The sequence below is a fragment of the Homarus americanus genome, unplaced genomic scaffold (assembly GCF_018991925.1).
Source record: "Homarus americanus isolate GMGI-L3 unplaced genomic scaffold, GMGI_Hamer_2.0 scaffold2539, whole genome shotgun sequence".
Lineage (NCBI taxonomy): Eukaryota > Metazoa > Arthropoda > Malacostraca > Decapoda > Nephropidae > Homarus > Homarus americanus.
In genome coordinates, this window is record NW_024725489.1 from 6193109 (window position 1) to 6337287 (window position 144179).

The window sequence follows — 144179 nt, forward strand, 5'->3', positions numbered from 1 at the left end:
TTTGTTTTACATAATGAATTCAAGGACAAATGTAATGGAAATCAATCTTCATCTACTCACTTAGAATTAATTTGAAAATACAGTACATAACACAACACTAATCAGGGCACAGTATATAATTATACCATAAATACAGAATAATTCAGTTTATATACAAAGAAATATATTAAGGAACAATAATATTCATAAAATAGAGGACAAAAGCTTGAAATCCCATTTCACTGCTGAAAGAACTCAACCTTGCAAGATATACTACTGTACTGTACTGTACTGCTCAGTGCCCTCAGGCAGAGCGTGCCTTTGCCCAGGGAACATGCAGTGCCTAGTCATAGGAAAGCACTGTCAGTATGGACACTGATTGGCTGTAAACTGGATGCTTAACAAGCTTCACTCCCAGTTTAATCCATGAGGTACCTGGTCATAATATTCCAATACTTGGATTCACTACATTTTGAATCCAAACCCAGTCATACAGAATTCAGTACCCAATCACTCTTATTTTTCTATTAATTATGTGCTGTACTTCATTTTAAGAAGGAAGTAGGGAATTCAGTCACTTTATTCATCCCATGACCATCAAATGGAATCTGGTATTTCAATCATCCATTTATGGATGATGTCCTAAGAAGTGACCAAGTGATTTAAGCCAGCTCAAAGTAAAAGTTGATCATCATTATGTTCCAGATGAATTCCAAGCTAGAAAGCACAACAATGACACAAAAGAAAAACAAAATTAGACAACTGGATTGATCATTTTACCCAAGAGGTCTCCCTTGCTCCTTGAAACTGGAAAAGGTTTGGATGATCCTAACATGAACATGTTTATTGAATAAACTTAGATTAAGAGCTATTATCAGATGTAAATAAGGTTTTCTTAACTTAACTACCAGGAATAAGGATTAAAAGGCTCTTTCCAGGGGTATAAAGACTAATACAGTGGGGTATGCTATAACAAATCTAATTGGTTCTAGAACCTTGTTCGTTATAGCATTCGTTCATTATAGGATTAATCCGTTCCAGGCCCCCAAATACAACCACTTAACACTGAAAAATATAATATAAAATTGAAAAAAATTGTAAAAAAGTGCATAAATATGCATCTAAACCCCTGAAATAAAGAATATAATTAATACTTGTAATAAAAAAACAATAAAATATTAAAAAAACAAAAGAAAAAAAAATTTTGTTGTAGGAGTTTCGTTCGTTATAGCATTCTCAATTTTATAGGTAAAACCGTTCGTTATAGGAATATTCGTAATAGAATCCATTCGTTATAGCATACCCCACTGTATATAGGAATTAGGTAATGAATTATCATAGTATTGTACCATATTTAAGTACAGTACTGTACTTCTGATTTCTGTATTCTCCATTGTTTCAATGGGTTTTTGGGTATTGGTTCCAGCTCATTTCCTAAATTCAACAAAAATGGTAGAAAAGTTCACTTACTTTGAGGTGTGTATGTAGAAGGCTCCTGGATGATGATGATGATGATGGGATTTAGAATGGGGGTGGAGGAGAAGGAAGAAGAGAAGGCATTGGGGTGGAAGAGAAGTCACCCCATGGTGCCATTTCACCCATAAAATTTTAGCTCTCTGGTTTAATTCAAGATTATTTTCTTTAAATCAATGCTGCACTGCATTATATATTGTCAATATATAAAATATATTTCAAAATGACCAATAATTTGCTTGGAAACACAGACAAAAAGCATTTAGTTGAAGAGAGTCTCAAGCAAGATGTTACCTCCAGTGAAAACAGAGAGAGACTGACGCCTGTTTGCTGTGTTAAGAGGCTGGATGCCGCGCATTAAACTAGTCACTTTACCTTCAATTTCGTTCAATAATTGTTAAAATGACTAAAAAATTGAATATTAAACTTTTAAAATTATTGAATAGTATAAACTTCTTGATATTTACAAAAATAGTAAGGAATTTAAGCCCTAGAACCGATTAATGTATTGGCGGACTGATACTAAAGCTGGTTGCCCGGTCAGTGCAAGCGAAAACATGTTGAGGTCGGTTCGTAAGATTCGTTAAGCGAATTTTTTTTCGTTAACCGAATTGAAGATCCTTATGGAAGGCAGTTCGTTAATCAAATTACGTTAACCGAAAATCACTGTACTGTACTTCTGATTTCTGTATTCTCTTTTGATAATTCACAAAAAATAAAAACAATCTCTTCAAGTATTGAAAAACATTGGATCCAAAAAGGTTAATATATCCTCAAAATATTAATTTCATTCATAAAGTGTCCAGGAAACGAAATCTATATCCACTATAAATACAATGATCCACAACATGGAAAATGGCAGCAAAAAAAAAAAAAACCTTGTTCATGAATATTTAAAAAATAATATATGGACAACATTAATCATTGGACCTCAGAAAACCAGGCAATCAACATTCAGTCATAAGCTAGGAACCAAGTGATTTGACTGAGAATATCATATGGCTATGAAATGTGATTTAACAATGCTAGACCTAATGTCTTACTAGGTTTGAAATAACCACCAATTTGAATCTGAATATTATGGTGTAAGTGCACTCAGTGTCTAGCTTACTGTAATATTGTCCATACAGACAGTACCTTTCTGCTGTTATGAATTGAAAGCTCCCTGGGCAATGACCAGCTCTGTTTAGAAGGGGTCAGTAGTAATGATGTATATCTCAGGTCACTTGTAAGGCCACACAGGCCATAAATAATATAATAATGACATTAATGAGGTAGCATACAGTACACATTTAGCTTATTTGCATACAACTACAGGAATACCTCGCTATTTGGAACCCCACTTATCCGCAATTGATATTTTAACACCCCTCTTCGATATTTTCAAAGCATACCCCGATTCTTCGCAAATTAAAAATTACGATACCTTACATAAATATATCTAACAGGGCAAACTAGATGCAGCTCTCATATTCTGATGTAAGGCCCACTTCACACGAGTGATTTTATTTTATTTTTCAATGCGTATTGACCCGTGCAGTTTAGAAATTAACGATCAATGGGACCATTCACAGGGAGCTCGTGCCTGAAAATTCACATGCGGGAGACGCTTACCCTACACCTGTACTTCCAAACCGCGTAACTTTGAGTAGATACTGTACCTGTATATGTAGTTGTTTTTTTTTTTTTTTTACATGCACACAGTTCTTCATAAAGAATGTGCAAGAAAAAATAAAATTAAAAGAAATGACTATCGTTAGGTCAAAAATATAAAGAGAATAAACATTTCTTATGTCCACAGCAGTAAGTATGCTGATAATTATCAGCACAGAGAGGCAGAGTGGAGTGGGAGGGAGGTGTGGTGTCGGGGACCTGGCCCTCCCCCTACTGGATCAAACTGTTAGCGGTGTTATTGTTATTAATCAACTTGTAATTTAGGGTAGATATACGTATGCAATTTTCATATACTGTATATATATATTATTTTTTTTACTGTTACATGCATACACAATCGTTCATGTAGAATATGTAAAAAATAAAAGAAATAATTATCATAAGGTCAAAAACGTAAAGTGAATAAACAATAAACATTTCTTACATGCGCAGTAGTTAGCCCACAGATTGGGGGAGGAGGGATTACTGTTGGAGATCTCAGCCGCTCCCGTCCCCCGTGTGTAGTGAAACTATTGCTAACTGGCAATGCAGTATTTTTTATTTATTTATTTATTAGTATAATTTTAATTACTCCTCACATTTCCTGGTTCAGTACTACAGTATGCATGTGACCCTAGTCCTAATGGCCTCAGATATTGAGGAGTGTATATTGAAAAATGCAGTATGTGGCAAAAGTTGCCGTCTGGGAATGCATCTCCCCCCACCCCCATTTACAATAATTCTTATGGGGAAAAGTGCCCCGATATTCGCAGGGACTTCTAGGAACGCATCCCATGCGATAACTGGGGTATTCCTGTACACACACAAAATTGGCCCTAATGATTGCTTAGTTCCTTTAAAAATTCCTGAAATTCACATTGTACAAACTGCTGTAGGAATTTATTAACATTAAATACAATAGAAAACCCTGTTATACAGTACAAAAAATATATGAAAAGTCAACCTTCACATATCAAATACTGTAATATCAATATCATACGATTTCTGCTATAACTAATACCGTAGTGCTTTCAATCACAATAAAGTCTCTTATCTGAATAAATCAGGGGGCAGCCGATCTGGTTAAGGAAGACTTCTTAGTTAAAAACATTTTCTTAACCAGACAAAATAATATATTTTCTGGTTACTCTTGCAATTTTCCAATAAACCAATTGTATAACCATCAAAATATAAAATAAAATATAGGATAATGGAGACAGAAATGTGTAGAAGGAAATAAAGGACATTAAGTACAGGACAGTAAACCTCTCGTACTGTACTGTACTTTTTCATGTATTTTCAATGTAATCTTCCATACAGTGAAAGTGGAGTGGAAGATAAATACAACATAACAAAAGTTTGAAGTGGTCCATTAGCACTGCAATATCTGAATAGTGTTATGTCACTACTACACACCAGGTCACCACTAGTATCTTCATTATTTCAAGTTTTAGTTTCATTACCAATGGTTTTTCTCTTCTCTATCCTCCCCAAAGGTTTGGCTGTCACTTTAGGCATGGTTAAATATTTATCTCTTGCACATTTTATTAATAAATGAGGCAATGTCACCACATCACAAAATTTTGGCATCAGGACACAAAAGAACTGGGGGTTAGATGGGGAGAGAGGATCCAAGTCACAGTGAGAGGAGAGGAGCCAATCACAGCCTAGGGTCCTTGGAAGAGTCATATAACAGCCAATCAGCATTGTCATATGCCCTTGGGGAGAATCAAACCGTAAGAAAATCTGTGTAGCTTCCAAGATAAATTCAGACTTGGGGAGGGGGGGCAAGTATGACTGAAAATGCAGGAATGTTTGGAAAAAATGGACGGTTTCAAATGCAATCATTGTATATGTCCAGTTGACAGTGTCTGGTTCAGAGAGACTTTATCATGTAGAAAGACTATGAATTACAGAACAGTATATGAATTATATTAGGGCCATTCTCATTTTTCTGAATGAAATTCTGCCATCACCCGAGTAATTTTTGCTATAAGAATGTGCTGACTTTCTTCTGACAGAGTCCGAAGTGATGTTGCAATAAAGGTTCCAAAACTTTCAGCAACATCTCCTGGATCTTTCTCAAAGCTCTGTAAAACTTTAGCAGCCTTTTGTAAATCGTCAGAATTCATTAGTCTAGGATTTTTTGGCTTTCTCTGATTTGTTGGTGGTACACAGGGTTCAGTACTGGCAGGCACGTGCACAGGCTGAGAAGTTGATGTTGATCCGACTGACATATTGGAAGTAGAGGCAACTTGCTCAGGGACACTTTCCCATTCCCCACCAACTCTCACTTCTTCCCTCCAGTCCTGTTGCAGCCTGGTATTCTCCTCATTTACAGCTGTGCTAATATTCTGCCTTTCTTCTTTCAAGAATGAATACCTGTTTCCAACCTAAAATAAAAAAAATACAGATATAGCATAAAAAAATATAAATATATTTACTATCTGCAATGATGTTCACATTAAATATCTATAAATTTTAATTTTAATCTCATTCCTTAACAACAATATGTATTTATCAATGTAACAATTCACCTACAGTATCTAATGTATATCTAATTACTCGCTCCCTCGGCACATGCACGCGATCTATTAACCCTGATTAAATTAAGTTTTCCAATTTTTTTTGACTTTGTGACACCAAATACTAGTTGAGAAGTGATTGGCAGTCCGATTTATTCATGTAGAACCATTATTTGACTTCATTGCAGCTACATTTGGGTAATTAGTTGGACTCTTCCTAGGGGGGAAAAAAGTCCCCCAAACATAAAAAACATTATAAAACAATTTTTTGTGGGAAATAAGACTTCTAAGCATATGTATTAATCATTATAACATTAATAAAGAAGTACAGTATCAAGTTTATTTAATCCGTATTAGGTGGTCGGTGCTAAGGGTGATGGTGTGGCAGGTGGGGTTACTGGGTGAATGATGGTGGAATAGCTACCTCACCACCTCTGCAATTTATGAAAGGTTTTCAGGAATGTATCACTTTCATAAATTGAAGCACTCCTTCTGTTATACATTTGTGAAACATGTGAAGTGTAATACTTAGTTTACCTCATTGCTGGAAAAATCTGGTTGATTGGAATTGAGCTTGAGCTTCAAGGGAGTTAACAGGTACCGCAGTCTGTTGAAATGGACCCATTTGGAGGTATATTCATCATCTCCAGACTCACGTCGCTTCTCACTTGTTCGCTTCACTTCTCGTAGGAAGAAGTTCCGCATATTTCTATATTTTCTCCAAATATCTTCTGTAAGATGAGTACTGTAGCTAATATATTTAGGCAATAGTTAAGGATCTCTTTATAAATGATTACAATGGCCAAATTCCTTACTATATTATAAACAGAACCTCACTGAACAATGTGCATGACTGTAAGCTGTGTCTGTACTGCATAACAAATTTCACCACTTCCAACTCAAATGCTCATGATCTTAGCTAGGGTTACACTGGAGTTCTAATTACTAATTCATCATTAGTCTCAAAGCTCAAAATATTCTTTAAAAAAAAAAATCTGAAAAATTATCAGTTCGGTCATGCACCTATTTGGAAGTTGTTCAAAACACATCAAAAATATCAGAAAAATAAATTTTCAGCCTAACCTAACCTAACCTAAATTTAAAAACCTAAAATATTTCTCACCTGCCACTACCTGTGTTTACCTTTTCACCTCATCTGCATTATTGTGTGTGTCTCTACAGGTAAATCTGACACACTTGACCTTATACAAACCTCCAGTAAGAGTGAATTCCCCATTAGGTGCAGAATCTCTTTGAATAACAGCTGCAATATCATCAACCTTCCTCCTCTTGAGCATTGGCTTGGTGAAGTGTGGGTGCTTGGGGTCCCATAACAGGGGGTTGGCTTTCACAAAGTAAATCAGCATTTCTTCCATGCTAACTGTCCACACCGAGTTAATCTTTTGTCGACGTATTTCATCTGCAGCATTTCCAGCATTTCCAGCATTAACATCCTTACCATTAGGCCATACATGTCTCCCATAGTTAATGGTTTGCTGTGTTGAACTTACTGCCATCTTAATATAGGATTTTTTTTCAATTTACACAAGATTTTGCAGCCGAGGACCTGACACAGTGACATTTATTTTGGTCCCGTTTTCTATGCTACTGTACATAGACCAAGTTTATTTTACAAGTATAACTAAGGAATATAGTGGGCATAACTTTCTGTTCCCTAGAGGCCGTTTGGGGCAGTTGGTCACACCTCTATTAATTCATTTCTCTTGGTCCATACATTTCATATAAGTAAGATATAACAGAACAGCTTGTTAATAAAGCATAAAAGAACGTTTTTTACAGTTTATTAATGACCAAGGACTATCATAACGTAAGGAACTAAAACTCCCTTTATATTTTAAGACCCCTACACTGGCGATATCTATTGGACAAGCCAGAAATAATATAATTGGTCATTGGTGTCCTAGAGATTTTTTAACGATAACTATTATTTTCTGCTAATTTTACTTTCTCTGTTATTAGCAGTCATTCAATTATTGAATTGCCCAGTATTAGTACAAGGGGAAACTGGAGTGCCCGGAGAAACTTGTAATGTTTGGTATTGTCACACTGAATAACGCCCTGTTCACGTGTGTCTGGACAAAGCATTGGCACTTTGCCCCTCTAGAGTACTCTGTCCTGCTCCTTTAGAACAGAACACTGTCCTGCTCCTTTAGAACAGAACACTGTCCTGCCCCTCTCGAGTAGAGCACTGTCCTGCCCCTCTCGAGTAGAGCACTGTCCTGCCCCTCTAGAGTAGAGCACTGTCCTGCCCCTCTAGAGTAGAGCACTGTCCTGCCCCTCTAGAGTAGAGCACTGTCCTGCCCCTCTAGAGTAGAGCACTGCACTGCCCCTCTAAAAGTAGAGCAGTCCTGCCCCACTAGAGTAGAGCACAGTCCTGCCCCTCTAGAGTAGAGCACAGTCCTGCCCCTCTAGAGGACAGTCACTGCCTGCCTCTAGAGTAGAGCACTGACACTGCCTGCCCCTCTAAAGCAGTCCTGCCCTCTCAAAAGAGCACTGTCCTGCCCCTCTAGAGTGAGCACTGCACTGCCCCTCTAAGTAGAGCACTGTCCTGCCCTCTAGAGTGAGAGCACTGCACTGCCCTCTAAAAGTAGAGCAGTCCTGCCCTGCCCCTCTAGAGTAGAGCACTGCACTGCCCCTCTAGAGTAGAGCACTGCACTGCCCCTCTAGAGTAGAGCACTGCACTGCCCCTCTAAAAGTAGAGCAGTCCTGCCCCACTAGAGTAGAGCACTGTCCTGCCCCTCTAGAGTAGAGCACTGTCCTGCCCCTCTAAAAGTAGAGCAGTCCTGCCCCACTAGAGTAGAGCACAGTCCTGCCCCTCTAGAGTAGAGCACAGTCCTGCCCCTCTAGAGGACAGTCCTGCCCCTTTTGAGGACAGTCCTGCACCCTCTCCTAGAGAACTGTACTGCCCCCACTCCTAGAGCACTGTCCTGTCCCTCTAGAATATCACACTGACCCTCTGAACCACTGCCCTGCCCTTCAAAAGCACCCGATTGCCCCACAGTTACATAGCCCTGCTTCTTTGCTTGTACATACATGCGCAAATTTTCTACTTTTCTAGTTCATGTCCAAAATGAAGCAGATTGTCAAATTCATGTTATTAAAAGGTTGATTCATATTTCAAATTTCAAAATATTCATGAAAAAAATTGCTTCAGATTGACAAAAAAAAAGTGCCTATGGAAGACATATTAGATGCTTGTGGTGACTACATTGTCTCATCTAAATAATTTCTACCAGAAAATTGATCAGCAATGGAAAAAAATCAACGAATTAATATTCGAGTGGAAAAACTTACTGTATAAGGCAAAAGGGTAACCAAGCTACAACTGACAGGATCAGAAATGCAATTTTTAAGAAAATTGGTAAAAAGACGTGACTTTCAGAAAACTTTACAAGGAAATTGCAAAGGAATGTAGACAAACTAAATAAAAGAAATGCAAAGAGATAAATAATATGAAGAGGCAGCTACAGGGAAATGCACATAAAGATGAACTGTGAAAGATAAAAATAAGAAGACCTTACTAAAGGAAGAAGTATACCGAAATAATGACAGAGTGGAGGCAAGCAACAGATAGGAAGTAAACCTCAAGTTACCAGCAATTTCCTTGTAAAGTTTTCTGAAAGTCACGTCTTTTTACCAATTTTCTTAAAAATTGCATTTCTGATCCTGTCAGTTGTAGCTTGGTTACCCTTTTGCCTTATACAGTAAGTTTTTCCACTCTAATATTTATTCGTTGATTTTTTTCCATTGCTGATCAATTTTCTGGTAGAAATTATTTATACAGGGAACAATGTAGTCACCACAAGTAAACCTCAAGTTACCATTCTTGGAAACAAGATGAGACAGTTGACAGAAGTGAAAAAGGAAAAAAGATAATTCTTGTGGAGTTGATCACTTTCCAGCGCATTTTCTAAAACAAGTGGATAGGAATGGGATTAAATGATAGATTCCCAGTAAATATGTAACTTTATTAAAACAAAGGAAACCTAACATGTGCTATGAACTACAAAACCAAAAAATCTTTCAGTGTATCAAGTTTATGAAAAATAGATTTGTAATCTGTGTGTACAAAGTTTTATTAAATAATATCATAACCAATGTTTTACAGCCATTTTTCATGTCTGTGTTAGTTAACTATAACTAATTGTTTTCCCATTAACTAATCAAGAAGATATAATTTTCATATAACTCGTACTGTAGTACCTATAGCAACATTGGTCCACGTCATGATGAAGAGCTCGACACTGGTCTTAGTTCATGATGTTTAACTCCCAACTATTCATAACAGTCTCCATTCAGCAGCTGCCATATGCAGTTTGTCTGGTAGCCAACCTGTAAGATATGGGATAGTATTGAAGATTGTTATAAATCTACAAATATTAGTTGAAGCTCCCTCACCCCTGACATGGCACAACATTAGGCCTGCCATTTCATCTATATGTAGTACAGGTAGTTACTATGATTTTTATAGATAAATAACCACAAAAACAATTTGTACATCCAGGAAATAATGAAACACATACAAAAGACAATTTTATTTTTAAGACAATTAGGCACCAGGAACGATTAAAGATAAAGGGATAAAAGGCAGAGCTTACAGATAATATAGTCAAACTTATTCTGCTTGGTTAACCGTTTGTTGAGCTAAGTGCTTCTGCACCATATTCAACCACAGAAAAGTTATACACAGGGTCCTGCTACAAAGATTGGTGGGTATAGGGCTGAACTGGAAAAAGATCCTTTAAATAGCAAAATGATTAATATTACTGGAAAATAAATTACAGTGCTGCACTATTAAAAGTATTATTTTTTGTAGTGATATCACCATTACTGGTTGGAACAATTGGTGCAGAGTTTTTACAGGGATGAGAGATTTCCGGGTAATGAAGATTCTCTCAAACCCAGAAGAAATCCCCCATCTCTATAATTTTTCTGAGTACTCCTGTACAATATGTATGTGCTGGGGAGGCTAAAAAACCCTGAGCCTCACCCCCAAAACGTCCATGATGAGTGAGTGCGGAAAGAAGGAGGGGATTGAAGGCTGACATACAGTATAGGAATAGCAAACCCCTGCACAAGTCAGCAAACAAAGACCATGGCCCTGGCACCATAATATTGTAATATATACTGTACTCTCGCATACTAGTGTCTTAGCAGGTGAAAACTGACCAAGGATTACTTTATTCCCAGTATTCCATATTTACCAACGGTCTCGTCCAACTCCCTTTTGCCCACTCTTATATTCAAGTCTCTCACTGATAAATCTACTTATCATTCTGAAATTTTTAATGCAGTCATTCAAATCTTACTTAAATTTTTCCCTTCTTGCTTCACTCTCCAGCATATATACAATCCTTGTCTTATACCCACTTTCAACCAGAGTTAGACCATTTTGAGACTGATCTTACATTCCATCACATAACTCCAGAACCAAACTTTCTTTGACTCTTACTGTTGTAAACATACCATTCAATTACCTGGGATTTTACCCCTCGTTACCTACTGATAAATAAATCATGGACATGATGTAAAGATTCAATGAAAAACTACTCTACAATATAGTAAAAAATGTGGGGGATTCAATATACCTTTTTCTTGGAGATTCTGCAAGAAAGTTGGGAAAATCTTTTGAGCATGACGTTTAACTATTGTGAGGACTTCCATATCTGGTGCAGTGGTTGACAGTCCTTCAGCCACATACTCAGCAGACAATTGGGATCCCTATGATGAAGATAACAAAAGTTATAAATTTACATGTGTAGTTTATCAGTGGATATTAATTTATAGATTTACATTAGTAGCTAATCTATTAGCTAATTTTATTCCACAGATATACATTAGAAGCCTATCAGCTAATATTAATTTACAGATAAATTTGTGTAGTATATAATGAATATTAATTTTCACTGAAAGCGCCCTTGCACACACACACACACATAAAAAAAATTATACAATAATATTCTTTGTACAGTAGGCTCTCGCCAATAACGACTTCCACAATAACGGTAAGTTACAATAGATACTCATTTTCGATAATAACGTCTAGATTCTCTTGAATAACGGAAATTTCGCGGGAAGAGTCCGAGCGCATCAATGATAGCATTTGTTTGCCGCCATGTTGATGACGTAGTTGTCCACTCCGCCTCACTCTTACACACGCTCAGTGGAATACAGCGCTGCGCCCACGTGTGAGATTTTCACCACTATAACCAGTGGTTGTTAGGGTCGGTGATCAATAATGGCTTCCGCATTTTTGCCTGTGGGGGCTAGGGGAGGTGGTGGAGGGAGTGATTTGCCACCTGAATGACTGGGAACTTTTAAAGTGAGGAAATTGAACTGTCCTGAGTCTACAGTGCAAAGTATTAAGAGGAACTTAGAGGAGACCAAGAAGAGTATTGTGCTGGCTAAAAATATTTCGGGAGTGATGGAAATGCGAGGCGAGCTATGAATGATAAAGGCGATAGAAACAGGTTGTTAGTGATAACAGAGCATTTTCTTGTGAAATGGTTAGCTTGTAGAATGAAAGACAGTGCAAGTGTTAGCGGCCCTTTGATACGGAACAATCATCACACCAAGCACCTCAAAAACTAAGTGTTATATTACTCAAACTCTTTATTTTGATGACTGAATAGCAATTCTTTTTATTTCAGCTGACAAAAAGTGTTAGGAGGGCTTCAAGGGGAAAAAATGGGTGAAATTCTTGTGGCAGCGGCACCAATAAACCCTTTTTACATGTATTTTAATGTCACACAAATAACGTTTTCGCTAATAACGGTGTTTTTCAGGCACCTACTAAACGTTATTGGTGAGAGCCTACTGTATATAAGTATACTTAATCAGTAAAACTTTACAAATTTTCACAGCTACTGGTATTTCTGTACAAAGTGGCTATTACCTCTGAAATATGGTTGGAGTTAAGGACATATAAATATGCCATAAAAACTGCCTCAAGTTCTTCTTGTGCTGTAATCCCTGGTCGGTAAATTATGTAAATTTGTCTGCGTTTCAGGCTGGTACACAACTGGAAGGTCAAAACAGGCACATTGAATCCCAAAACAATTATCAGTAAACCAGAGTAAAAAATTATGCAGTATACTGTATTGCCTTTCCTGATACTGCAAGATCTAAGTACCTACCTGAACAGGGTACTGTATGTATTTAAGTCCAGGAATCTCGATCAGAATAATACCCCGGTACATGTTCTCAGACAAGAGGACTACAGTACATGGTGGCTGGACAGTTTGCTACTAGACATCTCATTCCCAGTTATTTTGTTACGGTCTTTTCATTATTAGGCTATTTTGCTACCTTTGACATTTATGCCATAATCCCTATTAAATGTCTTATTCACAATCATAAAATAAAATTATTTTGGCAATATTACAGTACTGTACAGGCTATTTCATTAGACAAACACTTCAGTTAAAGTAAAAATGAATGAAAGTACAAAAATTTTCTTAAATTTAAGGTTAATAGAGAAATATTCTTGTTGTAAAACAATTCATTCAAAATTAAAAGGTTTTTATGTTGTAAAATATTTTATTTTAAATGATGAAGGATTTGAACTTCTTAAAAATGATTCAGGCTGTGAGCAATTTCACAAAGTGGAGTTTATTTGCTGGTCATAAGCTTGTAGCAACCTCTTATACATTGATTTGTTTGTCTGTACAGGTACTGTACTATTTCTTTTTAGTAACAGTGACTCTATGGTTACAATGAGCCATTTTTGTCCTACTTTTCAGAATATTTATCAGGGTTGAAATGTTGGAATGGACATTTGTTACAAAACTTCGGAGTGCATTGTGAAACTCTTCAATGTTAGGATTTGTACTTGGCATACCATTTTTAGTCCTTGCATAGACATTCCAGGAACCAATGGGAAAAGTTGGTTCGATTCTTTTTCTCCGTTGACCATGACCTCACTCTCCTCCAGTATACAGTAATAGGTTTCCATGTAAGAAAATAATTCTCTTGGAAGATCATCATCATCAATGAGCTCTGTAAAGCCTTCCATGACATCATCAAGTGGGAGGAAAGCAAGTGCAGGGAAACATCTGAGTTTGAGGCTGAATTCATCATCTTGTGGTATCGTTGCTTCACACCTACAGTATTGTAGCATTGTGTAAAAGTACGGTATGTCCAAGAAACTAATGATGTCTGACTTTTCAAATTCCATCATCATTTTAGCAGCATCTGTGTTATGCAACATTTCTTTTAGTTTGGTAAAAAGTCAATTGTAACTGTCTTGAATCTTGTCAGGAAGCAAAGCAAACATTTGCGGAACACTGATGTTGTTGTCTTGAATGTGCAGGGTGTACAGTTTATAGTACTGTACAGTATGTCCTCGCTTAAAGTCGTGGTTCGGTTCCTGAAAATCGTGACGTTAACGGAATAAATTTTCCCCATAAGAAATAGATAAAATATGGGAGTTATGTTCCCCAGCCTCCCTTTGCCCCATGAAATACATTACATATACATAAATTCAAGGAATTTTTTGAAAAAAATAGTATATATTATACATCTAAAAAGATAAATAAACTAAATCACTTTGTATTGTACTCACTGATGGGCAGAGGTGGAGCGAGTGTGTGGTAGGTAGTGGAAAGGAGGAGGGTGGCAAGTCACTGAGACCCAGAGGGTGGCAAGTCACTGAGACCCAGAGGGTGGCTCTCCCTCCAGCTCTGACTGGGTGAGATAGGGTGATGCGCCGAAGTAACATTTACAGCCCAGCTCTTTGCCTTTTTAATGTCATCAAGACTTGTGTCTGTTGCAAATATTAAAATTCGTTTGGTATCATCCTCCCCGCTATCAGACTGTAGAAACTTAAAGCCACAGTCAAGCTTGCAATAATGATCAGGAATGGCATAACTGTGTTGTCCCTGGGGAACTATCTTCTACCAGTCTCCAAAGTCTGATCCTGCAACTCAAGAAAGAGATTCACGCTAATTCTGCCAATGCACAGTCATTCAAATTTGTTGCTTTGCTTCATGCAATAGTTCGAGGAAAATCTTTTGTGGAAACAGATTTCACTTTGATTTTACATAATGCTGATTTTGCCTTCATTTTGCAGATGTAGTAGGACTGTGATTCTGCTCACCAACATTTTAATGTTGTTGTGTTCTTCGCCGTCTGTATAAGTGTGTATCCGGGCCATACATGATTGATTTTCGCATATCCAACATTGCTTTGAACCATCTCCAGTCTGCTCTAATTGCCTTGAATAGTTGTCAAGCTATAATGAGTCATTTATGAGTCTGCCACTGTGTTTGTAGTTTGTATGTAAACAAACAAAATGGTCTTTGGCTTAAGATATAACATCTTTTGTTAATATTTTGTATTGTAATGTTTTACTGTTAACAATAAACAACATAATGTGAAACATTATGAGAAAATACATATACGAATGCAAACAAAACAAACAAGCATGTTACAGGTACTAACAATACAATAAAATCTTGGGCTAAAAATCTCAAGTAGCGTATTAACCTGGTAGCAAAATACCCTCATAATGAATATGTCTGGGAATGAAATGTTAAGTAATGAACTGTCCTAGAACCACAATTCACGAGTCCCTCGAATTAAAGAAGTACGGCATGAGAATAATCCAACTACCTGAAGGAAGATGTTTAAATCCCATGCGCAAAAAGTGAATGAATGAGAAAGATGAAAGGTTTCTTGTATTTCCAGAATAGAATAGAGTACAGTACTGTACAATAAATGAAGAATGGAGAAAATCTCTTCTCTGAAATTCATTACCCGGTACCTTTTCAATCAGAAAATTAAATCCATAGTTTGGGGAACCCTTTACCCATTCAGAAGAGCTGTGAATTTATCAATGGCAAAATAACCTTGGAAAAAGAATTAAGTGCTCTTTATGGTGATACTGTACACAGCAGTTTCACCATCATTATCATCAACATCATTTTATGGCCATTTTCCCTACTTGCTTGGGTTAGCTGTATTTACCTGATGTCAAGGTGTCCCTGTTGCCATCAGGCAAATTTGAAGTTAGTTTTATGGCTGTATGCCCTTTCACCAAACCACTTTTACAGAGAGGGAATTGGTCATTATACAGTACAGTACAGTACATGGAATTCTTCCAAGCACCCTCTTAGTTAGCAGAGCAGGGTCACTATTCCCCGAGATAATCAAAGATTACCAACTTAGAATAAACTTATATGTTGTTTTATTACACACAAGATTATATTCTTACCAAATCTAAACCCTGATAACCCTATGATTTGATATACCCGGTAACTCGGAATGACAGTAAAATAATCAACTGTAAATTATTTTTGAATTATTTTTTACATTGTTTCTTTACATAATGTACTGGGTACCGGTAACTCAAAATATTCCGAGATATGATGACGCAATATCGGAATGGCGTAACACGTGTGACCCAAACAGGATGTGTGGGAGGCTCTGCCAGCCCCCGGTGACTGCCCAGCTGAGTGGCTGAACTGTGTCACGTCGCCCAGAGGATGGTTTGTGTGTGGAAAGAGCTATTCTTTGTATACATAAAATAATATACTATACTGTGCCTGTACCAGTAAATGTGAGGAATACCGGGTAAATTAAAAAAAAATAATATATACCTGTACAGAATTTTGCAATGCCATTTGGTAATAGTGTCACAAATTAACTACAAAGGTCAAACAAGGTCAGCTGAGCCAATAAGAAACTACAGCACTTGATAATAATTCTAAGCTCTTGACCTCTAATATACAGTAGAAGATAAACAGTCCTTGAACCTACAAGGTAGTTTTCCTGTGTAAATGTATCCATCGTTGATGAGTAGAGAGTCATAACATCTTCATTACTTCTACAGCACTCCAGAGCCCAGTGAAATGAACAACCAAGCATTGTGCGGAAGCCATAAGGGAAATAATCTGGAACAAAATATCCAATGTCTATTCCAATGTCTATTGTGTATCTATAATTTAGAAAAAATTTCAAACAGTTTAGTAGCATAAAAGCAAATAACTTTCTTTTTTATTAAACATTTTGTATACATTACTCTGGTATGCTATTTATATACAATAGTATCATTATGGAATTACTGTACTATACTGTACTGTATCCATAGAATATAAAACTGATAAGATTTTCCAGTGAATGAGCTGTGATGGAATATTTTGGTAAGGTAATTATTGTTGATTCTTTCGATGGCTTTCTTCAGCACTGAACTGACGGGGCAAAATGTCACATATGATACAGTAATATAATTTCATGAAGGGTGCACATAGCTTACATAAATGGTTACCACCTGTTTATTGGTAAAGTAAGCATGTGAGAGGAAGAAGTACGTTGAAATAATGGAAATAATTGCTTCAAAGGAACAAAGGATACAGAGAGTATGAAACATGGAAATAAAAGGGAGATGTGGAAATGTAATGGGTGTCAGACAGAGGGTGAATCAAGATTTGTTAAAGTAGTAAGGCATATTAAGAGAATGAGAATGATGGAAGAGAGAGGAAGATAATCAAAAAGAATATGGAGGTAGGTATCACATCCAGGAAGCAATGGTGTGTGTGTGTGCATGATCAGAGAACATTATATTGGGTGGTATATGGATTTGGGAACACTGCTGTTGGATGCTGCTGCTTTGTATGAAGCTACTGTACATGGAAAAACCTGATGGAAATATTTGGGTTGTGTTGTGGAAGAAGAATATTCCAGCAGAACATGTCTGCTATACCTATTAGGGGAAAAGGAATGTTAGGAGGTTATGTGATATACAAGTACTCATGTTTCTGGTCATACTGCATCAAGCAAGAAAACACTTAAAAATTATGTGATGCAGTTTATGAGATTAACTCAGTCTACTAACTAGGAATAAATGCTGCTCCAAATAACAAAGGTTCAGAGAGATTTGTTTCTTCTATTCCTGGCACAGCAGCTCCAGTGAACCAATGGTGGAGGACATAAAGAAGACGAGGACGATTCAAGCTCTCCATTTTGACAGCTCGCACCGCCCAATAGTTGGCTAAAAGGTGGAACACGACACACAGGACGAAGGTCATCCATGTCAACCTGTAAGTAGTTCGTGTTTAGCTCTATAACTGGGTAGGAATTACAGAGACATTACCAGTACTGTACTGTATATGCAAGGCCTTTGCCTATTTTTCAGAACAAGTGTACTAGTACAGTGGTCAAAATCTTAAACTCAAATAAATAATGAAATGATCCCTGTCCCCAAATATCTAATCCTAAATTATAGGCCAAAATGCACATAAATACATAGTTCTTAACACTGAGGTTAGTGTACTTTATGGCTTGCCTGCTTTCAAAGCAACCACTGAGCTAAGGTTGGGTAGTTCGTTTTAAAACACAGTATTTAATTTGCACAAATAACTTCTCTGCAGCAATTTGCACTGATTCAACACATATGGCTCTGATACCTAATACAGTACTGTACTGGGATGCTCTAGTGAAGGAATCCTCTATTTCACTTGCTGAATAACATTAAGTCCATAAAATTTTGACTCTTAACATTAAATTTAAATACAGTATAGGTAATACTCACATAAAACTTGAAGTGATAATGGGTAGTATTGTGAGGGAGGTGAAGAGGGCAATGAGATTGACCACAGTCTCCTGGCTGCCATCCTTAGCTGACACATCTGCCATGTTATCTCGACGAGCCTGTCACAACATATACATCTCACTCTATATAGAATAATTTTTAGACTTGTGACCACAAAATGTGAAAAAATATAAATACAGTACGGTATATCAATGACTGATCCTGGGAGTCCCATTTTGTAATCGTCTAATTGAGAATAGGAGATTTGTAAATTTATTCATCTGGTCTACAGGCTTGCCTTTGACACCAAGGGGCCAGCTGTGATTAAACGATGAGTAAAACTCTCCCACTGCAACCCTAACTCTCAGAGAGAGGTCTAGGAGGTGGAGGTTTACCACTTGGTTGAAAGCTAAACAAGTTAAGTGCCACACCAGCTTGCACATGCAAATACAAACCTTCCCTTACTGTATCAACTTCTCAGCCAAATACAGTGAAAAAAATGATGAATTACATCATCAAGTTTTTCATGTCAACAAGTACAGTGGTAAATTCTGGTCTAAAACTAAGTCTCATTCTTTGATAAGACTTCATGACTGCCAATGGCTCTCCCAACTAAGAGAGATAGTCCAAGGTTCACAAATATAATACTTCCATGAGCAAGAATCTCTGAAACCCAGTTATCTGATGCCAATGTTAACCAGGCAAATATTTTAATGGATGTCAATTCCAGTTTTCCCCCAACCAGGTTTCCATTTCTCTAGGAACCTGAGAACAAGTTTTTAAATGACTTGCGAAGACAAATCTATGACAAAAGCCTCTAATGTGGTATAGGCTATTTATAAATAGCAGACATGTTATTATTCTTAAAATTGGGAATATGAATTTCCATCACCGAAGAAGCTGACAAATTCCATCCCAACAAAAATTTTTTTTGGGGGGGGGTGGGGGGGGGCCTCCCAAGATTGAATCATTCTGTTACTTCTTTACTTACAAGTACAGGTACTCGTAAGAATTGCTGTACGTACTTAGCTCTGTTATGAACCAAAGCTCTCCAGAAAATGAACAGCTTCTTAAGGGGAGATGGCTGGACTGAGACTGGCCCAAGAAATTCCAGTAGGTGATGACACCCAAGACAAGATGCATGCACAGTCTCGTTCAAGATTCTTCGAACACTGCTTGAGACAGCTGGCAACTCAAGGCCGTTTGTTTACTATAGTAAGTAGTAAAAATTATGAATGAATGTAAAAGTCCAACGAATAATTAAGCAACGGGGAACTAAGTAACCAATCACTGATCACTTTTACATTTATTCATAATTTTTACTACGTACTATAGTAAACAAACGGCCTTGAGTTGCCAGCTGTCTCCAGCAGTGCTCGAAGAATCTTGAACGAGACTGTACATGTTGCTCTAGTACCAAGACCCTCTCAACTGTTTGGGGGGTGTGATGCCAACTGAGACACTACCTGATGTGAAGTAAGAGCTGCTCGTGTTCCTCCACCAGCCACTCCTACAAGAGCCATCATCACTGCTGAGACACACATAACAGCCAAAAATGGCACTGGCAGCAGAGGACCCAGCAACTTTAAGAGATGCCCCAAATCATTGGCCACATCAGCAAAGAGACGCCATTGCTTGCTATTACAATCCAACTGTGATCTGCAACAAATAACAAATACTGTACTGTACTATATATTACCATAAACTTGCATTATAAAAACATACAGGAAATACTAACTTGGTAACTGTACTTGGATGGATAAGTGTGACAAGAGATATCTGAAGACAACATAGTTCACCTGCAGATACATTTACTTAAACGTGCGTCTTTTATCTGGGAGGTGACTACTGTACAAGACATCAGCTGGTTATTTACTAGTGGTTGTGGCTGTGTTTATGGTGGTGATTGTGGCTGTGTTTATGATGGTAGTGTTGTTGAAGTTGTTAGTAGTGCTGCTGGTGATATCGATAATATTGGTGTTGGTTGTTGTTGTGGTGGTGCTAATTGTTAGTGGTATTGGCAGTAGTGTTGGTAGTGGTGATGGTTGTTGTTGTGGACATTGGAAAGAAGAATTAAAATTCTTTTGTGCAACTAACCCTCTCCAGTGGGCAAAGGCAATAGAAGCCACCATCCCTGATCCATCCTTCAGCAGCCATGTGAGAGTTGCTGCCAGGGGTGTAGCAGCTTCTTCTCCCACCCCTAAACCAGTCAAGGTGGCCTGCAGGCTTAATGCCCCAGCAATGCTGCTGCAGTAGGCCTGAATAAATTTAAAAATTACTCTTCGGACAAGACACAATAGGGCAGATCTCATTAAGACATTCTAAATCTTGGAAGGGATGGGAAACTTTAATCCAGGCCATTTTTTTGTGATGTCATGCACCACCAACACAAGATGATAAAACTTCAAGCTCACCAAGATATCATGCAGAAGGAACATAAGGAAATACTCCTTTGCACAGAAGGTAAGAGATCGATGGAAGAGTCTATCAGCTCAAGTTGTGAAATTAAGAACAATGCTGTACTAGGCTTCAAAATAGCCAAGACAAGATCATCAAGAACAGTGGAGGGATCCTACACAGGCCACTGCCTTCCATTCCACAGCATGACCATATCTAGTTTGGGTGGCTATAAGGTAAATAAAATAGGGTGTATTATTGTCCCTCACATGACTGATACTTCCGGTTGAAGCTTTTTTTTTTTAGTTTACAAAAATATTTTTTTTAATGTGATTCATAACCAGGATAAGCATTTAAGATTACTATTCAATAGTTTCTAACAAAGGAGAACCTGTAGTTCGAGATATATTAGCTTTATTTATTGGTAATTTCTTTTGAGCTTTTTTGTGAATCTCTCTGCAAGTGGTCACTTTTCTGCAACCATCTCTAATCTTCCTTGGAAGTACCGTAATTAACTGGAGTGAAATGCTGGATAATGTCTTTAGATATTCCATTTCCAATAAGCATCTTTTATCACAATCTGTACAATTTCTTATGTGAGTGTGGGTTTTAGCAAAAGAGGAATAGGAAATTAAATCTTAAAAACTGACCTGTATTGTATCCCACATCTGGTACTGGAGGTAGTCAGGAGAAACAGACTCTGGGTACCCCCGGGGAAGGAATACATCTTTCAGCCACTCACCAATGTGATCTTTTATGCTTACAGTGTTCCTTCTAAAGAATGAAAATAGAAATCTATATTAAAAAATATATATTAACAATAATAAATCATCATCAGAGTTTTATAGCTTACTTCAGAAATTATCAAATCAGTGTTGCAGGGTTTCAGAAAACTGACACCTTTTAATTATATTACCAGTACATTAGATATTCATTCAGCAAAATAGTCATTTAGGGATTGAACATGGAGGAGATCTTTCTAAGAGTTTTCAACCCTTAACCTGATACCTCACTTGTTTTTTGTGAAAACTTCCAGTCTGGAATGACTGGGTGAGAAGGTTGCTTGTACAGTAATACAAAGTGTCCACATGGATACTGTGTCCTGTTGCTAAGTACAGCACATGTCATGGGGATATGTAGACCACACGAATTATATTTTATAAAAACCAATGGCTGTATTAATAGCATCTGTATATTTTCTGACCCTTTTTCATCCACAGTGACGGGGATGAATGTCTTAGCACTCTTCTGGTACACATAGGTTTTCTGACATGCTGTTGACCCCTTTCTCTCCTGATACAGGAGGGCTCCATCATTTGTCTTCATGAGGGACCTAGAAAGAGTGAGAGATAATTATATGTTAAAAAGTGGAAAATTAATATAAAATGTATCATCCATATAACAAGAGTGCTGCTAGACATTGCCAAACACTTTATGAGAAAACTGCAACAAATTAAACATGTTAAATATTTCTATGAAAATATTCCTTCACTGCTTAAGTTAGGACTGTACTCTGTACAGTACAATATGGTTAGATTAGGTTTGCAAGTGACTGAACTCAATACAGTATTCTAAGATAAGCGTCATGAGCCTCAATCAATCGGAATGAATACTAGACAAAGAGCGGAAGTAAGTAAAGGTCCGCAGTGAACAAGTTAATAATCTGATTCACCTACTGCAAGGATGGTGGCATTCTGTGCCTAAATGAGCTACAAGTCACCTTTTTAATGAGCATTAGTCCATAAAGTAACTTGGAAGGTTTTCTCGATAGGAAAGATTTTGATGATACAGTATAGACTTTACCACCGTGGTCTTGTATTTTAGGAGTAAAACAACTGACTCCCTAGAACTACCAATAAAGATTTGTTTTATGCCCATCCTGGGATAATATTACTAAAATAGCTTTTTCTAAGATAAATATGACCTTTATTTTGAGGCTCATGTTTATTTATGAAGATCTGACCCCTTTAACACTAGCAACTTTATTTTTTCAGCGCTCGTGAATTCTTTAGAACTGGCACTTTTGAGAAACAAAAGACCAGCTCTTATTATTAACTAACCTGTACAATGAATCCTTCCAAAGTGGGCATGGCATTGAATATGAGGGAAAATGTGGAGTTAAAACAAAACAAAATAACACCAATAGAACCTCTGATACCCTGACCTAACATTTCTTAACTCATCATATAACTTATTTCAACCCACCACATACACTGATACTGTGAACATGGTTTTGTATACAGTGAATCGTGTTTATGTTTAGTGGATGGATGTGATCTGGACACGACCAAGATACAACAATATTGATAGATTTTAAATTTGCTTTACTGTACTGTACAGGTTTTCAGAATACTGTATTACTGTATATTCAAATCTCTTTCACATGACCAATCAGAGGATAGTTGTATCTCTTGGGAGATTTACGCATGAGCAGAAATTAAATATGTCGGTATTCATTAGCACTATAGCTCCCTTGTGACCTGAACCCTCAAATTATGCACAAAACAAGAAGATAATCACCTTTTCCTCAGCCATTGATTAAATGAGTTAATTTTTTTTTACAGGATTAGGAATTTCCTAGGTTAGGAAAGTTTAAATCAGGTTTTCAAAGGTTTATTTTGAACCCGTTTCCCTATCTTCAAAGCTTTGCCCACTTTGTGCAACTCTTGATCATTTCTTATTAAATATGCATCACAGGTAGTCTAAAAAATAAAGGTCGTATTCTTTTAAATCACTATAAAAAATATTTTAATACGTAATCAAATCCCCGGGTTGGGCATTAAACAAATCACTGCTACTACTGTATAGTGTTTGGTCTACAAGATATTAAGGTTAAGTTAGCATAGGTTAGATAAGGTTAGGTTAGACTAAAGATATCTTTGTAGACCGTACGCTATAGTAGCACCAACAAATCTTTACCGAACTACTGTACCTCCTTATACAGGTACTGTACTCTATGGTATTATTCCGCACGCACCAACTTATGAGTCATGCCTATCCTCTTCCACAGTAGTTGATTACAATGACCAGGTTTGGTTAGGTTCTTTTTGTTACGTTTTTAACCGCACATTTTCTCTCTCTTTCATTGCTCTGTTCATACCTAACTCATATGCCGGTGTTTGCGGAATAATTACCATTTATATTGTACTTTATCAAATACAAATCTTTGGTAAAAGTGGACACCTGTGCCTATTATGTATGTCTACAGTACTGAACACTGCAAGATTTTTTAGGGTTTAGCCACAAGACTATAACCTCTTTCCCATTCTGTTAAATCAGCTTTACCATTATTGATTAATTTCCATGTAAGTATAAACGATGAGGCAAAAGTTAATATACTTCATATTTTGCTGTTGGTTTCTGTATTGAATTTAGCAACTTTATAACAAGTGCTGGAACGCTGGAAAGTTTTAAACGGAGGCTAGAGAGATTCATGGATGATAGAGTGGTAGTAACTCTCTCCAGGAGCTGCCATGCACAGACCAACCGGCCCTTTGGACTCTCATGTCTTGTTTTATCCCAAGTAATAAAGTGACACTTGTGACTTGTGCATTTGACGGCAGCATTCCTTCTTTTCACACTCAATGTAAATAACAATTACGTCTATATCTGAGCTTACACCACAGCTAGAACAACCGTCTCACCACAGCTGTCTCTCACCACAGCTGACACACGGAGGGTTTGTTTACATCACTTTACTAACAATCCTCCCTCATTTAAAACTTACCTTATAACACTATACAACTAATTTTTATTTAATTCTATTCATTGAAATTAAATATAAATATAAGATACTTAATTTTAGTCATAAATATAACGTTATTTTATATTCAGATTCAACAATAAACTGTATTCTGTGTCACGTTGTTCCAAGTCTCAGTGAGGGTTAATGAAGTGTCTCCCTGGGCGAGGGTGAACAGCCCTGGTACATCTCCTATAGTAAGTCATTTACTAGTTTTATATCAAGTGTATGTCATTTTCTTCCTTCTAGTGATGTGCCAAAGACTCGTTGTAGTATTTTAGTGTCAATATTGTATGGAGACACTGTGTTCTGACCTCTCTCTCCAACTGTTTGTACTTGTTAATCCGGGTGTGTTGTTTCCATAGAGTAGCATTGTTATGTATAGCTATCCTGCATAATGGTCATGGGTAACTTTATGATGTATAAGTATAGGAAATACACAAGTAATACAACTGTTCTTGGGATAAATATTCAAAACATGTGATCAAGGTGCCCTGGGCATTGAGTCTGTGAGAGTCAGCCAGTGTCTACAGTTTTGATGGTGCTTCTGTAAATAATATATACTGTGTATATTTATAATACTAAGAATACATTTTTATTGAAATGTTTTCATGCTAATTCACATAAACATATCAGTACTGCCTTCGGGACAACTTAAATGTTTACATTTAGATATTTTTTTTAATGATTTTTTTTAATATAATCAAGTCACAGCATTATTGTTGAATATGTACATGATAAAAGTGCCATTATAGTAACTGGTGGTAGGAGTTTTAAATGTTTTCATTAACATACACCTACTAGGAGTAAACTCAAAGTAAGTACGGTACTAACCTTATTATAAAAATGTGTGACATTAGATCTAAAAAAAGTGTATAGAAAAATTGGTGCTACTATAGCGTGCGATCTACAATTTATTTAGGTTAGGTCAGATCAGATCAGATCAGATCAGACCAGGTTAGATTAAGTCAAGTCAAGTTAGGTTAGGTTAGGTTAAGTCAGGTCAGGTCAGGTCAGGTCAGGTCAGGTTAGGTTAGGTTAAACTAATGGTATCGTTGCAGACCGCACGCTATAGTAGCACCGAGAAATGTTAGATTTAGCTATATTTCATCGTTAAATTATTGAACCATTTTAACTGGTTTGAATTATTTTCCCTCTATAAGTTTGTCATATTTTTCTGGCTAAACGTTATGAAATTTGGTAAAAGACTCTGAAGAACTTGCCTTACCTCTACGAAAATTAACTATATTCATATGGGCTTCTTTATGTACAGTATTTGCCTATTTTACTGTGGAGATTTATAAGTCAAGCGTTCAGAGGCAGTGATAGGAGTAGAGACAACCAGAAGTGTACCGTTCTTGGAATGAAAAAGTCCTGGAGGCTTTATCCTTTAAATTAATTACTCTATCATTTTTAAAGAGTTTATTTTTAAAGTAAAGTATTATTATATAGATGAATTTTTTTAGCTTGTACAGGTATAGGCCTACTTGGTGACTGAAGTAGTAATCATTTTAATCAGTTGATTGGTCAGTTTGCTTATTCCTTTGTGTCTAATAATTATAGATTTAATAGAAAACTACTGTAATATTAAATTAAATTTTACTAAGCAGATAGAATGTCTTCAAACTTACACATACAAGGATAATGCAAAGAAGTAAGTTTATTGGGTACATTTTCTTATAGGTTTACAAGTGGTAATTTTTAAGAGCAAATTGTTGTGGCCATCTACTTGAAATTTTCTGGAAAGATTGAATATCAGGTAAAGCTAATTTGATTTTTCTGTAATGAAATGTACTTTTGTCAATTGTTTATAGAGAGATTTATACAATGGAGAATATCTTACAATCACAGATACTCAAAAAGATTACCATTTGTTGAGAACATCATGGTAGTATATTACTGAAGTTTCTCTATGTGAAAAGCATAGTGATTGAGCTTAAAATATATCTTTGCCCAGAATATTATAAAGTTTGCCCTAGTTGTCAAAATGGGTAATAGTAAAGAAGAAAACTAATGGCCTCACATATTTTCAGGGATGTGTTTTAAAATATTTACCCCCTTGTGTGAGCCAGAATGAGTTGCCAAAAAATTGAAGGTATCTTATCCTGAGTGATTTTGTATTTGGATAATCTGTTCAGGATGAATCTTTAGTCTGTGAGTTTTATTTTTTTTTTTAGTTTAACAAATTTATTGACTAAGCTTGGAGTACAGTGCCTATTCTGAGTGATTCATCCAGGTCTTGACACTGAGGGTAGTGTTGGTATTGATATATTTACTCCTAGATGAAACGAGTTGTACTGTGTTGTAAATGGTGTACTGTACTTACGCCAGAGATATAGATAGACTGGTGCGTGCAAATAGGCTACATTCATTTAAGAAACAGACTTGAACTTGGTATTTCATTATACAGTAATTTGACTAGAGACAGAGAGAGTGTGTGTGTGTGTGTGAAGCAGATTTACTATATATTTTTTTAATCATAGTACTAATGGTAAATCTCTACCTGGGAAGGTTGTAAAATTTTATGAATATGCCTTGTGCTGTATAGCCCCTTTGTCCTTTTTTACTTGGAATAAAGTTATCGTTTTTCACTGGGTAAGAGGTTTTAGACCTGAATAGGCTGCATGTTGTTTACAAGTATACAGCAGATTTTAGTACAGTACCTACAGTATGTATACTGTAGTCTGATGTATCACCTTCAGTGTTCAGTGTTGAAGTTTCTTTGTACTGTACTGTATATCACAGCACCAAAGCCATTCTGTCACTTCATTTAGATTATTAATATGCTGCAGTAAGGAGGATAGTTTTTGTCTGCCAACAATCTAGCCAGGTCAGGTCAGGTCATGAAAGTGAAAGGAATATTTATCTCTTAATGTGTTGAGACAAATAAGAATTATATGTATAGACTACTGTATAATGAAAGGGATATATATATATATATATATATATATATATATATATATATATATATATATATATATATATATATTATATATATATTGTCTCTCATCACTAAGTGTGGTATGACAACCGAAGTATTTTATTTTTAATCCAGTATACCTGTACCAACTTATGGATTAGTGTTATCAAATACTTCAAATAATCTTATATATTAGATAAAGTGTCAAGATCTGAGCATAAGTACAATGCATTGCTGTATATACTTTTAACAGTTTTAATGTCATATACAAAAATTACTTACAAAGTTGCAGCCATTGACCGATGAAAGTTAATTACATGAGATGATATTCATATATACGGATTTAGAAGTGACAGAACCAATGATTCTGCAAATTATCGCACCGCTTATAAATTATATGTGTAGTTTTCATGGGAAACGCAGCATGACTGTGGGAGTCGAGGCGTGAGTACGTGTGTGTGTGTGAAGGGAGAGCGGGGTGGTGCGCGGTGTGTTGCTGCTGGCGGTGGTGGTGGCGACCGTGGTGACATCATGGTTATTTTTAGCGACCATGACGTCGCTCCACCTTGCTGGCCGTATGGCAACGCACGCTGCTCACACTTACCCCACACTCTCCTGATTATGTAGATAACAGGTCACATGGGGGCGTGGTTACCAACACCATTATCAGTGTTGTGGTGTTTGTTGTGGTCATGTGGGGTCCCCTTCCTCATTACGTCATATCTATCTTGAGCGGCCGTGGGTGGGGGCAAGGAGGTGAGGGGGAGGGGGTGTTGGCAGCCGTGGGGAGATGGTGTGACGGGGGAGGGGAGGGGTAGATGGGAATCTTGTTAGTGGGGAGGGAGTTAGGTATAATAAGGAAGTAAGCCAATCTTCATAGTGAAGAGGCGTGTGGTCATTGTGCGTCGGAAAAACAAGACAGGCAGTAGTAGGGAGGTGCTAAGCTTGATATTGACACACGGGAACCTGCTGGGCCGCCTGGGCAGGCCGGGGCCCTGGGGTCCCACGTACCCTCATGACTTGAAATATGGGTGATGTAATACTCTTGCCAGACAGGAAAAAATAAAAATTGATATAGAGGCCATGGTTTAAGAGAAACAAAAGTAAATATTTGAAGAGGCATGGAGAAGGGTCGCTGCTTTGGTGGGTGAGGGTGGAGAGCAAGTAGGTTTAGGTTAAAGTTGTAATCAGAACAGGGACTGGTGCTCAGCCGACGCTGCTGCCAGCTGTTGTCCATGATGCTTCTTGTTCGCTTTGTCCCACGCACCTCCCTCCCTCCTCCCTCCGCACTAGTGATGGTCCTGGCTTCCCATCTACCTCATATTTTGGTTTATCTGTTCCTCTATCATTAATCACCTATGGGACATGTACGCAGAGTCTGGTTTTGAACGTTTTTAAGCTTTTGTAGAGATTAGCTGATCATTTTAAGTTTATCTCTACAGGGTAGTCTAATTAAATCAGTGTTGCCCCCTTCCTCCTGTTCTCAATAGGAATTCAGTGGGCGTCTCGGTGTCTGCACATAAATTTATGCGACATATATAATACCTATCCCTTACTAGATAGAAACTTAATTGGGAGTTTTACTATTGATAATCTAATTTAAATGGTATTTTTAGTACTTCCCTTTTGATTGATTTTATCATTGCTTCGATGTAGGGTCAGTGTTTATTATTTTGAAATTGACGTTTAGTTATTATTATTATTATTATTATTATTATTATTATTATTATTATTATTATTATTATTATTACCGATTCGCTGACCGTATAAATTGTTTTCGTATGGGTATGGGAACTTACGTAATGTAAAAGCTGTACAGTAACTTCGAGAACACGTGAAGAAAACTAACCTGAGAACTACCGTGAATGTTTGAACGGCCGAAATAGCCAAAAGGCGAAATGGCCAGCAATCCCCAAAACAAAACAAAATAAGACAGGACAAGACAAGTGAATATTTACATAAGAGAAAGTCCTGTATTGCCTGACACTTCACATAGGCCTAACCGAAAGCGTGATGCTCCATCTGAACATACCGTAAATTCTTTTCGTGCCGGTCTCTTCCTTTCTAAGCTGCCTTCGTACGCAGTTCGCTATTAGTGTCAGTCAGTCGACCATCCACTCACTCTCAGCGATTTTCAGATTCAGTACAGTACACTGTAGTCGATCCACATCGCGAGGATGAAGTTGAACAACTCAACTATACTGTAGCAGTACTTTTGTTCATATTATTTGGTCATTTCTCTTTTGATATTATGTGGAAGATATTTATTTATGTACTTTTCTTTTAATGTTTTTATATAACTTTAATGGTCTTTCACACACCGCCGTAGCCACCAGTCTCTTCGTGTACATTATCCCAGTCCCACCTGCATTTCAGCCAAGTTACTGAATATGCATGACGTTTATTTCATAGTTGAACACTTTCACTTGTTAACTCTGTTTTTGAACCACTAAGGAATTATTTTACAGTTAACTTGTTCTTTTATCAACCGATTATAATTTAATAAATTTTGTCATTTTACTTTAGGTTATTTTCTTATATATATAACTTAAGTTTTGGTATGTATTCTGTAGTACGATATTACTGATACAATATTCAGATAATGTTTTTATTATAACCCCAACTGTCATATGTTTTAACTCCGAAAATATGTAGTATTGGCACTATGTATTGGCACTGTGGTCATGGAGTCATTTATCGTCAGGTACGGTATGTCTCAGTCATACACCCTAGAATTATGAAACTTATTTCCGAAACACCCTGTATATAAATAACTTTAATGGTCATTTTGATGTTTACTGTCATATATGTAACTACTGTGTGGCTTATATTGTTAATACACCTACGTCCAGAGTGCATATTGGTAGGCAACTGTTGTTCGGTCATATTTAGACTAATTAAGATTAAGGTGAAAGCTGGCACATACGTATCTTGCGAAAGTTGGCTTCTCTAGATATAAAAGAAAATTATTTGTAAACTCAGAATCTCTCACATTGAAATGCGCAGTGTCCTCGCCTTTGTCTCTGGAAGATAGCTTATACACAGTAGGCGGGTGTGTCCTGACGATATTCAGTGACGTTCGAGCTAGACTTGTCCTGTTCATTGGTATGGAGTCAACCCAGAGCTTCAGTCAGGTCGATCAGGCGTCATATACCACCCACAAGTTGTCAATTTCTTTCTTTGGTATAATAATTGTTGGTGAGGCAGGTAGGTTTTGCCACAATCTGGTGTTGGTTGGTATGGTTATATTATTAACACTGGCGCATACGGGATTATCAGTGTTACACATGGAGATATTCGGTAAATTGACACCAGATGCCGTTTTCCATCATCTGAGACTACAAGATGTCGCCTACCAATAGTTTTAACATCCACGGAACACTTTTTTGTGGAGAAAGAGAGGATGAAAGAAGATTAGAGGTGGAGGAAAGAAGTTATAGTTCGGAAATTGAGGAAATTTAGGAGGAGGTATAGGCGGCGGGCTGACCGCCTTGCCGTGGGTTAGCTAAGCTAATAGTGTGTTAGGTTGTGTCATGGGTTAGTTATTGTCTGGCGGATGCTGGTCTAGGGAGGTTGTCTATTGTCTGGTTGTATAGATCGGGGTGGTAATGGACCTTTTGAGATTTGGTAACTGTTTGGGAACCATGTGTGGTTGTTGTCTGGTGGGAGTTTTTGAAGGAGTTCTTGCTCTGATCGTTCTATCTTTTGCCAGACTCTGCTGGCCAGAGTGTGCAGCTGCTGGTTGATGGGTTTTATTCTCAGGTCTCTATGTATCTCGGCTGTGGTTCTGGTGAAGGGGTATCTTTCGCCAGTGACGAATCTTAGGGCTTCATTTTGGACCACCTGTAATTTTAATAATTGGGTGGTGCTCATAGTATGAAGAGGCACTGCTGGGTAGGTTAATGTGTGCCCGACCCAAAGTAAGGTGGAGGGGCATTTCGGGTCCGTTCGTGTCAAATTTGTTTTCAGCTTGATAACTTCCCATCGACTCGCGCCTTTTGTGAATTACGTCTGGTGCTTCTTGAGTTTTTTTTTAGGGTGTTGTTATTAAATCAGTTTGAGAGTTTTAGCCACCTGGACGGTCGGGAGATGCTCCATTAACAGTTGCTCTCGTTTCACTGCTGAGTTTTAGAGGTGACTGTGAAAGTTCCTTATTGTAACTTTTGTTTATTTTCAACAATGTTCTTTCATTTAACACGTTCTTTAGTTGCTGAGGTACAACTTGATGCTCTTCGTATACTGTAAACATGGCGCTCACTGTTAAGATTTGTTGTTTAACCATATTCATTAATTGTACACTAGTCTGCATGTATTTCACCCGGTGCTAAGGCACTTTAGGGCGGAGGTCGGCATGTTTCATTATACCTAGAATGAATTTTGTGTATGTCAAATAAAGACCACCCACTTATAAATTTGCTTAAATATCTTAGAGATGTCAAGGTTTTGTGTACTATACATGTAGGTATTAGTTGTCAGTGAGTAGGATTGAGGAGGGACCGGGGTAACTCCTTCACCACTATGGACGAAGTGTCAATACCCGAAGGCGTCTGTCTTCATGTCTTCAGACCACATCAAAACTTACACTTCTCAGTCTGATTCAGTTCATATTTTATCATCCATTGTTTTTGCTCAAGTGGCACCTTGCCTCGGGCAGTCAAACCTTACGCGATAAACAATCTTACTCTTAAAAACACCTGATATGTATACACAGTCATCCAGCGTGTTTAGAATGTTTGCATTTGCCTAGCTTTGAGAAGTATATAAGCACCTCAGGGGACATCACTTAGTTGAATGCTCATACCTGTAACTAGCGGATGCTCACCCCACTAGAGGTCACAACCCCAGGGTAAAGAAGCCACAAGTTCAGAAAATTGTCAGGGTCAACTTTTTGAGAGTGAGAATTGTGAACTCTTGGAACAATCTGCCAGAGTGTGTTGTGACGGTCCCCAGTGAGCTCATTCAAGACCGAGACTTGACCAATACTGGCGCAGGTTCAGATACATTCAGGAGCCAGTACTTGCCAACAGTGTGTAACAGAGATGTGACTAACTGCCCAAGTGGCAAACAAGTCGATCAATGGTGAAGAGGATAAAGTTACAAGTGAATGGTTTGTGGAAACACATGTACGTTTCCGGGAACCAGTTGTCTCGCTCTCCCCTCCCCCCACTCCTGCCCTCTTCCCCTCCTCCTGCCCTTCCTCCTCCAGCCCCCCTCCCCTCCTCCTCCAGCCCTCCCCTCCTCCTCCAGCCCCCCCTCCCCTCCTCCTCCAGCCCTCCCTCTCTCCTGCCCCTTCCTCCTCAGCCCTCCTCCTCCTCCCAGCCTCCCCTCCTCCTCCAGCCCCCCCCCTCCCTCCTCAGCCCTCCCTTCTCCTCCTGCCTTCCTCTCAGCCCTCCCCTCCTCTCCAGCCTCCCTTCTCTCCTGCCTTCCCTCCCTCCTCCAGCCCTCCCTCCTCCTGCCTTCCTTCCTCCTCCAGCCCCCCTCCCCTCCTCCTCCAGCCCCCCCTCCCTCCCATCCTCCAGCCCTCCCCTCCTCCTCCCAGCCCTCCCCTCCTCCTCGCAAGCCCCCTTCTCCTCCAGCCCCTTCTCCTCCTTCCCCTTCCTCCTCAGCCCCCTTCCTCCTCAGCCCCTTCCTCCTCAGCCTCCCTTCCTCCTCAGCCCTCCCTTCCTCCTCCTTCCTCCCTCCTCCTCCAGCCCTCCCTCCTCCTCGCCCCCCTTCACTCACCAGCCCTCCCCTTCCTCTCCAGCCCCTCCTCCTCCTCCAGCCACCCCTCCTCCTCAGCCTCCCCTCCTCCTCCAGCCCCTCCCCTTCCTCCTCAGCCCTCCCCTTCCTCCTCCAGCCCTTCCCCTCCTCCTCAACCCCTCCCCTCCTCCTCAGCCCCTCCCCTTCCTCCTCCAGCCCTTCCTCCTCCCTCCAGCCCTCCCCTCCTCCTGCCCTCCCCTCCTCCCTCCCAGCCCCCTTCTCCTCCTGCTCCCCTTCCCTCCTCAGCCCCCTTCCTCTTCAGCCCCACCCCTTCCTCCTCAGCCTCCCTTCCTCCTCCATGCCCCTCCTCTCTGTCCTCCCCTCCCTCCTCCTGCCTTCCTCCCCTCCCCTTCTCCTGCCAACTGCCCCACCCGCCGTACTTAAACCATGTCATGCCTTCCTTCCCACACTGTTAATAATAATAATAAGCAAAATTATAATACAGGTTTACTCTTTGATAAGCATGACTATAGACAGTGTGTGTATTGCCGAGACAGTGCAGGTAAACGACAGTGGTAGACAGGAAGATAGCTTGACCAAGGATCACCGAGAAAGCTGTCAGGTCCTTATTTCCTCGAGACTAACTACGTACGTCGCCTAAACCACAACCAGTATACAGTAACTTATATCTGGGATGAGTGATTTATATGCCACTCTTCCCCTCTCATCTCCTTTCTCTCCCCCACTCACCTCCTCTCTCTTTCTTCACTTACCTGTCGCATTGCCCCTCTCTCCTCTGTTCACTGAGTCTTTTCGCATTTCATTACATCTTCCTCCTTCACCATCTCTCGTTATGTATATTCTTCGTTCTCTACGCACACCTCCCTCTCTTCCCCAACCCCCTCTCTCTACCTCTGCCTCCCCCTCTATCCCCCCCCCCTCTCTACCTCCCTCTCTATCTTGCCTCTCCCTCTTAGACGTTAACAAGGTTGAGTTTGGCTTTAAACCCCCAGGTTTGCCTTTCACCTCCCACCCCCCTTACCACTATCACCCCCTCCCTTTGCCTTACCCCTCCTTCCCCTCTACCACCCCTCCTTACCCCTACCATACCTCCTTTACCCCTACCATACCCTCCCTTTACCCCTACCATACCTCCCTTCCCCTACCATGCCACCCTTTACCCCTACCACCCTCCCATACACCCTGCCTTTACCCCTACCATACCCATTCCCCAAATATGTAACTGTATATTTTCAGCCTTCTGGCTTAAGCTCTTCAATAAACCGTTAATTATTATTATTATTGTACCTCCTTGCCCCTACTATACCCTCCCCTTACCCCTACCATACCCTCCCTTTACCCCTACCATACCCTCCCTTTACCCCTACCATACCCTCCCCATACCCCTGCCATACCCTCTCCATACCCCTGCCACACTTTTTTTATTGGGCACTCCCCTACATCCTTGTGTAAGGTGAAGCGCAGAAGCGTTTACAGCGCCCAACAGGGAAGCATGCTAAGTTCATGCTTGCCTTATGTCTCATGAGTTAAGGGCGTAGGAGCCTGAAGAGTCAAGGGCGTAGAAGCCTGAAGAGTCAAGGGCGTAGAAGCCTGAAGAGTCAATGGTTTATGTCATCAAGTTATTGGAAGCTCCAACAACTTGTCCCTGAATACGAATTCGCAACTTTCGATTTACAGCAGGTACCAGGTACCTACTTTGCTGCTAGGTGAACAGGGACAAGGGAGGCTTTACCTTAACCCCTTATCCCTTTGCCTAACCCCTTGACCCTCCCCGTACCCTCTCCCCTCCCCTTAACCTTTGCCCCTTTGTTTCATTTACTCCCCTGTTCAATCCTTCCTTCCTTCCCTCCCCCCCTCTTATTTTTCCCTTTGTCGTCTCTTCCTTCTTCATCATTCCCCCTCTTTCCCTTTATCATCCTTCCCTTACTTCCCCTGACCCCTCCCGTTTTTCTCTCCTCCCTCTTTTCTCCTCCACCTCTCTGTCTCGCCTCCCCCCCCTCATCCCCCTCCCCCTTTCCCGTGCCTCCCCCCTCCTTCCTCTCTTCCCCCTACCGTCCTTTCCTCCCTTCTTCCTATCTTCTCCCCATCCCGTTGCCTCTCTTTCTTCCCCTCCATCTTTCCAACCTCCTTCCCCCATTCACTACCTCTCCCCCACTATCTCCCCTCTCTCTCTCCCCCCACTCTCCCCCACTATCTCCCCTCTCTCCCCCTATCTCCCCACTATCTCCCCCTCCTCGTAGTCTATATTCTGGGAGGCTGCTTAGCAAGTAGCGTCATCTTGGTACTGACACACTCTTCTGGGAGAATTTTTCCGAGGAGAGAGAGAGTGTGTGTGTGTGTGTGTGTGTGTGTGTGTGTGTGTGTGTGTGTGTGTGTGTGTGTGTGTGTGTGTGTGTGTGTGTCCCCCCCACTACCTCAGCTCCTTCCACACAGTCATGTAATGGAGGGTCTTGGAGAAGTATCACATATCAAGCGACTTACCAACACTGAATTATGTCAAGGAAGATGGACATTATCAACACTCACCATCAGTTAACAATATGGACCCCTGTTAGGTTAGGTTAGGTTAGGTTAGGTAAGGTTAGGTTAGGTTAGGTTAGGTTAGATTAGATGAGTCCTAGGTTAGGTTAAGGTGGTGTTTGGCTTACGGTAAATTAAGCTGGAGTGGCTAATCTTCAGGTTATCCGTTAAACTCAGTAAATATTAAAGCTTTTACCTTTATTAATCCCTGTATATTGAAAGCTTATGATAAATAGAGAAGAATTATTGTTTTTTTTAATGATATTGATTCATATATTCAGTTCTGTTGCAAAAAATCTTAAGAATAATTTTTCTCGCTAATTCTCAAGTCTGACTGTCATTTTGAAGTCAGTTTAGTCGCCAGCTTATTATCGTGACGTCAGCCAGTCACATGTGTTCTTGTAAAAAATAAATAACAATTTTTGAGATTCAGCTTCATGAGGTTGTTATACTTAGGTGTCGTAAGTTTGTTGGTCGAGGTGTTACGGTCGAGGTGTTACGGTCAAGGTGTTACGGTTGAGGTGTTACGGTTGAGGTGTTACGGTTGAGGTGTTACGGTCGAGGTGTTACGGTCGAGGTGTTACGGTCGAGGTGTTACGGTCGAGGTGTTACGGTCGAGGTGTTACGGTCGAGTGTTACGGTGTTACGGTCGAGGTGTTACGGTCGAGTGTTACGGTCGAGGTGTTACGGTCGAGGTGTTACGGTCGAGTGTTATGGTCGAGGTGTTACGGTCGAGGTGTTACGGTTGAGAGTTACGGTCGAGGTGTTACGGTCGAGGTGTTACGGTCGAGGTGTTACGGTTACTGTTTAATATCTAGTTAGTACCTTCAAAATGGCAAGGTCAGATCGGGTCACCAGTTAAAGAGTCATGTCACTGAATTCTGGGTCACTGCAGCACGATCATTGTGTCCAATACTGTACTTCCGAGACAGTGAAGAAAATGCAGTGTTAATGACTTTTCTGAAGGTTCTTATACAGTACTGCCAGAAATACGACAACTAGAAGTATACAGTGTAGTGTTTTTAAGATTCTAGTGTCTGTGTGAATTATTTAATGGCGTCCAAACTCTTCTAAGAGGCGTTTAATGATTGCTAAGGTGTGGTTTAGTATGTTTGTGGATACGTTTTTTTTTATACTTAGATGTTAAAGTTGAAGTAATTGTTTGTTTACGGTGCTTATATAATAGTTTAAACGGTGATTGTGGGGAACTGTGCAGTGATAAATGGGTAGTGTGTGTGTGTGTGTGTGTGTGTGTGTGTGTGTGTGTGTGTGTGTGTGTGTGTGTGTGTGTGTGTGTGTGTGTGTGTGTGTGTGTGTGTGTGTGTGTGTGTGTGTGTGTGTGTGTGTGTGTGTGTGTGTGTGTGTGTGTGTGTGTGTGTGTGTGTGTGTGTGTGTGTGTAAAATTCAGGTGTAAATAGGTTCCATAAGCATGACTCGCTGATGGGACAGTATGAATACAACACACTGCATACTAAGCCTTCGGTACACAAGGAGGCAGCCTGGCCGGTACTGCACTCGACCGCCTTCACTTCCTCAACTGTAGAATTAGATACCGTTTTATTGCTAGGTGGATTAGGAGTGCCCCGGGATCGAACCAGTGACTCTTTGAAACAGGTTGGCGAGTACTTTAATGAGAAATAATTTATATACTTTATAATAATGAGTTAAGGAATGTTTATATATTTAATGAGGTAAGGAATTTATATATTGTACAGGCCTTTTAATAAGTTTTTTATACATTTCATGAGTTAGGGAATTTTTTGTATTTTTAATAGGTTGACACAGTTTTATGGTGTTAATGAGGTAAGGTATTTATATGCAGTACGTAATAGGATATGGAAATTTTATATTTAACTCGGGATAAGGAATGTTTAAGGAAGTTTCATTAGGTAACAAGGAGAGATATGATGATGAAACTGTATTTTGGTACTTTTGATTCTGTTAGAACTTTCATGTTGTCGATATATAATGAAACTTTGTCATGGTAAACACTCTAATGATGAGGAAACTTTTATTTCACCATATATCACAAAAAAAGACAATCGGGACTTTTTTTTTCTTAGTTTCATCTTATAAAAAAAATCATTGGCCATTCGTTCAATTATTTAGCCAGTTACTTTTATCCCTTTGTGTTTACTGTTGTGGATTTTGGCTTTTTTAATAAGGTTTTTTATGTATTTTTTTGTCTTTTAATTCTCCACTACTTCAGGGTACATTATCCAGTATGTTGTGTTTATGTTATGTTTACGTTATGTAGAAGAAAAAATTGCACTGTCTTTTTTTGGCGCGTTCTTTGAAGACACGTGTATGGCATATGTTTAACTTAAGGCGTGGTGTGTGTGTGTGTGTGTGTGTGTGTGTGTGTGTGTGTGTGTGTGTGTGTGTGTGTGTGTGTGTGTGTGTGTGTGTGTGTGTGTGTGTGTGTGTGTGTGTGTGTGTGTGTGTGTGTGTGTGTGGATGGGTACAGAAGGATTTAAGTATCTGTCTATCTGTCTGTCTGTGATCGTGAGTCTGTCTGTCTGTCTGTGTGTCTGTCTGTCTGTGTGTCTGTTAACGTTTCCTTCTCCAGACCACAGCTGTCGACTGGCTACAAACGTTTAGATGAAGCTCGTTTAGGACTAAGTGTCGCCACCACAAGACACCACGCACAGGTCACCGGTATGTGTCAAAGGTCAGGGTTACCAGAAGGTCAAAGGTCAACGTCCTCCTTCCCCCAAGCATAACTCTGATACAGATATTTTAATGATAAGCTTAGTGTGTGTGTGTGTGTGGTGTGTGTGTGTGTGTGTGTGTGTGTGTGTGTGTGTGTGTGTGTGTGTGTGTGTGTGTGTGTGTGTGTGTGTGTGTGATTCCTAGTCTCTCCCTATCCACCTGCAGTCCCTCATCCCCCTTGTGTAGTCCCTCATCCCTCTCGTGTAGTCCCTCATCCCCCTTGTGTAGTCCCTCATCCCTCTTGTATGTAGTCCCTCGTCCCTCTCGTGTTGTCCTCCTTCCCCTCTCCCCTCTCTGTGTAGTCCCTCTCGTGTATCCCTCTCGTGTAGTCCCTCATCCTCTCGTGTAGTCCCTCATCCCTCTCGTGTAGTCCCTCATCCCTCTGTGTAGTCCCTCATCCCTCTCATGTCTTAGTCCCTCAGTCCCTCTCCTCATTCCTCATCCTCTTGTGTAGTCCCTCGTCCCTCTCGTCTTGTTGTCCCTCATCCCTCCTCTCGTGTAGTCCTCATCCTCGTGTGATCCCTCATCCCTCTGTGTAGTCCCTCATCCCTCTCGTGTAGTCCCTCATCCCCTCGTGTAGTCCCCCTCTCGTGTAGTTCCTCATCCCTCTCGTGTAGTCCCTCATCCCTCTCGTGTAGTCCCTCTCCCTCTCAGTCCCTCACCCCTCTCATGTAGTCCTCATCCCTCTCGTGTTCCTCATCCCTCGTGTAGTCCCCTCTCCCTCGTGTAGTCCCTCATCCCTCTAGTCCCTCATCCCTCTCGTGTAGTCCTCATCCCTCTCGTGTAGTCCCCTCATCCTCTCGTGTAGTCCCTCATCCCTCTCGTGTAGTCCTCTCATCCCTCTCGTGTAGTCCCTCTCGTGTAGTCCCTCGTGTAGTCCCTTATCCCTCTCGTGTAGTCCTCTCATCCCTCTCGTGTAGTCCCCTCATCCCTCTCGTGTAGTCCCTCATCCCTCTCGTGTAGTCCCTCATCCCTCTCGTGTAGTCCCTCATCCCTCTCGTGTAGTCCCTCATCCCTCTCGTGTAGTCCCTCATCCCTCTCGTTAGTCCCTCATCCCTCTCGTGTAGTCCCTCATCCCTCGTGTATCCCTCATCCCTCTCGTTAGGTCCTCATCCCTCTCGTGTAGTCCCTCATCCCTCTCGTGTAGTCCCTCATCCCTCTCGTGTAGTCCCTCATCCCTCTCGTGAGTCCCTCATCCCTCTCGTGTAGTCCCTCATCCCTCTCGTGTAGTCCCTCATCCCTCTCGTGTGGTCCTCATCCCTCTCGTGTAGTCCCTCATCCCTCTCGTGTAGTCCCTCATCCCTCTCGTGTAGTCCCTCATCCCTCTCGTGTAGTCCCTCATCCCTCTCGTGTAGTCCCTCATCCCTCTCGTGTAGTCCCTCATCCCTCTCGTGTAGTCCTCATCCCTCTCGTGTAGTCCCTCATCCCTCTCGTGTAGTCCCTCATCCTCTCGTGGTCCCTCATCCCTCTCGTGTAGTCCCTCATCCCTCTCGTGTAGTCCCTCATCCCTCTCGTGTAGTCCCTCATCCCTCTCGTGTAGTCCCTCATCCCTCTCGTGTAGTCCCTCATCCCTCGTGTAGTCCCTCATCCCTCTCGTGTAGTCCCCTCATCCTCTCGTGTAGTCCCTCATCCCTCTCGTGTAGTCCCTCATCCCTCGTGTAGTCCCTCATCCCTCTCGTGTAGTCCTCATCCCTCTCGTGTGATCCCTCATCCCTCTCGTGTAGTCCCTCATCCCTCTCGTGTAGTCCCTCATCCCTCTCGTGTAGTCCTCATCCCTCTCGTGTAGTCCCTCATCCTCTCGTGTAGTCCCTCATCCCTCTCGTGTAGTCCTCATCCTCTCGTGTAGTCCCTCATCCCTCTCGTGTAGTCCCTCATCCATCTCGTGTAGTCCCTCATCCTCTCGTGTAGTCCCTCATCCCTCTCGTGTAGTCCCTCATCCCTCTCGTGTAGTCCCTCATCCCTCGTGTAGTCCCTCATCCCTCTCGTGTAGTCCCTCATCCATCTCGTGTAGTCCCTCATCCCTCTCGTGTAGTCCTCATCCCTCTCGTGTAGTCCCTCATCCCTCTCGTGTAGTCCCTCATCCCTCTCGTGTAGTCCTCTATCCCTCTCGTGTAGTCCCCTCATCCCTCTCGTGTAGTCCCTCATCCCTCTCGTGTAGTCCTCATCCCTCTCGTGTAGTCCCTCATCCCTCTCGTGTAGTCCCTCATCCCTCTCGTGTAGTCCTTCATCCCTCTCGTGTAGTTCCTCATCCCTCTCGTGTAGTTCCTCATCCCTCGTGTAGTCCCTCATCCCTCTCGTGTAGTCCCTCATCCTCTCTTGTAGTCCCTCATCCCTCCTGTTAGTCCCTCATCCCTCTCGTGTAGTCCTTCATCCCTCTCGTGTAGTTCTCATCCCTCTCGTGTAGTTCCTCATCCCTCTGTGTAGTCCCTCATCCCCTCTCGTAGTCCCTCATCCCTCTCGTGTAGTCCCTCATCCCTCTCGTGTAGTCCCTCATCCCTCTCGTGTAGTCCCTCATCCCTCTCCTTCAATACACATTAAGTCTCCATATGCATCTTCCTCTCTTCTGTTTCTTCTCTGTCCATTCCTTGTTCTCCCTCAGTCACCCCTCCTCACCCTCTTCCCCTGGGCCAGTCACACCCTCCTCACCCTCTTCCCTGGGCCAGTCACACCCCCTCTCACCCCTCCCTGGGTCAGTCACACCCCTCCTCACCCTCTTCCCTGGGTCACCCTCCTCACCCTCTTCCCCTGGGTCAGTCACCCCTCCTCACCCTCTTCCCTGGGTCAGTCACACCCCTCCTCACCCCTCTTCCCTGGGTCAGTCACCCCTCCTCACCCTCTTCCCTGGGTCAGTCACACCCTCCTCACCCTCTTCCCTGGGTCAGTCACACCCCTCCTCACCCTCTTCCCCTGGGTCAGCCACACCCCTCCTCACCCTCTTCCCTGGGTCAGTCCACCCCTCCTCACCCTCTTCCCTGGGTCACACACCCTCCTCACCCCTCTTCCCTGGGTCAGTCCACCCCTCCTCACCCTCTTCCCTGGGTCAGTCACACCCCTCCTCACCCTCTTCCCTGGGTCAGTCACCCTCTCACCCTCTTCCCTGGGTCAGTCACACCCCCTCCTCACCCTCTTCCCCTGGGTCAGTCCACCCCTCCTCACCCCTCTTCCCTGGGTCAGTCACACCCCTCCTCACCCTCTTCCCCTGGGTCAGTCACACCCCTCCTCACCCTCTTCCCTGGGTCAGTCCACCCTCCTCACCCTCTTCCCCTGGGTCCAGTCACACCCTCCTCACCCTCTTCCCTGGGTCAGTCACACCCCTCCTCTCCTCCCCCTCTTCCCTGGGCCAGTCCACCCTCCTCACCCTCTTCCCTGGGTCAGTCACACCTCCTCACCCCTCTTCCCTGGGTCAGTCACACCCCTCCTCACCCTCTTCCCCTGGGCCAACCCACCCCTCCTCACCCTCTTCCCTGGGTCAGTCACCCCTCCTCACCCTCCCCTGGGTCAGTCACACCCCTCCTCACCCTCTTCCCTGGGTCAGTCCACCCTCCTCACCCTCTTCCCCTGGGCCACACACCCCTCCTCACCCTCTTCCCCTGGGTCAGTCCACACCCCTCCTCACCCTCTTCCCTGGGCCAGTCCACACCCTCCTCACCCTCTTCCCTGGGTCAGTCACACCCCTCCTCACCCCTCTTCCCTGGGTCAGTCCACCCCTCCTCACCCTCTTCCCTGGGCCAGCCACCTCACATGGGTCAGCCACTAGTCTGATCCGTGGTCATTCATATGCATGGCGCAACTTCATTACCCTTCTAACGTTTCAGTCACCCTCGCCTCCCCGCCCACGTGGTGGGTGTCAGGAGTCACTGACTGCCCTCCCCGCCCACGCCGTGGGTGGTACAGGAGATAAGGGACCTACTAGAGCCGAGTCAGTCATGAGGGGTGTTGAACGCTTATCGCAAAATATAACACATAAAGTAAGATTTATTTTGAGTATTATAGCTGTATGTGGGGGGGTCCTCAGTGGGTCAGTGTGGGCGAGGAATGTCTTTCTCCCAGCAGTTTGTGCCGACTTAACATCTTGGTCTCATTTATGAAGACTACGAGGAAAGTCAGTCTTTGTCCTTTGTCTGCCTGGCTCATTAGTAGACAGCTAATGTCGTGCTGTTAAGAATTATAAATTGACTCGAGTCGTAAAGTATATTCATAATTATTAGTTTTAGTTCTTGGTTCAATTTCAAGGGGTTGAAATACCACCAACCTTCTTACTAAAACAACCTAAAATTAAAAAGACCAAGATCAAAATTACGTCATCATCTGCCTGTTTGAAAAGCCAATTTGTTTTCTACTCGTTACGTCTCTCCTGAAGATTGGGAGTCTCCGCTTATTTCACCTGAGGATTAAACAACCTAACCTAACACCCCATTTTGCGTTAATTAAGGTAAATAAGCTGGGGTTCAAAATCTTTTAATGGGTAATTTAGGTCTAGATTAGTTCATGTCCTTAAACACCTCCGTATTTTATTATTTTTTTCTCTATTGGGTGAGAAGTCGTACATCGTCTTTGTTGTGTGAAAGAAAGTGGATTCAGTACACAAGGAAGGAACTGTACTCGATCGCGTTCAATTACCCAACTGTATATGCAGGCACCCATTTACCTCTAGTTGGAGTGGGAGTGACGCGGGATCGAACCAGTGACCCTTAAGACAGTAGGCGATCGTTGCATCCACTCGGCCACATCATTTTGCCCTGATTACTCCTTGTTGTGTCGTGTTGTGGGCGTGACGTTGCCGAGCTGTGTGTAGCTACGTAGGCTTTTAAACTGTTGTGCCTACTAATGTTTTTATTACCACAGATTGAATGTCTTTGCAATATAAACATTAAATACAGTATTATCATCAGACTAACCACACACACACACACAACACACACAACACACACACACACACACACAACACACACACACACACTCACTCACTCACTCTTACATAGGTGAGCAGTTTATTGTGAAGACCATCGACTATCTGTTGGTTGTGGACATTTTAGTTCTTATGATAATATAGATTCACGAGAGGGCGACACACTTAGGGGAACTGGCGATAGATGGTGTTGTAACTGTGAGGAAATTACTGACGTGGACTTGATCTTGTTGTAAATAGCAGTGTAGGTGATGTGGACTTGGTCTTGTTGTAAATAGCAGTGAAGGTTAGGTTAGGTTAGGTTAGGTTAGGTGATGTGGACTTGGTCTTGTTGTAAATAGCAGTGAAGGTTAGGTTAGGTTAGGTGATGTGGACTTGGTCTTGTTGTAAATAGCAATGGAGGTTAGGTTAGGTTAGGTGATGTGGACTTGGTCTTGTAAATAGAAGCGAAGGTTTACAATGACCCAGAGTGGAGGAGGAACCCTCTATTGTTCTCTCACTATTAAAAAAAATAATAAGTTTTTCATTCAAGGATGTTTTACTTATTGATTACAGGTGTTCAAGTAAAAAAAAAAGATATATCTACCTGTATATGTTAATGAGATCAGGTAGATTTTAGAGCAGGGTAAAAGTGATACAGGTACTCAACTTGTCCTGAATCATTTGCCTAATTAAGAAGCGTGAAAACTATGTATTATTTACAAATCTGGAAGCACAGGTATGGTACAGGGTGAGTCATTTAGTCGACAGGGTTAATAATAATAATAATAACAATAACAATAGTAATAATAATGAAATAATAATAATAACTAATAATAATAATGAAATAATAATAAAATAATAATAATAATAATAATAATAAAGAAATAATAATAATAATAATAATAATAATAATAATAATAATAATAATAATAACAACATTGAACAGGTGGCAGAGGTGTGACAAAGGTGTGAACCGTATTGATTTGTTCCGAGGCGATGAACCGTGTCTGTGTGGCGAAGTGTGGTAGTATCTTAAAGGGTTGTTTAATTAGAGTGGTAATCAGGTGTCGTATGGTAGTTAATGAAAGTATGTCATTATGTAACTATGTGTGTTTGTGTGTGTGTGTGTGTGAACTGTATGTTGTGGTTTGTTGTGTGTTAGTGAGCCATTTGTTGTGTGTTAGTATTTGTTGTGTTAGTGAGCTGTATGTTGCGTTTGTGAGCTGTATGTTGTGTTTGTGGGGTGTACGTGGCTGTCTGTTATTTGAAAAAAGAAGTAACCAACCACTTAACACTTACTCCCAGATAAGGGCGAATCTAGGCATTATTTTTTTCTGATGATACTATTAAAAAAAGACTATAATTTATTTACCTTTGACTGAAGTGATATATCGCTGTTTAGTTGAGCCCCGAATAAGGAGGGATTTGGTGGTACACGTCATCTATGAGAAGTATTTTATGATGACAAGGTATATTTCCTGTCAGGTGGGTGGTCAGGTGTGGGGGTGGGTGGTGGTGTGGTGTGACGTGTTTGGTGAGGGATAAAAGTTTACTATTTGATTTAGGATTATTATTTGCTACGTAATGTTGATGATGTGGACGTATATGGAAGGACCAAGATGGTGTGTGTGTGTGTGTGTGTGTGTGTGTGTGTGTGTGTGTGTGTGTGTGTGTGTGTGTGTGTGTGTGTGTTACCCTCATACCTATCCCGGCCATCTGCCTCTGAATACTACAGGATGTCTCATAAAAAAAAATTTATGCACACTATATTCCGAATTTAGATTGTCCTCACTTGTAGGTTAGGTTAGGTTAGGTTAGGTTAGAGCCAGATGGAGGGGACAGGTGAGAGCAGGTGTAAGGCAACGAGCTTACCTTGGCCCAGTCATAACTACAAATTTCCTACTTTACAAAGAAGTTTTTTTTTTTAAGTAACCTAACCTAACCTCAAATATTCTTAAGATGTTTATTAAAATGAAGAGCAAACGTACAATAATGTCATCAAAATTACACTAATTCGCGTAATTGTTGATTTAAGAATGAAAATAACTGAAAAAAAAATAACGAAGCACAAATTTAAACTAAAAAAAGATCCCATCATATGCACTTAACATCAAATTAACTTAAAACTCAAATTTAACATCTACAAAATACCATTAAATCTATCATTAATGAAAAATATACCAAACAATGGGATTTTTTTACTAACGTTAATTTTTTTGGAGGTGGAGGTAAGAGAATGTCTCCTTATATATAGGTTAGGTTAAATGTATGGTTGGAGGAGGGCGTGGGAGGTGTATGGTTGGAGGAGGGCGTGGGAGGTGTATGGTTGGAGGAGGGCGTGGGAGGTGTATGGTTGGAGGAGGGCGTGGGAGGTGTATGGTTGGAGGAGGGCGTGAAGGTAAGAGTTTCCCCCAGGTAGACTCAGCCTTAAGTTTTAGCGAAGCAGGTAATGAGTAAAAAAAACAAAATATGGTGGTAGCTGGAGGAGACGCCCGCGACATGAATATTTAATAGCCAATACTTGCTCGCTAGTTTCTTCTGTAACCTGTTTCTGGTGTGGGGTCAATGGTTGGTGGGATAAGGTGGCTCTCTAACCAAGTCTGGGCCACCAGTCTCAGGTTGGAAGGAGCAAGTACTGTACACACACACACACACACACACACACACACACACACACACACACACACACCTGTAATGTAGGTTTAAAGATAAGTATTGTGTGCTATTAACCAAAACACATGTACAGGTAAACAGACCGAAGCGAACGACAGGTATAGTGATCCATTACAAGGCGTGGCAATTATCACCTGTTCCTATACTTACTAAAACATCTCGTGGTCCCAATGTTAAATCATAGGTGGATATAATGTACAGTTAATTAAATCACCGTATTATTATAATTACCTGTACTGTACACCTTTATATAACAACCCATTCACGGAAGATGTTAGAGCAGCGATCCTGAGTCATTTTAGATAAGTGTTTTGGACGTCAGGGATTATCTCAGTGATTATCCTCTTAACCTGTCCTAGTTAGAGAGTTAAATCCGTGTGGTCGTGATGGGTTAACCTGGCTCGTGATAGGTCAGTCAAGTCAAGTGAGGCTGGATGGATTGATGGCTTTATATCTCAACAGTCGTCATAAAGGTCAGCCTGTCTGTGTGGTAATTGGGTTGGTTGGATGGTCTTGTTGACTCGTAGGGGCTCCAATTAGCCTTTAACGCGTAATGTGAGCAGTAATTACCTCGGGGTTAGTTTAGAGTGACTTGAGGAGAGTTGGGTCGTCTTGAGTGTGACTTGGGTCGTTCACCACCACCATTCATTATCTGTAGTTACCTCGCTCTACCACCATCCACTACCACCACTGTCACCACCTGCATTACCACTACCATTCTTTTTTTCTGATACCTACACCAACAACCACTACTACCATATTTATCCCTTCAACCACCCCTACCACCCTCAGCCACCCAATGCCACCCCACTCGGTATCACTTAAGCCCGCCCAATAATTCCACAGCCACCCACACTCATGGCCACCCAAGCTCACCCAACCCACAGCAACCCAATACCACCCTTGGCCACCGTACACACTGCCACCCAATACCACTCACCGCCGCCCAATACCATCTACGGAAACTCTAAGCCACCCACACACACCTCAGTACCCCCCCACCCCCCTCCGTTCTCCTCAGTAGGACACACAGAACGAATAAGTTGAACCGTAAACTTGAGTGTATGTATCACGGGGATGTATTACAGTATTGTATTAATGTATTGCTGTTGTATTAATGTATTACCTTTAGACGTAGAAGAAAAAAATATTTAAACGTTTACTAATTTTTTTTTATAAATGATAATGGTTGCCCCTTGTGTTCGAGACTGGCTGGACTCCTGGCCACCTCGGTGTGGAAGCTGTCGCCAACATTACAACCACTCCCTAAGTTAACGAGCTGTATGATTCATTGTCAAGGAAATAATCCCTTAAGACCGGACAACTTGCCAACTGCACTGGCTAACTATTACCCCGATTGCAACACTGCCAGCAAATCGAACCCGAAACCTGTTGCTTGTGAGGCGAGCATGCTAACCATTACACCACAGGCATATCGAATAACAGAAAACTAGAAACAGAAAACGGGAATATTTTGGCCACCTCTTTCTGACGTGTTCAAAAAAACGTAAATATTTATAATTGTTTATTACCGTTTCAGGGAAGACCACGTAGGAGTTAAGTTCATAGAAATCATAAGGTGTTTATTTATACAATGAGGGAATCTGCCGTTGTGTTGTGAGTGTGTGGCAGCCGTGGGCAACATGAGTGTATACAAGATATACCATAAATGATAATATAAATAATAAGTTAATAGCTTTTATAAACGAAACCTTTCATTTTACGGAAGTGTCTTTTGGTATAGCTTTGTCTTTCTGTTCGCCCGTCAGTCTGTCTGTCTTGTAACCAGGTCGAGGGCATCGTTCTTGTTTGTTTTTTGTTTTTGTTTTTGTCGGAATTGGACGTGAGTTTACCGTGATGCACACCGCCAGTTACCCCGGCATGGGTCTCAGGGACAGAGATCACCTGAACCCTAACAGGATTCTTCATGGACTGGTGAAGAGAAGGTTGGGACGGTATGTTGACCTTAGAGAGAAGGAATTATTTATTGTCATTTGGGGTAACAGGGTCGTAGGTCAAGGTCATTGTATCTAAAACTTGAAATTTGGCTTCGTAATAATGAGTGAACATGGTGGTAGAAAGATCGCTTAACACTAAGGAGAGGACTTTTCTATTGTGTTTTTCCATGAAGAAATAAACTCACCTGGTGTATATTTAGTACAAAAGATACCTGCTACCAGCACTAATACTCCAAAATGTGTTCAAGTGTAATCTGGTTTTTCCCCCTCCTGTGTTGACACTAACCTGGCTGTCATAAATTATATTTATCAGCGTCACCTGCCAGGTGGTCCATATACCCACACCACCTGTGTGTGCCCTTGTGAACAGTCACCGCTCCACGGACTTGTTTAATGAGATACTTAAGCTTAAAAATATATATGTGTTTTAAATTCTGTAATTTATTGAATGACTAAAGAAATGGTTGATGATTAAACAGAAGAAAACTTGAAATATAACTCTAAGAAAAAAAACCGCTCTTTTCGTTTATTACCAAGTGTTGTTCTGAGTGACAACCTTCTGTTTTATGGCCACGGCTTAAGGTCAAGGTCACTGTTGTCAGACCAGTGGCGGGAACCTCCACGAGGGTTACTGTTGTGTGTGTCGGGTGAGGTGTAAACATTCTGATATATCCACAGTAAATGATGTTCACACACACTATACCTTCACCACACTGTATGAGGGACTTGTTCTACACACACTATACCTTCACCACACTGTATGAGGGACTTGTTCTACACATACACTGTACCTTCACCATACTGTATGAGGGACTTGTTCTACACACACTATACCTTCACCACACTGTATGAGGGACTTGTTCTACACACACTATACCTTCACCACACTGTATGAGGGACTTGTTCTACACACACTATACCTTCACCACACTGTCTGAGGGACTTGTTCTACACATACACTATACCTTCACCACACTGTATGAGGGACTTGTTCTACACATACACTATACCTTCACCACACTGTATGAGGGACTTGTTCTACACACACACTATACCTTCACCACACTGTATGAGGGACTTGTTCTACACATACACTATACCTTCACCACACTGTATGAGGGACTTGTTCTACACACACACTATACCTTCACCACACTGTATGAGGGACTTGTTCTACACACACTATACCTTCACCACACTGTCTGAGGGACTTGTTCTACACACTATACCTTCACACACTGTATGAGGGACTTGTTCTACACACACTATACCTTCACACTGTATGAGGGACTTGTTCTACACACACTATACCTTCACCACACTGTATGAGGGACTTGTTCTACACACTATACCTTCACCATACTGTATGAGAGACTTGTTCTACACACACTATACCTTCACCACACTGTATGAGGGACTTGTTCTACACACACTATACCTTCACACACTATAAGGGTTACGCACAAGATCAGAGATGAAGATTAGACACCCCAGCTTAAATCACCTGAGGATTAACTACCCTAACGCTAACCTAACCTAACCTTTGTCCTATAGTGTCTACCGTCATAAAACTTGGTCACCCCCATATTATCACCCCTACCCCCATCCCCCCACCCCTACCCCATCACCGCTACCCCATCACCCCACCTCCCCTACCCCATCAACCTCATCTCCCTAACCCATCACCCCCACCTCCCCTACTACATCACCCCCACCCCTACCCCATCATCCCACCTCCCGTACCCCATCACCCCACCTCCCCCTACCCCATCACCCCCTACCCCATCATCCCCACCTCCCATGCCCCATCAACCTCATCTCCCCTACCCCATCACCCCCACCCCCTACCCCATCACCTCATCTCCCTACCCCATCACCTCACCCCCTACCCCATCACCTCACCCCTACCCCATCCACCTCACCCCCCCCTACCCCACTCCCCCACCTCCCCTACCCCCCATCACCTCACCCCCTACCCCATCTACCTGTCTCCCCTACCCCATCCCTCACCCACCCCCACCCCCATCTTACCTCCCTACCCCATCATCTTTCACCTCCATGCCCCATCACCTCACCTCCCCTACCCCATCACCTCACCCCCCACCCCATCAGAATTTGAGGCCCGGGTGAATGATCCTCGGTTTGTGTTATTAAGGAAACCTGGCGTATGTATATCGGTGGCTGTATCATGTGTCGTACTATTGCTGTCTAATGTATCAACAAATCGCCATGTATCTCTCTGAAGCCTTTATTAATGTCTCAACAAATCGTATGTATCACCGTGAAGCCTTTAATGTCTCAGCAAATCGTATGTATCACCATCAAAAGCCTTTATTAATGTATCAACAAATCGCCATGTATCTCTCTGAAGCCTTTATTAATGTCTCAACAAATCGTATGTATCACCGTGAAGCCTTTAATGTCTCAGCAAATCGTATGTATCACCGAGTTTTTGTTTCCGTACTCATGCTGTTTATGTATCTGGAAATCTTATGATGAAAAAATATATATTAAAAAAAGTATGACAAAAAAGTATTTATCCTTTTACTTATTTATCAACAGCTGTGAAAAAATATTCGAAAAGTTTGTTTACTAAGTGGGCGAGCGAAGGTCTCTGGGTCTCTTATAGTGTGTGTGTGTGTGTGTGTGTGTGTGTGTGTGTGTGTGTGTGTGTGCTGTGTGTGTGTGTGTGTGTGTGTGTGTGTCTGTGTGTGTGTGTGTGTGTGTGTGTGTCATCTGATGGTATAAAAATAGTGATGATCTGATCGAGGAAAAATAAAACTTTGAATTAATTTGAATACAGGCGAGTGTGGCCGGATGTACACACACACACACACACACACACACACACACACACACACACACACACACTTCATAGGGGTAATAATGTTTCTGTGTGACGTCATTAAAGAGTTACGGCGTCATTTACAAGACAAATGAGAGGCAGTTAACTTGTGGATATCCCGGAAGACTGAACTTAGTTATGGCTTGTGTGTGTGTGTGTGTGTGTGTGTTCTGCTTTTTATTTTTTTATTTTTCCGTTAAATTTTGCAAAATCCAAGAAAAACGTGAAATCATGTGAGGAGAAGAAACATCCATTCAGGGGTGTTGGCCTGAGCACCAGCTGAACACATGATGGGTGTTGGACCGCTGACAACATATTCCCAACGAACATTAAACAATTTATAACCAATCGTAGGAACTTGGACACAATCTTACGTTGACGTTGCTTCTCTGCTCACTGAAGTCATAATAAACAAGCTCTTTTTCGCTGCTGAGAAGTGGGTACACACATTTCAGAAAGTATCGTTACTGATGAGTACGATGAATTTCAGAATGAACACTAGGACGCCTGTTGTCACTTCGGAACAACACTGGTGGTAAAACTGCCAATATTGTCAGAAGCCCATCGACCACAGCCAAGATTATAAGAGTGAGGTGCAGTGTCTTGTGGTCCTCCACCAGTCGTGTCCTGGCTGGCGAAACAGTGATACTTACCCCTGGCGACACCCCAGCCTGTATAGTTCCTGGAGGGCAGTAGTCACCTTTGCAGGTGTGTTCATCCACCTACCATGACTAGTGTGTTCACCGCCAGAAGACACCATTAACCTGTGGGAGCGCAAGCAGCCGTGAGGTCATCCTCAGGCACTCAAAGACGGATACAAACGATTGCATAATTTACATTAGCATATGTGAGAGTCGCTGAGTGATGACACAGTTGACACGCCCACTGCCGGACCTCCCTCCTCCACGCAAACATTTTTACAAGGATACTATCATGACCGAGGCGTGGAGTGGGTAGTGGGGTGTACACAGCTGCTTCTGTGTACTCACAGGCGTGTACACTTAGGTACATTCACTCAAAAATTTATCTGTTCTGGGGGGGAATCGATGAATTTCAGAATGAACACTGACTCCTGTTGTCTCGGTAGGGTTGTCAAAATCTTTCGTCCGTTGTGTCGTATTATCTAAACACAAGTTTTTTATAGAAGGTTCTCAATTACTGCTGGGTAGATACAGGCAAATGGCATAAATAAACTTGACCATAGCTTCACCCTGTTCGGGATGTGTAACTGGGGCCACTCGCTAGCCAGGTGAGTATGCTGACCATTCCATCCGCCACCAACTGTAAACATGGTTCTCACTTACAGCTAGGCGAGCTGGGGTGTCTCGAGTGCAAACCAGCGACCCTTAGGACAGGAGACGAGAGCTGTATCCACTCGCCCACACTCGGCCATTGCACCCTATGCGAAGGTGCGATTACACCTGAGAATTCTTCCTCCCTCCCCCCCTCCCTCCGACACACACACACACACACACTATATATCATTAATTTAGCTGTCTGCACACCTGTGATGCACAGTGAATCAGAGTCACTTAATCACACCGTACACCTACGAGTGACTAAAATTGATTAGCAGCTAACCGTGACCATCTGATCCTTCGTAAATAAAAGGTTTCCAGTGAGTCATTTAGTTGTGTTATTTTTAGAACCGGGAATAACCAGACTTAAATCCTGTTCTGGGTCCGTTTGTAGAGTGAAAGTGTAAATACTGTGTTGATATATAGTGATGAGGCGTGTGTTCAGCGTTTGCCAGTGTTTATTTATGGTCAACATTCAAAGTATACGAATAATATCACCGTGTATATTTAACCACTGGAATGTTAACAGTGGTAGGGAGAGCGGCGGTCAGGTGTTAACAGTGGTAGGGAGAGCGGCGGTCAGGTGTTAACAGTGGTAGGGAGAGCGGCGGTCAGGTGTTAACAGTGGTAGGGAGAGCGGCGGTCAGGTGTTAACAGTGGTAGGGAGAGCGGGGGTCAGGTGTTAACAGTGGTAGGAAGAGCGGTGGTCAGGTGTTAACAGTGGTAGGAGGCGGCGGTCGGTGTAAACAGTGGTAGGAAGAGCGGCGGTCAGGTGTTAACAGTGGTAGGGAGAGCGGCGGTCAGGTGTTAACAGTGGTAGGAGAGCAGCGGTCAGGTGTTAACAGTGGTAGGAGCGGTCAGGTGTTAACAGTGGTAGGAGAGCGGCGGTCAGGTGTTAACAGTGGTAGGGAGAGCGGCGGTCAGGGTGTTAACAGTGGTAGGGAGAGCGGCGGTCGGGTGTTAACAGTGGTAGGGAGAGCGGCGGTCGGGTGTTAACAGTGGTAGGGAGCGGTCAGGTGTTAACAGTGGTAGGAGAGCGGCGGTCAGGTGTTAACAGTGGTAGGGAGAGCGGCGGTCGGGTGTTAACAGTGGTAGGGAGAGCGGCGGTCAGGTGTAAACAGTGGTAGGAAGAGCGGCGGTCAGGTGTTAACAGTGGTAGGAGAGCGGCGGTCGGTGTTAACAGTGGTAGGAGAGCAGCGGTCAGGTGTTAACAGTGGTAGGGAGGCGGCGGTCAGGTGTTAACAGTGGTAGGAAGCGGCGGTCGGGTGTTAACAGTGGTAGGAGCGGCGGTCGGGTGTTAACAGTGGTAGGGAGCGGCGGCGGTCAGGTGTTAACAGTGGTAGGGAGAGCGGCGGTCAGGTGTTAACAGTGGTAAGGCGGCGTCGGGTCGTGGTAGAGCGGCGGTCGGATGTTAACAGTGGTAGGAGAGCGGCGGTCGGGTGTTAACAGTGGTAGGAAGAGCGGCGGTCAGGTGTTAACAGTGGTGAGGAAGCGGCGGTCAGGTGTTAACAGTGGTAGGGAGAGCGGCGGTCAGGTGTTAACAGTGGTGGAAGAGCGGCGGTCAGGTGTTAACAGTGGTAGAGCGGGTCGTTAACAGTGGTAGGGAGAGCGGCGGTCAGGTGTTAACAGTGGTGGAGAGCGGCGGTCAGGTGTTAACAGTGGTAGGAAGAGCGGCGGTCGAACAGTGGTAGGAAGAGCGGCGGTCAGGTGTTAACAGTGGTAGGGAGAGCGGCGGTCAGGTGTTAACAGTGGTAGGGAGAGCGGCGGTCAGGTGTTAACAGTGGTAGGGAGAGCGGCGGTCAGGTGTTAACAGTGGTAGGAAGCGGTCGGGTGTTAACAGCGGTAGGGAGAGCGGCGGTCAGGTGTTAACAGTGGTGAGGAAGGCAGGTGTTAACAGTGGTAGGAAGCGGTCGGGTGTTAACAGTGGTAGGAGAGCGGCGGTCGGGTGTACAGTGGTAGGGAGAGCGGCGGTCAGGTGTTAACAGTGGTAGGGAGAGCGGCGGCCAGGTGTTAACAGTGGTAGGAAGAGCGGCGGTCAGGTGTTAACAGTGGTAGGGAGAGCGGCGGTCAGGTGTTAACAGTGGTAGGAAGAGCGGCGGTCAGGTGTTAACAGTGGTAGGGAGAGCGGCGGTCAGGTTGCTAATGGTAGGAAGAGCGGCGGTCAGGTGTTAACAGTGGTAGGAAGAGCGGCGGTCAGGTGTTAACAGTGGTAGGGAGAGCGGCGGTCAGGTGTTAACAGTGGTAGGGAGAGCGGCGGTCAGGTGTTAACAGTGGTAGGAAACGGCGGCGGTCAGGTGTTAACAGTGGTAGGAGAGCGGCGGTCAGGTGTTAACAGTGGTAGGGAAGGCGGCGGTCAGGTGTTAACAGTGGTAGGGAGAGCGGCGGCGGTCAGGTGTTAACAGTGGTAGGGAGAGCAGCGGTCAGGTGTATTAATTGAAATAATGTTATTAACCGGTCTCATTGTTGTCTTCATGAAGTATAAGAGAATAAATATTGTCACTTGTTCGTCATTTGTGGGGTAACTCTGGTTAGTTTTATTATAGGTTAGTTTGGTTTGGTTTGGTTAGTTTGGTTAGGTTAGTTTGGTTTGGTTTGTTAGTTTGGTTAGGTTGGTTTTGTTTTGTTTGGTTGGTTTGGTTTGGTTAGGTTAGGTTTGGTTTGGTTGGTTTGGTTAGTTTCGTTTGGTTAGGTTTGGTTTGGTTGGTTTGGTTTGGTTTGGTTAGGTTAGTTTGGTTAGGTTAGGTTTGGTTTGGTTTGGTTTGGTTAGTTTGGTTTGGTTGGTTTGGTTGGTTTGGTTGGGTTAGTTGGTTTGGTTTGGTTTGGTTTGGTTTGGTTGGTTTGGTTTGGTTAGTTTGGTTTGGTTGGTTTGTTTGGTTGGTTTGGTTTGGTTAGGTTGGTTTGGTTTGGTTGGGTTTGGTTTGGTTAGGTTTGGTTTGGTTAGGTTAGTTTGGTTTGGTTTGGTTAGGTTGGGTTTGGTTTGGTTAGTTTGGTTTGGTTAGGTGGTTAGGTTAGGTTAGGTTAGGTTAGGTTGGGTTTGGTTTGGTTTGGTTAGGTTGGTTGGTTGGGTTTGGTTAGGTTGTTTGGTTTGGTTGGTTTGGTTTGGTTTGGTTGGTTGGTTGGTTGGTTTGGTTTGGTTGGGTTAGGTTGGGTTGGTTTGGTTGGTTGGGTTGGGTTTGGTTTGGTTGGGTTAGGTTTGGTTGGGTTAGGTTAGGTTTGGTGAGGGTTAGATTAGATGAAGTTAAATGGGAGTTAACATTCATATTTTATTAAGACACAAGACACAGTATTTGATTGGACAGTGAAACGTATTTAACGGAGTCTGTGGAGAGGAAAGTCCGTTATATCGAGTGTCCGTTATATGTGAAAAACCCAATATAACGAACTATATAGATATGAAGTCGTTATATCGAGGGTCTGTTATAGAACCCAATATAACGAACTATAGATATGAAAGTCCGTTATATCGAGGGTCTGTTATATGTGAAAACCCAATATAACGAACTATATAGATATGAAAGTCCGTTATATCGAGGGTCTGTTATATGTGTGTTGTGTGAGACTTCATACTGTGTGTGTGTGTGTGTGTGTGTGTAGATTTTAGTCTTTACGTCTGCCATTAATATTTATACATACACACCAACAATATCCCGTAGTAAACATTAATGACAAGAAAGAACAATAATTAAAAACGAAAAGAGATAAAAATATTTGAAGGGAAAAATTAACCAAAACAATGAAGGAAAAAAAATGAAAAGTCTTATACGATTTTCCTCTTTTTTTTTTTAACCCGGAAAAATATAACAAAAACAAAAAATAAAAACAAAAACAATTGGTCTGGCAGTCGTTGTTTCTCTCTCCTCTCTCTCTCTCTCTCTCTCTCAAATGACGTCATAAGAAGTGTTTACACATTTTTACATTAATGGAAGATTATTATTTTTTTATTTATTTTTTAATGTTGGGCAAAATAAATATTGTTTCTTTATATACTTGTTTATTGGTGTTTAAGATGTGGGTGTTACGTATGAGCGACTTAGTGGTGTTACTTATGAGTGTTACTTATTGGTGTTAATGGTATTTTTTTATGGTTGTTACTTATGAGTGCTACTTCTGGGTGTTACTTAGTACACTATGCTTTTATCCTGGAAATGTTCAGTCCAGTATCGGCAACACAACGTACTCTTCATTAACATCTTGAGTACAATGACTTATTAACCCCCTTGAGTACGATGACTTAACCCCTTGAGTACGATGACTTAACCCCTTGAGTAGGATCATGTTACCTCACACACACACACACACGCGCGCTTTCCGATGAAGTATCACAAAATTATTTGTACTTCCCCACCTGTATATAACTTACTAACAAAACAACATTAATAATTCAAATTCAACGTGAGATCTCTGGACGAAGGTTGGGCGGCCGGGTCAAGGGTCATTTGAGGGATACATTTTTCTTCATGTACCTCAGAGGAAGTCACACACACACACACACACACACACACACACACACACACACACACACCTTTAGTTAGAGGAAATATTGAGTTACCGCAACGCCTCTATATTTGTCTTTCATTACTCACAAAGCGTAATAAATCCGCCTAATATGACCTTCTGATATTAAAGCCAACTACATATTATATCTTTAGCTATACATAACTCCATCACTCACTAAGGCCACATTGATTTAAATACTGAATAATGAGTGTTTGTACAATACACACCATACAGTGACGTGTGTATTACCAGTCAAACATAGGAGAGGTGATGGGGAGGGGAGGAGGGGTTGTTTCCTGGGAAATGTTGGGGAGGGGGGAGGAAAGTCTTGTGGTTGGAGGTAGGTGCAGGTGGGGAGGGGAGATATTCTAGTGGGAGGAGTAGGAGGGGTGTAGTGTGTGGGAGAGATATCCTAGGAGGGGGAGGAGGAGTGTAGGGATGGGGTGTGTAGGAGGGAAGATATTCTAGGAGGATGGGGAGGAAGAGGAAGGGGTGGAGTGTGTGGAAGGGGAGATATCCTAGGTGGGGGAGGAAGGGGTAGGGTGTTTTCCTGGAGGGGAGGGGAGTTGTGCCAGGTGGGACCAGCTGGGCGTTACATCACCAGTATTAACCGAGAGTGACACAACAGCGCCACCACAACACAAGCGGCTGCTCACCTAAACAAGCCACTCATTCACTCCTGAGGCAGTTAAAGGTATATTTATACTTACTTCAAATTATTAAATCAATTTACTTTTTATTAATGTATCCCTCCGACCCATTTTTTTTATTTACAATTTTGTTTTGTTTTATTTTTATACGTCAGTTCAATACGTGACGTGTGCATCCGTCCGTCCGTCCGTCCGTCCGTATATCCGCATGTCATCATTTTGGTTTCCGACCTAAAAATCTGGTGTCTGTGTACCCTTAACCTCTTCAGTATGATGACTTAAACCCCCTCAGTATAATGCCATTAGACTCGAGGATACAGGAAATGATATGCAAAAACAAACCTCTCGTACTCAAGAGGTTAAGTCATCGTACTAGAGGGCTTGAATCATCGTACTGAAGAGTAAATTTTTATTTATAAGAACCTTGTCACTAGAGAAAGGGGCAAAGTGGACTGGGGTCACAGGTCACAGCTTACAGGGAACAGCTTGCAGGTCACGGGGTACAGCTTACAGGTCACAGGTATTTAGAAATAAGGTCAAGCCTTCCGATTGTCTGAATGAGTTTGACGTCATATAGGTTCCTTGACCCAGAGAAGAGGAAGTTTCCTGTTGTGTTTCAGGACCAATGAGTTGAAGGCCACGAGGTACAAAAACATAATTCCAGGTGCGTTAGGTTTACTCCACCTTCCCGGGACTGGTGCGTGAGGCGGGTGTGTTGTTACTCCACCTTCCCGGGACTGGTGCGTGAGGCGGGTGCGTTAGGTTTACTCCACCTTCCCGGGACTGGTGCGTGAGGCGGGTGTGTTGTTACTCCACCTTCCCGGGACTGGTGCGTGAGGCGGGTGCGTTAGGTTTACTCCACCTTCCCGGGACTGGTGCGTGAGGCGGGTGTGTTGTTACTCCACCTTCCCGGGACTGGTGCGTGAGGCGGGTGTGTTGTTTTTGCTTTTCAATATATTGTGAATAAAGGATTTATTTGTAATAATAACAAGTTCTCAGTATATCTTTATTTTTTTTTATTAGAACAACACTAGTGGTAGTTAAGTCATTGTGAAAAAAAAGTGAAAGATGGTCCCATAGGCATGACTGACCGTTATAGGAACAGTGTGGACACAGCACACTGTATACTAAGCCTTCGGTACACAAGGAGGCAGCCTGGCCGATACTGATCTCGGCAACATTGACTTCCCCAAGTAATAAATTTAGGTATACCCATTTACAGCTGGGTGAACTGTGAGTGACTGGGGGTCGAACCATCGATCTATGAAACAAGGCGAGCGCTGTATCTACTAGACCACCGCACTCCTTGGTTAGTGTAAATAGTATATGAATCATTATTTTCTAAAACTAGTAATAATAGTGTTGGTAGTTGTAATAATAACTATAGTGTCTAGTCATGTTGGTAAAGGTCAAGTATGGCGCATTACGCAGTATTGACCCGTTTTGACCCAAGCTGATCCTTGACATTTGTCGCTATAACATGTGGTCCTATTACCCAATAAACTTACCCTCTCCCATACCATCCCGAAGTCTAATTTTACAGTGTGTGTGTGTGTGTGTGTGTGTGTGTGTGTGTGTGTGTGTGTGTGTGTGTGTGTGTGTGTGTGTGTGTGTGTGTGTGTGTGTGTCAGTCTACTTCATAAATCAGTTATCAATAATATATTTTTTTTTTACATGAGTGATATTTGAGTCATCACTTTAGCAGTAAAATCTGTCAGGTGACTCCAACACGTCGCATGATAGTCGTCGGCTGAGTCACGTCAATTTAATCGTCAGCTGTATCATGCCATTCTTCCTACGTCTCTTCGCTGTGTTGGTCTGGTGACAGCGGAAGTGACGTCACGGGTAATTTACACGTCGGAACTTGTCGCACTGCGGGACCTTCACGCCAAGGAGGGGATGGATTATATATGACGTTAGTGTTTAGTTCTAGGTGAGAAGTTGTTTACAGGTAGGTGAAAAGTCTCTGAATTTTAGGCAAACATCCAATTACTTCTAAACAACAACAACATGAACAGTCAGGGAAACTTTAAGGAAATTAATATATTTACTTAGAGGTGGGAAAAAAAACACGAGCTTGACCAAGAATTATCGCCTCTTGAGTCAGCTGAAATTTACCATGAGTCATTTATAATCTGGTATTGACTAGAAGTCTCTCTCTCTCTCTCTCTCTCTCTCTCTCTCTCACAGAAGCCTAATCAATTAAGCTGTTACATTATTCGCCTCTCATTCTCGCTTACGTTGATGATTTTATTTTAAGTGTAATATTTCACCATTATATTTAGACTTGCTTGACAAACTGATATACTACTACTACTACTACTACTACTACTACTACTAATAATAATAATAATAATAATAATAATAATAATAATAATAATAATAAATGTGCATGTAGTATATTGTCTATTACTTATTCCACCATTAACCATTGCTGTTACATCCTCGTAGTGTGTTGTTTGGTTGCCACTGTACCGTCGTCTTAGAAACTCCGCCTTTAAGAGACACACCATCTGCATACACCTCAGATTAGCAAATATATACAATTAGTTTAAATACAAAGGTTAATATTTCTCACAATGATCAGAGAGAAGTATGGAGTTCAAAATGACCCTAATAGTTCAATATAAACAAACACGAATACATCTTTAATTTGTAGTTACATTTAGGGCGGTATTCTCCCTGGTGGTGCTTTGTTCATCTATGTACTCCAGCAACTGGCTAGTGTGTGGGAACAGTTGAGGTGTATAAGTATAATTATCTTTTAAGAGGCCAAGTTAGATGTGTTGGAAAAAGCTCTTTCATCTGGGGTGGTGAGTCAAAAATGTATCTTGTTTCTACAGTATAGTCAAACAGGTATAATCTAACGTGCGCGTTTTGAAGACTCAAATTGTGTGTCCAATGTTTCAAAGTTTTAAGATCTGCTGGCCACTAGTGTGGAGAGCAACCTATTGACTGCCTTCTCTCCAACACACCTAATCCCTATTCGACAGCTGCCTTAAACAGTGTGTTGAAGATTTAGTACTCCGTGACGACATCGAGCTCAGTGTGATAAGAACGGACACGCCTCTTGCTGCAATTATGGAGGAATCCTGGAAGAGCGTCAGTTATTGAAACAAAAAGCTGTCGTAGTTTTTCTCTTAATAAAAGGAGACGTGTTGGTACCTCGAGCTGAGGAGTGGCCGTGACAGACTCACACCAGTGCTTTGATTGATGTATCGGTTTCTGTTTGAGTGAATCTCTTATAGATTTGGACAGGATACCCCACCCCACCTTCCCGTACAAGCCTTGGGAGAAAAGGTTGGTCAGCGGAAGTGTGAAGTCCTCGTGTAAGCTCACATTGCCACAGGTTGCTGTTGGCTCAGCAAAACGGAGAGTAAACACGCCATCAGCGCCCCTCCCGAGGAGCACCTCCACACATTTGGTGAAGTGGAGAAACAGATGAAGCGATGAACTACATGTGACTGTTTTATTCTTCAGTCTCCCGATAAACGTGTTAGTAAAAAAAATGGAATTTCGTCATTAATGAAAGTTGGTCACATAAGGGCAGTGCGGATACTGCACCCTGAGACTGAGGTGCAGGAGGAGGCAGCGAGGCCAGCCACATTTATATCCTAACACTGGTAGAGTTTAGTGTGGGCGAGTGTCTCTTTCTTTCGTTTGTAGTCGCTGCTTTGTCCATCCGTCCCACATTTCGTGTCGTCTCTATAATATTTGAACCGGAATAGTTTCTAGGTCCTTATCATGAAGAGGAAGGTCACTTACTGGGGCCATAGGTCAAATGTGGGTATATTTATATAAATCCTAAAAACAACATCCCAGAAAACAAATATAAATGTCAATACCGTGTCTCTCCTCCCACGTCACAGCCCTTCCTGATCTATCACAGCCACAGAAACTTCAAAATAACAACAATACACAAATACTACACAGGACATATATACGGTCCCCTTCACTAGTGCGTTTACAGGGGCTCGTCATATAAACATTCCACAAATCATTACATTGAGTTGTTTTAATATTGTTTTGCTTTGATTCCATAGTATGTTTACTAATGCGAGTTTCCTTCTGTCGAATGTAAATAAACACAGGGTTGCCACACTGCACAAAACCAGACGAGCCCCTGTAAACGCACAAGTGAAGGGGACTGTACTTTATATTTTGTTTTAGTTTATGGAAACAAAAAAAGTGACATTCGATTACTATTACAGGTACTGAAACTCGTTACAGTACTTCAGAAACAACTGTACAGGTGTGAATACAATCGCAGGTATATATGGTAATTAACTGAGTAGGCATAGTACAGGTATAGGTATGATTACAGTTACAGAAAAGCATTAATTGAGGAAGTAATGTGTAAATGCAAATGGCGGTACAGATTTAAAATACGAAATCGACGGTACAGGTACAAATATAGGTACAGTACAGAGTTGTATTAATAAAGAGACTGTAACAGGTATGGGTACAGTACAGATACAAGATAGTGATAGGTATATACAGTTACAGAGAGATATTTTAATGTAGGTACAGGTACACTCACCCCAAAAAGTACAGTATATTTATGGATTACCAAGTGTCCGGGGAATTATTGTCTCAGGTGTACGAATGTGAACCCAGTTAGAGATCTTTAAATTTCATAACACCAACACCGGTACATGTACAAGAACAGGTACAGAAACTTCAGATTGGTTAAAAAAATATATAAATAATGCCTCGCAGGGTCATTTTTTTTTTATATTACGTTGTCTCATTAACAAAGAAATAAAAACTTCCGGTCTGGATTCTTGAAGATTTGTACGTTTATTAATATACTGTATTCCCACAACGCGAGTGGTAAGAGTCGTATTATTATAGTAACGTCATCGTGGTCTCCATTTGTGTTGGGTAGTCCGAATAGAAAAGTTAATTTACTCATGTTCTCATAATATTTCTGGGTATGACCAAAAAAAAAAAAAAAAAAGTGGCCGAGAATTAGTCACAATTGCGCTCTTGGGTCACCAGAGTGGTCGTGTGACTAGCGGTGGCGAACAAGAGAACAGGTGGGGCGGACGGCGGACGGGGCGGCGGAACGTGGACGGACGGGCGGGACGGTGGGTGGGCGGAACGTGGGCGGGGTGACGGGTGGGGCGGACGGTGGGCGGAACGACGGGCGGACGGTGGGGCGGAACGGGGCGTGGCGGGACGGGACGGGCGGGGACGGGGAGGACGGACGGAAGTGCGGACGGGACGCAAAGGTGACTGGAGAATTGCTTGATGGGTGTGTTTAGGTCTAATTAGTTATTACTGCATTTTATACCTTAAGACGGATGAGGTGGAACCTAGGGGTGAGGGAGAGCCTGGGGGGTGAGGGAGAGCCTGGGGGGGGGATGAAGGGGTGGAGGGAGAGCTCTGGGGGGATGAAGGTGAGGGAGAGCCTGGGGGATGAAGGGTGAGGGAGAGCCTGTGGATGAAGGGTGAGGGAGGAGCCTGGGGGATGAAAGGAGGGAGAGCCTGGGAGATGAAGGGTGAGGAGAGCCTGGGAGATGAAGGGTGAGGGAGCCTGGGGATGAAGGTGAGGGAGAGCCTGGGGGATGAAGGCGCGGGGTGAGGGAGAGCCTAGGGATGAAGGAAGGAGGGAGAGCCTAGGGGGGGTGAATATTGTGAGGGAGAGTGTTCTGCACGTAACTGGAGAGTGAGGAGACTCCTGTATAGCTGAAATAAAAACAGTAGATTGCTGGTTAGGGCGGGGTTAGGGTTAGGGCCAGGTTAGGTCAGGTCAGGTCAGGTCAGGTGAGGTCAGGTCCACATTAGCGTATATTTTCTCGCCAACATGAAATCAACACCATCTTCTCTCCTTATCCTCACCCACCCCACTCCCATCCCTTCACCCAGCCCCCATCCCATCACCCAACCCCCATCCCATCACCCCACTCCCATTCCTTCACCCAGCCCCCCATCCTTCACCCAACCCCATCCCTTCACTCCAGCCCCCATCCCTTCACCCAACCCCCCCCACTCTTCACCCAACCCCCATCCTTCACCCAACCCCATCCTCTTCACCCAGCCCCCATCCCTTCACCCAACCCCCATCCTTCACCCAACCCCCCATCCCTTCACCCAGCCCCCATCCCATCACCCAACCCCCATCCCATCACCCCACACAACCTTATAGAGATAGATCCAAGCACACTGTGTATGCAATGTACTATATCTCTGAAGGCAAGATAGCTGATATACTAAGGCTCTATCCACACTTGGCATCTAATACCTAATCAGTCTTCTATGTACCGACCTAAACAATGTACTGGAAATACTCTGTAACATTCATCGCCATAATATCAAAATCGTTGGGGTCTGATAAACACCCTTGTTACCTCTACTATCCTTTTTTACGCTACCGCTTACAGGATGCGTTTGGGGTGCATAATAAACTAGCTCATGTCTGTGGCATAATTAAAAAAACATCTAAATTCACCCACCCCTTTCCCCTCACCCAACCCCCCTCATCCACTCCTATCCCCCTCACCTGTCTACCTCCCCGGGACTCACCTGTCTACCTCCCCGGGGCTCACCTGTCTACCTCCCCGGGACTCACCTGTCTACCTCCCCGGGGCTCACCTGTCTACCTCCCCGGAACTCATATCTAAAACAAAGTAAAATAACTTTATATCTTAATTAATTTTATTTACTACATATGACATATACTATATATAGGTCATGTCCTCGATGTGACCTTTACCGAGATGTATGGTCAAAGGTCATGAAGGGGGAGGGGGGACTATGTAAATATTTATTCTCGTACAGAGTAACATAATGTAACACGCTATATATATACACTACGTCACTCACTTCCAGCACACAGTGGAAGTGATGTGCATGTTTCCTGTCCTCACTTCCTTTACAGTACTGCTTTTATTTGTTTTCCCTCAGTTTACACACACACACACACACACACACTGGAAAGTTTTCGTAATAACTAACCAAAGTGACTCATTTAGGTGACGTGTGGGCTAGTGGTATATATTATTTTCCTAAAGAAATATTCTTCACTTAACTCATGATTATATAAAACTTAATAATTTGACCAGTAATAGCACTCCCTTAACCACGGCTCGTTCATTCTTAACCACGGCTCGTTCATTCTTAACCACGGCTCGTTCATCCTTAACCACGGCTCGTTCATCCTTAACCACGGCTCGTTCATTCTTAACCACGGCTCGTTCATCCTTAACCACGGCTCGTTCATTCTTAACCACGGCTCGTTCATCTTTAACCACGGCCTGTTCATTCTAACCACGGCTCGTTCATCCTTAACCACGGTCGTCTATCCTTAACCACGGCTCGTTCATTCTTAACCACGGCTCGTTCATTCTTAACCACGGCTCGTTCATCCTTAACCACGGCTCGTTCATTCTTAACCACGGCTCGTTCATTCTTAACCACGGCTCGTTCATTCTTAACCACGGCTCGTTCATTCTTAACCACGGCTCGTTCATCCTTTACCACGGCTCGTTCATCCTTAACCACGGCTCGTTCATCCTCCAAACTCAACACCACATACATTCATTCACCTTTAGGCGTTCATATATATTTACTTGTGTGTTGCCCTGATAATGGGATAGATAGATAGATGTATGGAGAGAGATGGATGAAAATAGACGGATAGATAAGATGGATGGAAATGGATTAGTTGGATGGATGGGTGGATAGATAGATCAAACTATTTATTATAAACATTATAATCTCTCCATTCCTCTGTCTCTTATCGTCTACCACTCCATCATGTTCGTTCACTGCCGACGCTTGTATTGAACGCTATCACTATTACACTATCTATAAACATCATTCTTGGAAGTATTGATCTAGTGTGACAAATCTGGTATTTATATACGTTTACGGACAACAAAACACTCTAGTGGTGGTTTTAAGAGGTGATAATATGTATTGGCTGTATAAAGCGAATGACCATTGTTCTCCTTCCCTTCCCGCCTACACCAGTGCTGCCATATGGTGTCTTGAGTTTTGCAGTTGGTAACTTAATATTAACCTAACTTAATTCTGCTTGTTTGTCTGTTGATGTTACCGTTATTTGGTTTTTTTTTCTGTTTATACGTAGTTGTTTTATATGTCTGTATCGGTTTTAGCCCGTGGTGATTGGAGTAAATGACAGTCAAAGGTTACACACACGGTTGAAACAAAAGACAAGTCAACATTTACACACGAATGAGAGAGGTACTTTTTACCCTCATCTCGTGGTATACATGAAACACGGTTGAAACATAAGATAGTTAACATTTACACTTTATTGACATTATCCAGAACTGTTTATTATTATTATTATTTTACTGTTGTTTCCTCGGTTAGATTTTCGATATTATATAAGTTATGTTAATCTTGAATGAGTTGTTACTACTTTAGAATATCGACTTGGATTTTGTAATATTTATATATTTTTTTTTAATAATTAGGTTTTTAATATTTATAGTTTTTAATGTTTGTTCTTTTAGCTTTGTTTTTATATTTATAGATGAGTTTTATTATATTTGTCCTTACGCCATCCGTCCGTCATCCATCTATCATCCGTGTGCCATCCGTCCGTCATCCGTACATCATCCACCCGTCGTCCGTACACCATCCACCTATCGTCCATATGCCATTCGTCCGTCATCCGTACATCATCCACCCCTCGTCTTTACACCATCCATCCGTCATCCGTACGTCAACCATCCGTCGAAAATCAACCGACCCTTCGCTAAGTACAACAAACTATTGAAAAAAAAAAAAGCAATTGGTCGGTGAGAATAACCATCATTGATTCTGGCTAACTGGCGGTGATTGGCATATGACTGTGGACAAGCCATCGTTACCTTGTTAGTTGTGGGCCTCCTCCTCCTCCTCCTCCTTCATTAAAACACTATATCATTCTATCTAACTCGCTATTTGATCCCATTGAGACAGCAGACTCACACACACAACTAGCAACACTGGACACACACAGCTAGCAACACAGGACACACATACACTAAGGAACCGTCAATCTCTGTCAGATATACCAGGAAGGACCAGAATATTAACTCAGGCTCCAGGTACACTCCACCACACACACAATCGTAGGTCAATGTCTCTGTTGTGTTTCTCATCCACTCCTATCCATCTCTATCCATCTCTATCCATCTCTATATATCTCATTTTATATACATTACTAGTCTTTAGCCTCGCTGACTGACTGTGAACTGACTGATTGACTAACAGACTGACTGACTGACTGACTGTTTGGCTAACAAACTGACTGACTGACTGGTGAACTGTTTGACTTACTGACTGGTGAACTGTTTGACTGAGTAACTGACTAGCTGACTGACTTACTGCCTGATGAACTGTTTGATTAACTGGCTGACTGTTTGACTAACTGGTTGATATACTGACTGGTGGACTGTTTGACTTACTGACTGGTGAACTGTTAGAGTAACTGGCTGACTAACTGGTTGATATACTGACTGGTGGACTGTTTGACTGACTAATAGCCGACTTACTGACTGGAGGACTATTTGACTGACTTACTGATTGGTTGATTAATTGACTAACATACTGACACATTGACTAGTGAACTCTTTGACTGACTAACCGGTTGACTGACTCCTTGACTCATTGACTGACTGACCGACTAAATCCACCGAACTTTATAACAAACTAAATTGATTTATTCTTTTACGCTGATGGAGTCTGTCACTCATTCCGTTTTCTTTAACTTCATTTTTCTCGTGTGTGTTCGTCTCTGTTTCATTGGTTCTTCTTCTTCTTCTTCTTCTTCTTCTTCTTCTTCTTCTTCTTTGTTCCAATTTGTTACTTTTTCACCTTTTTATGTATTTGATATGTTGGTTAATTTTCTCTTCCTTAACTTTGATTATTCTGTTTTCTTCTCCATATTATTCGTAATCTATTTATAATTCATCTAATTTTTTCTATATATTTTGACAAAATTTTTATCACTTCAGTTTTTGTATTATTGTTTTAAATTTTCTTGTCTTGTATCACTTTTCTTTACTTTTCTTCTTTCTTGTTATAATCGTATATTTTCTTGTTATTCTTTTCGTTGTGTTTCTCTTCTTCATCAATTCTTGTTCGATTTTTACTTTTTCTGTTTTTGTCACATTCCGGCTATTATCTTGTTCTAATCTTCACGTGAAATAACCCTGTGTCCAATCTTCACGTGAAATAACCCTGGGTGTCCAATCTTCACGTGAAATAACCCTGGGTGTCCAATCTTCACGTGAAATAACCCGGGGTGTCCAATCTTCACGTGTTCCTTAGATCCATTTCAATACCTAATCTTGGTTTAAGACGCTACATTTTTTTTCTATATTAGTCATTAAATCACCAGCTTACGGTTTAATCCAGGTTAAGGCGAGGGATTAGGATTCTGTCACCGTGTTAGGATTTTGTCTTATCTGTAATGTTGATGTTTCAGATTAAAACTTCATTTTGATATTGACACCACGGATTTAATTAAGGGGATTTTATTTATTTACTTATTTTTATTTATTTATTTATTTATTTTTTTTAATATTAGGTCTTGGTGGTTCTCTTGGTACTCAGGGACGAAAATGGTGTTCTCTTTCTTGGTGAAGTTCCTATAGGTTGATTTTAGTATATTTTGGTGATTCTTAACTACTCAGGAAGGAAAATAGTGTCCCCCACCTCTCTTGGTGAAGTTCCTAGGAAGTCACCAACTAGTATGACTTTCCCTCGTGTCTTGGTGAAAATCCTAAAAAAAAAAAGTCACCAATTAAAAAAAAAGTGTCTTGGTGAACTGTCTTAAGAATGAGGAAGAACTTGAGATGATTTCCTGTATGTGTGTGTGTGTGTGTGTGTGTGTGTGTGTGTGACCATAGTAATAAAGACCAGACGTGTGTTTTTATTGGTGCATGGTCTTGGTGAAGGTCGTAGAAAGTGTGTGTTTGTGTGTACCAGGAGCCGGGTTGGGTTGACAAGGACAATCTTAATGGGATAATTAGAGGGCAGGGTAGTAAAGGTGCTTATTACGGTAAAAACGCTCTGCTTAATGACCCTTCCCTAGGTCTGGATACTACACGCACTGACCTCCCTCCCTCATATCCTTCCCTCTCCCTCCCTCCATCGCTCCCTCCCACTTTCCTTCCTATCCTTCCTTCATTTCTTCCCCCTCTCTCCCTCCTTCTTTTCTTCCCCTTTCTCCCTCCTTCTTCTTTTCTCCCCCCTCATTTTCTTCCCACTCCCTCCTCCTCCTTCGTTGACAGAAGGAAAAAAAGAGAGAGAGAATGCTTGGCTTCTATTTCGTTTTTCACCTTTTACTACTGTTCCATTGTGTTTATCGTGTTGACTTGCCCGGTCTGGCTGCTGTTCCTGTGTCAACTTAGTGTTATAGTTTACTCTGTTCTGGTGTCATAGCTGAGTGATGCTTTGACATGAGTTTTAATTAGATGCAGTTAATTAAGTAAAAGTAAATAGATTCTACTAACTCACTTCCAGAGATGATGGTGGAATGCTGTTATTACTGTTGGTGTTTCTGTTGTTTTTGACGTTGATATTCTGTTGTTTTTGGGGGCGTTTATACTCTGGTGTGAATATTACCCGTTGCTGTAACTAACTGCTGCATAATCTGTCCTGTTCCAGTTCTCAACGCTACGTTGTTACCATAAAACCAAAGTATCCTAATTGTTTTCGTACGAGCCGTGCAAGCAATGTGTGTGGTCTGTGGTGTGTTGATACGTTGCTCCTGCCTATGCTTCTAGATTGCCATATTAAGACTAGTTATCTTTTATTTATTTATTTATTAGTGTTCAAAAGGTCGCTCACTTGAATGCACTTGAGAAGAGAGATATTAAGTGGCAATGTGAGATATTAAGTGTTAAGTGACAATGAGAACTTTTACTCAATTAGCTCAACAACAATATAAACTACAACAAACAACAACAGAAACAACTACAACAAACAATAACAATAACAATAAACAACAACAATAACAACAACAATAACAACTACAACAAACAACAACAGAAACAACTACAACAAACAATAACAATAACAATAAACAACAACAATAACAACAACAAACAACAACAACAATAAACAACAACAATAACAATAAACAACAAACAATAACAATAAACAACAACAATAACAACAACAAACAACAACAACAATAAACAACAACAATAACAATAAACAACAACAACAACAACTACAAAAAACAACAACAATAAACAACAAACAATAACAATAAACAAAAACAATAACTATAACAAACAACAACAATAACAACTACAAACAAACAATACCCAATAACTACAAACAACAACAATAATATTAACAAGGACACTTTAAAGGCACCTCATGAATACTATAGCGTAATATAGATACAAAATATATAGTTAATTAAGGTTTATTTTATTTAATATTTCTTCACTTCTTACTTAAGGTATTTTATTTTGTCACTTTTATCTCTTTTTATCTCTTTTTTCTTTTGGTTTGTTTGTTTTTAAATTTTGTTGTTGTTACTTTTGTGTCTTTGTCTATTTTTTTATTTTATCTTAGTTTATTTGTTTGTTTCTTTGTTTTCGAATTTTTCTTTGTTGTGACTTTCATCTCTATTTTTCTTATTCTCTTGATTTGTTTGTTTATTTGTTTTTGAGGTTTTTCTGTTGTTACTTTTATCTCCTTTTTATCTCTTTCTTTTTTTGTTTTGTTTGTTGTTCTTTGTAAAGTTAATGGCCGGGTGTTAAATATTACTGATTTGTTCTTGTTTCTTCCTTCATTCTTCTTCTTCTTCTTATTCTTCTTATTAATCTTCTTCTTTTTCTTCTTTTTTTCTTATTCTTCTTATTATTCTTATGATCACTTCTTGTTCTTGTTCTTGTTCTTCTTCTTCTTCTATAATCACTTACTCTTCTTATTCTTCCTTCTTCCTCCTCCTGTCCATGGGCACTCACTCTCTTTATCATCTTCTTCCCTCTTTTACCCATGGTCACCCTCTTTCACTTCTTCTTCCTCTTTCTCTTCTACTTTTCCCCTTTCTCGCATCTTTCTTCATCCCTTTCTCCTCACTCCTCTTTCCTCTTTGTCCTCTACTACCTCCTCTTCTTTCTTCCACCTCTTTCTTATTCTCCCTCCTCTCCCACATCTTCTTCTTTCTCTTCCTCTTTCTCCTCCTTCTTCTTTCTTTCTCATCCTCCCCTTCCTTTTTCTCCTTCTTCCTCCATCCCCTTTCTTCCCCTCTTACTCCTCACTACAATCATCCTCCCTTCACTCTTCCCCCAATACACAACTCTTCACGCCCAACACGTGTTAGGAAGACGTCCACTCCCGGGTTGTTGTTGTTGTTGTTGATGTTGTTATTGCTATTGTTATTGTTGTTGTTGTTGTTGTTGTGGTTGTTCTTTTATTACTACTACTATTAAGTAATTAAGCGGGTTCTTGGGTACAGAGGTGGGTTCTTGGGTACGGAGGTGGGTTCTTGGGTATGGAGGTGGGTTCTTGGGTATGGAGGTGGGTTCTTGGGTATGGAGGTGGGTTCTTGGGTATGGAGGTGGGTTCTTGGGTATGGAGGTGGGTTCTTGGAGGTGGGTTGTTGGGCATGGAAGTGGGTTCTTGTATGGAGGTGGGTTCTTGGGCATGGAGGTGGGTTCTTGGGCATGGAGGTGGGTTCTGGGCATGGTGGTGGGTTCTTAGGCATGGAGGTGGGTCTGGGTATGGAGGTGGGTTCTTGGGTATGGAGGTGGGTTCTTAGGTATGGAGGTGGGTTCTTGGCATGGAGGTGGGTTCTGGGCATGGAGGTGGTTCTGGATATGGAGGTGGGTTCTTGATATGGAGGTGGGTTCTTGGGTATGGAGGTGGGTTCTTGGGTATGGAGGTGGGTTCTGGGTATGGGGGTGGGTTCTGGTACGGAAATGGGTTCTTGGGTACGGAGGTGGGTTCTGCATGGAGGTGGGTTCTTAGGTGTGGAGGTGGGTTCTGGGCATGAGGTGGGTTCTAGGTATGGAGGTGGGTTTTGGGCATGGAGGTGGGTTCTTGGGCATGGAGGTGGGTTCTTAGGCATGTAGGTGGGTTCTGCATGGAAGTGGGTTCTTGGGTATGAAAGTGGGTTCTGGGTACGAAATGGTTCTTGGGTATGGAGGTGGGTTCTGGGTATGGAGGTGGGTTCTTGGGTAGGAGGTGGGTTCTGAGTATGAGGTGGGTTCTGGGTATGGAGGTGGGTTCTTGGGTGTGGAGGTGGGTTCTTGGGTATGGAGGTGGTTTCTAGGTATGGAGGTGGGTTGTTGGGTATGGAGGTGGGTTGTTGGCAGGAATGGGTTTCTTGGGTATGGAGGTGGGTTCTTAGGTATGGAGGTGGGTTCTTGGGTATGTTGGTGGGTTCTTAGGTATGGAGGTGGGTTCGTGGGTATGGAGGTGGGTTCTGGGCATGGAGGTGGGTTCTTAGGTATGGAGGTGGTTCTTGGGTATGGAGGTGGGTTCTGGGTATGGAGGTGGGTTCTTGGATATGGAGGTGGGTTCTTGGATGGAGGTGGGTTTTGGCATGGAGGTGGTTCTGGGTATGGAGGTGGGTTCTTGCATGGGGGTGGGTTCTGGGCACGGAAATGGGTTCTTGGGTACGGAGGTGGGTTCTGGGTATGGAGGTGGGTTTCTTAGGTGTGGAGGTGGGTTCTTGGGTATGGAGGTGGGTTCTTGGGTATGGAGGTGGGTTCTTAGGTATGGGTGGGTTTTGGGCATGGAGGTGGGCCTGCATGGGGTGGGTTCTTAGGTATGTAGGTGGGTTCTTGGGTATGGAAGTGGTTCTTGGGCACGAAAATGGGTTCTTGGGTATGGAGGTGGGTTCTTGGGTATGGAGGTGGGTTCTGGGTATGGAGGTGGGTTCTTGAGTATGGAGGTGGGTTCTTGGGTACGGAAATGGGTTCTTGGGTATGGAGGTGGTTTCTGGGTATGAGGTGGTCCTAGGGTATGGAAGTGGGTTCTTGGCATGGAGGTGGGTTCTTGGATATGGAGGTGGGTTCTGTGGATGGAGGTGGGTTCTTGGGTATGGAGGTGGGTTCTTGGATATGGAGGTGGGTTCTTGGATACGGAGGTGGGTTCTTGGGTATGGAGGTGGGTTCTTAGGTGTGAGGTGGGTTCTTGGGTATGGAGGTGGTCTTGGGTATGGAGGTGGGTTTAGGTATGGAGGTGGGTTCTTGGCATGGAGGTGGGTTCTTGGGCACGAAAATGGGTTCTTGGGTATGGAAGTGGGTTCTGGGTACGGAGGTGGGTTCTTGGGTATGGACGTGGGTTTATGGACACAGGAGATATTGGAAATTAGGTCCATGGGTACGGAGAACCAGTCTGACGTTTACACAGACAATCGCAAAAAAATATTAAGTCTTCGGCGCCATAGTTTTGTGTTGCATAATATAGAGACCACGTGAAGATTACACACCTCAGCTTATTTAACCTAATCATTAAATGCCCTAATTCTTAACCTAACTTAATCTGATCTAACCTGACCTGATGTAACTTAACCTAACCTAACCTTACGTAACTTAACCTAACCTAACCAAAGCAAACACCTGCAGCCTTCAGGTAGCTCTACAAGGTGTGTGTGTGTGTGTGTGTGTGTGAGCCCTCCTGTGCAAGACTAAATTCCCTCCCTCCTCCCTCCCTCCTCCCTCTCCCTCCCTCCTCCTCCCTCCCTCTCCCTCCCTCCCTCCCTCCCCTCCCCTCCTCTCCTCCCTCCCTCCCTCCCTCCCCTCTCCCTCCCTCCCTCCTCTCCCCTCCCTCCCTCCCTCCCTCCCTCCCTCCTCCCTCCCTCCCTCCCTCCCTCCCTCTCCCTCCCTCCCTCCCTCCCTCTCTTTACACCACACATCAAGAGGCGCTCTGTAGTACACTGACCCTCTCAACTCTGATCATCACCATGACCTCATCTATCCGTTTGGGAGGGAGCTACTGCACCATCCGCGCTACCATTAAATACTACCATGATCCCTACCATACTCGTACTGATCGCTACAACAACAACAGCCTCACTCAACCATTGTAAATATCATCATCAACTCGTAGGTAATTAGTGTGTTCGTTCTTTACATTTCCACCTTTGTACTGTAACTGTTCTCAAATTACTTGCTAAATGACTCCTCTGTCCCTTGTTGTTATTATTACTGTATGTTATTATATATTTTTTTTAAGTTTTATGGCTTCTGTAATTGTCAGTAAACCGTTATTATTATTATTATTATTATTATTATTATTATTATTAATATTATTATTATTATTATTATTATTTTATTATTATTATTATTATTATTATTATTATTATTATTATTATTATTATTATTATTATTATTATTTTATTTATTTATTATTATTATTATTATTATTATTATGTGTAGGATCACGTGTGTAGGATCACGTGTGTAGAGTATAGTCACCTGTTTGAGTCATCCAAGTCAGGTGTTTGGGACCACATCCTTTTGGTCACGTGTTTAGGGCCACATCCCTTGGTCACGTGTTTGGGGCCATCCTCTTGGTCACGTGTTTTTGGGGCCACATCCTCTTGGTCACGTGTTTGGGGGCCACACTCTTGGTCACGTGTTTGGGGCCACATCCCTGGTCACGTGTTTGGGGCCACATCTCTGGTCACATGTTTGGGGGCCCACATCCTCTTGGTCATGCATTGGGGGCCACATCCTTGGTCACGTGTGTTTGGGGCCATCCTCTTGGTCACGTGTTTGGGGCCACAGCCTCTTGGTCACGTGCGTTTGGGGCCACATCCTCTTGGTCACGTGTTTGGGGCCACATCCTCTTGGTCACGTGTTTGGGGCCACATCCTCTTGGTCACGTGTTTGGGCATCACGTGGGTATGGGGTGGGGTATAGAATGAGACAGCACCATGACTCAGCAGTATGAAGGGGTCATGGGTGATTTCTCCTCCCTCCCTCCCTCTCCCTCCCTCCCTCCCTCCCTCTCTCTCTCTCACCCTCCGTGCCCCACCTCTCTCCTGTCCTCACCCCTCACCTCTCTACCCCTCGCTCCTCCCTACCCCTCCTTCTTCTACCCCTCTCTCTCTCCCTGTTCCTCCTGTTCCTTCTCCCTGCCCCTCTCCCTGCCCCTCTGTCTCCCCTGCCCCTTCTCCTGCCCTCCTTTCCTGTCCCCTCTCTTCCTACTCCTCCCTTCCCGCCTCTTTCTCCCGCCCTTCTTCCTCCTTCCTGCCCCTCCCCCTTCCTGCCCCACCTCTCTCTCTCTCTTTTCGCCCCTCCCTACCAGCTCTCTTCCCATTCCCTGACCTTTTCCCTATCCAGGTATTACAGTGAGCGTTTGTCATCGTCTTAAAAAAGGTTCTTGACTAATTTGACAGCCAAGGTGTATTAATTAATTTATTTATTTATTCATTTTTTTTAAGTGGGTTTATTTAGGCAGTGGTTTGGAAAAGTCTACATTTAGGGAATTTATTTTGGGGTTTACAGAGACATATTTAAAGGATTCGTGGTCCATGAAATTGTATTTTAAGTCTCTAAAGGTGAAATAAACTGGGGTGTCTAATCTCCAGGTGATTCGACAGTACGTATCCCAACATGTTATAAAAAGGGTAGGTAATAAATATGGGTGGGGTTTATCTCTCCCCCTCCCTCCTCCCGGGCGAAACACCTTTAATCAAGACACATTTGGACTCGACACCTGCAGGCTGGGGTAAAGACCAGAATTCTTTTTGTTTTTGCCTCAACATCTCCTGAGGGGCTGAGATGGGCGAGTGGTCTGGGAGGACAATGTGGGATTAATATATTCTATGGGGATACGTAATGAAGGATAGATAGATAGATAGATAGATAGATAGATGGATAGATAGATAAATGGATAGATAGATAGGCCGTTTGGTTGATGTTTATTCAAATCGTCATATAAGTTTACATTGATTAAATTTTTATATAAACAGTTTAGATATACAAACAAGGTGACATAGACAATGTAGGTATACAAACAATAATAAATACTGAATTATATCGACCGAGAATTTAATAAAACCAATTTAATGTTAATGTACAATGACCTTTTATTTCGAGGCATAAAGGAGATGAAGGATTAGTTATTTGATAAGATAAAAGGTTATTGGATTTCTAATTTACTGTTGACAAAAATTGGTAAAGAAAATATAATGTGTTAGGTTATTAGTTACGAGGTTGTAGTTTGAAAGGTTAAGGTGAAACGTGAGAGTTGTTGTTGTTGTTTGTTATAATGTTTGTAAAGATAGTGGTGGTTGTTGTTGTAGGTGATTGATAATGTATTAGTGGGGGGGGGGTTTAGGTGGTAGTGGTGTGGTACAGGGTAGTGGTGGGGTATGTGGTGGTGGTGGGGGTATGTGGTAGTGGTGTAGTATTGGGTGGTGGTGGGGAATATGTGGTGGTGGTGGGGTGATAGTAGTGGTGTGGTATTGGGTAGTGGTGGGGTATGTGGTGGTGTTGGTGGGGTATGTGGTAGTGGTGTGTGGTATTGGGTAGTGGTGGGAGTATGTGGTGGTGGTGGGGTATGTGGTAGTGGTGTGGTATTGGGTAGTGGTGGGGTATATGTGGTGGTGTGGTATTGGGTAGTGGTGGGGTATGTGGTGGTATGGTATTGGGTAGTGGTGGGGTATGTGGTGGTGGTGGTGGTGTATGTGGTAGTGGTGTGGTACAGGGTAGTGGTGGGGTATGTGGTGGTGGTGGTAGCGGCCTTGAGTTATGGTCTTCCCTGAGGCGACACTTGACCGGCACGAGACCTGCACTACAGGACCAGCAGACGCCCACGCCTCTGCCACACCACACCACACCCCTCCCTCTCCACCTCCTACTACTACCACGGTGGCCCAGGGGAGGAGGAGGACGAAGAGGAGGAGGACGAAGAGGAGGAGGAGGAGAAAGACGAGGAGGAGGAGAAAGACGAGGAGGAGGAGAACAAATTTATATGAGATGTATTAAAAAAATGCTTTTGTATGTGTATAAATATAGTAAAATATTATTATCCGATTACTTTCAGGATTAAAGATAATTAGGATATAATTTAAACGGTTATTTTTAGGTAATAATAACTACAGTTGGCTGTGAGAAAGATAATTGAAATCATCAAAACAAAATAACATCCACCAGCCAGTAGAAGTCGCTGGGGTCGGGACACTTGTACATATTACCCGACCTGACACATCCCGACATAAACTCTCGTTGAGGGGAAGTGACAATGAGACTGGGCCCCTCGTTACTGTTACTAGACCTAATGGGTGTTATCTTAACCAGCACACTTGAGGCATCACGTTACAAGTGGTGGTGAAGAAACAAGTGTTGAGACTCTTCCGCCGTTGTGTTTACTGTATTGGCTCTGTTGTTTACTAGAGGGGGGGATGATAGTGCTAATGAGTGTTATTTTTATTGGTGTACTTAAGGGTTATAACGTAAAGGTGTATATAATGAGTGTACGTATTATATAGATGAGGCAGGTATGTAAACAATATGTAAACCGTGCAGGTATATAAACAATGGTGAACAGTGCAGGTATACATACAATGGTGAACAGTGCAGGTATACAATGGTAGACAGTACAGGTATATAAACAATGGTAAACCGTGCGAGTATATAAACAATGGTGAACAGTGCAGGTATTATACATACAATGGTGAACAGTGCAGGTATACAATGGTGAACAGTACTGGTATACAATGGTGAACAGTGCAGGTAATAACCAAAGCAATATGTAAACCGTGCGGAATTATATAAGTAATGGTGAACAGTGCAGGTATACATACAATGGTGAACAGTGCGGGTATACAATGGTGAAGAACAATTGCGGGTATACTGTTGGTGAACAATTTTGGTATGTAAACCAAATATATAAACCGTGCAGGTATATAAACAATAGTGAACAGTGCAGGCCTCTCATACAATGGTGAACAGTGCAGGTATACAATAGTGAACAGGTGGAGTATGTAAACAATATGTAAACCGTGCAGGTATATAAACAATGGTGAACAGTGCAGGTATACATACAATGGTGAACAGTGCAGGTATACAATGGTAGACAGTACAGGTATATAAACAATGGTAAACAATAAGTTGGTTCGTGTTGTGTTAAAAATAGCACCTCTGTCTTCACTATTTATACTTTTATTATTTTTCTCTTATTGTCTTCTGGAGTTTATTTATTTATTTTATTTTTCTCTTGTTTATATTTATTTTTCAGCGACTTTTTGTTATGCACTTTTCGCCGGTTGTTTGTGTTTCTGCTTTTGTTCGACACTTTTGTTTGCCTTTTTATTACTGTTTTCACTTTCATATTCGTAACTCTCTCTCTCTCTCTCTCTCTCTCTCTCTCTCTCTCTCTCTCTCTCTCTCTCTCTCTCCTCTCTCTCTCTCTCTCCTTCACCCCTCACCTCTCTCTCTCTCTCTCTCTCTCCTATACCATCTTTGGGGGGTGCGGGTTTTCCCTGCTGACCTCCAGGGCAATGAATTTGTATCCTCCCCTCCTACCTTCCCTTCCTTCTCCTCCCCCTGTCTCCCCTCCCTCCCCCCCCCCCCTTCCTTCCCTTCCCAATCCCTCCCCGACCACCTTCGTCAAACCGGATTGTGTGTGTGTGTGTGTGTGTGTGTGTGTGTGTGTGTGTGTCTTTACATGGACTGATCACCTGGTGTTGTGTGCGCATGTGAACTGCCATCTCTTGTGATTTGGTTATTGAAAGAATTGTTTTACATCACTTGAAAGATTATTCCCCCCTTCTAATTTTTATTTGGTGATTAACCTCCCTAACTCTACCTGTGGAAGAATGGATGGAGAGTTAGGTTAGGTTAAGTTAATTGGGTTAGGTTATGTTTGGTGATGATTGGTTAAGGTAGGGTAGGTTAGGTTAGGTTAAGTTAGTGTAGGTTAGAGTTATATTTGGTGATGATTGGTTAAGGTAGGGTAGGTTTGGTTAGGTTATAATAGGGTAGGGTAGGTTACAGTTAGAGTAGGGTAAATTAGGTTAGGGTAGGTGAGATTACCAAAGGTGTTTATGTTAGGTTGTAAAAACTCACCTGTGATTGCTGTATATTTTCTTAAGTCCAGGTTAGATAAACAATGGACCTGGGTTAACACTTATCGTGGTTATCTTTGTTCTGTTTGACTTGTATTTAATGTTTCTTTTGGCTGTTTGACTTTATTGTTATTAGTAGTACAGTAGTTGTAATGGTGTTGTTGATGTTATTGGTGTTGTTGATGTTATTGTTGTTATTTATTGCGTCTTTTTGACCATTCAAGTTGTTGTTGTTATTCATATTCACATGTGGAAGTTGATGGTACAAGTTTCACCTTTATTCATCCTTATTAACGTGAGAGCACCAGGCAGTAGTGATTCAACACCTGGGCTGATTTCTACACTGAAACTTACACGTGAACACACAAACAATGTCTCGTCAAGCTCCAGGTGTTAATGGTAGCTAATTAACACTGCTCAACACCTGATATATTTTAGCCACATCTTCGGGTACATCAGCTTCAGTACTTAGCTGTGAGATGGTCTGAGCCTCAAGGAATACTTTTTAATGTTTTTTTTTTCAATTTTATTATCCAAATATGTGGTCAGTTGTGTCATATCCTGTCAAAAAGAGTGACCTTTGAACTCTTTGTTTGGCCCAGCACGACAAACATCACCTGTAACTTAATTATATAATGATCGTGTGTAAAAATATAATTCCCCTTTAGAATATTAACTCATATTAACTCGGAATTTCAATACATCGGATCACTTGCCATAAATCACACATAAACCAGAATTATATAAACCGACTTTCATAAACCTGAGGACCCCATCTACTTAAACCTTCAGTACACAAGGTGACAGTGTGGCCGGTACAACACTCGACCGTTTTCACTTCCGTCTGATGAAGTAAGGTCAATAAGGTCCTTATTTACAACTTGGAATACTGGGATCGAACCATAGAACCCTTAGGACGGGTGACGAGTGTTTTATTCACTCAGCCACCGCACTTGCCCTTTTATATACAGTAAGTAGGAAAATATTAATTTTTATACCGAATCAACCATCATAACACACTATAACCATACATACCATAACCATACACCATAACCAACACACACACACCATAATCACCCTATGCAGTACTTAACGTCGATATTCCATTGATATTACCCAAAACCTCACCCTTATATGATGACCAGTTTTTATAGCCATTAAACACAATATTCCTTACAATTTATTCACCTAAAAGATACTGAGCTAATAATGGAATCAAGCTGCCATATTTACATTATTGAGCCTTGTTATGAGAGTGCTGAGGGCTGCTTATTACAGAGCTTTACTCGTTTATGCCCTTATATGGTGTAGAATAATATGATAAGAGGCAGGAGGATACATACATACATACATACATACATACATACATACATATTAGATAGAATTATGTTAGGTCAGGACAGGTTAAGTTAGGCTAGGTTAAGTTTTTTAGGTTAATATAGGTCAGATTAGGATAGGTCAGGTTACGATAAATTAAGTTAGGTCAAGTTAGGTTAGGTCAGGTTAGGATAAATTAAGTTAGGTCAAGTTAGGTTAGAATGGGATAGATAAGGTTAGGTTAAGCTTGGTTATGTGAGGTTAGGTTAGGTTACGTTACGTTACGTTACGTTACGTTACGTTAAGTTTTCTTTGTCTCACTAAGTCATACCACTTAGCTACCATGATATAAACCGCTCTACGATACAGGTTCTCACAATTACAGTATTTCGAGACTGCTCCATGCGTCTTACAACCGGCCAAGGTAATGTGAACAAGAGTCATACAAATGCGTAACATCACCTGACGATGTGTGGTGTAAACAAACCATGACCTTGGGGGCAAAGGTCAAGGTCAGAGGTGAAAAAAAGATGCGATAATTAGCTCTTTGTTGTATGTTTACGTTCTGGGCGTGTGTGGTTTGGTTTAAGGGGGAGGGAAAGAGTTAAGGGGTGTGGGAGGGGATAAGGTGTGTGGGGAGGGGTTAAGGGGTGTGGGGAGGGGTTTAGGGATGTGGGGATGGGGTTAAAGGATGGGAGGTAGGGGTGTGGGGAAGATGGTTAGAGGTGTGGGGACAGGGGTTAAGGGGTGGGGAGATGGTTAAGAGAGGAGAAGAGGGGCTAAGGGGTGTGGGTAGGGGTTAAGGTGTGGGTAGGGGTTTTGGGGATGGGGAAAATAGGTAAAGGGTGTGGGGAAAGTCTCTCTCTCTCTCTCTCTCTCTCTCTCTCTCTCTCTCTCTCTCTCTCTCTCTCTCTCTCTCTCTCTCTCTCTCTCTCTCTCTCTCTCTCTCTCTCTCTCCTTCGTTCGTTCGTTCGTAAGTACCAATGGACGTTAACGTTGGGTCGTAGATATTATTCTTCGTGTTATTTCTCTAAGGATAACCTCTAACCTGTGACCAATCTCAGCGCCTTGTCGAGTTACTCTGAGCTGTAACTTGAAGGTTAGGTTAAGTTAGGTTAGGTGGGTGAGATGTGAGGGGCCATGGGTGTCAGATCCTTCATACAAGTGTCAGATCCTCCATACAGGTGTCAGATCCTTCATACAAGTGTCAGATCCCCTTTCCACGTGCCAGATTCCCCATAAACGTGCCAGATCCTCCACACAGGTGTCAGATCCCCATACAGATGCCAAATCTTCATACAGGTATCAAATCCCCCATACAGGTGTAAGATAAACCATAGTCAGATCCTACAAACAGGTGTCAGAATCCTCACACAGGTGTCGAAATCCTCATACAGGTGCCAAATTCCCCTTGCATTTGTCAGATCCTACATACAGTGGGGTTCCCCAGGGGTCAGTACTAAGCCCACTCTTGTTTATAATCTACATAAACGATCTAGATACTGGGATCAGCAGTGACATAAGCAAGTTTGCGGATGACACCAAAATAGGGCGGCAGATTAATTCAGGGCAGGATGCAAATGCACTACAGGAGGATTTAAATAAACTGCAGGAGTGGTCTGAAAAATGGCAAATGAAATTCAACACCAGCAAGTGCAGCGTACTTAATATTGGAAGAACAAATACTGATAATGTATACAGCCTTAACAACATCAACCTAGAGAAGTCGACTTGTGAAAGAGACCTAGGAGTACTTGTAAGCCCGGACCTACGGCCTAGAAAACAATGCGTTAATGTTCGAAATAAGGCAAACAGAGTATTCGGTTTTATATCTACAAGTGTAAGTAATAAGAGTGCAGAGGTCTTATTGCAACTATATCTTGCGCTAGTCAGGCCGCACCTCGATTATGCGGTTCAGTTCTGGTGCCCTTAATATAGAATGGATATCAATTCACTAGAGTCGGTGCAGCGAAGAATGACAAAAATGATTCCGGGACTTAGAAACCTTCCATATCAGGATAGGTTAAAGAAACTTAACTTGCATTCCCTAGAAAGACGAAGAGTGCGGGGAGATATGATAGAAGTATTTAAGTGGGTGAAAGGAATCAATAAAGGGGATATAGATAAAGTTCTTATAATATCCGAGCAGGATAGGACTCGGAGCAACGGGTTTAAGTTGGATAAGTTTAGGTTTAGGAGGGAGATAGGAAGAAACTGGTTCACAAATAGGGTGGTAGACGAGTGGAACAAGCTTAGCAACTTTGTAGTAAGTGCGGGAACTCTGGAAAGTTTCAAAAGGAGGCTAGATAGATTCATGGATAGAGAGTGGTAGTAACTCTCGACAGGAGCTGCCATGCACAGGCCAACCCGCCTATTGCAGACTCCTTATTTTCTTATGTTCTTCTTATACAGGTGCCATATCCCCCATATAAGTGTCATATCCTGTCAGTGTATCGCGTCTGTTACATTGCCTGCCCAGTGTTATCTTAATTAAGGACAGGTGGACCTCGTTTGCCATGTAGGTGGTGTGTGTGTGTGTGTGTGTGTGTGTGTGTGTGTGTGTGTGTGTGTGTCGTGCACGTGGAGGAGTTTGTGCTTGTGTAGGTTGTGTGGAGTATAATTATGGAGTTTTGGTGGTGTGGATGTTGCGTGGGTGGTGTGTAGATTCTGTGGCTGGTGTGGAGGGTAGATGGGCGGTATGGAAGGTGTAGATGGTATGGAAAGTGTATGAGTGGTGAAAGGTAGGTGTGTGTGTGTGTGTGTGTGTGTGTACAGGGGTCGCCTCGGGGGGCAGGTGTTTGAGCTATACAGTCATCAAGAACAAACGAAAACTGGCAGGTATGTGTTGGCGTCTTGGTTAATTACTGGGTAGTGTTGGACGAGGTCACAGGTGTTGTCAGGTAGCCTGTGTGGATGTGTTAAGGTGGTCTGGGTGTTAATTTAGTGCCAGTAGTGTGAATGGGTATTGATACACCTGGTGGTTGTGAGGGTCATGTTATTTAATACGTTATTGATCTTGAGTAAGTGAGGGTGAGTGCCACAGGTAGATTAATAATGTGCTCTTATGCCGCAGGTGTTGTCGTCCCCGGGCGGCGGCAGAGGTAGTGAGGGAGGCCCCGCCCACCAGCAACCAGCAAGGAGATGGGCGGTGGGCGTGACGGGACGAGGTAGGGGGCGGGCAGTATCCGGGGGAAACATCCGGGGGTCGGCTTGGCCACCACCACTGAATGAAGACGCTCCCTCGAGGCTACCACGACCCGCTCTGGCGCACGCTCCACACTCACCACCACCTGCTGCTCCTCCACCACACCACCTGCTGCCATCGTCTCCACGGCACCACCACCTGGTAACCCGCCACTGTGGGCAGCGACCTGTTCCTCCCACTGGCTCTCACTTCTGGAGCGCTACTTTTACCACGCACCTGTTCCCTTGTGACGCTAGTTGCCCTCCCTGCTGGTGCTACACCTGTGTCACTGAACACTCAGCAGAGAGCAAAATGGTTTAAAATATCAGAGACAAAGCAAGAAATATTGAGAAGAAGAGAGAACAGGTTGGAGGAGGAGGAGGTGGAGGTGGTCGCGTCAGTAGCTGGTGTGGGGGCGGCCGCTCACACCATCTGCCTGGCACACTCACACACCCACCCACCCCTGGCTATTATTAAGCCTATGGGTGTCTCTCCGCGCTGGGGCTGACGCTGGCGGCCTACCACTACACACTCCCTGCCACCACCACTACCACCCGCCGCCACCACTATTCACAACCCGCCGCCACCACCATCCACAACTCGCTACTACCACCATTGACTACTCTTCAACACCAATCACAACACACCACCACCACATTCTCTGCCCCTCCCCCATCACCTCCCACATACTCCCCCGCCCTGCCTCCACCACCACTACACCCACACTCACGCTCTGCTCTTCCCCTGGGAACTCGCGCTATGTAAACAAAAACATTATAATCAACGTTTGTGAAATCTCTTGTGTGGCGTAACTTTGAGGTCACTGATGCGGGTGTATAGTGAAGCTGTGTGTGGTGGGTGACGAAGGAAGGAAACGCTATGATGGTGACGTAATAAGAGGCAGATGTGTGTGAAGTGACAATAAACAGGAGTTAATTCTCGCGTGAGACATGTGGCCACCAGGGCGGGATTAGTAGTGTGGTCTGGGCGGCTGAGCTCACCCCAGAGGCCCGGTAAATGGGATGCTGCCATGCCTTCTCCTCCTCCACCACCTTCGTCACAGATGGTGCAGCCCACCAGCCTCCAGCACCACCTGTAACGTGCTTGGTGCTATCCAGGCGTGCTCTTCACTGTGTGTATGAATTAAGACTAAGTTGATGATGATGATGATGATGATGATGATGATGATGATCTGTGTCTCCAGTAAGTGAGATTATGTTAAGTACCTGAGGACTTGTAACACTTGGTGCCTTGAGAGGTGGTGATGTATGAGGGAGATGGTGCCATGGTTCAGTGAGATGGTGCCATGGTGAGGGAGATAGTGCCATGGTAAGTGAGATGGTGCCATGGTTCAGGGAGAAGGTGCCATGGATCAGGGAGATGGTGCCATGGTGAGGGAGATAGTGCCATGGTTCAGGGAGAAGGTGCCATGGTTCAGGGAGATGGTGCCATGGTTCAGGGAGATGGTGCCATGGTTCAGGGAGATGGTGCTTTGGATGTTTGAACACTCTTGGACCATCGAGCGTCGTCACAATGCATTGCCAAGGAGCGATTACAATGTTGTGTTGTAGTGATCTTCGGATTCACCAGTCTGCAAGATGGTGCTGTTGGGTCATCAGGTGTAGTGTTACTGTTCAAATCACCAGCAGGGAGGATGGCACGACGACTGTGTGACCGTGACTGACTGGGAGGCAGCTTGGTAACTCACATCTCGAGCGTGGTGACCTTGAGTGTGTGTGTGTGTGTGTGTGTATGTGTGTGTGTGTGTATTTGGTGCGCCGCTCACGTGCCTTTTGTTGACAGATACTTTTTGAAATTTAACAAAAAACTTGATGGTGACACAAACCCGGCAGCTTATTGTGAGTGTTAAATGGTCTGATAATTTTGTTTTATAACTTATTTATAAACACATTCAAAGGAAACTAGATCTGTTAGCTCCTTCACTTGTGTTGTAAAGAGAGATTTTCATATTTTGTCTAAGAGGAACTTATTCCTCATCTAGTTGGTGACATCAGGAGACATTGTAGTAAACAGTATGGGGTAATTTGTGGTGTTTGGAAACGGAAAATAAATAAGATAATTTTGGATCTTTTAGTGATTACGAAACACCGTGTGAGATGAAGGCAGGTGGTACACACTGTTTATAGTAACGCCCCGAGAATACTACACTTGTACTCGGAGCAACGCCCTGCCACGCCCAACTACCCCCACGCCTCAGCTACCCACGCCCACACTACCCACGCTTGGCCCACGTGCCCAGCGTCAGCCCACGCCCGCACCTGTGCCAAGTTCCTCGTTTTGCTTGTGCCCCGTTAACTAGTTGAGGATTCCGCCCACAGCCGCCCACTTTCGACCAGAGGCACCGGTTTAACTTACGCCCGCCCACACATACACCTGACCGTCCGTCCACGCATATCCGCCCACACACCCGCCCGCCCGCATACCTGGACGTACCACGCGTCCGCTCGCATATCTGGACCCATCTCACCCGCATACTTTGCCACACAACGCCTGCCCACCCGCACGCCCGCACATGGCCGCCGCGGAGTGAAAGCAGGTTCTGTGGGCCGCCCGTGAAGGATGTCTCTGCTGGTATATGGCGACGTGACGAGGTAAATAGTAGACGAGGGGATCACCTGAAGATTAACCACCCAAACCTGACCTGACCTGACTTAACATAACCATGATCTGACCTAACCGACCATGACCTAACCTAACCTAAAGTAACCCAACCTACCATGACCTAACATAACCTACCATGACCTAACCTAACCTAACCTAAAGTAACCCAACCTACCATGACCTAACCCAACCTACCATGACCTAACCTAACCTACCATGACCTAACCTAACCTAACCTAAAGTAACCCAACCTACCATGACCTAACCTAACCCGACCCATGGTAGCGTTAGGGTGTTTACATTTTATACCCCTGATTATTTTTGTGTTTTTTATTCACTGTTGTCTGTTGGTGTCTTCTCCAGGTGGGTAATGCCTTATGACTTTACCTGTGTCATCTACTGTCCAGTTAATAATAATAATAATAATAATAATAATAATAATAATAATAATAATAATGATGAAGATGAAAATACTTGAACAAATACTGTGACTACTCCTCCTATTACTACTACTACTACTAATACTACTACTACTACTACTACTACTACTACTACTACTACTAATAATAATAATAATAATAATAATAATAATAATAAGAGATGAAACAGTAATTATTAACAATGTGATATGTTGAATTTACTCTCTGATTATATAAAGTTAATCCTATATTTCTGTTCCTTATATCAATGGCTGTGTATATCAACATGTAATTAGTGGTTGTTAGTGTAGTGATACCAGCAAGTAGTTAGACATTGGTACTGGGCCTTACAATTGTCATGGTCCATATTATAGTTAGCGTGAAGCAATTAAGGGTACAGGCAGTTACAGTTGGCCTCAGTTACTAGACATACTGTACAGTTAATATCAGTTACAGCATTGATGCATTACAGTTACAGTTATTGACCGAGAGTTACAAGACATACAAAATTATCTCGTCAGTTATCATCACACACGCCTTACAACTCTCCCACCAGGAGGTCGGTGTGTGTGTGTGGGTGGGTGGGTGTGGGGTGGGTGGGTGGGTGGGTGTTCGTTCACCATAACTCACTGTTGTATGACGTCAGCTGTTGTACTAGAGCTGATCCAGGGACTTCCTTTGGAGGCCATACAGAAGAGTGACGTCATGAGGTCAATGGTCAAACTCTCAGGGTCAAATTGTTATGAGCAGAGTGATGGCGTAGCGGCTGGTGAGTGTTGTTATGTCATAGGGGTTTTATATCTCAATGTTCCTTACGTCATAAGATTGAAATTTAGATACGTTGGCGTCTTAAAGAGTTGAATACACAGGTCGCCATGTACGTCACCATCACGATCAGGAACTGTTAGATCATAGTTAACGACGCCCTAAGGTCAAGCTGTGTGTGTGTGGTGAGGGGTTGACAGTTACAGTGATGGAGAGTGATAGTGACAGCGAGGGACACTCAGGGTATTATATAAACAATTACAAGTCAGGTACACATCATCATCACTGTCACACACACACACACACACACACGTTATCAATCTCTCACAGTGTATCGTCTGTAACAACACATCATGTGACCTTAAATGACAGACAGTATTGTTTAGGTTTATCACACATGGACGAGATAAGTTGTAATGGAAACAGTTAACTAAGCCTTAATACTACACAGTAAACAGCTACACCAATATTGACTTGCCTGAGTCTATTGTATGCTGAAGGTCCAAGACACACTCACACTTTACAGACACGAATGGTTAATTTATAATAAAATAATGTGTCTGAGTGTGTGTGTCTTTTCCAGCCATAGCTTCAAAAAGAAAATAGTTAGAGACTTGAAACTTTACACACACACACATTACAAGGGTCAAAAGGTTGTGCTCCTTGTTATTATTATTGACCACGAACCGCTGAGTTGTCCGGGCAAGAACCAAAAATATTCCCCGACTGAGATATTGGCACAACGGGTTGTGGTAGGTGGTTACTCGCGTCAGGGAGGACAAACTATGACTGCCAATGTTATAACAGTACTTTATATACCTTACCTGGGCGGAGCCGAGTAATTTTACTACTACTAATAATGCTTGTTATTATTATTCAGTAAAACCATCATACGAGGTTACAGTTGTTTTGCATGTACTGTATATAGGCACTGGAGGGATACAAAAATGGCAAACAGTGAGGCAATTTGACCAAGGATGCTTCCAATATAGGGTCCAGCTGGCTACAGTTTTTGACGGTTAATTACACTCAAGTTAACCAGTCAGTTAATGAGTCACAGCCAAGGTTCAGACTCACAGCCAGTCAGTAAGTCATGAAATATTAGTCGAGGTCACATATTAACCTTTTGGCTGTGGGAGGTTACCTTAGGGTGAATAGAATCGTCTGGTGATGGCTAGAATAAAATGGCAAGTGTGGGAAACGCAGTGAAAGGGATAAAAGCTTCCGTCATAGGAAAAGTTATACACAGAAAACAGTCAACAACAACCAAGTCATAACCACAGTCACAGCTAAGTCACAACCAGGCACAACCACAGTTCTAAACAGTCACAGCTAAGTTACAACCATGGTTCTAAACAGTCACAGCTAAGTCACAACCATGGTTCTAAACAGTCACAGCTAAGTCACAACCATAGTCCCAAACAGTCACAATTAAGTCTCAACCAGTCACTGAAGTCAAATGTACGAGCTCAGAGAACGGTTAGACTCACAACCACAAAGAAGAGTTACAACCACAGCCAGCACCACAACCACAACCAGTACCACAACCACAACAAGTACCACAACCACAAAGTGACAATTTGGGACTATGTGGAGGTGCGCCACGTGACTAACAACGTCTTAATTATCCTACTGGTAATGGTAGTGGTGGTGATAGTAGTGGTGATGATGGTGATAGTGGTTATGGGGTTGCTGGTAGTGGTGGTAGTAGTAGTGGTGGTGCTAGTGATGGTGGTACTAGTGAAGGTAGATTTAGTATTGGTGGTGATGTTAGTGACTGTAGTGCTAGTACAGGTGGTGGTAGTTGTAGTGGTGGTGGTAGTAGTTGTAGTATGATAGTTGCAGTGATGGTTGTAGTGATGATGATGATGGTATTAGTATTGGATGTTGGTATTGGAGACGATGATGATGGTAGTAGTGGTAGTGATGGTGGTTCTCAGGATAATATTAGCGTTGACTCACACTGCCACACACATATATACACCCTAGGGTAGCCAGGGAGTGGAAGTAGACAACCTCCCCCCTCTCCACCTCTCCCCTCTCCCTTCCCCTCCCTCCACCCCGTTCTTTAAGAGTTCTTCCCCTCCCCCCCACTTCTAAATTGAACCCTCTGATGTCTTTGAGGTAAGTTGATCTTTTGTGGTCTTTGAGTCAAGCTTATCCTGTTGTGGTCTTTGAGTTAAGCTTATATTTGGCGTCTTTGAGTGTGAGGGTAGGTGTTGGTGGGGGGTGAGGGTAGGTGTTGGGGGAGGGGGGGTAGGTGTTGGTGGTGGGTGAGGGTAGGTGTTGGTGGGGGTGAGGAAAGGTGTTGTTGGGTGGTGAGGGTAGGTGTTGGTGGGGGGTGAGGAGTGGGTGTTGGTGGGGGTGAGGTGGGTGTTGGTGGGGGGTGAGGTAGGTGTTGGGTGGGGTGAGGGTGTTGGAGTGTTGGGGAGGGGGTAGGTGTTGTTAGAGGTTGGTGTTGTTGGTGGGGGTGAGGGTAGGTGTTGATGGGGGTGAGGGTGAGGTGGTGGGGGGGTGAGGGTAGGTGTTGATGGGGGGTGAGGGGTGGTAGGTGTTGGTGGGGGTGAGGGGTAGGTGTTGGGGAGGGGGTAGGTGTTGGTGAGGGTAGGTGTTGGTGTGGGTGAGGGTAGGTGTTGGGGGAGGGGGTAGGTGTTGGTGGGGTAGGGTAGGTGTTGTTGGGGAGGGAGTGATGGGAGTGTTGGGGAGGGTTGGTGTTGTTGGGGAGGGTAGGTGTTGGTGGGGGTGGTGCAGGTGTTGGGGGAGGGTTGGTGTTGGTGGGGGTGAGGTGAGGTGTGGGAGGTGAGGTGTGGGGAGGTTGGTGAGGTGGGGGTGAGGTGGGTGTTGTTGGGAGGTGAGGGTAGGTGTTGGTGGGGAGGTGTTGGTGGGGTGAGGGTAGGTGTTGGGGAGGGTGGGTGTTGGGGAGGGTAGGTGTTGGGGTAGGAGGTGTTGGAGAGGGGGAGGTGTGGGGAGGGGGTAGGTGTTGGTGGGGGGTGAGGGTAGGTGTTGGGGGAGGGGGTGGGTGTTGTTGGGAGGTGAGGGTAGGTGTTGGGGAGGGTGCAGGTGTTGGTGGGGGTGAGGTGGGGTGTTGGGGGTAGGTGTTGGGGGTAGGTGTTGGTGGGGGGTGAGGGTGTTGGTGGGGAGGGAGGGTGTTGTGGGGAGGTGAGGTAGGTGTTGGGGGTAGGTGTTGTTGGGGGGTGAGGGGTGGTGTTGGGGGAGGTAGGTGTTGGGGAGGGGGTGGGTGTTGGTGGGGGTGAGGTAGGTGTGTTGGGAGGGGTGAGGTGTTGGGGGAGGGTTGGTGTTGGTGGGGGTGAGGGTAGGTGTTGTTGGGAGGTGAGGGGTAGGTGTTGAGGGAGGGTAGGTGTTGGTGGGGGTGAGGTCAGGTGTTGGGGAGGGAGTGGGGTGTTGGGGGGAGGGGTTGGTGTTGGTGGGGGGTGAGGTAGGTGTTGGTGGGGGGTGAGGTAGGTGTTGGGAGGGTGTGTTGGGGAGGGGGGTGTTGGTGGGGTGAGGTAGGGGGTGTAGGGAGGGTAGGTGTTGTGGGGAGGGTAGGTGTTGGTGGGGGGTGAGGGAGTAGGTGTGGGGGAGGGGGTGGGGTGTTGGGGGAGGGGGTAGGTGTTGTGGTGAGGGTGAGGGTGGTGTTGAGGGGGTAGGTGTTGGGGGTGTTGGGGGTGAGGGGCTGGGTGTTGGGGGGGAGGGGTAGGTGTTGGGGAGGGGGTGGTAGGTGTTGGTGGGGTGAGGGTAGGTGTTGGGGAGGGTAGGGGTGTTGGGGAGGGTAGGTGTTGTGGGGGGTGAGGGTAGGTGTTTTGGGGAGGGGGTGGGTGTTGGGGAGGGTAGGTGTTGGTGGGGGTGAGGGTGGGGTGTTGGGGGGTAGGTGTTGGGGAGGGGAGGTGTGGTGTTGGGGGAGGGGGGTTGGTGTTGGTGGGGGTGAGGTGATGGGTGTTGGTGGGGGTGAGGGTGAGGTGTTGGGGAGGGTAGGTGTTGTTGGGGAGGTGAGGAGTGAGGTGTTGGGGGGAGGGGTAGGTGTTGGTGGGGTGAGGGTAGGTGTTGGGGGAGGTAGGTGTTGGGGGGAGGGTTGGTGTTGGTGGGGGGTGAGGGTGTTGGTGGGGTGAGGGTAGGTGTTGGAGGAGGGTGGGGTGTTGTTGGGAGGTGAGGGTAGGTGTTGGGGGAGGGTGGTGTGGTGGGGGTGAGGGGGTGTTGTTGGGGGAGGGTAGGTGTTGGGGAGGGGGTGGGTGTTGGTGGGGTGAGGGTAGGTGTTGGGGAGGGGTAGGGTGTTGGGGAAGGGGTTGGTGTTGGTGGGGGGTGAGGGTAGGTGTTGAGGGAGGGAGGGTAGGTGTTGGGGAGGGGGGGTAGGTGTTGGGGGAGGGTTGGTGTTGTGAGGGTGGGGGTGAGGTAGGTGTTGAGGAGGGAGGTTAGGTGGGGAGGGTTGGTGTTGGTGGGGGTGAGGGTGTAGGTGTTGGTGGGGGTGAGGTAGGTGTTGTTGGGGAGATGAGGGTAGGTGTTGGGGGGAGGGGTAGGTGTTGGGGGTAGGTGTTGGGGGAGGGGTAGGTGTTGGTGGGGGTAGGTGTTGGGGAGGGTAGGTGTTGTTGGGAGGTGGGAGGGTAGGTGTTGGGGAGGGTAGGTGTTGGGGAGGAGTAGGTGTTGGTGGGGGTGAGAGTGTTGGTGGGGGTGAGGGGTAGGTGTTGGGAGGGAGGAGAGGTGTTGGTGGGGGTGAGGTGTTGGTGGGGGTGAGGGTAGGTGGTGTTGAGGGTAGTGTTGGTGGAGGGGTTAAGTGTTGAGGGGGGTGGGTGAGGGTTGGTGTAGATGTCACTCCTTTCAATCCACCATTTCTTCCTCTCCACAACTCTTATTTACCTCTTCCTCCTCCCTTCTCCCCACCTCCTCTTCTTCCTCATACTCCCTTTTATTCTTCTCCTTCCCTCCTCCTACTCTTCCACACTCCCCTCGTCCTTCTCCCCACCCTTCACCATCCACACCTCTTCCTTCTCCTCCCCACCCCCCCTCCTCCCACCCCTCCTACCCTTCACCTCCTGATCTCGACCCCCTCTAATCCCCCCGTGCGAACCCTCCCCCCCACCACACCGATCAACCCCTCCCTCCTCCACACCTCTTCCGCCGCCGAGTTGTAAACAAACACGTCTTGAAGGTGGGGTGTGTGTGCTGTACCTGGGCTCTCGCACCTGACCTCTCGACAAGACCAAGGATGGCTGTATGTTTTTATCGGTTCCGGGTGAGCACCTTTCGGCTCTTGGAATTCTTCGCTTGAGTAAGAGAGGTGTGTCACTTTTTTTTTTAACAACCAGACAAGTTTCTATATATATAAACCTTAAAATCGACTTCCGGTTAAGTCATATAGATCCTGCCTTTGCTTTCTGTGTTTTATATTTTTGTTTATGTATCCGAGACAAAGTTACAAGTTAGTGAATTTATTCTTATCGAGTGGAGGTAAAGAATTAAGGTGGGTACGTGTGGCTGGATGATAAAGGTGAGTTTATTAGTGGAGAGAAGGTGTTGCTTGTATAATGAGAGGCGCGGACAGGTGTGGATAATTTACAAACACCTGAACAACAAGATGCTAATACAACATTTGATTTACATGAGTCGCCGGTGTCATCGTTTGTGGTGATGGAGGCAGGGGGGGGGGGGGTTGAGGGGGGAGATGTAGTGGAAGGAAAATGAGAGAAAGGAATTTAATAATAGGAAAAAAAATTAGAAATGATTGTTCTAGGTCTGAGGGTTATTGTTGTTGTTTGAGTTGCTATCATTATCGTCACTATTATTATTATTGTTGTAATTATTGTTGGCATTGCTATTATTATTATAACTACACCTGCAACTCTTTACTCTGTAGTTCACACCTGCAATCACTGGCGGCAAATTTCTCTTGATTCTTGACGGAGAAAAAAAAATTCATTCACTCGGAAACATAGAGGTGGCAGATGTCTGAGAGAGAGAGAGAGAGAGAGAGAGAGAGAGAGAGAGAGAGAGAGAGAGAGAGAGAGAGAGAGAGGAATAGTGAATGGAAACGCTCGGAATTTGCTGTAGACAGAAGTAAATAGACGTGAAGCATTCCACTCTTATCTTTGTCCTTCTCATTATTCACTTTGTCACGTTTAACATAGTTGAGACCAAGTGTGACTGTTGGGGAGGTGTGGTGGTGTTCATGGTTCACTGTTCGGGGGGGAGGAAGGGGAGAGGGGGAGGAAGGGAACAGGGGGGAAGGTGGAGAAAAAGTAATACCTTGTACATTAATTTCACGAACTGTTGTAAAAATAAATATATATTTTATTTTAGGGAAACCTGATTTTTTTGGTGACTTTAGGGGGAGATGATAAGCATTAAAAACTTGTTCTCATTAATTTTGTCTTATTATTTGTATCGTTCTAGTGTAAATACAGAGTGACTGTGTGTATGTTAGTTTTATACACTAGGTAATTAATACAGTACACTTAGTTCATTAGATATTTACATTTTTGTCTTTTAGTATATATATAAAACACCTCAGATATATTCAAATTTGGTTTTAAAATTCAAGGAAGTAAAAATGAGCGTCACATAATAATGAATGTTGTAATGAATGTTGTATGTGGATAGAATAACGTTTTGGAGGTGATAATTCCCCCTAAGTCAAGATGTAAGAATGTGTATATTAAGTAGTTGACGTAAACAAAAGCAAACAGTATCTAGAAATAGTATAAACAATGTACTGAGACTTTACTTTAGTTACATAGGTTCAGTTAAGTATTACCTGTTACATAATTGATATACTGAATTTATAAGGAAAACAATATTATTACTCTCGTATTTCCCTTCCATAACAAAGCTCTAAATTTAGTATATTTATGTCACCCATTCCAGTGTCACCCATCCTAGTATCACCCATCCCAGTATCACCCATCCCAGTGTCACCCATCCCAATATCACCCATCCCAGTATCACCCATCCCAATATCACCCATCCCAATATCACCCATCCCAGTATCACCCATCCCAGTATCACCCATCCCAGTATCACCCATCCCAATATCACCCATCCCAATATCACCCATCCCAATATCACCCATCCCAATATCACCCATCCCAGTATCACCTCTTACTGTCGTTCCGTCTCTACCTCTTTCTGTCTCTCCCTGTTACTGTCTCTCTCTGTCTACCTCTTACTGTCTTTCTTCCCTGTTACTCTGTGGTTTAGTTTATCACTGTGTTGACATATCCACTCTACGCTATCTAAAACACTGCATTTCCTTCATTTAAACTTCCATTTATTTATCTCCGTCATTCTTTCACAGTTTTATATTTATTTTTATCACTTCTCATACACTTTGTCATCAGTTCTCTGTTGATTCTTATCTCTTATCATACACTTTGTCTATGATTTAAGTGACATTTTGAGATAATTTAAGTGAATGAGCTAGTTTAACATTAGGTTTGGGATGATTTAAGTAACAGTGGGATGATTTAAGGAACAGTTTGGGATGATTTAAGTGACAGTTTGGGATGATTTAAGGAACAGTTTGGGATGATTTAAGTAACAGTTTGAGATGATTTAAGTAACAGTTTGGGATGATTTAAGTAACAGTTTGGGATGATTTAAGTAACAGTGGGATGATTTAAGTAACAGTGGGATGATTTAAGTAACAGTGGGATGATTTAAGTAACAGTTTGGGATGATTTAAGTAACTGGGATGATTTAAGTAACAGTTTGGGATGATTTAAGTAACAGTTTGGGATGATTTAAGTAACAGTGGGATGATTTAAGTAACAGTTTGGGATGATTTAAGTAACAGTGGGATGATTTAAGTAACAGTTTGGGATGATTTAAGTAACAGTGGGATGATTTAAGTAACAGTTTGGGATAATTTAAGTAAAAGTTATGATGTTAGGATAGTCTTGCGATCTGTTTACACTTTCTGTTGAGGAGGAAATATTATCACTGTTGAGATTCTTACTCGATATGGTGACGGACAGTGAAAGTCAAGGTGATGGTGATGTCACTGTTAAGTTTAGCCTCTTTGTTTCTCCTGATGGTGAATGTGATGAGGGAACTTGGTGATGGTATGGTGAAGATACTTGATGGTGATGATGGGTGAAGGTATTTGGTGATAGTGATTGTTATGGTGAAGTTTAGGATGAGTGATGGTGATAGTGAAGGTATTTGGTCATATTGATGGTGATAGTGAACGTACTTTGTCTTAGTGTTGGTGATAGTGAACGTACTTGGTCATAGTGATAGTGAGGTACTTGGTGATAGTGAAGGTACTTGGTCTTAGTGATGGTGATAGTGAAATTTAGGATGAGTTGTGGTGTTAGTTATGGTGAAGATACTTGATGATAGTGATGTCATTGCTCAGCTTAACATTATTGATGGTGACATATGTTGATGGTGTTATTAACTTTGAAACATGAGTGATGGTGAATATTACAATAAAAAAAATAGTGATGTCATAGTGTTTATTATCACCGAATAATTTAAATGATAGTGACGTTATTATTATCACCATGGATCATTGTCCTTGATGGTGTTTTGATATAGTGAAAGATGTAAGGATGATAGTGTGTGTGTGTGTGTGTGTGTGTGTGTGTGTGTGTGTGTGTGTGTGTGTGTGTGTGTGATGAAAATAATGTTGATGTCATATTTCGTGTTGTCATGTTTTGTGGCGAGTAGCGGAAGCCAACGTGGGTGTCATTGTTAAGTTTAGGATTTATGTAGCTACCCTTGTTACTCACTTGTTACTTACTTGTTTGTTACTTGTCATTCGGTTGTTACTCAATTGTTACTTGTCATTCGCTTCTTACTTGTTTGTTACGTTTTATTTGTTACTTGTTTGTTGTTTTTTTTACTTGTTACTCGCTTCTTACTTGATTGTTACTTGTCATTTACTTGTTACCCGTTTGTCATGGTGTTGGTATAGTGAAGGGTCAAAGTTATGGTGGTCTTACACAACTAATGGTGATGCCTTTGTTAACTTTAGTGTAATAACGAGCTTAACAGTGTGGGATCATGGTGTCACTATCCCAATGATGGTGAATAGTACAGTGAACGTTTAAGGTGATAGTGGTGTCATTATCACCTTTGGGTATATGGGCCCTTGTTGCTCGTGAATATTGTGTTGTTTAAATATTGTGAAAGTCCTTTGGTAATGAAGTTGATATCATTTTCCGATGGTGATGTCATTTTTAGGTAGAGCCTCTATGTGTGTGTGTGCGTGTGTGTGTGTGTGTGTGTGTGTGTGTGTGTGTGTGTGTGTGTGTGTGTGTGGTAGATACAGTGAAAGTGGTGGTTGACTGTAGTGGCGCGGTGATGTCAGAAATAATCATCTAATAATTCGGGTATTGAAATAATCTTATAATAAATCAAGTATTACCAATAAAAAATATGTCAAATTACAGGTAGATAATTTATACAGGTAGATAATTTATACAGGTAGATAATTTACACAGGTAGATAATTTACACAGGTAACATCAATACTATTCATGACGAGTGTGTGTTATTACGTCATTTTTTTATGTTGTATACATAACCAATAAGACACAAAGTTATTCCTATCGCGTCGTAGTTACACACTCTTGAATAAGCTTGGCAGGGTGTGGGTGTGTCGAGGTAGGTGGGTGGGTGGGTGTGTAGATGGGTGGGGGTGTTGTTATAGCGGGGTTGAGAGGTGTAGTAGGGTGTTGTTATAGCGGTGGTGAGAGGTGTAGTAGGGTGTTGTTATAGCGGTGGTGAGAAGTGTAGTAGGGTGGGGGGGGTTTGTTATAGCGGTGGTGAGAGGTGTAGTAGGGTGTTGTTATAGTGGTGGTGAGAGGTGTAGTAGGGTGTTGTTATAGCGGTGGTAGAGGTGCTGGTAGGGTGTTGTTATAGTGGTGGTGAGAGGTGTAGTAGGGTGTTGTTATAGTGGTGGTGAGAGGTGTAGTAGGGTGTTGTTATAGCGGTGGTGAGGTGTAGTAGGGTGTTGTTAGCGGTGGTGAGAGGTGTAGTAGGGTGTTGTTATAGCGGTGGTGAGAGGTGTAGCAAGGTGAGGGAAGATGTGGAGACAGGAGGGGATACTCAGGTGTGTGTGTGTGTGTGTGGGTGTTTGTTTACTACTCAGGTGTGGTCCCAAGAGACAGGTAACACCCACACAGTCATTAGATATACCTAATTACCTCATCAGTATTATGTGTATATTTCTCAACCCACTTATGAAGCTCAGGTGTTAATTATTATTTTTTTTAATCTACTACTCACAAATTTAAGATCACCTGACAAATTTCCACCCCAGCTTGTTTCACCAAAAGATTAACCACCCGAACGCTAACCTAACCTAACCTAATCTTTTTTGCTCCTCGTTTACAACAGTTTTACAGCCAGACAAGAAACATCCTCATTACTGCCTATACACACACACACACACACACACACACTGGGGCTGAGTAGTGAATGTCCAACTTGGTTCCTTTTAACGACACGAAAACAAAGCACGTAATATTATTCAACAGCCGTGACTTTGCACAGATCAACACTAATTCTCACAACACCATCACCTCATCATCACACGGCATTGGGATAGAAGCACGTCCTTACCTTCAAGTATACCATAAGAAACTCTCTCAGATCTCTGGCCAAGACTGTTTAAACGAAGCTTACACTCGTTTACTCTTAGACAGACTATTTTACTGAAGAACAGATGGCACCCATTTGTATACGGTGTGTTTACTACCTTATGGAATACTGTTAGTTATCTACTGGTGTTGGGGCACTGAGAGGTAGATTCAGTACAAAAATTATATCTATCAAATATTCATCAATAATAACCTAACCAAAAAACTAACAGTACTATACATTCAGAGAGATATGACTTAACCCAATTTATAATTACCTTCACAGTCACTTGTTCAGGCTAGACACTTGATAATGATACCACGAGCCATCATCAGACAGCGAGAGCATCTGAGAGGAGCTGAGGTTGTCTCTTAATATTCCACCTTGCAGAACCCCTTAACTCCTGCCTACCAAAACTCATTTATACCCCGGACGAGCATTGTTTGAGACTCCTTACCACAACCCCAAGACATCCTGTTTCAGAGGTTTTCAATTTTTTGGCAAGGGGACGCCACGGTAAATAGATTTGATAGTGATAGTTGCTTTTCTCTGTCCTCGGGTAAAGGTATTTTATGAAGCATGTCGTTGATATGTGTATGGCTGTAAGGAAGAGGTCGTTGATGTATAGGTTAAAGTGTTGTTCGTGCAGCTATATTTACCAACTGTCAACAGAATACAACGTTTGTCAGACCTTTTCATTTACTCTCGTCTGTGTTCGTCATTTCTCTTAGTCACCTCTTTCAGGCTCCAGTATATGTGTGTATTCGAGGAGCTGACTATAGTGCTTCTATTTTATGTCTCTCTGTTGTATGTGTAAGAAATTAATTAACATTGTGTTGTGTTGTAGGTCGCTGAGAGAGGAGGTGAGGAAGGTGGCGGGTCCCAACACTAACATTATCACCTCCAACCTTCTGCCCCACATCCTGGGTAACATGGGCCTCTTCCCCTCCAAGGCTCAAGGTAAGTCTTCTTTAATTAACCTTGTTCCATCCCTAGACTTTAAAGGTAAGTAAATATCCATGTCGTTCCTTTTAAATCTAAGGACATGATTTTATCTCATTCGTGACGATGAATATTTAGTAAATGAAGATCGTAAAAATTCACCCAACTAATTGACTTTAAATATCCAAAAATTACATCCAAATTGGTATTATTACTGAGACTCTACCTTAACTACATACCTTCATCTAATACCAGTTTAAGGATGAGATTAATGATTAGAATCAGTTCCAAAAGCACCTGTACCTTATTTATTTTCTCCTGGTGCTAAGGGAAGGTATCTAATTAAGGTAGAGTCTCAGTATAGATTTGATACCATTTTCGATGTTATTTTTGTAGTTTAGGAGATTATTAATAAGAGTGTGTTAGGTGCGTTAAGGTCAACCTCCACCAGGAATTGGGGGGGGGGGGTGTAGTGTTGAAAATTACCTGTAGGTGTCGCTATAGGGGTCAAATATGGTGTTTATTACCTCTACTTAACGTTATTTACCCTAGACAATTCCTCCAGTGACCATATATAGCTGTGTTGAACCTCTCAGTGACCTCTTGGTAAACCGTATAAATTATCTCGTTTTTCCTCTTCCATAATTCAGGGTCATTGTGTTAACTTAGTTTTTTTTTTTCTTCCTCTCCGGCCTTCACAGTTCAAGGTTATTGCCCTTACTGGGGGTCGCGTGGTAATGATTTAAGCAAGGTAAAGGTGATTAAGTTAGTGGGTCTCTCTCTCTCTCTCTCTCTCTCTCTCTCTCTCTCTCTACAGATTTCTATGATTTATTTTTATATATTTTTAAGTCCTTGTGCATATTATCTTATATGGTATTGAATATTACACACACACACACACACACACACACACACACACACACACACACACACTCGCGCGCGCATGTGTACAGTATGTGTCAAAGATAAAAGATAGTGACTATATTTATATCCTCTATGTACACCTTTGGAAACACTTCTTAACTTACGTCTGCCCGTCTGTCTGTCCGCCTGATAACTTGGTAATAAAGATATCACATTCTGTATGAAGTCCAATTTGATAACACGTTGGTTAGTGAAAGTGCGATATCTTGGGGTTAGATCACTGTAGGGTTATGTCAGGTCACTGTAGGGTCACACCTTAAGTGTTGTGGCCAGCTGTGTGTACACGCTGCTCCTCCAACACCTAATACTTGAGGAATAAATTACCAACTGTGAAGGTCAACGAACAAGGTCAAGTCAGAGGGTGTGGCTCAACACGTGGGTTATGAAACAATGAACATTTTTACTTAATGTTTTTTACACTATTTTTTTTTGTGTGTGTGTGACCTTTTTACTGTTGGTTCACTCCAGTTTTGGTTCCTTTTTTGTTAATTTTTAGTGTTTTGCAAACTTAAACTTTTCCATGTTTTGTGAACTCTACTGATTTATCTCTGTCACTTGATATTATGTGTTTTAATGTTCGGTAACTTAATGTGGACAAAATATGAATCTGTAACATTCTTCCTTATGGGTTTGTGAATTAGATCATCTGTAGATTAGACACCCTGGTTTATTTTCATGAAGATTAGACACCCCGGCTCATTTTATTTGAAGGTATGCCAAGTTAATGCTACCTGGGAGGAGGGAGACTAAAATGAAATTAGGTTAAGGTGGTTAATCTTCAAGCAAAATAATCTGGGACAATTAATCTTTAGGTAAAATAAACAGGGGTGTCTAATGGTCAGCTGAGCCCAAGGATTTACTGTAAATTTTACCAACTGGTCGTCCTTGATCTCAGAAAAAAAAATCAATTTAACATGAATTTAACTACTGTGGCGGAGCATCAGAGTACAGAGCTTAGAGTGTCATGCTAGGTCAGGTCAGGTCAGGTTAGGTCAGGTCAGGTTAGGTTAGGTTAGGTTAGATAAGGGGAAATAAACTGGTGTGTCTAATCTTCAAGTGATCCTTTCCTTACTGTCAGGATACATACACTATGATAGCCCCCCCTCCACACACACACACACACACACACACACACACACTCTTACTCTTGCTATAGTCTGAGAGAGGGAAGCAAGAGCTGGGGGGTTATGCAGTGCTACACTCTTACATTATTATTATATTCACGAGAGCAGTATGATAATAGAGGAGACAGTTAGAGAGATGAACAGAATAATAAAGTGTCGTGTGGGTTGGGCGTGGTGGTGGTGTTGAACTGACTCACCTAACCCCCACCCTACCCTACCTCAACCCCACCCCTCCCCTACCCTACTTCAACCCCACCCCTCCCCTACCCCACCTCACCCCTCACCCCACCCCTATTCCCTGTGTGTGTAGATCTGTCATCTTGCTTGCCACTTCCATACATCACCACCTACGTCCTTAAACTTCTTTTTTCTCCACCACTGCACGTCTCCCACAACTACTGTATACACCTCCTACACCACTACACGTCACCCACAACTACTGTATACACCTCCTACACCACTACACGTCACCCACAACTACTGTATACACCTCCTACACCACTACACGTCACCCACAACTACTGTATACACCTCCTACACCACACGTCGTCATTTGTCTACCCCTAGAAGTATCTGGTCAGGTTCCAACACTAAATCATAGACGTGTGTTTCTAAACTATTCGTGAAAGTGTTTGTAAAATGGGTGATAGTATTTGTGATTATAGATGGGTTATGATTGGTCACAAGTCAGCTGTTTGGGTTATGATTGGTCACAAGTCAGCTGTTTGGGTTATGATTGGTCACAAGTCAGCTGTTTGGGTTATGATTGGTCACAAGTCAGCTGTTTGGGTTATGATTGGTCACAAGTCAGCTGTTTGGGTTATGATTGGTCTGAAGTCAGCTGTTTAGATTTATGATTAGTCTAAGTCAGTTGTTTGGGTTATATTGGTCACAGAATCAGCTGTTTGGGGTTATGATTGGTCACAAGTCCAGCTGTTTGGGTTATGATTGGTCTAAAGTCAGCTGTTGGGTTATGATTGGTCACAAGTCCAGCTGTTTGGGTTATATTGGTCTAAGTCAACTGTTTAGTATGATTAGTCAAGTCAGCTGTTTGGGTTATGATTGGTCACAAGTCAGCTGTTTGGGTTATGATTGGTCACAAGTCAGCTGTTTGGGTTATGATTGGTCACAAGTCAGCTGTTTGGGTTATGATTGGTCACAAGTCAGCTGTTTGGTTGTGTGTGGCTGTGGGGATGTTTTAACTTGTATCTGTAGGAATGTTTAACTTACAAGCCTCGCTTATGTTAATTTCACGACTAAAAGGTGTGAGTTTGGCAAGTAACCATTCCCAGCTGGGTGAACTTGGGGGGGGGGAGGGGGGGTACCCTGGATGCGAACCAGAGATTCTAAAAGACAAGATGTGAGTTGTATCCACTCAGCCACCGCACCTATATTCTGACATAGACTGAGGTATATTGATTTGCTCCATTGTAAACATAAGTTCGTCTGTCTGTCCGTGTGTATAATATCTCATGGACCACAGGTGATTCTGTGTATTTCTCTCCTTACCTGTTAAAAATCCATCCGAGTTTCCTACTCTATATGAGATGACCGTGCTAGTTTATTGTGCACCACCATACATTAGCACCAGAAGGAAATTGTGGGTGATTATTTACCTGATTAGAATTTAGTTGATGAAGGTGTAATTACCTAAGAGGTTTGTTTACATTGACTACGGTGTGAATGGTAATGACTAATGGCACATGTTTGTTTATACCCGATGCATTTTAGAGAGGTCAAAGGTCAAGGTCACGAGGTTATGTGTACTAAAATACTACTGAATGTTTTTTTTTTCTATATATTCTTAAATAACCGGAGTAAATGATCTAACTATTTAATTGTTTGGCGCATTTTTTTCTTTGTTTTTTCGGGAGTTTGACATTTTGACCGCCAGATGGAGTGTAGGAGTCGTACCAGCACGAATCTATTAACGGTGCAACAGTGGTCAGTAGAATGAGTCTATTAACGGTGCAACAGTGGTCAGTAGAACGAGTCTATTAACGGTGCAACAGTGGTCAGTAGAACGAGTCTATTAGCGGTGCAACAGTGGTCAGTAGAACGAGTCTATTAACGGTGCAACAGTGATCAGTAGAACGAGTCTATTAACGGTGCAACAGTGATCAGTAGAACGAGTCTATTAACGGTGCAACAGTGGTCAGTAGAACGAGTCTATTAACGGTGCAACAGTGATCAGTAGAACGAGTCTATTAACGGTGCAACAGTGGTCAGTAGAACGAGTCTATTAACGGTGCAACAGTGGTCAGTAGAACGAGTCTATTAACGGTGCAACAGTGATCAGTAGAACGAGTCTATTAACGGTGCAACAGTGGTCAGGAAACGAGCTCATTAACGGTGCAACAGTGGTCAGTAGAACGAGTCTATTAACGGTGCAAATGAGTGGGTCAGTAGAACGAGCTCCACAACGGTGCAACAGTGGCTTAGAACGAATCTATTAACGGTGCAAGGTGGTCAGTAGAACGAGTCTATTAACGGTGCAACAGTGGCCGTAGAACGAGTCTATTAACGGTGCAACAACAGGGTCAGTAGAACGAGTCTATTAACGGTGCAACAACAGTGGTCAAAGAACGAGTCTATTAACGGTGCAACAGTGGTCAGTAGAACGAGTCTATTAACGGTGCAACAGTGGTCAGTAGAACGAATCTATTAACGGTGCAACAGTGGTCAGTAGAACGAGTCTATTAACGGTGCAACAGTGGTCAGTAGAATGGGTCTATTAACGGTGCAACAGTGATCAGTAGAACGAGTCTATTAACGGTGCAACAGTGGTCAGTAGAACGAGTCTATTAACGGTGCAACAGTGGTCAGTAGAACGAGTCTATTAACGGTGCAACAGTGGTCAGTAGAACGAGTCTATTAACGGTGCAACAGTGATCTTTACCATCACTGTGCCGTTGCTTAGCTTGAGCCAGTATGCTGTTTCCTGACATCATGATCCCAAAGTTCTGAATGTCGTCGTCGTGTGTGTGTGTGTGTGTGTGTGTGTGTGTGTGTGTCTGTGTGTGTGTGTGTGTACAATACCGTCCAAAAACTAAGCTTGACTATCGTTTCGTGTTTGTTTGTGTGTCCAGCGCCATAGATACAACCTTGGTTAATTAGTTCACCTTGTTACCTTTATTAATTCTACCTGTGTGTTTGGTTTTGTTAATGTATGTTTTGTTTTTTTTAAGTGTTGTGTTTTGTTGAGTGAATCCTGGTGTTTTTTTTTTGTGAATATTTTGTGTATTTGTCTTAAGTGATGTTTTATTGTGTGTGTGTTGTTGTTGGAAGTGTATGGATGTTGTTTGTTTACTTGTTTGTTTTTGTTGTTTTATATTATGATTTTGAAATTATTAAAGTGTTTGCCGGTTATGTTTTAGGTAGTCTCTCTCTCTCAAGAAATATTTGAATTTGAGAACAGCACTATAGGAAAAACTTCTCAACACTGTTCTATTTTAAGTTTGGACGTGTTAGCTTTAAGTGCATTTAAGGCCTGGTATATTTAGGTGTGTATTAGGCTTTAAAGGGCGACTGTTTTTAAGGCATTTTAAGTCTTCTTTTTGTTTTAAAGTCTTACCATTGGCTAGGTTAGGTTAGGTTAGCGTTAGGTTAGGTTAGGTTAGGGGTTAGGTTAGGGTTAGGGCATAGGGTTAGCGTTTGGTTAGCGTTTTCTGGGTTAGATGCAGGGAGTGTAGGTTAGATTAGCGTTAGGTTAGGTTAGGTTAGCGTTAGGTTAGGTTAGGTTAGGTTAGCGTTAGGTTAGGGTTTGGTTAGATTAGGATAGTGTAGGTTAGATTAGTGTTAGGTTAAATTAATGCAGGTTAGGTTAGATTAATTAAGGGTAGGTTAGGTTAGGTTAGGTTGATTCAAGTTAGGTTAATTGAGGTTAGGTTAGTTAAATTCGAGTTAGTGTAGTTTAGGTTAAGTTAGTTTAGTTAATTTAAGTTAAGTTAGTTTCTAAAAATCCATATATCATGTTTGGGAATGTTTAAGTGTGTTTTACCGATGTTTATGTGTTTATAGCAGTGTTTTACGAGTCTTATATGTCTGGTGTATGAATTCTGATGTCTGTTTTATATTGTGTTTTATTGACCATTATCAGAACGTGTTCCTCTGTGCGTTTTGTTTATTTATGTTTTAGTAAAATTTGTTTTTTTTTGTGTTTGTTTTTTCTGGAATTTGTGTTTTTTCTGGAGTTTGTGTTCTATTGGTAGTTGTCTTGAGTATTTGTGTAATAATAATAAATAATAATTAACGGTTTATTGAAAGAGCTTGGCTGCCAGAAGGCTGAAAATATACAGTTACATAATTGGGGAATGGGTTACGAATTACAAATAATATACAAGTAACATAAGTGATATAAATAAGATATATAATAACTAGATGGGGAAAAGCTCAGACCACAGGGCATTTCAACATAGTGACAGTGCAGGAAGTAGTGTTTACTGGGAGTGAATACACTGGTTTATTACAAGTTATTGATAATTTTTACAATGGTTGGGACTGGGCTGTTCTTATAGCGATCAGTTCGTGCACGTATGGGCTGGATGCGGTTGTGGTGTCGAACAGCAATTCTCGGACTAGGGATCTCAGGTGGTAGTAGGAGCCGGTGTGTGTGTGTGTGTATGTGTATTTGTTTGTGTGTGTGTACGGCAACCGGTATTATTTTATTTGTGTGTGTGTGTGTGTAAGTAACTAATTTTAATAAGATTCCAGCGTTTAGTATCAGTGTATATTTAATTATTAATAAGCGTTGGTGTGTATGTTGTATTTTTAGGTTGTATAAATCAGTGTATTTTTTAAGGTCGTTGGTATTCTTGTGTATGATTGTCCTGTTTGTTGTCTGTATGTTGAGTCAGGTCTTTGTTGAGTCAGGTCTTTGTTGAGTCAGGTCTTTGTTGAGTCAGGTCTTTGAGGATTGTATGCCCAGTTTTAAATATGTGTGTGTGTGTGTGTGTGTGGTAATGTCTGTGTTTAGAAATTTGTCATATATGTGTGTGTATGTGTGTGTTGTAATGCCTGTGTTTAGAAATTTTATTGTGTGTGTGTGTGTGTGTGTGTGTGTTGTAATGTTTGTGTTTGGAAATTTTGTCATGTGGGTGTGTGTGTGTTTAATTCTAGTGTTTTATAAGTCATATGTATAAACATATGTACGTATGTATGTATGTATGTATGTATATATATATGTATGTATGTATGTGAAGTGTAGTAGTTTCTGTTTTTGGAACTTTCAGGTATTATATCATTGTATTTTTTTAGAATATCTTTTATAGGATGTGAGTAGTAGTAGTAGTAGTAGTAGTAGTAGTAGTAGTAGTAGTAGTAGCAGCAGTAGTTCTTCTCGTGTGTTTGTAAGTTACATATAGTAAGTGTGTTAATGGTGGCCGGTCTTTAAAGAGAACAGCCGGTGGTAGAGTGGAGTGGGTGGGTGGTGAGGGGTGATAGTGGTGCCAGCCCTCATACTCTCCCTGAACACCGTGGGCGCTGGAACTCGGCTGTGGGCGCTGCCACGCACCTGTGGGCGTCCTAACCTGGTTCTCCAAGACAGGTGAGGACCCACACTTGTTGCTATCACCTCATCCACGGGAGACGCTGCGTCAGACTGCCTCACGCGTCTACCACAGCTAGTCAGCCGCTGACAGCCGTCTCAGCTCGCTACACAGCCGCTGACAGTCACATCTAGAAACATTGTAACCAGGTGGTGAGGTAAGGTAGGTAGATGAGGGATGTGTTCACTGTAAGGTAAACAGGGAGGTGAGGACAGGTAGCCGGAGTGTTCCCACACCTTGGCACTGGCGAGTTGCGTCACACTCACCTGCCTGAGCCTCGTGAACAGTATTTTGTTTTTTATTATATCTCTACATCCAGAAACATAAACACAAGTACAGGTTCTTGTACAGATACATTTACAATAACTTTGGTTTTGTGGGTTAATAAAGGTAATAGTTTTAATTAGATGTGATATAAAGGTAGCTATAGGGCTGTTATGATGATACAGCACTTGAGGTATCCCGCGAGGGTGAGGGGGGCCAGGTAGGGGTAACCATAGGTCCAACAGCACGACACAGGGAAAGGTTTATCATCTTACCAGAGTTAGAGACAGTCACGTTTCATTAACCCTTCCACTACAGGACGCCAGTTTAAATATTTTACCTGACTAATACCTGGCGATTTTATTCATCACAGAAAGACTCCCGTACACAAGTGGTTAAAGTTACCTCCTTAGCACACAACAAGCTCAGTTTGGTTACAAGTATCAAGACTTTTTTTTTTTACCTTTTTCAATCATTTGTTAACGTGTCGGTCCAAAAATAAAACATGTAATTATCAGACCTTTTTTTCTTATAAATTCCACGTCATTGTCTCTCACCCAACCTAACACATGGCTAATGTTTCTATTAACCTAGAATTCGTGTTTAAAACCATAGTTCTTAAAGTACAGTAAGTCAACGATATAATCAACATCTCTGAAAAAGTAGCGTTTAATAAGATTATCTAGGGAGTGGTATGGGATGCAGCGGCCGAGAGAATACACCACTCATCTCCCATCCTAAGGGTCGTTAGTTCGATCCCGGGTTCTCCTCGTTCAATTGAGCTGTAATTGGGTATATAACTATTCAAATTAGGGAAGTGAAGGCGGTTGAGTACACTGTCGAACAATTTGCTTCTTTGTGTACCGAAGGTTTAGTATACAGTGCATCTTTAACAGTTGGTGATGCCCCTGGAACTCATCCTTAATTTACACAGGATATTACACCTCCATTATTATCCATGCTTCTCACCACATTACTGGATTGAATCTTTTAAGTGTACTCTGCCAAATAGTATGCCGTCCCGTGCCTTAGATCTGTACTGCTTAAGCTTGTGGGGTGTACTCGGCAGGAGAGAGAGAGAGAGCATCCTACATTATACCACAGTTGTCCAATACCACATCACACCTTCCTCACCTGGCAGTGTTATACCTGTAACTTTACGAGTCTTATAAAACTCCTCTCAACACGTTCCATTAAAGGCTTCCTCTTCCCTAATGATCTGGGGAATATTTCAGTCAACGTTGTTATTGATACTAAGAACTGTGTATAGTACTGCACCCTGCTGGCTCACTCACGACTGACCTAACCTAACTTGATCTTCTTCCTGGTGGCGGATTTAGCACAGGATGAGAGGAGGGTTTAGGGGGCAGGTCCTCCCTTACCCCCTTACCCCCCAGTTTGGATGGTTTAAAAAAATAATTTGTTTTTCTTTTAAATTAATAAATGCTTGAAATCCCCAAATATCATCACTTTAGGATTCATAGTTTAACCAGTTATTTGTACACAGTTATGTTTGCTCTCTCTCTCTCTCTCCTACCCTCTCTCTCTCTCTCTCTCTCTCCCTCTCTCTCTCTCTCTCTCTCTCTCTCTCTCTCTCTTGCTGCTTTCCTTTCTCTTTCGTTTGCTATCTCCACTTCTTCCTTTATTTCCCACTTTCACCGTCACCAGTACGATCACCTCCTCCTCCATCTCATCCCTCTCATTTTCTCCCTCTCCACTCTTTCTCCTCCTACCCCTCTCTTTTTTCTCCTCCTCCACCTTTCTCCTCTTCCTCCTACCCCTCTCTCTTTCTCCCTCTCCACCCTTTCTCCTCTTCATCTCCATCCCATACCTCTCACTGTCCCTCTCCTCTTCCTTCACTCTGACAGCCGGGTAGACAGTAGTGAGCAGAGGTAGGGGGGGTGGTGGTGTCGGGTGTCAGTAAGTGGCTGACTGACCTAGGATTCCGCCCGTGTCGAGTGTCGGATCAGTGTCACTCCTGGTGTCAACAAATGGGCTGTCCCTAGGGTGTCATTTGTGCTGTTTGTCTTCTATTGTGTGTGTGTGTGTGTGTGTGTGTGTGTGTGGTCTTTTCTCGCCCCCTTGTGTGTGTCACGCTGATATATCACGTGTTTAGTTACGGCGTGTATCACTGTCACAGTCCCTGTCACCGACACGGCGTCCTTGATACAGACAACGCTTCTGTCACTCTGACGGCGCCTCTTTTGTCATTACCCTGTCTCTTCTGTCACGGTGATCAAGCTACCGTCGCAGCTTTGTCTGCCTCTGTCTCAGCTCATGTGTTGTCACGGTGACAGTCATTGCTCCTGTCTAAGAAATCTGTGTAAGTCTTACCGTGGCCCCACAGCGTTATCTGCCGCCAGCACAGCAGTGTAGTCTGTGCCACACGTCCTCCACAGCAGTGTAGTCTGTGCCACACGTCCTCCTGGCGGGACACTTTAACAATGTGTCACTAGAGTCGAGGCGGGCGTGTTGTAGCACTGTCTTGCCTCATTAACCTCAAGGGTGTTTGTTATCCCGTGTGAGGTGGACGACCAGCTTGTTGTATCAGTTACGTGGTCGAGACCCTGATATCGTCTGGGTCATGGCGGCGAGCCTAAAGTGTCAGGGATATGTCACTTAACACCAACTACTACACTCGGAGATACGAAAGATAGAGGAAAAAACTTAAATATATTAATGTCATGAAATATTACGAGAGGAAATGGATTAATAAGCATGGAGTGCGTGGATCTCCAGGGTGTGTGTGGGGGGTAGGGGTTTGTTTATAAACACGGGTGACGTCACGACCCGCCCGTACGTTGGTGCCAAGTGGACGGGGCTGTGCAGTGTTGCCAGATGTAATATCGCAGTGCAAGGTCGCCCCAGGCGCTAGAGCCAATAGCCAGGGGGAGGGTGGAGTAGGTGAGTGTTGTACGAGGGTGGAGTAGGTGGGTGTTGTACGAGGGTGGAGTAGGTGGGTGTTGTACGAGGGGAAAGTAGGTGGGTGTTGTACGAGGGTGGAGTAGGTGGGATTTTCTGTGAGTGGAGTAGGTGGGTGTTGGCCTGAGGTGGAGTAGGTGGAGTGTTGTACGAGGGGTGGAGTAGGTGGGTGTTGTACGAGGGAGGGTAGGTGGGTGTATACGAGGGTGGAGTAGGTGGGTGTTGTACGAGGGTGGAAGTAGGTGGGTATTATACGAGGGTGGAGTAGGTGGAGTGTTGTACGAGGGTGGAGTAGGTGGAGTGTGCAGTGGAGTAGGTGGGTGTTGTACGAGGTGGGTAGGTGGGTGTGTACGAGGGTGGAGTAGGTGGGTATTAATTATACGAGGAGATTAGGTGGGTGTTATGCAGGGTGGAGTAGGTGGAGTGCGAGGTGGGTAGGTGGGTGTTGTACGAGGGGAAAGTGATGGGTGCTGGGTGGGGCCACAGCACAAGACAGGAGCCACGGTATAAGGCAAGGGTGAGGTAGGATCCGGAGTAGGTAGAAGGGTCCGTCACGAACTCCCACTGTTGACGTCACACACCTGAGGCCTCCAACACCTGGTGCTTTGTGTGTGTTATTCTTGGCGTAGCTCAAGCTGTATATGGTGCCTCAATACCTGTTTAAGGCCTTTTTTGTGAGGTGGGTGTGTGTGGGGAGGGTCGTAGTGTGGGTTTTATATCGTCTAATCAAAGTGTGTGTTTGAGGAGAAGACATATAAGATGCTTGTGGTGGCCGTGTGTTTGTTTGGTGTTTGGAACGTGAGTGTTGTTGGTCAAATTGTAGTTCATTTGTTTTCTTGATATGGCTGATGATACGTGATGATGATGGTGATGATGATATGATGGTATTGATGATTTGATGGTGGAGGAATGTACTGAAATTTGTTGGTTTATTTTTTTGGGGAATTCTTTGGGTATATTTAGGTCGTAATGTTAACTGAAACCAAAAGGTAACCATGGTATTTTTAGTTGTCACTTGGGGGTCATAAATGTCTTACCTGGAGGTCACACGTTTGCCTCACCTGGAGGTCACACGTTGCCTTATGTCACCTGGAGGTCACACGTTTCACCTGGAGGTCATTTATGTCATCTGGGAGGTTACCAATATCACCTGCCTGTCGCTTGGAGGTTACCGTTGTCAGCTTCTGGAGGTCTTTATTGCCTCCCTGAGATCATGTGTCAACACCTATGTTTGTTTGTGTGTGTTAGTGCTTATGTTTTTATGTACGTGTGTGTGTGTGTGTGTGTGTGTGTGTGTGTGTGTGTGTGTGTGTGTGTGTGTGTTGTGATGACCGTGCGTGGTATATGAACATTGTACCACAGATAACCCACGTCGTCTACTCCCTCCCACTCTGGCCTCCGGTATACAATGTTAAATATATCTACAAGTGTATATTTACCAACATATACAGTTCAAAGTGTGTTCACGTCTGGCCTTTTTGCTGTTATATTATTAATGCTCAAAGTATTTATTGGTGTTTGTGGATTTTGAGTATTTATATATTTAGGTTTTTTTTTTTTGCGCCAAGGTTTGTGAGTAAGACCTCTCTATGTCGAGGAGGGCGGAAGTGACGTCAGTGAAGGAAACCTCTGTTTGTTTACGTGTACTTGAAGCAGGCATTCAGCGTCGCACTGGTGAGGTATTTAAGTTACCCGTCCGTGTGTCCGTCCAGTGTCCGCCCGTCCGTCCGTGTGTCCGTCCAATTATCCGCCCGTCCGTCCGTATTTTGTGTTTCGTATTTTAATCGGTCTGACCAATTCGAATTGTGGTATATAATTTTAGTTAAGTTTAATATTCAGGTTGATGTAGTCAGCTGAGTTAAAGACCTTCAACACTATAAAGAGACTAACTTCATAAACACACCCCAACACCCACCACCACACACACCCACACAACACTACCACCACACACACCCACACCACAACTCATTACTAGAAACACCCGCTTACCACCACACACCCACAACACTGCCACCACACACCCACACCACAACACTCATTACAAAACACCCAACACCACACACCCACCACCACACACCACCGACCACAGCACCACCACACCCCAAAACACCACACTCTCCCAGCACCACCACACCCCCACCACCACCCACAACACTCATTACTAGATATACCACAACACCGCACATACCCACACCACCACCACACGCCTCTACATACCACCACACACCCCACACACCACCACACACCCACCACCACCACACCCACAACACTCTCATTACTAAACACCCACAACACCACCACACCTCCCCACCACCACATACCCTTGCATTAGACACTGCTCTGCCAACACAGTACAAGATAAAGATTTTAGGAATGTGGAAATATACTTTTACACAGGAGACCTACTGAGAACTACAGGTTGACAAAACACGGTACTGCCATTCACATATATACTTATTAATATATAGGCAGAGTATCGTGTTTATTGAATGTATGGAAAGTTGATTTTGATGGTTTGAAGTGAATATGTATTCATACGGACGAATGGTGCGCTACATGTGTTGTGATATTTTTGGACATATATTTTCTATACCATCTGAATAAAGACTCACTGTGATCGCAGAAGAATAATACCCATTTTGTCACCTATGGAGTTAGAGGCCTCCAAAACCTAACCTAACCAGATCTAACCTATGCTAACCTATCCTATCCTCACCAAAAATAACCTAACCTATCCCTATTCTGTTACTATCCTTGCAAATCTAGCCTAACCTCCTCACTAACCTAACTTACAAATTTGGAGATTCATCAAGTTATCCCTCGATACAGGCGTCCCGTCATCTATCGTTGTACTATAGTGGAGTGTTATGTGGTATTCCTTTAAGTTATACCTTGAGACTGTGTGTAAGTTGCACCAAATTGCCACTCCCCACCACCTCCTCTCCCTTACATACCTTTGCCTCTCCTCACCCCACCTCCTCCTCCCCCACCTCCACACAGCCGAATGCTACTGCTCAAGAAGGCACCGAGGAGCAAAAAGCTCATTCATCGCCCCACAGTGGCAGTGTTGATTTCTTGTTTTTGTGTTTCCTGAAATTGTTGTTTTAAAGTCCACCGCTGCCTGCAACACTCACCTCACGCGCCAGAAACACAATGACAGTATCTCTTAACATGATGGCTGGTGTTATTGCCTTGTTATGGACAAATTTGATGTTTACTATAAGGGTATTGTTTGTTTTTACTAGATCGTTAAGGTGTAACTGGGTTCAAGTACCATCCCTGAGCTAAAACTGGAGGGCGGGTGTGTATGACTTCATTATTAAACAGAGTCCCACTGGATACACATTACAGTACCTGATAAGACTGCTTACCATTGGTGAAATAATTTAAACCTTGATTACGATTATTTTGTACACTTGGGTACGATAATTTGCTTACAATGACAACACCATACTTGAATACGATGGTTAACCCACGTTACAATGACACCTTGAATACATTGATTTAACCCCACAGGTGCAATGACAACACCTTGGTGCGATGATTTAACTTACGAGGTGCAATGACAACACCTTGGTACGATGATTTAAGTTTTTCATTTATTGACCTCACTCACTTTGTGATGGTTTCTAGAAGGTATGGCGACACTACACAACATTTTTCCTTTAACTAATTGGGTACGGGAGGCGTAGGGGAGGGCTGTGTAGGGAATGGAGGGCAGATGGGAGTATTAAGAGGATGAGGGCTGTAGGAGGGAGTATTAGAGGATGGAGGGCTGTAGGAGGAGTATTAAGAGGATGGAGGGAGGGGCACAACAGGAGGTGGAGACTTGTAGGAGGGCTGTAAGAGATGGGCTGTAGGAGAGGGAGTATTAAGAGGGTGGAGAGGCTGTGGAGGTAGAGGATGGAGGGCTGTAGGAGGAGTATTAAGAGGATGGAGGGGCTGTAGGAGGGAGTAGTAAGAGGGATGGAGGGGCTGGGGAGTGTCTGGAGGGTGGAGGGCTGTGGGAGGGAGTATTAGGATGGGCTGTGGAGGGTATTAAAAGAGGATGGAGGGCTGTAGGAGGTAGAGAATGCAGGAGGGAGTATTACTAGAGGATGGGAGGAGGTATTAAGAGATGGAGGAGGGCTGTAGGAGGGAGTAGTAGAGAGGATGGAGGGCTGTGGAGGGAGTATTAAGAAGGATGGGGCTGCAGGAGGGAGGTATTAAGAGGATGGAGGGCTGTAGGAGGTATTAAGAGGATGGAGGGCTGTGGAGGAGTATTAGGATGGAGGGCTGTAGGAGGGGAGTGGGTGGAGGGCTGTAGGAGGTAACAGAAGATGGAGGGCATGGGAGGGAGTATTAAGAGATGGAGGGAGACAGCAGGAGGGTATTAAGAATGGAGGCTGGGAGGGAGTATTAGAGATGGAGGGCTGTAGGAGGGAGTGTACCAGAGATACAGAGGCTGTGGAGGTATTAGAGATGGAGGGCTGGGGAGGTGAGGCTGTAGATGGGAGTATGAAGAGGATGGAGGGGCTGTAGGAGGGGTATGAAGGATGGAGGGCTGTAGGAGGAGTATTAGAGGATGGAGGGCTGTGGAGGGAGTATTAGAGGATGGAGGGCTGTGGAGAGTATTAAGAGATGGAGGCTGTGGAGGGGAGGTATTAAGAAGGATGGAGGGCTGTAGATGGGCGTATTAAGAATGGAGGGCTGTGGAGGAGTATTAAGAGGATGGAGGGCTGTAGGAGGGTATTAAGAGGATGGAGGCTGTAGGAGGGTAATAGAGGATGGAGGCTGTAGGAGGGAGGGAGTATTAAGAGGATGGAGGGCTGTAGGAGGGAGTATTAAGAGGATGGAGGGCTGTAGGAGGGAGTATTAAGAGGATGGAGGGCTGTGGAGGGAGTATTAAGAGGATGGAGGGCTGTGGAGGGAGTATTTTGTGTGTGTGTGTGTAAATGACAATTTTTCCTATGCCTCACATGTATATCAACACATAGAGGATATTATGGAGGGTTAAGTGTGTTACTATGTGCTGGGTAGGAGGCCACACACTGTTATCTAGGACACCTATTGTCTCTTCCCTGCTTCTTTGACTATTTTCAAGGTCTCGTAGTGTAAAGTCGTAAAAGCCAAGGGAAGTTTAACCTTGGCTCTAGTCGCCAAATGACTCAAGTCTTCGATGTTTAAACCCTGGCCCAATTGTCCTTTATATTTCACTGAGAAGAATTTATATTTCTAATTAAAAACAAAAACAACACAAAAACACCTACAAACAAACATATTTCATTCTTTATATTTTACTTCATTTTGTTTTTAGATATATACACTAAATTATAAATAGCCCAAATAGCTAACTAAGGAATGTGGTAAAGGTATTTGGTATAAATGTTCGCGCTTGCAATTTGTGACAAGTGAGCATCAGGGTTGTAGCCAAACTCTACTAAGCTGGAGACTAACGTTGGTCTCAAGCCTCGCCTAAAGTGGATTAGTTGTGTTACTTGTATTGTGTAGTGTTGTGTTTTATATTTGCTGGTACATGTGTAGTAAATGATAATAACTTCGCGTGTGTAATGATCAAAAGTAAGAGAGAGAGAGAGAGAGAGAGAGAGAGAGAGACGTTGTGATTGGTAAAGATTTAATAATAATAATAATAATAACCAGTAAACCCCAATCCTGTAATCCTCCCTCACCCCCCCATAATCCTCCCTCACCCCCCATAATCCTCCCTCACCCCCATAATCCTCCCTCACCCCCCATTATCCTCCCTCACCCCCACACTAACAGAAACACCTACATTGACAAACAAAATACGGTACCGTTCCCTCCCAGACTGAAGCAGTATCGACCCCCGAATGAGATAAAAGAACTGAACCGCACAAGACAACAGCTCGAAGACTCATTCCTGTGACTCAGTCTAACCACAAGGGGGAGGGGAGAGCTTTTGTTCACGTCTCTACATCACCTTTTAGCCTTTTTGTTAGTATGTTGTTTAGCTTTTATATTGCAATTTAGACTCGAGAATTTGGATCACGTGAAAAATAGATACCCCAGCTTATTTCACCTATCCTAACAACTTAAACTAACATAACATAAGCTAACCTAATCTAAACTAAACCCAACCCACTCTTTACCTTACCCACCCTACCCTACCCTACTCCCACCACTCCTACCCTACTCCTAGCTCCCATCCTACCCAACCCAACCCAACCTAACCCAACCAACCCTACCCTACCCATCCCAACCCAACCCAACCCAACCCAACCCAACCCGACTCCAACCCAACCCTAAACCCAACCCAACCCAACCCTAAACCCAACCCAACCCAACCCAACCCTAAACCCAACCCAACCCAACCCCAACCCAACCCAACCCAACCCGACCCAACCCAACCTGACCCAACCCAACCCAACCCAACCCAACCCAACCCTACCCAACCCTAAACTACCCAACCACGTAACATAAGGGTATATAATCATCAGGTTAAATAACACACAAACACCACATTGTATCCTTCGCTGTGAGGTATACAGTCATAGTCTTACGTGAACCCCTGCTGTCTCCCCCTCAAGTACAGGATGCCAACAAAGATTTAACATTAACACTACCAAGTTAACATTTTTAAACGGTTAAGGCGAATGTATAGTGGTTTAAATGGTTTCTGGTGAGGGTGCCAATTGATTGAGAATTGTTAAGGATAAAGTTAATGTTAGCCTTTGTTAATGTTAATAGTACAAGGGTTAAAATTTGTAGTAATTGTGGGGTTAGTTAAGAATAGTTAAGGATTGTCTGATCAAGTTAACGTTAGCCAGGGTTATTATTAAATTAGTACGAGGGTTAAAAAAACTTAAAGTGTGGTGATGCGCAATTAAAAAAAAAGAGATACAAAATTAGTTAAATTTGAATTAACATCAGTAAGGTTAATGATGGTATTAACTTAACAATTCTTAGTTAATCTTATATTTTTAAATTTTCTCTCTATATTTGAATTTAACTTCACAGGGTTAAAAACAAAACTTAATATAACATTGGAAGGTTATTGGGAACACACACACACACACACACACACACACACACACACACACACACACACACACACACACACACACACACACACACACACACACACACACACACACACACACACACACACACACACACACACACACACACACACACACAGCTCTAGGAAAACAACAAACTCCTTAAGGAAGAGATCAATTTTCGGGCAGTACCGGTGATCTCACTGCTGGCCGAGCGAGAGTTAGTGAGGCAACCAGTCACTTGTCAGAACTGTGTTTACGTGGCCTGCTGTAGTGCCCCCCTCTCTCTCTCTCTCTCTCTCTCTCTCTCTCTCTCTCTCTCAATTACAAAACAAACACATATACACACACAACACAAACACATACACACACAGCACAAATACAAAGAAAAACACAACAAATACACACACACACACACACACACACACACACACACCAACCAAATATGGCCTCCCCCCACATACCGTACACTGTTTACTAGAATGCGGAAATGATTTTGGAGTAATTAAGGTTCGTTCACTAAAGTTCTTGGAAATGTTCGTGTACACTGAGTATTGCCATGTACCCAGTAAGTGTGAGTGTGTGTGGTAAGAGGATGCGTCGCTGAGTGGTGTAAGTGCGTGAGAGAGAGAGAGAGAGAGAGAGAGAGACGTATGGATGAACGATACTGCAGTAGGTCTATTGGTCCACACAAGACAACCCTGTTTACACCCAGCCTTAATCCTAAACCTGTTCAGCCTATAGTATATTTGAAGCTTCCTAACGTGTTCGAGTTAACGATGATGTGTGTTAACCTGTTCCACTACTCTATAACCAAACCGGTATTTTCTTAATTCTCACCTCACTATAAATATCTGTAATTAAAACCATAACTAAGTGTTCGCCCTCCATAGTTTAAGTATCTTAGTTATATCGCCTTTATTTAACCCCAAACTTCCATTTATACACTTTGGTCATATCGCCCCTTAACTTATTGTCTCTTAACTCATTGTCTATTAAAAGAATGCAAATTATGTTTTCTTTATCTGTCTCTCTACTTAAGGCTCCTCATGCCCGGGGTTAGTCTTGTCATCCTTCCCTGAATACTTTCTATGGAACCAAAACTGAACCGCATAATCTAAGTACATTGTATTGTCACACATAAACGAGATATACAGTACAGTCTAAGATAAGATAGCCCTCCTGTTATTAACGCTGCTAGATATCATGAACACCAGTATACTTCGTTATAGTCTTATTTGATACGTAAGGTCACTGTACTCTAGGCTTTACGTTCTTACTTATCATTACCCTAAATCTTTCTCACAGTCGGATGTCTATGTTGCTCAGCAGATAGTGTGTTCCCTTGTTTCCGTTCCCTTGCTTAAGAACTTTACATCTTTTTGTTAAATTACATCTGTCGTTTTTCATCCCATACTAAAAGTTTGTTTAGGTCTTACTGTAATTTTTCAGTCCATTTTTTTTTATCAAATTTACTTATGTTTTGTAAAGGCTTATAATTATATCGTTAATGTATACTGGATATGATAAATGGTAAAGGTCACAGTAATGAGCCTTGGGGTACACCGCTAGTGACGTTTTCCCAAGTCGGATTTTGTTTTATTTATGCGTATTATTCTCTGTTTCCTGTCAGTTAACCTTGTGTGTGTGTGTGTGTGTGTGTGTGTGTGTGTGTGTGTGTGTGTGTGTTTCAGATATCCACTAGATTTATTCCTTGCGCATGAAATTTTTTTTTATCATATTTTCTGACGTAAGTTTGTGTGTTTGTCCATTTTTAAACCTCTCTGAAACGGCTTATCTAAGAGAGAGAGAGAGAGAGAGAGAGAGAGAGAGAGAGAGAGAGAGAGAGAGAGAGAGAGCCTCGGTGAAATAAATGTGACAAGAACATGTGTCTGATCCTACCCCGAAGTTCATTAATTTGATAACAACAAAATACGTGAACATTATTAACAGGTGTTCAGTGATGCATTGTTAACCTGTGTGTTTGTTTGAGGTAAGTTGTTGTTGTATTCTCCTGTTCCTCGTGTTATTGTGTCGGTTTTCGTATCTTTCACCTGGATGCGTCTCCCTCCTACGTTATTTTCAGTCGTCTGTGTTTCCCATATGTAATCTCAATGTGTTATTTTTTATTTATTTTTTATAGTTTGTATACGTAATTCTCTGTAGTGTGGTGTAAATTGTTGTAGTTTATTCTCAAATGGATGCGGGTCTGTTTTTGTATTGGCTCTGTAATGGTTTAATACGTAATATTCACTTGTGTCTGGGACCATTTGATTCTTTTTTTTTTCAAGAGAATACGAACCTAAATTTGGTTCACTGATAGATCGCCAGATTGGTTGACACGAGTATGGTTGACTGGTTGGTGGTTTTACAGAAGAAAAAAAAACCAATGGTGACACAGATCTATGGTTGATTGAAGTTTGGTTGACATTGTTAGACATTGGAGTTGTGCCAGACTTGTGGAAACAGGCAAATGTAGTATCCATATTCAAAAAGGGAGACAGCATCAGCGTCAAATTACCGGCCGATCAGTTTGACGTCAGTAGTGGGGAAATTTCTTGAATCAATTATAGCAGATAGCATCCGATCGCATCTAGAGAAAAGCAAATTAATCTACGACTCTCAACATGGGTTTACAAAGGGAAAATCTTGTCTAACAAATCTGCGAACGTTTTTTAGGAAAGTCTTCGAGGTAGTAGATAATGACGGAAATTAAGATGTTATTTACTTAGACTTTAGCAAAGCATTTGACAGAGTACCGCATCAGAGGCTTCTGAGAAAAATTAAGGCTCATGGTATCGAGGGGAAAGTTTTAAATTGGATAAAATCATGGCTCACCGATAGAACGCAGAGGGTCAGCGTAGATGGTGTTAAATCTGAGTGGGGCCGTGTAACCAGTGGGGTTCCCCAGGGGTCAGTACTAGGCCCACTCTTGTTCATAATCTACATAAACGATCTAGATACTGGGATCAGCAGTGATATAAGCAAGTTTGCGGATGACACCAAAATAGGGCGGCAAATTAATTCAGGGCAGGATGCAAATGCATTACAGGAGGATCTAAATAAACTGCAGGGGTGGTCTGAAAAATGGCAACTGAAATTCAACACCAGCAAGTGCAGCGTACTTAATATTGGAAGAACAAATACTTATAATGTATACAGCCTTAACAACATCAACCTAGAGAAGTCGACTTGTGAAAGAGACCTAGGGGTACTTGTAAGCCCGGACCTACGGCCCAGAAACAGCAGTGTTAATGTTCGAAATAAGGCAAACAGAGTATTGGGTTTTATATCTAGAAGTGTAAGTAACAAGAGTGCAGAGGTCTTATTGCAACTATATCTTGCGCTAGTCAGGCCGTACCTCGATTATGCGGTTCAGTTCTGGTGCCCCTATTATAGAATGGATATAAATTCACTAGAGTCGGTGCAGCGAAGAATGACAAAAATGATTTCGGGACTTAGAAACCTTCCATATCAGGATAGGTTAAAGAAACTTAACTTGCATTCCCTAGAAAGATGAAGAGTGCGGGGAGATATGGTAGAAGTATTTAAGTGGGTGAAAGGAATCAATAAAGGGGATATAGATAAAGTTCTTATAATATCCGAGTAGGATAGGACTCGGAGCAACGGGTTTAAGTTGGATAAGTTTAGGTTTAGGAGGGAGATAGGAAGAAACTGGTTCACAAATAGGGTGGTGGACGAGTGGAACAAGCTTAGCAACTTTGTAGTAAGTGCGGGAACTCTGGAAAGTTTCAAAAGGAGGCCTATTGCAGACTCCTTATTTTCTTATGTTCTTATGTTATTGTACTTTGGTTGTGAGTGTAATTGACTGAATATTTTTTTAATGAAGCAGAATAATGTGGTTAACACTATAGTCTACCTCCTAGTACAATATGGTGGTGATAGAAAATATGAATGACACTATATTTTTTACTTCTCAAAATATATTAGTATGATAGTGAAATATGACACAATATTTCTCACTACAATATGGTGACAGGACAAAGACAATCTAGTTGACAGAATCCATTTTAATAAACCATGACGGTATGCCTGACAGAGTGTAGGATGGCGTGACAGTGAATCATATTTCTTGTAGCTCTAAACCGTAGCTACGAGGAGGAGTGAGATAAAAAAACATGTGGGAGATAAGAGGAAGGAAAATTGTGTAGTACAGTGTCTTAACACGTCTTGAGGTCACTTGATGGTAGACGTTAAGAGGGTGTGTTTTGGTGTCTTGTGTAGAGTGAGTGGGGGAAGGGAGGGAGGGACTGAATGAGTGGGGGAAGGGACTGAGTGAGTGAGGGAGGGACTGAGTGAGTGACAGTCAGCGGTGAGTGTGTTTCTGGTGTAGGGTGATGTAGAGAGTTGTGTGTGTTCTGACCTCGCTCGGGGAAAGGTCACGGCAGACTTAAGCTCCCGGGGATAAATTGTCGTTAATGGCTAGTGCTACTTGTGAACAGGGCTGTGTCCTTCTGAGGGCCGAGCTACTGGCCGAGTTAGTGAAGGTCAAAGAAGAAAACTTGAAATTAAAGGAAGTGATAGCTAGGATGAAGGAAGAAGACACGAGACAAGGAAAGCCCGTGTCTGACGAAAACTCAGGCAAATGGAAGGTTGTGAGGAGAAGAACGACCAAAATGGTACAGAGAAAAGACACCAAGGAAACGACAACAACAGCTGAGTGTAAAAACTCTTTTAGTCCTTTGATAGACGAATTGGACGCTGCCATCGTCAGGGACAGGGCTGACAAGGAAGGTACGAAAACCTTAATTGTTGACGATTCCCAGGTACGGTACCTGGACAGAGCTTTTGTGGTAAAAATAAAAGTAGGATGAGGGTGTGTTTGCTAGGAGCTGGGGTGGGGGATATAGTTGACAGGATGGACAATATCTTGTCTGGTAATGGGAACAAACCCATTATCTGCCTCAGTTCAGGAGGCAATGATATTGGCCGGTGTAGGAGTGAGGAGCACCTTGATAAGTTCAAGACAGCTATTGAACGTATTAGGTTGAAGGGAGGGATCCCTATCATATGTGGTGTCCTGCCCAGGAGGGTTGGCAATGAATGGTTGTCAAGGGCAGTTGGTGTCAATGGCCGCCTTGACAGTTATTGCAAGTCAATATTAGTCCCATCCATTGACAACTGGGATAACATTTACGGCAGAAGGGACCTTTATGCTAGGGATGGGGTGGCAACCCTGGCTGGCTCTCTCGAGAGGGCAGTTAAAAAGTTGTCGAAGCCTATAAAGTGCTAGGGGGACACGGAGGTGGAGGAGACTGCAGTGGGAGCGGGTAAACAAAGTGAACAGAACTAAACTAGGCAGGGAGTTAAACCTAAACGCGTCAAAGAGAGGACTCGGAACACGACTAACTTAAATTGTCTACTACTCAAGCAGTAGGGGTATGAGAAACAACATGGATGAAATTAGGGCGTTGGTATGTACCGAAAAAAATCGATATAATAGCATTCACCGAAACATGGATAAACGTAGACTCACGAGTTACCTGTCGAATACCGAATTGCAGGTTACAAATTATTCCATACCTATAGGCAGATTAGGAAAGGAGGCTCCTACTACCACCTGAGATCCCTCGCCCGAGAATTGCTGCTCGACACCACAACCGCATCCAGCCCCCACGATCACGAACTGATCGCTATAAGAACAGCCCGGTCCCAACCATTGTAAAAATTATCAATAACTTGTAATCAACCAGTGTATTCACTCCCAGTTAATCTTACTTTTTGCACTGTCACTATGTTGAAATTCCCTGTAGTTTGAGCTTCTCCCCACCTAGTTATTATATATCATATTTGTATCACTTACTGTATGTTACTTGTATATTATTTGTAAATCAAAAGACCCATTCCCCAATTATGTAACTGTATATTTTCAGCCTTCCGGTTGCCATGCTCTTTCAATAAACCGTTAATTATTATTATTATTATTATTATTATTATAAGTTGATCAATGATTCCCAACATGGCTTCACAAGCGGGCGTTCAGGTCTTACTAGTCTGTTAACATTCTTTTCGGCTGTTTTCGAATCGGTGGACGAGGGGCACGACTATGATGTGGTATATCTTGACTTTAGCAAAGCCTTCGACAGAGTCCCCCACGAAAGACTAATAAGAAAAGTGGAGGCTCATGGCATTGGAGAAGATATTCTAAAATGGATTAGGGCGTGGTTACAGGACAGAAAACAGCGAGTGAGCATCAACGGCACTAAATCCGATTGGAGTAACGTCACAAGTGGAGTACCCCAAGGCTCAGTACTTGGACCATTATTATTTATTATACTGTATACATAAACGACATACATATCGGCGTAGACAGCAACATAAGTAAATTTGCTGATGGCACTAAAGTAGGGCGTATAATTAAATCTGACGAGGACTCCGCAAAACTACAGGAAGATCTAAAAAAAAAATTCGAATGGTCTGAAGAATGGCAGAAGAAATTCAATGTGGACAAATGTAAAGTACTTAGTCTAGGAGATGTAAACAGAGAAACCAGATATCAGATGAACAACGATGTTATAGAGAAATGCGAATGTGAGAAAGATCTAGGAGTAATAATGATAAGTAGGAATCTTATGCCAAGTAAACGATGTGTATTTGCTCGGAACAAGGCTAATAAAGTACTTGGGTTCATACAAAGGAGTGTTAGTTACAAGACTAAGAGAGGTTATCCTAAAACTATATCTTGCACTTGTGAGACCTCACTTGGATTACGCAGTTCAGTTCTGGTCACCGTATTACAGAATGGTTGGTTATGGAATCCCTAGAAAGAATTCAGAGGAGAATGACAAAACTAATCCCGGGCATTAGGAACCTTGAGTACAGAGACAGGTTAAAGCATCTTAATCTGCACTCCTTCGAGAGACGTAGAGTGAGGGGCGATATGATAGAGGTGTATAAATGGAAGTCAGGGTTAAATAAAGGTGACATAACAAAGGTACTCAAACTATCCAACCAGGAGCGAACTCGTAACAATGGTTTAAAATTAAGACAAATTTAGATTTAGGCGCGAGATAGGTAAACACTGGTTTGGAAATAGAGTAGTGGACGAGTGGAACAAATTACCAAACATCACCATTAACTCGAATACGCTGGATAACTTCAAACACAGGTTGGATGGATATATGAGCAATAGGGGTTGGGTGTAAATGGGACTGCCCAGTATGAGCCAATTGGCCCGCTGCCGTTTCCTCCATTTTTATGTTATTATATGCAACTAAGAACTTATAAACACAACAACGTTCTTACAACCACAACTACGTGCCTTAGAATACAACGAACTGCCTAATAATACAACTACGTGCCTATACATATATAACCACGGTCTTACACACACAATTTATGTACACACACACACACACACACACACAACGTACCTAAGCATTCATTTTATATAAACTCATTCCAAATATCATCATTAACTCGAATACGCTGGATAGCTTCAAACACAGGTTGGATGGATATATGAGCAATAGGGGTTGGGTGTAAATGGGACTGCCCAGTATGAGCCAATTGGCCCGCTGCAGTTTCCTCCATTCTTATGTTCTTATGTGTGTGTGTTTGGTTATTGTAATTGTTGTATTATCAATTTATTGTTTTATTATTATTATTTTGCCTTTGTTATTTAACCTCCATCTTCATCACCATGCTTATTGTCATCTCCATAATTATTTTCACCATCATTATTAATAACATGATCAAGTACTGTGCTTGGTCTTACTCACAATCTTTACTTGTGTGAATATTTACATTGACGTTCATAAACTGTTTTGTGTTTTTATACACCAATAATAATAATAATAATAATAATAATAAAAATAATCTTTTATTGGTGTGTGTGTGTGTGTGTGTGTGTGTGTGTGTGTGTGTGTGTGTGTGTGTGTGTGTGTGTGTGTGTGTGTGTGTGTGTGTGTGTGTGTGTGTGTGTGTGTGTGTGTGTGTGTGTGTGTGTGTATCATCGCCAGGGTTCTGGTGTGCGACAACCAGCAGGTGTGTATGTGTGTTGAGGGGGGGTGTCACATGCAGTCATACACAATACTAGATTACTGTCATATGTCGAGGCCTTGACACACATCTGACACCTCCACTCTGATAACTTCATGCTAACGCCTACACCCTGACACTTTCCACCCTGACGCCTACCCCCTGACACCTTCACCCTGACACCTCTTTTGACATCATCACCCTGACACGTCCCCTTTGACACTTTCACTCCAACATCACCCTGACACCTCCAAAACTGACACATCTACTGAAAACCAAAGGGATAGTGTACTCGTGAATACCAGGAATAGTGTTAGTAACTAGTGTATACCTTTATATAAACAGATAGAAGGAGTGAAAGTTTGAGGTAGTGACCCTCCTCGCCCAGGTGAACCTTGAGGTGAGGAGGAGGAGCTGCACCAGTCACTAATGTAAACAGTCCCTCATATCACCTACAGGAGAGAGAGAGAGAGAGAGAGAGAGAGAGAGAGAGACCAGGTGCATTAAGTCATCCTTGTGGAGAATAGGGTCATTTCAGGTAGTTGGTGCAGGTGTAGGACAGGTGGTGGTGTTGAGCAAGTGGTCGTCTCAAATAGGTGGTGGTGAGTAGGGCAGGTGGTGATCGTGGGCTAGTGACCGTCTGAGACAGGTAGTCTTACGATGCAGATAGTCGTTTGAAACAGGTGGTGTTTTAAGACAGGTGACAGCTACACCCAGTAGACAGTCTACATAGTTGAGTTCCAGCTCAGGTTAGGTCAGGTCAAGCCGTCAAGTTAAGTCAATCTAGTCAGGTCAGTTTGTGAGGTTAGGTCAGAGCAACTCAGGTTAAGTCAGGTTAGGTCAGTTCAAGCCAAGTTACGCCAAAGCAAGTCAGGTTAGGTCAGTTCAAGCCAAGTTACGCCAAAGCAAGTCAGGTAAGGTCAGAGCAAGTCAGGTTATGTCAGATCAACTCAGGTTAGGTCAGTTCAAGCCGAGTTACGCCAGATCAAGTCAGGTAAGGTCAGAGCAAGTCAGGTTATGTCAGATCAACTCAGGTTAGGTCAGTTCAAGCCAAGTTACGCCAGATCAAGTCAGGTAAGGTCAGAGCAAGTCAGGTTAGGTCAGATCAAATCAGGTTGGCTTAGTTTAAGTCAAGTTAGGTTAGATCAAGTCAAGTTAGGTCAGTTCAAGTCATGTTAGGTCAGTTCAAGTCAAGTTAGGTCAGTTCAAGTCATGTTAGGTCAGTTCAAGTCATGTTAGGTCAGTTCAAGTCATGTTAGCTCAGTTCAAGTCATGTTAGCTCAGTTCAAGTCAGGTTTGGTCAAATCAGTTAGGTTACGTCAGTTCAAGTCAGGGTAGGTTAGGTCAACTCAGGTTAACGTATGCTTTACAGCCTCACGACTCTCAACACATCATGGGCATCAGTCATTAAAGCTTCACTCATAAGAACATAAGAAAATAAGGAGTCTGCAATAGGCCGGTTGGCCTGTGCATGGCAGCTCCTGTCGAGAGTTACTACCACTCTTTATCATCCATGAATCTATCTAGCCTCCTTTTGAAACTTTCCAGAGTTCCCGCACTTACTACAAAGTTGCTAAGCTTGTTCCACTCGTCCACCACCCTATTTGTGAACCAGTTTCTTTCTATCTCCTCCTAAACCTAAACTTATCCAACTTGAATCCGTTGCTCCGAGTCCTATCCTGCTCGGATATTATAAGAACTTTATCTATATCTCCTTTATTGATTCCTTTCACCCACTTAAATACTTCTATCATATCTCCCCGCACTCTTCGTCTTTCTAGGGAATGCAAGTTATGTTTCTTTAACATAGGTTGGATGCTCATAAGAGCAATAGGGTTGGGTAAACGGACAACAGTATGGGCCAATAGGCCCGCTGCAGTTTCCTCCATTCTTATGTTCTTATATGGAAGGTTTCTAAGTCCCGGAATCATTTTTGTCATTCTTCGCTGCACCGACTCTAGTGAATTTATATCCATCTCTATAATAAGGGCACCAGAACTGAACCGCATAATCGAGGTGCAGCTTGACTAGCGCAAGATATAGTTGCAATAAGACCTCTGCACTCTTGTTACTTGCACTTCTAGATATAAAACCCAATACTCTGTTTGCCTTATTTCGAACATTAACGCACTGTTTTCTAGGCCGTAGGTCCGGGCTTACAAGTACCCCTAGGTCTCTTTCACAAGTCGACTTCTCTAGGTTGATGTTGTTAAGGCTGTATACATTATATCCCAAGTTGATGATATTTTTAAAACTCTATTATATTTTCTCTTCACTTACTGATAAATTAATGTAGTTTGTTTACCTTTTACACCATCACGGACATATCTCTGGTCTGTATACCTTCCTGGAACCGGCATCACTGAGCTGAGTTCTTGACGGTTCGTGCGTTCGAATTTTTTTCCACGAACTGATTTGTTTTCGTTTATGGTTGAGAAGGAAAGGAACTGACATATTGGCTGGCTTAAGAGTTACACCAAGAGGAACGTAACTAGCAGCGCACACACACCACAGAAAACCTTCCTAGTAAAAAAATAGCAGTGTTCATTTAACCTTACGAGTATTAAAAATAGCAAACAAAGCTTAAAATATCTTCCTTGCTTCTAGAGACTCATGGGTGACTTAGTTAATTTTTTTTTATAGAGTGTTCTTCCTTGGGGTGAAATAAGAGAACGTATTTAATTATGTCAGAGACTGAAGTATATATTTCTCACTGAAAGAGCTCAGGTTTATACAGCAGAAGGAAAAATCTCACGAATGTTGTTTTGAGAATCGGTATGTATGTGGCGGAGGTAGGGGAGGGGTTATGAGTCGTGAAGAGAGAGGTTCTTTTACACACGTAGTTACAGTTGTGGTGCTTGTTGGCTTTAGCTAGAACTAGGGGCATGAATCACGCGGCTTCCCTAACTACCCAACCATGCTGACGTCATGTACAGTGTTAGAAGCTGTGGTATGTCCTTGTGGTGGTGAGGAAATTGTGTGTGTGTTGAATTATTTTAATATAATTTCCTATTACAAAAAAAATATACATAACTAAAACATGAGTTCATTATTTTTGCACAGTGAAGAGAATTGCAACATTGTAATCCTGTTTTAAAAGTGTAGTGAGCGGCTGTCGTGTCCAATTACATGACTCATTTACATACATGTCAGTAATCAGCAGCACGACACTCCGTTATGGATTCCCCGTCACGGATGTGTCAATAGTGGTGTGTGTGTGTGGCGGCCGTGACGTCACTCAGCAAGGAGGGGCGTGTGGCGATTGTGTCGTCACCAAGTAATGCCACGTGGTTGCTGTGACGTCACTCGCTATATGTGTAAATAGTGATAGTATCGTAAAAAGAAAACATCGAACAGGTGGCTTGAAACTTGAGGATAATTATTGTGCTCTAAAGAATCCCTTGGAAAGAATGCAATTACATATGCTTTATTCAGATTCAGATTTGCCCCGAGGTAGTTTATTGGCACCCCTACATCCTGTGCAAGGTGAAGCGCAGAAGGTTTACAGCGCCCAACAGGAAGTATGAAAAGTTCATACTTGCCTTTATGACTCGTACATTAAGGGCGTAAAAGATCTGAAGGGTCATAGGTTTTGTCAGTTACATAAAGTGAGAGAATGATGAGTGTGTGGGGAAAGTTCCGGTACATTTTATCTGTTTATGGCAAAGAGTGGCAGGTCCCTAATAATGTCAAATGCCAGGCCTGTGACTAGGAGGAGGGATATCTGGTCTGGGAGAAGAGGTTGGTAACGGCGGACCAAGGAGGTCAAGGGCAAGAGGATGTAGAGAGAGGGTGAGATTATTGTGGTTGAATATTGAGTACGTTATGTGGAAGACGCCATCCGAACACGGAACACACGGTACACTTTTTCAATACGGAACACGTTACATGAAAACTGATTGCATTAGACTACATAAAATGAGAGCCATACACCTAAGAGTCTTTACCTTAGGTGTGATACAGTACCTTACCTGATTTCACTTAACGATTAACCTCCATAATACTAACGTAACCCAACGAGAGCCTCCCAGGTGAAATAAATTAGAGGATTAATCTCCAGGTGGATCAAAATGTTTATATAAAAGTCGATAACATATTTTTTTTAAGGGCGAATATAGTGTAAAGTGTTGATCACCAAAAGCTACATGAGGACGGTGATCTCACTATGGCAGAGGGATCGTCACCAAGCCATTATGGAAGATTTCACGAACAGTACGAGTTGCAATATATCATGACACCAAAGTTTTTACTCTTGTGTGGTGGCGGTGGTGACTGCGGTGGTGGTGGCGGTGGTGGTGGAGGCGGCGGTGGTGGTGGTGGTGGCGCGTGTGGTGGTGGTGGTGGTGGTGGCGGCGGTGGTGGTGGTGGTGGAGGCGGTGGTGGTGGTGGTGGTGGCGGCGGTGGTGGTGGTGGGGGAGGAGGCGCCTGTGGTGATGGTATAGCGGTATGGTGGTGGTATAGTGGTGATGGTGCAGGTGGCCTCTCCTTGTGCCTCACCCTTCACTACAACTAACTCATTTACATACTTCCACTCGAGGTCTTTAGGTTGTGTGTTCTGTTTACTGAATCAACTGTGCTGTTACACTTTGTTGACTCCTGATGATTGACCACTGCTGCCTTTCTACTTCGTCAGATTGCATTGCCTGAGATTAACAACCTAATCTAACCTAATCTAACCAACCTAATCTAACCTAACCTAATCTAACCCATAACCTAATCTAACCTAACCTAATCTAACCTAACCTAACCTAATCTGACCTAACCTAACCTAACCTAACCTAACCTAACTTAATCTGACCTAATCTAACCTAACCAATCTAACCTAACCTAATCTAATCTAAACCTAACCTAACCTAACCACCAGGTAGCGTTAAAGTGATAAATGTTCAAATGAAATAAGGGTGGGTGTCCAATCTTCATGTGGACCCACACATTAATAGCCTACCGCACTGAGTCGTACTGATTACCGGAAATACATTACAATACAGTGAAACTTATATTTAACGGACAATATAGAGAGGAAATTCCGTTATATCGAGAGCCCATTAGATGTGAAACCTCCATTTAACGAACTATAATGAGATGAAAATACATTATATCGAGAGCTTATTATATATGAAACCCCCATATAACGGTTTATGGAGAGATAAGTCCGTTTTAAGGAGGTTTCACTGTATGTAGTGTAAGCTAGACTACTGCGTATAAGTGGACTCAACCGACAGCTACCGAGCATTGTAGTCAGTCACTCACAGTCACTCTTAGAACTATCAGCACTTGGGTGATGATGAATTTCAGAATGAACACTGTGGCTCCTGTGGTCCCGGTAGGGTTGTCAAAAATACTTCGTCCATTGTTTCAAATTTTTCAACACAATTCTGTATAGATAATTTTTTTGGGGGAGGAGGGGTGACTGTACTTACATACAACCACAACATACCCAACAAATAGAGTCCAATTTAAATTGAGAATGTATCGTAATTATTGTAGGTTTATTATCGTCATTAATGTCTCAAAGTGTCGTTATCAGGTGCATTAATGTCTCAAAAGTGTCGTTATCAGGACCATTAATGTCTCAAAAGTGTCGTTATCAGACAAACCAAACTTCAGGTCCATAATGTCAAAGGTCGTTATCAGACCAATGTCTCAAAAGGTCGTTATCAGACCAGCCAAAAGTGTCGTACAGACCATTAATCTCAAAGGTTCTACAGGACCATATTCTCAAAAGTGTTATCAGACAAACAAGTCGTATCAGCAATCAAAAGGCGTTACAGACCATTAATGTCTCAAAAGTGTCGTTATCAGGACCATTAATGCCTCAAAAGTGTGGTTATCAGATTACGACTCTGTGGTGTCTTTTCATATATGGAAATTACATCCATACTGGGAACTAAAACTGAGGAGTTTTCCTAAGTCAGCTGGCGGATTAGGACAGCTGACATCTTGTGTATGTGTCAGCTGAACTATTTTTACATTAGGTAACGTGTAGGTGAGGGACGTCGTATACCTGAGTCAACTGACGCATGTGAGTCAGCTGACGTACTATGCGTGCTAAATTATACGTGAGTCAAGTGGCGTGTAGATGAGTCAGGTGACGTGTAGGTGAGCCAGCTTACTTTGTGAGTTAGGTGACGTGTAGGGAGTCAGCTTACTTGTGAGTCAGGTGACGTGTAGATGAGTCAGCTTTACTTTGTGAGTCAGTGACGTGTAGATGAGTCAGCTTTACTTTGTGAGTCAGATGACGTGTAGGTGAGTCAGCTTTTTTGTGAGTCAGGTGACGTAGATGAGTCAGCTTTACTTTGTGAGTCAGATGACGTAGGTGAGTCAGCCGCCATGGTCAGGAGTCAGGTAAGGTATAGTGTAAACGGCGTGTCATGTCACCAAGCCCTGGTTCAATGTCATCTTGTCATCACATCTGTTTGAAGACCTGTGACAGACTGCTCTCTCTCTCTCTCTCTCTCTCTCTCTCTCAGCATCTCGTGTGATTAGTTGTCTTACTCATTTATTAACGACCTAAATAATAATAATAATAAAAAAGGTAGTCAAGGGGGATTACGTGTTAAAATTAATCATCTGTATATAAGTTTATGACATGGAATTCGAACCTTTGATGAAATAAAGTTAAATCGTGAACCCATGCCTATGAGGATGGGGCTTTGAGACACCCTGTAATGTTTGTGGTGGTGTAACGCATGTGTTTGAGACGAGTTCGAAATGGGTTCTAAACTGCTACAGAGAGTGAGTAGTTATTTAGCGATAATTTTAAGGTAGTTTAGTTTCAACATAGTGTCTTAGTCTTTTCTTTTATTGTGTTTCGATGCTGAGTCACACAGGATCCTCAGTAACGTCGACTTGATCTGGAAAGGTTATACTTAGGAATTTGGCTTCGAAACAGTGTTCAGAGATTTCGATACAGTTTTAATGACAGTTGCAAGGGCTGCTTCAGATGAAATTTCTGTACGGTTTGAATAACAGGTTGTGACGGTTCAAATATTAGTTCGGCACGATTCAAATAACAAATCGGGACGGTTCGTACGATTTATTGAACGACTGGAATAAAATCTATTCTTAGGGTCTTGTATATATGTTGAGTTTGGTTTTGGATTCAATATTAAAAGTTATTTTGATTTTGTTTATTGTTTAACTTATCGTAAATATGAAGTTTTTGATTGGTCTTGTTGTGGGAAAATTACTTTGTATTGTACCCTTGGGGAGCTTGTAGGTGTGGCTGGTGTGACCTTTGGGTACGAGGTTGTGGGTCAAAGGGTCATAGATGGAATTCACAGGTTATAGGTCACTCTTATACTTGGAGAGTTGTTGGTATGAACATAAGAACATAAGAAAATAGAGAATGAATAGCCCGGTTGGCCTGCATGGCAGCTCCGTCGAGTTACTACCACTTATCATCCATGAATCTATCTAGCCTCCTTTAACTTTCCATTCCCCACCACTACAAAGCAACCCACCCCCACCCAAAACCACCCCCCCAAACCAAACACCAACAACCCCCACCCCAAAAAAACACAACCCCCAACCCACCCACAAAACCCACACCCCACCCCAAACAAAAAACCCCAAAAAACCCAACACACCCCAACAACCAAAAAAACACAAAAACCAAACAACCCAAACACCCAAACACCAACAAAACACCCATTGTACAGGACCAATCAAGGTCATACAGATAAATGTTTACCAAATATTTTCACGAACATCCAACACCCAAACCCCCCAACCAAAACCCCCCCACCCACACACCAGTGATTCACCCTTAAAATACCCCCTGAAGAGTCACCCCGACATCTCAATCTACCAGAAGACTAATCACCCCATGCTACCTGAAGGAGAGGGACAGAGAGGAATCTTCAGACACTAACATACTAATCTTCAACCATACTGTAAACATTTCTTCATCTTTTTTATTTTTACTCACCAACACTAATTTATCACCTTGTTACCCCACGCTATCAAGGCAATACTGAAAAAGAGACACACAACAGATTGTCCTACACTAGGATCACCACAAATATCACCCGTGTTCATTTACTTTATCAAGGTATTATGGTCTTCTCATCTATTCTAGTGATAAATGCAGTTAGTGTTAATTGCCTTGTTTGGTAGTAATAACCACTCGTTACCTGGTTATTAGTAATGTGTTAAGCGCATTTGTTGTTGTTTTTGTTGATGTATAATAGAATCGCACAGTTGTTATTGCCTGTTGATGTATAGTAGAATCAAGCGCAGTTGTTATTGTTCTTGTTGATGTATAGTAGAACAGCAAGTTACTATTGTTCTTGTTGAGATAGCAGAACAGCGCAGTTTGTTCTTCCAATATACAGCAGATAAGCGCAGTTGTTTTTTTATTACAGAATCAAGCGCGATTGTCCTTGTTATCTTACAGTAGAATCAAGCGCAGTCCTCCCAGAATGTTATAAGCAGAGATAAAGCGCAGTTGTCGTAGTCCTCGTTATCACACATAGATTGTGCGCAGTTGTCTCCGTCCACACCGCGATGATTTTATCTAAATCTCCTAATTGTATCGACGGACACCATAATAATGCCTTTGTTGTGACCATCAGTTTATGACCGAACCTGAAATATACAAGGCTGTTGGGGAGTGCCTCAGTGTTAAATAGAGGAATATCTCTCTCTCTCTCTCTCTCTCTCTCTCTCTCTCTCTCTCTCTTTACAAGACAACCTCACCAAGCGTCAGACATACCAAAGTAGCTGATGACGTCACTATAGGCAGTAGCAGTGAGGGTAGTAGTATGGATAAGACCAAATAAAGACCCTGGTGGTATTAATTTATGTCTTTAATTACATATACTTTTAGGCTTATATTAATTCAGCATCATTATTTATCAAGTTCTAATTTAATGGGTTTTTTAATATAAATTCACCATCCTTCTAAGTATGATGATTTTTAATACTAACTCATCACCTCATCATTTATCTAACAATCAAAAACACGACTGACATGACCTTTCTAGACCTTGCCACTAATTCGTCGTAGAAAAATGTTGCTGCCGTTGGTAAATGATAAAAATGTTCCAGTGAAAAAAAATAAGAAAGAAACGGTAAAAAATACGTTAAAAGTATTATAAAATATAATGGTAAAAGAACACCATAAAAACATTGAAAAATTACGGCAAACAGTAACAAAAGATTATTGTCAAAGAATACATAAAATAGCAGTAAAAATAGTAATGTCAAAGAATATAGTGAAAACAATCATACGAACCTGAAAAACGTCACTTGCAGTGTTTATAAAAGAGGCAAGACAGTAAGAAACAGAGAAGCTGCAGGAGGAGCAGATTCCGGAAGTTAGTGACCTCAAGTAATCCAGAACGACCCAGTCACCCCCAGGACCCCGGTAACCAAGAACCAAAAAACCTGGAGACATAAGTAGTAATGACGTGTAATGTAGAACGTAATGACGTAGTGCAGGAGATGTTAATGACGTGTAGTGAGAGATAGTAATGACGTGTAGTGTAGGAGATGGTAATAACTGCATTGTAAATAGTAAACACGGTAGTATAGAGAAGAACCATTGACGTAACCAGAAGGAAACAAAACCGAAATCAATGCACTTGCTGCACTGAGGATCCAAGAAAGAGCTGACTGAGAAATAACACCCGTGAAGACTGAGCAGAACCAAAAAGGAGCGACGTACCTCACGAAGACCCCAAGAAACAGTTGTAGGTATTGACCATTGAGATCTAAAAGTAACCAAGGCCTCCGTGTCCAAAGAACCCAAGAACTCTGAAGAATTTGCAATCATAAAAGCACAACTCAGTACATGAAGGACTGTCTGCAATTACCAACGAAATCCAGGTTACCAAAACCAAAATGGAGGATTCTTAGTTTTAAAAACCGTGAGAACCCAACAAAACACAAAGCACCTGGTTCTTTACAGGAACCGAGGATGTGTCTCCTTAGGTTGTCTCAGTCCACGGCAGTAAAGTCTTCGGTAACCCACCCAGAAATTTATGGGTTGTATCGTGTTCGTTCGTTCTTGTTTTCTACGCCTCCCGCCCCACCAATGTGGGCAGCCGTTATATCTCTGACTATGAGGAAATTTGGTCGAATTTGGTTTCAGCAAAATTTTTCACACGTTGGATCTTGAGGCCAAGACCAAAACACTTTCTTCGTTGGCGCAGTTTGCAATACCCGCCCTTTTGTGTGTTTTTGTCTAATTGCTGCCAGGCGCCGTGATGCGAAAAGCCCTGAATTGTCCGTGCAGTCTTGATGCTGCACGCTGTCCGGCGGTAGGCGGATCACAACCCGCGATGCTGAAGACCTTAAGTTTAATTGATAAAACTTGAGGGTGATCGCTTTGATGTTCTCCCTGGGTGCTACAGAACAAACCAGGAAACTTAGGGTTCCAAAATTTTACAAACCTCTTGAGCTAATACCTAGTCTTAGCGCCTTTTCGCTCGAGCTGCCAGGCAAGAGTTTAGAACGATACGTAAAGCACTTTTTTTCTCCAAGAGAATACCTGTTAATCCCCGGAAATGACGCAAGGTGAGGAGGAGGCGGTGACGCCGGAGGATGCCACCCAGGTATCATCAGATGGACCCGACTCTTCAAACTGGTGCAAATCAAGTGTCGAGGGCGACACCAGGGTTAAAAACGGCAGAGTGAAAGTAAGGTCCGGGACGACACCTGAGGGCCTTAAGAGAAGTTAAAGAGAGACTTGATTATGCACATGATGGAGACAGACCCGAGGACCCTAGAATCGACGGAAAGAGGCCCAGGCTGATATTTGATAATGTTGAGACTCTGCCGCCCCCAGACGACGGCGAGGAGGAGGTCAACAAACCAAGATGAGGAGCGTGATGTCAGCCGATGCACCAACAGGCAGCGTCCCGCATAAAGCTTGCGTCATTAATGGCCCAGAGGTGATCACGCCCGCCCGCCCCAAACCTACACCAACCAACCCCAACCCACCACCCACCTCTTACCCACCCCCCAACCCACCTTAATCAACCATCCAAAACCAAACCACCCACCCGGGGTCAAAGCGCCAGGCTTCTTCACCCTTCTGAGCGACTTCCTCACCACGCCCGAAGCTGTACCGTATATTGTCTCTGCTTTGCCATCACCAAATGAACCTTGAGGCAAACTGTTCAATGTAGATTAATGCCTGGGGATTTTGCCATAAAGAGGATTTTGTCCACTGTTACCCCAAGTCCTTTGTGTCCACTTCTAGTGCTTTTTCTTCATTATGCAGAATTTTGTTTACTTAGTTTTTATTAACTATACAGTTTTTTTTCCAAATTTCTTCAAGATCAATTTTAGTTCACTTAAGTGATTCTTATACACAGTTTTGTCCATTTTGTAGATTATTTTTCACTGCATGGTTTGTTTTGTCCGTTAAACAAATTTTTCTATTCTACAAAATATACATCATCGAAGGCACTCACTGGAGTGTAGGCGACTGTAGTCATACCAAAATCACTCAAAACGACTTGAACAGAAGGTACTTAGATACCACCTGAGCCAAGATATTCAATCAAATAAAAGAGTTTTGATTATTTTTTCCTTAAATTTTGCTGAATAAAATTTTATAGACAGATAGATAGATAGATATGTTAAATGCAGAGAGAGAGAGAGAGAGAGAGAGAGAGAGAGAGAGAGAGAGAGAGAGAGAGAGAGAGAGTAGAGAGAGACAGAGAGAGACCGTAAAATCGTCACAGGTTAACATTAATCAGCATACATAAACAATACAGGTTTCAACGTAATACCCCCCCTTCACCTCTCTAACCCCCGAAAAATATACATAACAGCAGGATTTAACCAATGTAGGAGATTAAAAATATAAATATCATTGTGGTGGTGAGGTTTGACAATACTATAATTAAGCGCTGTGACCCGCAGGGACACGCGAGCCAAAGTTGCGAAGCTGACCACAGCCTTGTGGCTTTAACATCCGTGAGCTTTGGTTAATGATAAAAACTATGTTGAGGAAAAATATATACAATACACAAAAAGATACACACACACAAAATACACGCAAAATAATGGCACATGATGATGATAACAATAATTTACGCTTTTAAGAAAAATCACCGTCGGCGCCAAAAATAAAGCTGTGTGTGTGTGCTGTTCACGCAAGTTTTTGTAAGCCAGGTCAAGAACATGTCATGTGACAAGAGAAACCGAAGAGTAGTCTAGGTAACACCAGATGGTTGAGTATTTTGAAAAAGCAACAGCAAGCGTTGCCTCGTGTCGGCAATACAGATAACATTTGAAGGTCAAGTCATCCTGAACGCAACTCTCGAGTCGCTATGTTCACAGCTAAACGTAACTAGATGAATGCGTCGTCACCAAACAGTCAATATACTCACCATGAGTCCGATACGTCCGAGGTAAAGGTCACACTCCGAAAAGTTTTCCCGAATATACCTGTACCGACAAACCGGCGAATAAGTGATGCAACACCATAGTGGTAAAATGGCAAAGGAACATTTAGGACAAAGGCGTCCTGGGGAAGGCTTTGTGCCGGAATTCTTTGAGTCAAGGACCCGGCAGCTGTGGTTCAGGTAGTCCCCATTAGCTTCAGGCTCAAGTGTCCATATAGAATTACATCAGGTGACAGTTTACGATAATCCTGGGCCCAGAATCAACGGTGATCACCGTAGCGGCAAACTTCAATGGACGAACAAGCTATGGCTTATGGAACAACACCGCTGCAGAAATAGTTACGTTAGTGCTCCTGGTCTGTATATGACACACCGCCACTGATACTCACGGCGCGGCGGAACTTATCAAAACAGATGTTGTAAATCTAGAAAATTTCACAACAAAATTACCGGAGAATAATTATCCCAAATTTTACATTAGTTTTAGTGATCATTCTCGTACGTTGACTGCAAAACTAACGTCAGCCCCGGAAGCGCTTTGTTTCGGCATACCTCTGTCACGTATTCCTATTGTAACGCAAAACCACCTGAGTATGGGCTTGATCTATGCCCGTTATGTTCTAGAAAACCAAGTCACCTCTGTTTTCTGGTAGCCGTAAATCACTGACTCATGCCGACTATTCTGCACCACACCAGGTTGTTCTGCATCCCTCACCCCAAATTACCCATAATTACGATTGTGAAAAAATATATAACCATGAACCTTGGCCACAGCATATTATAGCTCACACAGCCCATCCGCTAACCATCATTGAAAATATGTCACAGGACCAGCTTTTAAAATTTTATACCAATGTACGCCTGAAGAATCGCCACGCACCCATCCCCTACCATGAGAACATCCGAATCCATGCCACCTCTGTTAAAATTCCATCTACAGAACCTCTACCAGAATGCCACAGACACAGCATATTTTTCTCTGTCTGATAACCTCGAAACGTTCAAAACACCTTCCTCGGATATTCTCAACATCTCCAGGTGAGACGCCCCGCTGAATACATCTGACACAACATTTTCTCCAGTCTCCCTTTGTGTTTTTATGTTAAACAAGAATCACGGTCATTGTGAGGATAACCCATAATATAATCTACCTTTGAAAAAGAAAATAATATTAAAGAATAAAAATTACCCACATTTTGATGCTCTTTTTTGGAATATAGGCCAATGTCACAATACCAAGGTGCACTGACTGTTATGCGTACTGTAACACAAGACGACAGCCACCAGACGCCGACATGTCTACCTGGTCTTGTCTTAAAGTTAGGTCACAGTGACGTATTTTGAAGAATTTATGTGTCACTATTTTCATGTACAACTCTGGGTCAACACTATTGAAACATACACCACTCATCAGATTTCAAGTGTGTGTGGCGGGTGGGTGGTGAAACGCCCCTGCTATGCCGCCCACCCTAACAAGCCACCCACGCTCATGCCACGTTGTCCACACCACTGAACCGCACACGCCCACGAAGCCTGCCGTAGACAAGCTGCGACCACCCAGCAGGCGTGTAGTGTGTTGTATTATGTGTGGTGAAATTTTCCATGTGTGAGAAATAAAATATGTCTTAGTAGCCCACTAACTTACTGGAGGTGTTTTCAACGAACACTGCCCACTGAGGGATACACGCTCACTGGAGGGATACACGCTCACTCGGGGATACACTGCCCACCGGGATACATCACCACCGGGGATGCTACATCCACCGGGGAATTGTAATGGAATAATGAGGCTGTGGGTAGCTATGGTGTGAGTGGGTAGAGTATTTATTGGAGTAGTGAGGGTATGGATGGTCATGGTGTGGGCGTGTGAGTAGGAGTATTTTGATTAGCTATTATTTCATTTGGACGAAAATGACCTGACTTATAAAGAAATTGGACTTGTAAACTCTTCATTTACACTTAAAATGCGCCCAACTAATGTCATCTTTGTCACTGTTGTCATACTGTTGTCATACTGGTCACTAGAAAACCCCTATCTGTTTCTCCCATCACGGGTTACAGGTACAGCAGCAATCATTCCCCTGGCATTGATGTACTGTAGGTGGTGGTGGTGGTGGTCGTCTGTAGTTTCAGAAGCTGAACCTCAAGGAAGATAAACAGAGAGGTGATGTGACGGGTAGAACTATCTGTTAAATGGACGTAGCATTCTGGTACATTGACGGGTGGGGGGATCTGACTCTGCATTGACGGATGAAAATCTGACTCTTACATTGACGGGGATGGAAATTCGACTTTACATTGACGGGAGGAAATCTGATTCTTCCTAACACGTAATTCTCCTCAACTATATACAGTACAGAAGTCCACAAAGGCAGTCCATCGTCTGTTATCTAGAATACCACCTCCTAATTTCCATAAATCAACCATAACCACCTTTATTGTTTACAAGACGGATAACCTTTCACTTAATTACAAAAGGAAAGACCAAATGAAATATGCCGGCTGGAGTAGTGTGGGTGGCTTTAGTTTGGACGGGTAACTATGATGTGGACGTGGGTAGTTAGATCGTGGTAGGCGGTATGGGTATAAGCGCCACAGCACACGAGGCATGACTTTAACAACCAAATGAACTCCTGGGAAAAATCAATCTGATTCTATTTCGGTATCATAACTAATATAATGCAAGTTACAGTCACAAGTTACAGTCACTATTACAGGTTACAGTCACAAGTTACAGTCACCTACAGGTTACAGTCACAAGTTACAGTCACTATTATAGGTTACAGTCACCAGGCGTGGTCACCTGAGCCATCTTCTTAATTTTTGACCTTATGTCCAGGAGTATAAGTCATGTTTATTTTAACTCTTGTCACACACACACGCATCACGCACACACACACACACACACACACACACACACACACAACACATACATATATATATTATTAGTCGTCATGCCAGTTCTGCTTTTAATCATTGTATCCTGACATTTCACATTGTTTCTTGCCTCTAACCTTTACCTCTTGTGTAAATTATTCCTGATATTCCACCTGAGAGAGACGGATACTGAAGACCCAATGAAGGTGAAGATAAAATACATTTCAATGTTGTGATTTACTGTATAGGCATTGTGTATGAAGTGGTTTGGGTGTATGTATGATGTATGATGTATTTTATTAATGTAGAAATTCTATTACTAATTTATTCATTATTTTCCTGTTTATTTTTATTTTATTTTGTTTTATTTTGGTGATTCTAAGAACTGAGCTCTATATGTTTTGTTTTGGTTTTTTTTAAGAAAGTTTGATTATACAAATTTATTCAATCTGGGGTTCCTAAGATGGATTGTAATTAATTTTTAGTAATTATTTGCTGATTTGTTTAGTGAGAAAAATTATATACTGTATATATACGACTACAAAAGAAGATTAATTTGGCTAAACTTTTTCCCCCTCATCTTTTAATTTTCCTTTGTTTCTTCTCTAATTTTCCTCCACTTTTTCCCCTTATCTATTTTCCCTTTTTCTTCTTCTTCTTCTTCTTATTCTTTATGTAAATCTACATTACAGCACAAATTCTGATATCATATCCATTTTGAAACACTAGCCTTAACTTAACCTAACACTATAACACTAACCCAATCCAACTCACCTAACCCCCACCCAAACCCAGCCCACAAAACATTCAATAAACTCAATTTAAAATATTATGATAAAAGCAAATAAGAATAATTTATACGTTTATGTTGATTTTCCCAACACACACAACACACACACACACACACACACACACACACACACACACACACACACAATATTCAAATGAGAAATTCCTAGACAGCCACACCTCCATTTCCCTGACGTCGTCAGCTGACATCAGTGGTGACATAAGCTGGCCTCCTGTAAACATCCTTGTCGATCCTCCTACTGTCTTAGGCTACGATTTGCGACTTTCTGACACACACACACACACACACACACACACACACACACACATGTCGCCACCTCCATGTGTTGTGTCGCCACCGCGCCTCTCCTCCTGCTGCGTTGTTCATTGAGAGGAGAGAGAGAGAGAGAGAGAGAGAGAGAGAGAGAGAGAGGTTGTGCGATCTTTGTCTTTGTTCGCGTTTTATGAATCATTGTATTTGTTTGAATATTTCCGGATATTTATTTCCCGTGTAATCCCCGCGTATCCTGTTTTGTATCCTTGTCTTTGTATTTTGTAACTGGTTGGTGAACAATGGTGTATTGTGTGTAGTCTGTGTTTTAAATTGTGCTTGTATTAATGTATTCTAAGTATGGCTGTATTTTTAGCGTGATTTATTATTATTGTTGTTGTTGTTGCGGTATTATTATTGTTGTTTTTCTTTACTATTATTATTATTATTATTATTATTATTATTATTATTATTATTATTATTATTGTCATTATCATTATCAATAGTTTTATTCATTATTTTGTCCGTAGACGCTGACTTTCCTTGTTTTTTATTTACCATTTCATTATAGGGTTTCTAGTTGTTATGTATATTCCTCGTGTGTGTGTGTGTGTGTGTGTGTGTGTGTGTGTGTGTGTGTGTGTGTGTGTGTGTGTGTGCCTTTATCAGCTGGTGACGTATTTCTTGAAGGTTTGTCGTTTCTACACTTTCTTCTGTTTTTACTCTATTTTCCTTATGTTTCCTTCATTCGTTATTATAATTAAGCTCTGTCACAATCATCTTTATCATCTCTTTCTTATTACCTATGTTTTCTCTTTTTATCCTTTGTCCTTTCGTTTATCAATTATTTTATTCCGTTCTTTTTTCTTTATTTCATTCTTCCTGGAAATTATTAGTTTTATTATTTATTTAGTTAGATTAAAAGCTTTTGTTATCTGTTAAAGCTTTTGTTATCTGTTAAAGCTTTTGTTATCTGTTAAAGCTTTTGTTATCTGTTAAAGCTTTTGTTATCTGTTAAAGCTTTTTTATCTGTTTTCTGCCTTTTTTCGTTTAATTGCGTCATTAGTTTAGAGTCTCCATGTTATATCCTGCTGTTATTGTTTTGTTTGTTATTGTTTTGCGTTGGGTGTTGGTGGTGCTGTTGGTGTTGGTGGTGGTGGTGTTGTTGTTGTTGTTTTGCGGTGGTGTGGTGGTTGTTGTTGGTGGTGGTGTTGTTGTTGGTGGTGTTGTTGTTGTTGGTGGTGTTGTTGTTGGTGGTGTTGCTGTTGGTGGTGGTGTTGTTGTTGGTGGTGGTGTTGTTGTTGGTGGTGCGGTGTGTATGTTGCTGTTTTGGCGGTGGTGTTGTTGTTGGTGGTGGTGGTGTTGTTGGTGGTGGTGTTGTTAGGTGGTGGTGTTGTTGCTGGTGGTGGTGTTGTTGTTGTTGGTGGTGGTGTTGTTGGTGTGCTGTTGTTGGTGGTGGTGGTGTTGTTGTTGTTGTTCTTGGTGGATGCGTGTTGTTGTTGGTGGTGCTGTTGTTGGTGGGTGGTGTTGTTGTTGGGTGGTGGTGTTGTTGTTGTTTGGTGGGGTTGTTGTTGGGTGTGGTGTTGTTGGTGGTGGTGGTGTTGTTGCTGTTTGCTGGTGGTGTTGTTCTTTTTGGTGGTGCGGTGTTTGTTGGTGGTGGTGTTGTTGTTGTTGGTGGTGGTGGTGTTGTTGTTGGTGCGGTGTTGTTGTTGTTGGTGGTGGTGTTGTTGCTGTTGGTGGTGTGCTTGTTGTTGTTGGTGGTGTTGTTGCTTGGTGGTGTTGTTGTTGGTGTGGCGTAGTTGTTGCTGGTGGTGGTGTTGCCGTTGTTGGTGGTGGTGTGTTGTTGCTGGGTGGTGGTGGTGTTGTTGGTGCGGTGTTTTTTGGTGCGTGTGTTGGTGGGTTGCCGTTTGTTGGTGGTGGTGTTGCTGGTTGTTGTTGGTGGTGGTGGTGTTGTGCTGTGTGGTGGTGTTGTTGCCGGTGGTGTTTGTTGTTGGTGGTGGTGTTGTTGTGGGGTGTTGTTGCTGGTGTGTGTTGTTGGTGGTGTGTTGTTGGGTGGTGGTGTTGTTGTTGTTGTTGGTGGTGGTCGTTGTTGTTGTTGGTGTGGTGGTGGTGTTGTTGTTGGTGTGGTGTTGTTGTTTGTTGTTGGTGGTGGTGGTGTTGTTGTTGGTGGTGGCGTGCCGGTTGTTGCTGGTGGTGGTGTTGCGCGGTGTTGTTGCTGGTGCGGTGGTGTTGTTGTTGTTGCTTGGTGGTGGGATGCTGTTGTTGTTGGGTGTTGTTGTTGGTGGTGGTGTGTGTTGCTTGTTTTGGTGGTGGTGTTGTTGTTGGTGGTGTTGTTGTTGTTTTGGTGATGGTGTTGTTGTTGTTTTGGTGATGGTGTGCTTGTTGTTGCGGTGCTGTTGTTGGTGATGGCGGTTTACGTTGGTGGTGTTGTTGTTGTTTTGGTGATGGTGTTGTTGTTGCTTTGGTGATGGTGTGTTGTTGTTGGTGATGGTGTGTTTGTTGTTGAGTGCTGTTGTTGGTGGTGGTGATGCGTTGTTGTTGTTGCTGGTGATGCGTTTGTTGTTGGTGGTGTTGTTGTTGGTGGTGGTGGTGTTGTTGTTGTTGCTGGTGATGCAGTGCTTGTTGTTGGTGGTGTTGCGGTTTGTTGGTGGTGGTGTTGTTGTGGTGTTGTTGTTGGTGGTGGTGGTGTTGTTGTTGTTGCTGATGGTGCGTTTCGTTGTTGGTGGTGTTGTTGTTGGTGGTGGTGTTGTTGGTGGTGTTGTTGTTGGTGGTGGTGGTGTTGTTGTTGCTGGTGGTGTTGTTGTTGGTGGTGGTGGTGTTGTTGTTGTTTTGGTGATGGTGTGTTTGTTGCGGTGGTGCTGCTTGTTGGTGTGGTGGTGTTGTTGTTGTTTTGGTGATGTGTTTGTTGTTGGTGGTGTTGTTGCTGGTGGTGGTGTTGTTGGTGGTGGTGGCGTTGTTGTTGTTGGTGGTGTTGTTGTTGGTTGTGGTGTTGTTGTTGTTTTGGTGATGGTGTGTTTGTTGTTGGTGGTGTTGTTGTTGGTGGTGGTGGTGTTGTTGTTGTTTTGGTGATGGTGTGTTTGTTGTTGGTGGTGTTGTTGTTGGGTGGTGTTGTTGGGTGGTGGTGTTGTTGTTGTTGGTGGTGTTGTTGTTGGTGGTGGTGGTGTGTTGCTGTTGCTGGTGTTTGCGCTGTTGTTGCGGTGTTGTTGTTGGTGGTGGTGTTGTTGGTGGTGTTGTTGGTGGTGGTGGTGTTGTTGTTGTTGGTGGTGTTGTTGTTGGTGGTGGTGTTGTTGTTGTTTTGGTGATGTTGTGTTTGTTGTTGGGTGTTGTTGTTGGTGGTGGTGGTGTTGTTGTTGTTTTGGTGATGGTGTGTCTGTTTGGTGTTGGTTGTTGTTGGTGGGCGTTGTTGGTGGTGGTGGTGTTGTTGTTGTTGGTGGTGTTGTTGTTGGTGGTGGTGTTGTTGCTGTTTTGGGGATGGTGTGTTTGTTGTTGGTGGTGTTGTTGTTGGTGGTGGTGGTGTTGTTGTTGTTTTGGTGATGGTGTGTTTGTTGTTGGTGGTGTTGTTGTTGGTGGTGGTGTTGTTGTTGTTGTTGGTGATGGCGTTTGTTTGTTGGTGGTGGTGTTGTTGTTTGCGGTGGTGGTGTTGGTGGTGGTGTTGTGGTGGTGTTGTTGCTGGTGGTGTTGTTGTTGTTTTGGGATGCGTTTGTTGTTGGTGGTGTTGTTGGTGGTGTTGTTGGTGGTGGTGGTGCTGGTTGTTTTGTGATGGTGTGTTTGTTGTTGGTGGTGTTGTTGTTGGTGGTGGTGTTGTTGGTGGTGTGTTGGTGGTGTTGTTGGTGGTGTTGTGTTTGTTGGTGGTGTGTTGTTGGTGTTGTTGTTGGTGGTGATGGTGTTGTTGTTGTTTTGGTGATGGTGTGTTTGTTGTTGGTGGTGTTGTTGTTGGTGGGTGTTGCGGTGGTGTTGTGTGGTGTTGTGTTTGTTGGTGGTGGTGTTGTTGTTTTGGTGCTGATACTGCTGTTGTTGTCATTACTGTTGCTTGTTATTATTTTTGTTGTTGTTTTGTTTTTCTATGTTACATTGTCATTACGAATTTCTCCTATTAACAACTTCAAGGATTCAAACAAACATTTCTAAGCCCGACTGTGAGGTTATGTGAGGTGTGTGTGTTTTTCCAGGTCTCTTGGTCTGTGTTTATAAATGTTGTACTTCTAATTCCCTCAGGTTATTAAAGCCAGGGTTGGAGCAGGTTAGGGTTATAGATAGGGTAGGT

The 144179-nt window shown here is 42.5% G+C and overlaps 2 protein-coding genes and 1 long non-coding RNA gene across 7 annotated transcripts; 1 reads left to right on the forward strand and 2 right to left on the reverse strand.

The window, feature by feature from the left end:
- Positions 1 to 4199: 4199 nt before the first annotated feature.
- On the reverse strand, positions 4200 to 7233 carry LOC121865060. The gene is made up of 3 exons (XM_042364390.1): positions 6844 to 7233; positions 6168 to 6361; positions 4200 to 5498 (listed from the first exon to the last, which is right to left on the reverse strand). The coding sequence occupies exons 1-3, from the start codon at positions 7145 to 7147 to the stop codon at positions 5052 to 5054; spliced, it is 945 nt and encodes a 314-aa protein (XP_042220324.1). The 5' UTR covers positions 7148 to 7233; the 3' UTR covers positions 4200 to 5051.
- A 2371-nt stretch (positions 7234 to 9604) lies between these two features.
- LOC121865061 (RUS family member 1-like) lies at positions 9605 to 27592 on the reverse strand. 5 transcript variants are annotated; one of them, XM_042364391.1, is made up of 11 exons: positions 27522 to 27592; positions 21782 to 21910; positions 21228 to 21351; positions 20278 to 20438; positions 19647 to 19839; positions 18181 to 18299; positions 17485 to 17687; positions 16410 to 16543; positions 12547 to 12672; positions 11240 to 11372; positions 9605 to 9983 (listed from the first exon to the last, which is right to left on the reverse strand). In XM_042364391.1, exons 1-11 carry the CDS (start codon positions 27533 to 27535, stop codon positions 9931 to 9933), a joined length of 1389 nt encoding a protein of 462 aa, XP_042220325.1. In that variant the 5' UTR covers positions 27536 to 27592; the 3' UTR covers positions 9605 to 9930. The 5 variants fall into 5 exon arrangements, with proteins under 5 accessions (XP_042220325.1, XP_042220327.1, XP_042220328.1 ...); XM_042364393.1 differs by lacking the exon at positions 27522 to 27592 and adding an exon at positions 24197 to 24258; XM_042364394.1 differs by lacking the exon at positions 27522 to 27592 and adding an exon at positions 24222 to 24257.
- Positions 24388 to 97834, forward strand: LOC121865063. Its single transcript, XR_006088714.1, has 4 exons — positions 24388 to 24516; positions 58206 to 58292; positions 82384 to 85106; positions 97722 to 97834. It is a non-coding gene; the product is annotated as an uncharacterized LOC121865063 (long non-coding RNA).
- The last annotated feature ends 46345 nt before the right edge of the window (positions 97835 to 144179 follow it).

What these genes read in the sequence shown, in the direction of transcription:
- LOC121865060 (XM_042364390.1), bottom strand. Translation starts at nt 7,147, where the DNA reads ATGGCAGTAAGTTCAACACAGCAAACCATTAACTATGGGAGACATGTA. An exon ending in GGAATTCACTCTTACTGGAG is followed by an intron (nt 6,362 to 6,843) that starts GTTTGTATAAGG and finishes CTCATCTTACAG; the next exon opens with AAGATATTTGGAGAAAATAT. An exon ending in CAGATTTTTCCAGCAATGAG is followed by an intron (nt 5,499 to 6,167) that starts GTAAACTAAGTA and finishes TTTTTATTTTAG; the next exon opens with GTTGGAAACAGGTATTCATT.
- LOC121865061 (XM_042364391.1), bottom strand. An exon ending in GCCTTTGCCCACTGGAGAGG is followed by an intron (nt 19,840 to 20,277) that starts GTTAGTTGCACA and finishes TATTTGTTGCAG; the next exon opens with ATCACAGTTGGATTGTAATA. An exon ending in TTACACAGGAAAACTACCTT is followed by an intron (nt 12,673 to 16,409) that starts GTAGGTTCAAGG and finishes TTGACCTTCCAG; the next exon opens with TTGTGTACCAGCCTGAAACG.